At 44.6% G+C, this 127,648-nt stretch overlaps 1 protein-coding gene across 4 annotated transcripts; it reads left to right on the plus strand.

Annotated features, from left to right (window-relative positions):
* Nucleotides 1–51,273: 51,273 nt before the first annotated feature.
* PPP4R3B (protein phosphatase 4 regulatory subunit 3B) lies at nucleotides 51,274–108,509 on the plus strand. Of its 4 annotated transcripts, none has more exons than XM_073672441.1 (16): nucleotides 51,274–51,750; nucleotides 60,256–60,311; nucleotides 62,266–62,364; nucleotides 63,612–64,235; nucleotides 77,346–77,423; nucleotides 78,190–78,306; nucleotides 79,052–79,168; nucleotides 79,644–79,793; nucleotides 80,075–80,177; nucleotides 88,667–88,708; nucleotides 91,974–92,132; nucleotides 92,253–92,422; nucleotides 92,812–92,951; nucleotides 95,267–95,451; nucleotides 104,355–104,557; nucleotides 105,250–108,509. In XM_073672441.1, exons 1-16 carry the CDS (start codon nucleotides 51,609–51,611, stop codon nucleotides 105,343–105,345), a joined length of 2,481 nt encoding a protein of 826 aa, XP_073528542.1. In that variant the 5' UTR covers nucleotides 51,274–51,608; the 3' UTR covers nucleotides 105,346–108,509. The 4 variants fall into 4 exon arrangements, with proteins under 4 accessions (XP_073528542.1, XP_073528541.1, XP_073528544.1 ...); XM_073672440.1 differs by having other exon boundaries at nucleotides 51,277–51,750; nucleotides 105,247–108,509; XM_073672443.1 differs by having other exon boundaries at nucleotides 51,278–51,750; nucleotides 79,644–79,775.
* The last annotated feature ends 19,139 nt before the right edge of the window (nucleotides 108,510–127,648 follow it).

A 127,648-nucleotide genomic window follows, 5' to 3' on the forward strand; every position in this document is an offset into this window, starting at 1 on the left:
TCTCAGGGCCTCTTGTAGGTTTAGTGCATAGTCCCTTATATTCTCATGTGCTCGCTGCTTGCACCCGTAGAATCTAAGCTTGATCTCGGCTGAGGTACGGGTATCAAAGGTGTCCTTCAGCCGGGCTAATATCTCTGCGACAGTCCTCCTCCTCCCAAGTGGCCAGGACTTTACCTCCCTTTGGGCTGCCCCTGTTAATTGAGCCACCAGGATGCTCACTTTTTGCTCTTCTGTGAGGGGGTACACCTGGAAGAGGCTATCCAGCCTTTCTCTGAAGTCATTTAGGGTATGGGACTCCCCTGAGTACTGGGGTAGCCAGGCTGCCCCCGGGATGTAGGGCATGGTGAAAGGCATGACCGCAGCAGCGGTGGTGCTGGCGGTGGCTGTAGCAGTGAAGCTCTCCTCCGTATCCGACATCCTCCTCCCCCCTAGTGGACCGTGGCCTACCTTGCGATGATCCTCTTCCGTAGGCCGCGGCTCCGCAGTGGATCGTCAGGGTTGAGGACCTTCCGTCGCGCTCCTGTGACGTCGGCGTCTGCTGGGCTCCTTCCAGGACCTTACGCAACGTCCGGACGTGAGGCGGGGCTTCAGTTCTCGCGCGCTTTCGGAGTCCACGCCCCTCTTCTTCTCGCGCGGCGTCCTCGAGATGGCGTCCAATGGCGGGAAAACTCCACGGATGGCGGGAAGAAGGCAAAAGATGGCGTCGGATGGCGGGAAAACTCCACGGATGGCGGGAAGAAGGCAAAAGATGGCGTCGGATGGCGGGAATCTTCACCACAGGTAAGTTTAACAGTCTTTTTCAGGCACGCAGTACCCGGTGGTTGCGGGCACAAGATCCTGCCGACTACGCCAAAGTTGACGCGCCCCCTGGGCCTGTGTTGTGTAGTGTTGCGCACGCGGGGAATACCCGGAGCCGGATCTGTCGGGGTTAGTAGTCCTCGTGGCGGTGACCCGGTCCGTGCCCAGGGTGTCAAACTAAGTGGCGGAATTTAGCAGAAGATGTTATAGTGTTCGACTACGCCACCCGTTGAATGCGGTTATGAAGCCGCCGCTGCAGGGCAGACCGCTGAGGCCGGTGGTACAGTTGTGCAGCGTGGGTAGTATAACCCCCAACGGGAGGGGTATGGCCTCAGGGCAGCAGACGTGGATGATGGGGATAGCAGAATTGCACGCAGGCACCAGGAACCACTCAGAGACGGTGCGGTGTAGTTCAGGGTCTTTACTGGTGGCAAAGGTAGACCATCCCGGGAGTACTGGCTAGCGATCGGGGCCTGGTCAGTCCGTGAGCAGATAGGATCTCCCCCGGCCAGGCGGAGTTGTAGGCCTCCCCAACTAATTGTACTCTTCCTGGCTACCTTGCTAGAAGCAGGTGAAAGTAGCCCACATCCCTGAGTGTACCGTGTGGTGCTCACCCGTATGGCCGGTGACTCGGGGCCTTCTGGTAGCCTCCGCTCCACGACGGCGGTGCTGGTCCCTTGCGTGTGACCATGCCTTCGGGTTTCTTGGCCAGAGGACCTGAAATCCCCTGCCGGACGGTTTCTGCTGCTGGGTATGGAACAGTCCCCACAGCCTCGGACTCCGTGTCCGGTGAGATCTCTTCAGTCAGGACGAGCTCTACAGCTTCCAGTCCTGGACCCCTTTTATCACTGCTCCCACAGAGCTCCTGATCTTGCTCTCCCTGCATCTGCTCCACTCCAGACCAGACTGTGTCTCTGTCTGGGACTCCTCTTCTTCTCTTCTTTTTTTTAACCCCACCTCAGCCCCAGTTTATATAGGGGAAGTTCTTCCCCTCCCAGGACTGGGCAGGAGGTGTGGCATGCTTAGGGTTCCTGACCAGCAGACCTCCCACCTGCTCACAGACGTAATATTGCTATTACTGTGGTAACCAGAACCCTGGGGTGCCACAAGGGCCTGGTCAGTCTGGGAGCAATCCTAGAATTCCCCTGGCCAGGTGGAGTTGTAGGCCTGCCGTTCTGACTGTACTCTTTTGGCTATCCCGCTTATAGTCGTGTTGTAGCCCACGTCCCTGAGTGTAACGTGCTGCTCACCCGTATGGCTGGCGACTCGGATCCCGTGTATTCCTCGCTCCTCTGTGGCGGTACTGGTCCTTTCGTGTGGCTGAGCCTCCGGGCTTCTGTTGGCCAGGAGACCTACTATCTCCTGCCGTGCGGTTTCTGCTGCTGGGCTTGAAGGGTCCCACAGCCTCGGACTCCGGTGTCCGGTTCTCGGTGTGTGCTCTGGCTAGGACGAGCTCTGCCAGCTCCAGTCCTCAGCTCCTTGCTCCTTCGTGTCCTATCTGACTCCTGACACTGACTACACTCAGACTGACTAACCCCGCCTCCAGATCCAGTTATATAGGGCAGGATCCTCCCCTTTCTGGTCTGGAGCAGGAGGTGTTGCATGTAGTGTGTTCCCTGACCAGGAAACTCCTGTTTTGCTCCCAGACATGGTATTACTACCACTGTGGCAACCAGACCCCCTGGGGTGCCACATTGCACTCGGAGAGGATCTCCTTCCATGTGCTATCCGGACTCTCTCACTCCCTATTGCTAGGTCTACCCTGGCTACAGAGACATGAACCCGTTCTGAATTGGCGATCCACTGAGGGGCTCTGTTGGGGGCAGGATTGCCATGAGACCTGCCTGTTTCTGGTTCGCCCGGTTCGACCTCCGTCTACTCCGGCTAATTTACCTGGTCTACCGGCACCTTACTGGTCCTATGCAGATGTCTTCGACAAGAAGGAGGCAGAGACATTGCCACCCCATAGGCCATATGATTGCCCTATCGACCTGGTAACCAGTGCCACTCCACCCCGTGGGCGTATCTACCCCTTGTCGCTGGCCGAAACCCGGGCCATGTCGGAGTACATCGAAGAAAATCTGGCTAGGGGATTCATCCAGAAATCTACCTCCCCGGCTGGAGCTGGATTCTTCTTCGTAAAAAAGAAAGACGGCTCACTACGTCCCTGTATCGATTATAGGGGACTTAAGCAAATTATTATCAAAAATAAATACCCCTGCCACTCATCTCAGAGCTGTTCGACCGCCTTAAAGGTGCAAAGATCTTCTCCAAGCTCGATCTTCGTGGGGCGTATAACTTGGTCCGGATCCGCCAAGGAGACGAGTGGAAAACGGCATTCAATACCAGGGACGGCCACTATGAATACCGTGTGATGCCCTTCGGTCTCTGTAATGCTCCAGCCGTCTTCCAAGAACTAGTTAATGACATCTTCCGTGACCTCTTATATTCGTGCGTGGTGGTGTACCTGGATGACATCTTGGTCTTCTCTCCGGATCTACCCACACACCGGAGGGATGTTCGTCAGGTCCTGCATAGGCTCAGGCAGAATCACCTATACGCAAAATTTGAGAAATGCCTCTTCGAGCAGACCTCTCTTCCGTTCCTGGGCTATATTATCTCTAAAACCGGTCTACGGATGGACCCCGAGAAGGTCTCTGCCGTCTTAAAATGGCCCCGACCGGAGGGGTTGAAGGCGATTCAGCGATTCCTGGGCTTCGCTAACTATTACCGCCTATTCATCCCGCATTTCTCTTCCCGGACTGCACCCATCTTTGCGCTCACCCGTAAGGGTGCTAATCCTAAGGAATGGACGTCCGAAGCGGAGGAGGCCTTCCTCTCCTTAAAACAAGCCTTCTCTTCTGCCCCAGTGCTGCACCATCCGGATTGCAACAAACAGTTCTTTCTGGAGGTTGATGCTTCCTCTTCCGGAGCCGGAGCTGTGCTCACCCAGAAATCTCCGTCCAGGAGAATGGTAACCGGCGGCTTCTTCTCCAAGCTTTTCTCCTCGTCCGAGCGCAACTATTCCATAGGAGACCGAGAACTGCTAGCCATCAAATTGGCACTGGAGGAGTAGCGTTACCTGCTAGAGGGGGCTCTGCACCCGGTGGTCATCTATACTGACCACAAAAACCTGGCATATCTACAAAATGCCCAAAGACTCAATCCACTTTAGGCCCGGTGGTCTTTGTTCTTCACCCGTTTCAACTTTACCCTTCATTACCGCCCTGCGGATAAGAACGTTATAGCCGACGCTTTGTCCCGATGTTCCTGTCTTCTGATCAAGAGGAGGAGCCTATGCATGTCATCGATCCCTCCAAAGTAATGAATGTGGCTCCGTTGGACCTGTCTCGTCTCCCACCCGGTAAGACGTTTGTAGCGGTTCTTCACTGGGGTCATTCATCTAAATTAGCCGGCCATGCTGGCCAGAGGAGGACCTTCCTGCTCATTACCCGGCATTACTGGTGGCCTTCCCTGCGCAAGGATGTTGTAGACTTCGTCACGGCCTGTTCATCCTGTGCCCGCAACAAGGTTCCCAGACGTCTTCCAGCCGGCCGTCTCCTGCCTTTTCCCGTACCTGCTGCCCCGTGGCAACACATTGCTATGGACTTTATTACTGATCTCCCTGTTTCTGCCAGTTGTTCTGTCATTTGGTGGTCATTGACCGCTTTTCTAAAATGGCCCACTTTTTCCTCTGCCTGGTCTCCCGTCTACATCTGTGCTGGCTAAGGACTTCATCCATCATATCTTTCGTCTCCACGGCTTACCCCTCCACATTGTGTCTGATCGAGGGGTCCAGTTTACTTCGTGCTTCTGGAGAGCTACGTGTAAGCTGCTGGATGTCTCTCTGGATTTCTCCTTGGCTTATCATCCTCAGTCCAATGGACAAGTGGAACGTATCAACATGATCCTTACCAGCTTCCTCCGGCACTTCATCAACGCTCACCATACCGATTGGGTAGAGCTCCTACCATGGGCCGAGTTCTCCTATAATAACCATGAGAGCGAATCTTCTTCCAAGTCCCCGTTCTTTGTGGTCTACGGTCAACACCACCGGATTCTGTTTCCCGTCTCCACTTCAGTGGACAATCCTGCCGTGGAGTCTCTGGTCAGCGAATTTTCCACCATTTGGGAGGACACTAGATCCGCACTTCTTCAATCCTCCGAGCAGATGAAAAGATATGCTGATAAGAGACGTCTGGATCCGCCTCAATTCCGTCCGGGAGACAAGGTTTGGCTCTCCTCCAAACATGTTCATCTCAAAATACCCTCCTATAAGTTGGGTCCATGGTTCATCGGTCCATTTGAAGTCCTCAAGCAAATCAATCCAGTGGCCTACAAGTTAAAACTCCCGGCCACCTTACGGATTCCAAACTCCTTCCACGTATCTCTCCTCAAACCGGTTGTTCTTAATTCTATTTCCGACAATCCAGGTACCTCCCCAGCTCCGGTCTCCGCTGAGGACGTCTATGAGGTAGAGAACATTCTGGCCACCAAGAGGGTAAGAGGAAAAACCTTTTTTCTGGTGGATTGGAAGGGGTTTGGCCCAGAGGAGAGAACTTGGGAACCCAGGGAGAACATCGACGCCCCGCTTCTTCTTGAAAAAAATTTTTGGGACCTAAAGAAGAGGGGGCGTAAAGGGGGGGTACTGTATCATCGGCGTCTCTGCCCTCTGACAGGCAGAGATGCCGTCCCCCTTACCGCCGCGCTCCGGGCCCGGGGTCTTCCGGCCCTCCTGCTGCTGCTGGAGTGCGCAGCTTCCCTAGCACTGTGCTTAGGGCGCGCGCATGGTCCCTCCCTCTTAAAGGGGCCGCGCGCGCCGTCCTAAGGAGTCCCCGGCCAATGGCCGGAGGACCTCTCATAAAAAAGGCACCTCCTCCAAAATGGAGGTGCCCGTGCAGGGTTGTAGCTTTGTGTTCTAAACTCTTCTTCAGCCCTCCGGTCCCGCTGCTAGTCTGACTACCAGTCCACCAGCCTGACTACCAGTCCAGTCCACCAGCCTGACTACCAGTCCAGTCCGCCAGCCTGACTACCAGTCCAGTCCGCCAGCTTGACTACCTGTCTAAGCCAGCCAAGTACACTCTCCAGCCCTACGGTCTGCCTACGGTCCAAACCTGCTAGACTGTCTATGGGCCAGGCTTGCCTGCCTACCCGGAGAACGTACCAGTTACCTGCCAGTTACCTGCTGTGCCTACTAGCCAGCCTACCTGGAGGCTCTTGCCAGTTACCCGTGGTGTCTACCAGTCCGTCTACCCGGATCACCCGTCAGCCTGCCTGCCGTGCTCATCCGCTGTACAGGTCAGTCCCTGCCTTCTGACCCGTGGAAGTCACCTGCTCTCATACAAGGACTGGCCCAGAGTAACACCTGGTCCCTCTGCTCGGTCTTTCCCTGGTTCACGGAGTCGATTGAGCCGTCGTGCGACCTTGGTCAGTCCGTGTTGATACCTAGTCAGAACTTTGACTAGGCCACTCCAAAGTCTTAATTTTGTTTTTCTTAAGCCATTTAGAGGTGAACTTGCTGGTGTGTTTTGGATCATTGTCCTACTAATGCACCCCATAGTCTTATATAGTAGTATAATGCATGCCTATAGTCATTCATAGTAGGATAATGCACCCCCATAGTCATATATAGTCATATATAGTAGTATAATGCACCATCATAGTCATACATACTAGTATAATGCACCCCATAGTCATTCATAGTAGTATATTGCACCCCCATAGTCATATATAGTAGTATAATTCACTCCATAGTCAAATATAGTAGTATAATGAACCCCCATAGTCATATAAAGCAGTATAATTCACCCTGTAGTTATACTTTGGCAGTATAATGCACCCCCATAGTCATATACAGTAATATAATTCACCCCATAGTCATATATAATAATGCACCCCATATTCAAATATAGTAGTATGATGCATCATCATAGTCATAAATAGTAGTATAATGCTTCCACATATTCATACATAGTAGTATAATGCACCACCATAGTCATATATAGTAATATAATGCACCCACATAGTCATATATATTAGTATAATGCACCCTATAATCATATATACTGTATTAGTATAATGCATCCCATAATCATATATAGTAGTAAAATGCACCCCTATAGTCATATATATTAGTATAATGCACCACCATAGTCAAACATAGTAGTATTATGCACCCGCATGGTCATATATATTGGTATAATGCACCCGCATAGTCATATATATTAGTATAATGCACCCCTGTAGTCATACATAGTAGTATAGTGCACCTCCATAGTCATATTCATTAGAACAATGCACCTCCATAGTCATATATATAACTGGCTCTCCATTGCCCAGAGACTCCAGTTCAAAACTCTAACCATGGCATACAAAGCCATCCACAATCTGTCTCCTCCATACATCTGTGACCTAGTCTCCCGGTACTTACCTGCACGCAACCTCCGATCCTCATAAGATCTCCTTCTCTACTCCCCTCTTATCTCCTCTTCCCACAATCGCATACAAGATTTCTCCCGTGCATCCCCCCTACTCTGGAACTCTGTACCCCAACACATCAGACTCTCGCCTACCATGGAAGCCTTCAAAAGAAACCTGAAGACCTACCTCTTCCGACAAGCCTACAACCTGCAGTAACCATCACTCCACCACATTACTGCATGACCTCCTCTACCCCCGCCTACTGTATCCTCACCCATCCCTTGTAGAATGTGAGACCTCGCGGGCAGGGTCCTCGCTCCTCCTGTACCAGTCGCTGACTCGTTTTGTTAAGATTATGTAAATGTTTTTGCTATGTATATTCCTATCACATGTAAAGTTCCATGGAATAAATGGCACTATAATAATAAATAAATAAATATATATTAGTATAATGCCTCCCCATAGTCATATATATTAGTGTAATGCACCTCCATAGTCATATACTGTATATTAGTATAATGCATTCCCATAGTCATATAGGGACGCACATCCAGTTGAAGTTTCTACTGGCGTCGCCTGCCTCCTGCATGAAGGGATTAATAGAATAATAATAAAAAAAAAACACTAGAAGTCGAAATGAAGTTCTCTGCCGTTCCTCTGGACTCTAAACTGTCACCCATGATGCCCACATCAGTGTATAGAGCAGAGCAGGTCCATGACCTGCTGCCTGGCAGGTGCCACCTGAGGTTCCATCACCTCTGACCTCACCTGCACACGACCAACTGCCGTTTACTTTCATCTGTCGGCTGAAGCGATCGGATGGAGGTTTGCGGTTTGGAAGATTTTGGAAGATATTTTTGCAAATGGCGTCTACTAGACATGGAGAACAGAGCGAGGAGAAGAAGAGGAAGAGAGAAGAGGACAGCGTGATCGGATTCAAGAAGATCACGAAGAAGAGGAGAGAAGCCAACAATGGATTGGAGGAGTCAACACCTGGATGCAGCGGAGACCCTGGATCATCCAGCCCCTATGCCAGGCTTAACATCAGCCGCTTCGACATCCACCAGGTCTTGGGTAGGGGCACCTTTGGCAAAGTAAGTCCTACATATTTTATATTCATTTTAAACCTGAAGTTTTTATTATATCCTCATGTATTGTTCTCTGTTATCAGCCATGTCATGCTTTGTTGTTGCACATTGTAGTGTTCTGTGAGATGACATAAGTCATCTCCATAGTTAGGTCTAGTGCTGCTATAACGTGGTATTCTTCTACACTGGATGGTTGATCTCAGGGGTCACAGCTGTAGGGAGCAGGGGACATTGTTTTTTTCCATGTCATCATCAATATTGGCTCCTATCAGGTGGCCATATTGTACATACGTTGCTCTCTGTTTTTTTATTAAACCTTAATAGACAATGATATTCAGACCACACTAATGCCAACTCAAAGCCTCCACTAATGCTTGTTATGTTTATTCCCATATGGTAACAGTGGAAAACCCTTTAAAGAGTCGCTGTTGTTTTAATTTTTATTTCATTAACAGCACACATGAAAATAAGCAACATAATAAATATTATTTGAGAAATCTGCTTCTTTCTCCACCAAGATTGATTTTTCATTTTCAAAGTCTCTATTTTCATGTAAAATCTGTATTTAGTGAAGACAGATTGTTACGTTACTGAGATAGGAGATGACAGTTGGTGCTGATAATATTCTATGTAAAGGGGGAGAGGGAGGAGCTAAAGGCAGAATTCCTCCCTCCTCCTTCCACTTCTCTTCTACATAGAATATTATCAGTACCAACTGTCGCCTCCTTTCTCAGTAATGCAACAATCTTTTATCACTGAATACAGATTTTAACCGAAAATTGAGAATTTTAGAAAATGAAAAATCAGTCCTGGTAGAGAAAAAAAGCAGATTTCTGTGATTAGATTTATTACACATTGCTTATTTTCATGTGTATTATTGATTTATGAAATAAAAATGCTGACTATTTTTTATCACCTTTCCATATCCCATCCCTGGAATAGGCAGTGCATTATGCGCATAGATTTGCTCCTCTACATGGTCCTGGTTACCAGCAGATTGAGAAACCACTCAGTTTTATCATGTGCCTTAGTAGAAAATCCAGATCCCTTCCACTTCCTGCAGACACCTTCCAAATATTCTTCATTTGTCTTTTTCAGGTGGTCCTGGCATCAGTTCCCGGCCGTAACATCAATGATTACCAAAAATCAATGAGGGCACCATTATGCGAGAGCAGCGGATACTCCTGGTGGCCAGAGACTGCCCATTCTTATGCCACCTCTATGCTGCACACCAGTCTCTGCAGAGGGCATATTTCATCACGGAGTATCTGTTCGGTGGCAGCCTGGAAGACTTGATCAGGATGTGCGACTGCCTGAACATCGTCAATGTGAGGTGAGAAAACGGAAAATGTACCTAAAGGAGAACTAAGGAGATGGAAAAAAAACTGAGGTCTGGGTGTAGCTAAGGAAGCACTGGCAGGGCATATGTTTAGGGTGCTGGATGCAGGCAGTGGGGTGCCAGGATATTTGGGAATTGCTAGAGAAGGGTTTGATGACATTGATACTACACTCTGTTCTCTCCGTCATATTCTACACAGCAGAGACTGTATGTGGCCTTCAGTTCCTCCATGGACACAACATCGTCCACCGGTAAGCAGAACGTTCCTCCTTCTCTCTGTCTCCTTTACATTCTGGAGATATGGCCCTCAGCATTCCTGCTGTCCTGCCCCCTATTCTACCTGGTCTTGCAGTGATCCATTTTCCATCTCTTGTATCACTGGACAGATTTCTAATTTTATTTTCTTCTTTCATTGCAGAGACATAAAGCCGGAAAACATCATGTTGGATGCAGATGGCCACATCCATATAATCGATCTAGGACTTGCCCAAGATGGCGTCACCTCCTCCAAAAACATGTCTGGAGTGACGGGCACTATCCACTACATGGCCCCTGAGGTGTTTCGTAGAAAACCATACGGTGCAGCAGTGGACTGGTGGAGCCTGGGGATCGTGGTATCCAGGATGGCAGCAGGATGATTCCCATTTTACAACGGCCCCGTCAAGCAAATGGCTTTCAAAGCTATCATCAACGAAAAGCCAAAATTTCCATCTTGGCTTGATGCTGACGTGAAACATCTCATCAAGAAGCTGCTGCGCAAAGATCCTCAGACGCACCTGGGTGTGAGCGGGAACATCCGAGAACATCCGTTTTTTACCACCATTGGCTGGGAGGAACTGGAGAAAAGGAGTGCAGAGCCGTCATTTACACCATTCAGGCCAATTCTGGAGAGCCATCTTCTGCAGTGGCCGGAGCATACAGTCCTTCACCCCGTGGCCGGATTTACGTACGTGTCATCAAACTGGGCCCGGTAAGGATCTTTTCATCTGGGGATAACTCCCATTAGGTGTTCTCACATTGTGGTAATCATCATCCATCTTGTCTTTTTTTACATTTTCTGCTAATGGCTTTATGTCTCTGTTTTTCTTAGTTGGATGAAAAGATCTGGACTGTGAAAGATTCCATGACCATCTGGTGAGTGACCGCTGTACAGACAGGACACCTATTATATCAGTACATTGTATCAGATGTTACATAGCGGAATGGTTCATTATAAAGACCATTCCCCTAATAACAGAAGATGCGGTAGACAGAATATTTCATGTCTTCCTCTTATGTCTTGCAGGATGAGTCCGTGCCAACTGCCCAGAACTCCATGCCTCCTGACCCGTACCTCGTCTCTGCTGCTGTACGTCACCTCGGCTGCCCTTCAACATCAGCTCTCTCTATAACATCTTCATGCCGGACCACTGCCATTGTTTTTCTGCCCCAGACCCTTGACCTGGCCTCCTCCAATCCTGGGCTGGAATTTGACATCCCTCCAGCCCGAAGATCTTCTACCACAGGAGCGGCCTGTGTTAAGTTTCCATCTGGTGAGTTCAGGAAAAATCATCCTGGGGCAGCGGAGCAGCAGAATGTACACGGAGCGGCCATTATCCCTGAACTCACCTTAGCACAGGCCTGGTAAGTATCGCACCCATCACATCACCCACACTACATGATCAGTATAGGGGCACACACTGCATGATCAGTATAGGGGCACACACACTGCATGATCAATATAGGGGCACACACTGCATGATCAGTATAGGCACACACACTGCATGATCAGTATAGGGGCACACACTGCATGTTCAGTATAGGCACACACACTACATGATCAGTATAGCTACACACACTACATGATCAGTATAGGCAGACACTGCATGATAAGTATAGGCACACACACTACATGATCAGTATAGCTACACACACTACATGATTAGTATAGGCACACACACTACATGATCAGTATAGCTACACACACTACATGATTAGTATAGGCACACAACATGTTCGGGGTCAGGAAGGAATTTTTCCCCCTAATATGAGGATAATTGGCCCATTCTTCATAGGGGTTTTCGCCTTGCTCTGGATCTACACGGCCTTACATAGGTTTAGTATCATAAATTAATAAGCAGATTCACACAGAAGAAAAGAAATTATAAAAAATAAAATAACATTTTCTTAGTTAAAAAGAAAAATTAGTTTATTCAAATATAAATGATAATTAGTACTAGTAAATAATTTTTGTTACTTAGAAAATTACACAGCTTAGGTATATTACACAGGTCAGGTACATTACACAGGTCAGGCACATTACACAGGTCAGGTACATTACACAGGTCAGGTACATTACACAGGTCAGGTACATTACACAGCTTAGGTACATTACACAGCTTAGGTACATTACACAGCTTAGGTACATTACACAGGTTAGGTACATTACACAGGTCAGGTATTGGCCTTTGAACTTGGGATTCGTTCTGATCGCCATATTTGGGGTCAGGAAGGAATTTTCCCCCCTGATATGAGGACAATTGGCTTATTCCTCACAGGGGGTTTTCGCCTTCCTCTGGATCAACACGGCCCCTACATACATTTAGTGTGAGAGGTTAATAAGTGGGTACATACTTTGAGAGTATAAGAATAAGGTATGAAGTAAAATATTAGTTAAAAAAAATGTTAGCTAAGCCAAATATAGACATAAATTAGTGCACACATGCAAAAATCATTTGTTTCTGTTTGTTTATAATTTGCACTTACATTTCACAGGTTCGGTATCAGCCTTTGATCCTGGGATTTATTCTGACCGCCATTCTTTATTTGGGGTCAGGAAGGAATTTTCCCCCCTGATATGAGGACAATTGGCTTATTCCTCACAGGGGGTTTTCACCTTCCTCTGGATCAACACGACCCATAAATAGGATTAGTCTGATAGATGAATAATTTACACATACATGATATTATAATATAAAATAATCCCCATCTATAAATAAAATCTTCTTTTTACCCCTTATATCTTTGTGCTTGTTTTTATTCCATTGCTCTTCCACAAAGTCATTATTATACTCCAACCCTATGTTTTTTTGTGACATATTGTACTTTATGTTAGTGGTAAATTTAGGTCAATATTTTTTGCATCTATTTGTGAAGATATCAGAAATTTGGTGAAAAATTTTGAAACTTCAGCAATTTTCAAACTTTTTTGAAAAAAACAACTGAATTTTATGCCCTTAAACCAGAGAGTTGTATTACACAAAATAGTTTCCCTAATTTCCCTAACCTTTCCCACATGTCTACTTTACTTCTGCATAATGTTTTAAACAATTTCTTTTTGTTAGGAAGTTAGAAGGGTTAAAGGTTTATCAGCAATTTCTAATTTTTCCAATAAAACTTTTAATTTTTTTGAAAGGAACCACATCACCTTTGAAGTGACTGAAAGGCCTATGTGACAGAAAATACCCGAAAGTGACACCCTCCTAAAAACTGCACCCCTCAAGGTGCTCAAAACCACATTCCAGAAGTTTATTAACCCTTCAGGTGCTTTTTCCCACAAAAATATTGCTTTAGCCCCAATTTTTTTTATTTCCATAAGGGTAACAGGAGAAAATGGACCACCCAATTTATTGTCCAGTCTCTCCTGAGTACACCAATACCACATATGTGGGAGTAAACTAATGTTTGGGCATGGGCACACAGCCGGGCTCAGAAGGGAAGGAGCGCCATTTTACTTTTGAAGCACAAAATTGGCTAGAATAGGTAGCGGACACCATGTCACATTTGCAGAGCCCCTGATGTGCCTAAACAGTGGAAACTCCCAATAAGTGACCCCATTTTGGAAGCTATACCTCTCGAGGAATTCATCTAGAGGTGTAGTGAGCATTTTTAACCCTCAGGCAGTTCAAACAATTGTATAACACTGGGTTGAGTAAATGAAAATTATCATTTTTTTCCACTGAAATGTTGCTTTGGCCCTAAATTTTTAATTTTCAAAAGGACTAGTAGGTGAAAACGAAAGGTACAATTTGTTACGCAATTTCTCCTGAGTGCACCAATACTCCATTTATGAGGTTGAAAACTACTTTTGAGGCACAGTGGAAAGCTCAGAAGGGAAGGAGCGCCATATTGGAGTTCAGATTTTGTTATGGTTTCAGAGTGCCATGTCACATTGGTAGAGCCCCTGAGGTTCCAGAATAGCAGAACCCCCATAAGTGACCCCATTTTACAAACTACACCTCTCAATTAATTAATCTAGGGGTGCAAAGATCATATTAACACTACAGGTGTGTCACAGAACATTATACCATTGGGCAGTGAAGAAAAAAATAATTACATTTTTACCACAAAATGTTTGTTTTAGCCCCAGATTTTACATTTTCACAGTGGGAAATGGGCAAAAATGGCACCAAAGTTTGTCACACAATTTCTTCCGTACGTGGTAATACCCCATATGTGGCAGTACAGTGCTGTTTAGCCATACGGCCAGACTCAGGAGGGATGGAGCACTATTTGCCTCCTGGAGCGCAGATTTTCCTAGAATAGTTTGCAGATTCCATATACAGGGTCCCTAAGAGCCAGAAGAGCAGAATCCCCCTCAAGTGACCCCATTTTGGAAATGACACCCCCCTGGGAATTTACCTACAGGTGTAGTGACGATTTTGACTCCATGAGTGAAAATTGCATAACTGACATTGTGGTGCCCAGTACGTTGTAGCGCCCGCACATTGTAGTGCCCAGCTTTAACTTCCGGAGACATGTACTCGTAAATTAAAGGGAATCTGTCAGATCATTTTTGCATTCATACAGATAGTATCCTGAAATAGTGATGAGATCCCGCTTATAGGGAATCTCAGGTCATTTTTGCACACCATACTAACAGTAACCGGAAATAATGCTTGAGCAGCACCTTCTGGATATGTAACTTTTATTGCTGTATGTTGCCCCGCTGTGTTGCTGTAAGCCCCGGAAAATGCATAGTTGCGCGATCCTCTGGCGAGTAATACGGCAGTCTGACAATCAATGATGCCGGTGCAAGGGGGTGAATATTCATTTCACATTTACGTATGCTTGACAATCCGCTGCGCGACTATACATTTTCTGGGGCTTACAGCAACACAATGGGGCAGCGTACAGCAATAAAAGTTACATATCCAGAAAGGCATGCTCAAGTACTATTTCAGGTTACTGTTAGTATGGTATGCAAAAGTGACCTGAGATTCCCTATAAGCGGGGTCTCATCGCAACAGCGATGCAAAACATGTGGACACTAAATGAGGTTTAAGCACATTGTGGGGCTCAGCATGAATCACGTGAAAAGGTTCTCTATAAATTGTAGGTACACCTTAAGTTACTAAGGGAGATGATGGATGCAAAGTCATTCTTTTATTTTCCGTGAGAAAAAAAAGTACACTTTAAAGGCATTGGCCAGGTGTATCACAAAAGTCTACAGTCACTATGCATGAATTCTCCAGTGTCGGTGGCAAGACTGAGGATTCCCTGGTTCTGGCGCATACAGACTAGACGTGCGTGGCCTCGCTAAATTCACTTGTACTGAGCAAGGTGGTGCACGATTAGTCGGAATGTCGCTGGGAGTATGTATATCACATACTTAATAATGTCTGTAAAGTGTTGTGGAATTAATGGTGCTATATAATCCGAATAAAAAATACTTACAATCACACGACCGCTCGGTCTCGCTGCCGGCACCGGAGAATCCTCACAGCACACACGATGTGAGGACTCACAAGTCTGTAGTCACAAGGAGCAACTGCAGACTTGTCAAAAACTTGGACAACCCCTTCAATGCATGTGGACATAATACATTTACCCATCTTTACATGTAGGGTCACTAAGGTTTTCAGTGCTTTCTTCTACATTGAAGATTTGTGTGAACATGATGCCACCAAGCGTGTCAGACTGATGAAGAATGCTAGTGAGGAGAAAACAGACTTCATGCAATATATTTTAAGGTCATATTTGATCCAAAAGACTTTATGAAAACACACAGTGGTTGTAAGCATCCAGCAGTACACGGCAGAGGACAGAAGGCAGACGCCTTCTTTATAGATAAATGTCGAGCACCGGGCTAAATCCCAACTAACTGTAAGAATTATAAAAAGCCCACACCTATTTATGGATTGTCAGTAAATCCACAGAAGATAGATCGGTTGTACCCCGCCGTCGTGTCATTTACACCATTGCTTTACAGGTTCTCCATGGTCTCACACACTGATGGTACGAAACACATTGAAGCCAGACAAAGCTGTGCTGATGATGACCCCCGGGCACTGAGGGTGCCAGAGTAACTTCTTAATGTCCTTTTCACCTTGGTGAACAAACAGCAGCTGTGGTGGGATGGCTTGTAGAGTGGGATCTTCTGTGTCGCCCTCCTGATCCTGATCTCTCTCCACTGAGTTATCTGATCATCAGCACCGGCAGCGGCAAACACCCCGCTGTCTGTAGGATGCCACTCAACAGAGGGGATCGGGGCCGTGTGCTGACTCCTTTCTACGAGGAGGATGGGGTAAAGGAAAAGAAACAACAGCTTTAAGTCAAACAAATTCTGGTAATACTTTTGTTTTATAAAATGAAGCAAACCGATTAAAAAAGGGGTTGTTTCAATAGTAAAAGCAAGCAACTTTGCAATTAACTTATTAAAAATCATCTTTTCTTAATCATCTTTTTAATCTTATAGTGTACAGCTAGTTGGCAAAGTTACCAGCCACCCTGCAGTCTCAGAGTGGCCAGTTACCTAGGTATTGTACATAAGCCATTTGAACTGCTCTGAAATCAGCTGGATTAGGCCATGTTCTGTCCCCCATGCTCCAGAGGTAACGTTACCTCTGCTGGCAGCTGTGAGAGCACAGTTCGGATCTGCAGAGAGACCAAGCAGCTGCTCCAAATTTTCAAATCTTCAGGAGAGCATCAATCCTGGCTACAAGCAAGCCGTTGCAGGGGAAATGTGTGCTTAGACTAGACATCTGCTCAAAAATGATTGCTGAGGGTGAAAAAAAAGCTGTATCATCACACAGGCTTCGTTCTATGAAAATTATATTTTCATGCGACAACCCCTTTAAGAATCAATTGAGAAGAGAAATTAAAAAAATGAAAAATAAGATCTGCAATCTCTAGAGCACAATGTGGGAATGTAATAACCAAAAATGACCCATCTAATGAGTGATGCTAAGTGCTCTTAAAGAATTGTCTTAGCCCATCAGCTAAAGACAAGGGGTCACATAATCATAAGACCCAGTACACACTATGATGTGTGCCAGCTGAAAATATGTCGTATCTCAAAAAACTCCCAGCATATACTTTAAAAGTGTTTTCCACTTTCAGCAAAGTGGACACAAAACACTTGCATGTAAAATAAAGGCGGATGGTACTCGCCTCTCTGCCACTGTTCCGGTCTCTGTTTTGGCTGCAGTGGTGACATCACATCAACATCGTGCATCACCGCTCTGCTGATGTAGATTGCACGAGCCACTGAGTACTATGCTATCAACACAGTGTGAACGCACCCTTACTGAATGGCAGCCATGAGTATACATCATTCATATTCACTTACTATACATGTATATATGATGTAATAAGCCAAATGTCTACTGACAGAGACTGACCTGAAACTGGCACAAGCCCCAAATCTTGAGGACGCCATCATCTCCACCGCTGACAATAAAAGGCTGATGTTGGTTCCAGTTGATCACCTGTGATTGTCATTTTAGATTTCGTATATGTATCAATTAAGAAAAAGCTTAATTATTCTGGAAGGAAAACAAAATGAAACTTTCTCCTTATTTTAAGATAATACTTGACCTGATTATCCTGATTATCCAATTCTGTGGGCAGCAGGGGCCCCTTTATGGCTGTAAAAGACACCACTACACAAATGAGAACATTGCTATTTGGATATTTCAAGGAAGAATAGCTCAATGTTAGGCTATGTGCCCACGTTGCGGAAATGAAGCATATTTTTTACGCTTCTCCCTGGCGGGAAAATCGCATGCGGATTTTACATGCGGTTTTCCCGCCAGGTAGAAGCGTTTGTGAGGCGTCTTTGCAGCGTCTTTGCATGCATTTCCACATGCGGGTTATCAAGCACTTCTCCAAATGATTTAAGCATCACTTGGAAAAGTGCTTGACAACTTGTTCACACTATATAAATCCATGCAACCGGCATGGATTTATATAGTGTGACCAAGTAATAGTTAAAAAAAAAGAATCAGAATGGTAAAAAATAAAAAAATAAAGTTTATACTCACCTTCCGATGCATTCTCTGCCCCGTCCGGAGTCTTGAGCAGCTCACGCTGTTGTGTGCAGGACCTTCGGTGACGTCATTGAGTCATGTGATGGGTCACATGACTCAATGACGTGGCAGGTCCTTCACACAACAGCGCGACGGAGGGAAAACATCAGAAGATAAGTATAAACTTTATTTTTTCTTTTTTTTACAGGTTCTTTGGTACCCAGGTCTGGATGAGAGTCTCCTCTCCTCCAGACTTGGGTACCATCCGCACATTGATTCCGCAAGCGGAAACGCAAAATTAATGAACATGCTGCGGATTTTTGACCGCAGCATATACGCTGCGGAAAAATCCGCAGCATGGGCATTGACATTGCGGAATGCCATTGGGGACCATGGGGTGCGGATATACATGCATTTTACAAGCGTTTACACTGCGGAAATTCCGCAGCATATACGCTTGTAATACGCAACGTGGGCACGCAGCCTTAAAGGACTTGTCTGCTACTAATAAACACTTCAAAATGTGCTAATGACGATTCTACAGACACAAAACTTCACCTGCCGGACCCCCGCAGCTCATCCATAGCTTTACCAGTGTCCCCTGGCGGTCACGTGACTTCCTTTTCCATAGATGGGTTAGGTGATTGGCTATGAGACCGTATATTCTAGCCAAGACGCTGACTGACTGCAGCGGTCACCTGACTTCACTTCTTCCTCCTAGAAGAGCACGTCAAGAGACCGTTTAGCACCCTGGCAGCAGTATGGAGGAGAAGCAAGGATTGCTAGTTTTCTTGCAGTGGAGAACCTCTTTAAATCGTGATAAACCCCATGAGATATCTCAATGTGAGGTTAAATAGTTGATAAGCAGAGCTGAGTGTGACCAGATCTACAGGATGGAAAGTATTCTTTCTCTCATATCAGAAGTCTCACTTACCTGAGATGTTGAGGGATATATTGCACCATCACTGCCTGGGTTACAGGTCTGTGTGTTACCACAGTTGAACATTCATTTTTTGAGAAATATGAAGCAATAATTTGAATACAATTTTCATTCCAATATTAAATACATACCTATAGTTATAGATTGTACTAACAAGTCAGACACAGAGCAGTAATATCACGGGTTTACCGCGACAGGTTGGAGCCAGGAGACCTCAGCGCCAGAGGGCTCTTGCTCCAGCTCCGAGAAGAAGCACTTCTCCATCATTTTAAATGTGTTTATTTTCTTCCAGCAGAACAGGGGTTAAGCGGCCATGTTGGATTTCTCTGTGCTCACAGCTGAGCTCGGTTAGCCACTCCTTTTCCCTATATAATCTGGGCTCTGTTATTAATCCTTGTCAGAGATAGCTTTTGCTGCATGACTAGGAGGGAGTGGAGTATCTAATGAGAAGGAGGTTTGGAGAAATAACTTGGGACTGGTGTCTGGTTTGTATGCGTGGTTATTCCATATCCTTCTCCATTTTGGCTTATCCCTCTACCTTCACACTCCAGTGTTTCCCTCTGTTATATGTGTGATAATATTTTGTGTGCCTGGAGTTTTCTGTTAACCCTTGTCCGTGTTGCCCTGTTTGTCGGGTTGGTGTACTACGGTGCACAGTAGTGCCCCTCTTCCCTGAGTGGGGGAGGTGATCAAGCGGAGGGCTAACTCAGGAGTTTGGGAGAGGGCGGACGCCACGGCATCCTCACCTTCAGAGGTATCCCGTGGAATAGGGAGAGCTAGGGTGCCCCCTAGTGTTAGGGTCAGGGTAGGTGCCCCTGATCCCTGGTCACCCGACAGCTGTGTCGTGACAAGTAAGTGCAGGTGTCTATTTACCGTGGCTTTGGTTGGTGACCACTGCAGGTCCTTCACAGACTTTGTGTGACCAGTGAATGGCCTTTGGTCCACATTCCAGGACCCTCATTCTTTAGGGTTCCACTAATGAATGTTCTTGTTACAATAACCAGTAATCAATCGGCCTGGAGAAGAAAAGCACAAGAAGTGGTAAAACAGCAGTAAAAATTAGGATGCCCAGAGCCAATGTTTAGCTACTGTAATGGATACGTCTGGTAAAGGCTCAGTTATATGTATGTCCACCTCTTACCTGTTATCTTTGGAGACCACAACAAATCCCTCAGTCATATGACCAGAGAAAGAAAAGACGGGATTGATCTTTGCTTGTTCATCTTTTAGAAACGCCGCTAACATCTGTGAGTCAGACACTGCCGCCAGCTGTCACATGCCTCTCCCTCTCTAAACAGTGTTCATGCTGAATTGTGACTGTTATTATATGTGGAATGTATAGAGTTCTATGAGCACTAATGTGGTCAGTTAATGTATTGTAATGTAGTGAATGTATAATGTTCTTTATGTAAAACATATACGGTTAAGTGTAGGACAGTGGTATAGCATAGGGTTCATAGTTTAGGTTCCTAATGGGAAAGGGCACTGTAGTCCAGGAAGTTAGTTAAGTTCAGTACAGAAGTAGTTATGCATTACACCCACAGCACAAGGGAAATTCCGAATTGGGAGGAGTTACAGCATTAGAGCAGTTTTATAGAAAATCATTTCTGGGTTGCAGACAGTCTAGGAGGGGAGAGTGAGTAGTAATGAACATTAGGCAGTGTACGTCTGCCGTTAGGGGAGGCCTGTGTCAGGCCACTCCATTCCTGGGTTCAAGACCAGAGTGCACAGAACCGGGGTAGGTTCTGTTCCATATACAGAAAGAGACGGATGTGGAGGACGACTGAGCAGAAAGGAAAGCAGACTCCAACAGCAGTATCAACAGTGAAAAAGTATTTTACTAGTGCAAGTTATCAGAACAGAATGAGGACACATTTGAGACAGAATCTGGATGCTGGCATTGTCCTAGGCTCATGGCCTGTTAAAGGTGCTCAAGGTGAGGCCTCTGTTTCCCTAGAGAGGAGTCTCTCAGCCGGGTCCCAGAAGATGTGGAAGATGTTGAGTCTCAGGAAAGAACGAGAACAGACACTGGAAAGGCACATTACCAAGGGGGCTTCACTAATCAAAGCTCTTGTCTTGATCTGTATACTGCAGCTCTGTATGGAAGAATTGCACAGTAAAAGTGAGTCTGTTAACCCGTCTCTACGATCTCCTGGCTTGCTTGCGGTCGGTGCCGGTCCTTGTCCAAGGGACAGCGTAACAGTGACTACAGCAAATCCTCCATTGCAGCACACACTCCGGTCTCAGTCCTTGATAGTAGAGGGGGCATTGGGCAAAAAGATAGTACCAGCACACAGCGTGATTGTAGCGGCCTTGGTGGCTCCCCTCTACATACCAAACAGCGGCCACCGGAGTGTCCATAAGTGTAGAGACTTGAGAACATATGAAAAGTACTGGTGTCATCACCAGATCCAAGTTCTGTCCTGTAGTGTGACTTATCTGATGAGTGATTCCACAATGTGAACAATGCGCTCTACTATAGCAAGCACTGAAAATAACCTTTCATGTACCAAAAAGAAAAAAAAATCTCAAATACAAAGGATCTACCGTGATTTTACAATTTTGGAAACATCAAACAGAATATTCGAAAACCTAGGATAAAAACAAAATGAGCAAATACCCTGTGGTAAGCAAATAGTAACAGTTTATGTAGAATAACAAAGGAAACTTGGTTCACCCTACTTTGTTCAAAAAGAATAAAAACTATCCTACTGCGACAATGTGTACCCAATCAGGATGGTCCTATCTCTAGCATTAAACCTCTCTATGTGCCAGCAAGCCTTAATAGACACGGTAGAGCACACCTCTCAGGGAGATATTGAGGAATATTGAAAGTCTGACATAGATATTGGTCATTTCTCTCAGGCCTTTTCTTCATCCCCTCCCTTATCCATCTTTTGAGAGCTGTCTCCTTGAAAATCTACAGTATCTTCCTGAAAATGATCACCCACAGCAAAGAGACCTTATACAAACAAATGCCAGCCAACAGGTGTCACCAAACTTCGTTAAGATGCGAGCCTCTTGTCCCTGGCACACGCAGGGGGGTAATTACTGGCAGGATTGCACTAATTTGCTTATAACTGGGAAAGTTGGTTTCCCGAGCTTAACAAAGAAATCTCCAGACAATCCGACTATGAAACGAAATATGAAATTTTGTAAGTTCCATGCGTCTGACAATAATGGGACCCATATTTCTAGTGACAGAAACAGCTGAGGAATGCATACAAAGTTGTTCATTGTTGCAAGCCAAATCAGAGAGCTGTAGCGCAAAAAACCCAGAATAGAAGACTGCAGCTATGCGATATGTGGTCTCTAAATAAAGATAAAATCATAAGGGAAAAAATGGTGTTGTATGCACGCTCCAGCGATCAATGAGCGATGAGTTAATGCAGAAGTAAGCGTTTTTAATAAAAATGTACAGGCTGGAGATCGGCTCACATGAAGTCACCACAGGGGGCGTGTGGCCAGATCTCCCCTTAGGTATAGGAGAACCCATGGAGAATACAGGAGCACTCATTGCCAGGCGGGCATAAGGATTATAAGCAATGGGTCGCATTCGATAACGCTCAAATCAACTGGGGAGCCCCTCCTCCACCGATGCTGATTCCTCCCTGCGAACTGTATAGGGTAAGATTTTCTTCATTTATCCTGTTTATTTTATATAACTGCTTATGTATTTTAATGTCTCTTTTGTAACATCCTTGTATATATTTTTCCTAAACACGACCTCCCTTTTGGATTAAATATAAAATTGAATAGTTCTGTTTCTTTTGTTCTGTAATCGTTCCCTTCCCCGAAGTCATACATGCTACCAAATCGCAGGCGTCTGGCCAGGCCTGTACTATATTTCAAACTCGGCCAGTGGTGGCAGAGAATAATAATAATTGGGCTATCGTGAAGCTGACGGTGACAGTAAGGGGGCGTAAACACGGATTCCAGGCTTTGGAACCCAGAGGTGTGACAACCATACGCTCACTGGTCGCGTGCCGATATCCACGTAGCGAGTAGTCTGGATTGCGTGCTCGCGATTCTGGACAAAATACTGGCAGCGTGATGGCACGGTGAGATATTGTGTGATCTCCCTGATGTCGTCCCTGTGGGAATCCCTGACAACGACCCAGACCTGGCTGTTTTACACCTGCCTGGGGAAAGCAATATAGACTAAATGCACACCCCAAAATGGGGGAGCCACTACCCTCTATGTATGAAGTACAAAAAAACTAAAACGAAGCCAAAGAAATGAACTGGAACACATGTTAGTATCAGTGCAACGTGTAGGTACACGTTCACACTGTGGCCATTAACAAACGCAGCCTAGGATAAAAACAAAAAGTTTTCCCCGGTCATGTGCAAAACAGCCAGGCCTGGGTTCCGCTCTGCTCCGTCTATTGAGGCCGGCTGGCACATAGAAAGGTTTAATACTAGAGATCGGGACCATCCTCATGGGGTACATCTTGTCGTGGTGGGAGCTTTTAAACTTCTTTTTAGATCAAAATAGTGTCAACTAAGTCCCCAATATTATTTACATGTTCTATTACTATTTACTTACTGCAGGGTATTTGCTCATTAGTTTTCATCCTACATTCCGTTATCTAACGGCCACAGTGTGAACGTGCTCCTACACAATGCACTTATATTAACATGTGCTCCATCTCATTTCTTTGGATTGAGTTGAAGAACTTAAATAAATTAACTTTCTCCATCTTGTGGTGATATCATTAATCATATGCTATACAATATACAAGTGCATCTCACAAAATTAGAATATCATCAAAAAGTTAATTTATTTCAGTTCTTCAATACAAAAAGTGAAACTCATATATTATATAGAGTCATTAAAAACAGAGTGATCTATTTCAAGTGTTTCTGTTAATGTTGATGATTATGGCTTACAGACTGTAGCGCTGGCGTCCCTGCCCTCTGCTAGGCAGGGACGCTGCTCCCCTCACCGCTCTGCTCCGTGCCCGGCGTCCTCTCCCCGCTCTGCTCTCAGCGCGCGCTCCTTCCCGGCCCCTGTGCTTAGGGCGCGCGCGCGCTCCCCTCCTCTTAAAGGGGCCGCGCGCGCCGTCCTAAGGAGTCCCCGGCCAATGGCCGGAGGACTTCATCATATATAAGGCACCTCCTCCAAAATGGAGGTGCCCGAGCAATGTTGTTTGCACCTGTGTCTCACCTGTGCTTCAGCCCTCAGGTCCCGTTGCCAGTTTCCTGCCAGTTACCTGCCTGATTCCTGCCTGAATACTTGTTACCTGTCTGCCAGTCTGAGGTCCGACGGTCTGCCTTACTACTCCTGTCAGTCTGTCTAAAGGACCAGCCTGCCCGCTCACCTGGGAGCGCACATCAGCTACCTGCCTACTTTCCTGAGGTCCGACGGTCTGCCTTACAACTCCGGTCAGTCTGTCTATGGACCAGCTTGCCCGCTCACCTGGGAGCGCTTCTCCGTTACCTGCCTGCTTGCCAGCCCGGAGGCTCCGTTGTCACGTGCTGTGACCATCAGCTACTTCAGACTCTTGTCCGCTCACCTGGGAGCGCTTCTCCGTTACCTGCCTGCTTGCCAGCCCGGAGGCTCCGTTGTCACGTGCTGTGACCATCAGCTACTTCAGACTCTTGTCCGCTCACCTGGGAGCGCTTCTCCGTTACCTGCCTGCTTGCCAGCCCGGAGGCTCCGTTGTCACGTGCTGTGACCATCAGCTACTTCAGAGACTCTTGCCCGCTCACCTGGGAGCGCTTCTCCGTTACCTGCCTGCTTGCCAGCCCGGAGGTTCCGCCGCCACGTGCCGTGACCACCTGTTATTCCAGAGACTCTCGCTTGCTCACCTGGGAGCACACATCTACCATCTGCCTGCTAGCCTACCCGGAGGCTCTGCCATCACAGGTCGTACCTACCCTTTACCCAGAGACTGCCCTGATCACTTGCCGTATCTCCCTGTCCGTTCATCCAGAGACTGCCGCCCGCTCCCTTACAAGGGCCGCCCCCTTGTATAGTAGCTCAGAGGTTCCGCCTCCCAGACCCGTTACACAGACAATGAAAACACAAACGTCATTATCTCAGTAAATTAGAATACTTTATAACAACAGCTTGAAAAATGTTTTTAAAATTCAAAATGTTGGCCTACTGAAATGTATGTTCAGTAAATGCCCTCAATACTTGGTCGGGGCTCCTTTTGCATCAATTGCTGCATCAATGAGGCGTGACATGGAGGCGATCAGCCTGTGGCCCTGCTGAGGTGTTATGGAAGCCCAGGTTGCTTTGACAACAGCCTTCAGCTCGTCTGCATTGTTGGGTCTGGTGTCTCTCATCTTCCTCTTGACAATACCCCATTGATTCTCTATGGAGTTAAGATCAGGTGAGTTTGCTGGCCAATCAAGCACGGTGATACTGTTGTTTTTAAACCAGGTATTGGTACTTTTGGCAGTGTGGACAGGTGCCAAGTCCTGCTGGAGAATGACATTTCCATCTCCAAAAAGCTTGTCGGCAGAGGGAAGCATGAAGTGCTCTAAAATATTCTGGTAGACGCTGCTGACTTTGGTCTTGATAAAACACAGTGGACCTACACCAGAAGATGACAAGGCTGCCAAACCATCACTGATTGTGGAAACTTCACACTAGACCTCAAGCAGCTTGAATTGTGGCCTCTCCACTCTTCCTCCAGACTCTGGAACCTTGATTTCCAAACGAAATGCAAAATTTACTTTGCATTTACTTAGTGTCAATGACTGCCTTCTGGACATCTGTCAAGTCAGCAGTCTTCCCCATGATTGTGGAGCCTACTGAAACAGACTAAGGGACATTTTTAAACCCGTAGGAAGCCTTTGCAGGTGTTTTTTGTTAATTATTCTACTGTAGGTTACTGAGATAATGACTTTTGTTTGGCTGTAAGTAGTGATGAGCGAGCACTAAAATGCTCGGGTACTCGTTGTTCAAGTCGAGCAAATTGGAATGCTCGCGTGCTCGGACTGAGTAATGAGCCCAATGTAAGTCTATGGCAAACTCGAGCATTTTTCCGGCGGCTCCCCCCGGCGGTCTGCAGAGGGCCTAAAAATTGCCCAAATCGATGGGAACAGTGCTCAAATGACATGGGATCAGCATGGGGAAGACCCATGGAAGCATTTCGGATGCCCAGGTCACTGCTGTCAACAATGTTGTAAGAGGTATTACGCCACTTTTACGGACTCACAATAAAACATGCAAAAACTAAACCAAAATGGATTTTCCTGGGAAATATGTTAAGGAACATCCTTTCCAGGGTAATGACTTGTATATAAGGCAAAATAAATATACAAAAAACAAAAATGCTCCTCCACACCTTGGGGTATGTTCACACGTAGTGTTTTTGATGCGTTTTTGCACTTTTGCATTGCTTTCAGCCAAGACAAATGCATTCACTGGGAAATGTCATTTTAACATTTTACAACCTTATCTGGCCATGAGGTGTGTGACACATCATCAAACACATGCATACAGTGCTGAAAAGACATGGGAACAGCATGGGGAAGACCTCTGGAAGCATCTCTGACTCCCAGGTCACTGCCTAAAAGTGTGCCCATTACAAGTGATCCTTGGCGCATGGGAAGATGCCTCCAGCCATGCACCTGTCATTGCAGACTTGCAACAATCACCGTCCACGTCCTTGTCCCAGCGCAGTGTTCAGTTGACCCTACCCCATTCCTTGGAATGCAAGCGCAAGTATGCAGCCAGCCATCCACCCACCCACAGGCCGCAATAGTAAACTGACAGATATCTGGGCAGCTGCTTGCACTTGAAATGTGGCCTTCTAGGCTCGTGGAGGCGGAAGCTGTCCACAACCTCATGGCGGCGGCAACCGGGTGTCCATACTCGGTCCCCAGCCACCACTATTTCTCCCGGTGTCGTCTCCGCCTTCCAAAAGCACGGGTCCCACAACATTACCTGTGCCCTCCCCAGTGCACTTACTGGGAAGGACCGCCTAATCACAAACACATGGACAGGTGAATGCGGCCAGAGATGGTACAGAGGCAGTCCACATTAAAAATGCAGCCATAGAGTGTCCGGGAACCTTCCCACACACTTTTCTTACCCAGGACTGCTTCTCAGCAGGGTTGGACGGTCCCACCAGAGAATCCTTGGGTGGGCCCTGGCTTCTCCATGGAGAGTTCATGATAGCGCAAACTTTGCAGCTGCTATGGGGCTCTTGAGTGGGGGAGAAAGGTGAGCCCTCAGAATCAAATCCTCTGGTGGGCCCAATGTTTTTCAGTTTGAAACTGCTTCTCAGTGCGAGTTGTATTTCACCACAGCCATATTCTTTAGTTTGGTGAAAGGACTGGTATAGAGGGAAACCGTATCTACTCCAGCTGTCATTTCTCCACCACCAGGTTCCACCCATTGTCATACACGACCATGCCTGGCTGTATGCTCAGCGGTGAGAGCGACAGATCAGGCTGCTGTGTTACAGCTTTCAACAACTCTGCAGCGATGGGTGGTTTGTCACCTAAGCATTAATCATGTTATCTTCAGCACAGTGTGTTGTCGTTTGGCCAAGGCAGTGCTGCAGTGCTTTCAGCTTGTGACTGGTGTGGTCATTTCGGAGATGGAGGCCGAACTGGAAGAATAGGTGCAGGAGCTGAACAATGTGATTACATTGAGGTTACATTGGCAAGTCTGGTTTTTATACTAAACAAAGATCCTACTGTTTTTATTTTATTTTTACGTTATTTTTTAAGACAAATGCATTCACCGGGAAATGTCATTTTAACATTTTACAACCTTATCTGGCCATGTGGTGTGTGACACATCATCAGACACATCCTGTTTCAATTATAATGGAGGGACTCTGAAAGTCACAAAGCCTATTCTTTATAGGGCCATCAGGCGGCCCTTACTATTCTTAAGGGGCAAGCAGTCGGCCCTCGCTATTGTTAGAGAGCCATCAGCTGGCTATGCTTTGTTGTTCCCATTATTAACGAGTCGGTCTCCTATACTCTTATTGCATATGCAGTGACTGCAAGGGCTGCCAAAAATTTGCACGCAACCCAATACCCCTTTGAAGAGACATAGAGGAGGGTCTCAGTAAAAAAAAAATGTTTCCATAATAAAGTAGCGGGTCTCCTATAGTGGTAATGCCCATGCTGTGACTGCAAGGGCTGCCAAAATTTGGGAAAAACCCTACTAACAATTTAAAGACACATAGAGCTGGGCCACAGTAACGACATGTTCCCATTAGAAAGGAGAGGATCTGCTATACAGTTAAAGGGTCTGCAGTGAAGCAACGGCTGCCAAAAATTTAGAGGAATTCCAATGTCCCTTGCAAGAGACGTTGATATGGTTCATATGGTGGTGATATGGTGGTGGAGGATGAGGATGCGGAGAAGGAGGAGGACAAGAGCAAATAGACAAAATCAGGAAGCTTATACCCATGTCTGGGTGTGAAGACAGAGGTGCATGGGAATAGAGTTAGACCTGCCAAAAAAAAGACACTGTATTTGAGTTTATGTTACGCTGCTATCATTCGGAGGTGTTGAGAAGTCTGGCCCAATCCAGCTCTTGGTCATTTTTATAAGAGTCAGCCTGTCTGTAACATCCCTGGTGGCGTGCTTGCATGGCTTTCCACCTCCCACCATGCAAGACCGCAATCTTACCTATCAGGCCAGGCTGCACACTTTGCTCCAGTACCTGCTGTTTGTATGTCTCTTGTCTGCTGGCTTAGGGTGGTGGCGCTGTTGCTTCCTGATTCTTAAAGCTACAGTGTGCGCAGTCCTAATGCGTCCCCAGCCTATTGCTGTGAGTCACTAGATACTTAAACCCCCTCCACCCAGTAGGAGGTGCCTGAGCAACACTTTCCATCTGTGTGTTCCTTGCAACTGAGTTGCCAGGTCCTGTCCTGTATCTAGTCTGTTTCTGCCACCCTGGGGGCTGTATACCCAGGCCTGTTACCTGCACCTGTGACTTCTAGTCAGTTTCTGCCACCCTGGGGGCTGAGTTCCGAGGCTCGTTCCTGTATCTTGCTCCTGGTTCAGATCCTGTCTGAACAGTGTCCTAGTCCGTTACCTGTTTGTCTCTATGTCTGTACCTTCCCCTTTTCCTGCAGTATCTGAACCAGCACCTAACTCCAACTTGTTGTCTCTGTACTTCTGTTTGTGAGTTTTGTGTCCACTCGCTACTTCATTGCAAGTACTTTTTGTGTATCTGGTTCTGCTTGTTCTGTTTCCCTGCCTCCGTATCTAACTCCTGTGTTCCAGCTATCTTCTTGTGTTTTTCAGTCTGTTCCATGTGAACAGAGCCCTGTCCTGTCTACCGCATCTGCGGGTTTTGCTCTGCTCTGCTTGTCTATCGCATCTGCGGGTTTTGCTCTGCTCTACTTGTCTACCGCATCTGCGGGTTTTGCTCTGCTCTGCTTGTCTACCGCATCTGCGGGTTTTGCTCTGCTCTGCTTGTCTACCGCTTCTGCGGGTTTTGCTCTGCTCTGCTTGTCTACCGCTTCTGCGGGTTTTGCTCTGCTCTGCTTGTCTACCGCTTCTGCGGGTTTTGCTCTGCTCTGCTTATCTACCGCACCTGTGGGTTTTGCTCTGCTCTGCTTGTCTACCGCATCTGCGGGTTTTGCTCTGTTCTGCTTGTCTACGGCATCTGCGGGTTTTGTTCTGCTCTGCTTGTCTACTGCACCTGTGGGTTTTGCTCTGCTCTGCTTGTCTACCGCATCTGCGGGTTTTGCTCTGTTCTGCTTGTCTACCGCACCTGCGGGTTTTGCTCTGCTCTGCTTGTCTACCGCACCTGCGGGTTTTGCTCTGCTCTACTTGTCTACCGCACCTGCGGGTTTTGCTCTGCTTGTCTACCGCACCTGCGGCCCTGTTCCTGTATCCTAGTTTGTACTGGTTCCTGTCCTGCCTGTGTTCCTACCTGCCAGTACCCACCTGTCTGCATATCAGCTGTGCTTGCCAGTACCCACCTGTTTGCATACCAGCCGTGTCTGCCAGTTTCCACCTGTCTGTATGCCAGCCTAACCTGCCTGTTCCTGCATTCCCCAGTGTGGGTCAACAGCTGTGACCCGGGTCTGACCTGGAGTAGCACCTGGTCCCTCTGCTCAGTTCCTCCCTGGTTCACGGAGTCGATTGAGCCGCCGTGCGACCTTGGTCGGACCGGGTTGATACTTAGTCATGCCCCTCCAGGCACTCCTCGGTTCATGGTCCAGTGGGATCACTAATCACGCTCACGCCAGTCTGCCCGGGCGTGTGCGCAACACTGTCAGCATTTTCAGTTGACAGGCGGATGTGCCTATCGGTTATAATTCCACCGGCGGCTCTAAAAACCCACTCTGACAAAACGCTAGCGGCAGGGCAGGCCAGGATCTCCAAGGCATAGAGAGCCAGTTCATGCCACGTGTCCAACTTGGATAACCAATAATTAAAAGACAGAGGAATCATGGAGGACGTTGGTACGGTCGGCAAGGTACACCCTCAGCATCTTCCGCAACTTTTCCCTCCTTGGGAGAGTATCCCGTGCATCAGGGCTTGTGCAATGGGAGGGTCTGAGAAAACTGCCTCAGAACTTTGACAGTGTTCCTCTGCCTCTGCTGGATTGCATTTGTGTCTCTCTAGCCTGTACTCCTTGGTTGTCCAACGAATGGAAGGAGACACAGATTAGATATTCGAAAAAACTTTTTGACAGTTAGGGTGATCAATGAGTGGAACAGGCTGCCATGAGAGGTGGTGAGTTCCCCTTCAATGGACGTCTTCAAACAGAGGCTGGACAGACATCTGTCTGAGATGATTTAGTGAATCCTGCTTTGAGCAGGGGGTTGGACCAGATGACCCAGGAGGTCCCCTCCAACTCTACCATTTTAGGATTCTATGATTCTATGAACTGTGACCTCTGCCGCCAGCGTTTTCAGATGGGAATTTTTTTAATAATTCCGCAACAAGGGCCTTCTCGTACTGCCCCATTTTATTAGGCCTGTCCTGCGCGGGAATAAGAGACAGAAAGTTCTCCTTGTAGTGTGGGTCTAGAAGTGTCACCAACCAATAATGACTGTCACCCAAAATTTGGACAACGCGAGGGTCACTGGAAAGGCAGCGTAACATGAACTCAGCCATGTGTGCCAGACTGCAAACAGGCAAGACTTCCGTGTCCTCATCAAGAGGACGACTGACCATGCTCTCCTCCTCATCCTCCACCTCTTCCTCCTCCTCCCTGTCCTCAGGCCATCCACGCTGAACAAACGGTATGACAGTTGTGCAGGTAGTACTGTCTATAGTGCAGGAAACTAGCTCCTGTTCTTCCTCCTCCTCTTCCTCATTGTCATCCAATCCATGTTGGGATGAGATGAGGAATCACCCTGTATGGTTCCTTGCTCCATCTCATCGTGCTCCGTCTGTAATGCATACTCTTTAATTGTGAGCAGAGAGCGTTTCAGAAGACAGAGAAGCGGGATGGTGAAGCTAATTATGGCATCATCGCCGCTCACCATCTTGGTGGAGTCCTCAAAGTTTTGGAGGATGGTACATATGTCTGACATCCATGTCCACTCCTGAGGTCATGTGTGGAGTGTGGACTGAACACCGATGACCTTGTTGATGCTGGTAGTCAATAACAGCCCTCTTCTGCTCACAAATCCTTCTCAACATCTGTAATGCAGTTTTCCAACACGTGGGGACATCGCAGATCAGTCGGTGAGCTGGAAGCTGCTAACGCTGCTGAAGCACGGCAAGAGTGGCGGGAGCTGTAGCTGACTTTCTAAAATGGGCACACAGGCGTACTTTGACAGGCAGATCCGACAGATCCGGGTAGGTTTTGAGAAACTGCTGAACCACGAGGTTACGCACATGGGTCAGGCATGGTACGTGTGTGAGCTCTCCTCGCCTCAGAGCCACCACCAGGTTCTGGCCATTGTCACATATGACCATGCCTGACTGTAGGTTCAGCGGTGTCAGCCACAGATCTGCCTGCTCTTTCAGAGCTGTCCACAACTCTTCAACGTTGTGTGGTTTGTCACCTAAGCATATTAGCTTCAGCACAGCCTGTTGCCGCTTGGCCGAGGCAGTGCTGGAGTGCCTCCAGCTTGCGACTGATGTGGTAATTTCGGAGATGGAGGATGGAGACTGAAGGCTGAAGAGGAGGAGGAGGTGCAGGAGCTGTAGAATGTGGGGGCAACCCTGATTGACCCAGGGCCCACAATCCTCGGTGTCGGGAGGACGTGTTCCGTCTCAAGGTCCAACTGGGTCCCGGCTTCCACTATATTAACCCAGTGTGCCGTCAGCGAGATGTACCATCCCTGCCTATAAGCACTTGTCCACGTGTTTGTGATTAGGTGGACTTTCCCAGTAACACGTCTAATGTTGTGGGACACGTGCTCGTGTAATGCAGGGATGGCACACCGGGAGAAATAGTGGCGGCTGGGGACCGAGTACCGAGGGATGGCCACCGCCATCAGGTTGCGTAAAGCTTCGGTCTCCACGAGCCTAAATGGCAACATTTCGAGCGCAATCATTCACGAAATGTGTGACTTTAGTAGTGTGGCCTGTGGGGCATTGGCTGCGTATTTGCGCTTGCGTTCCAAGGACTGAGGTAGGGACAACTGAACGCTGCACTGGGACAACGACATGGACGTGCTTGCTGACTGTGCTACTTGAGAGTGTGCAATGACAGGTGCAGGGCGGGAGGCATCTTGGCATGCGCCATGCACAGGGGATTGGAGTCCAGTGGTGTCACCCGCAGACACTGTTGCTGGACCCTGGGGTTCGGCCCACTTAGTCGGGTGCTTTGCTTTCATGTGCCTGATCATGCTTGTGGTGGTCAGGCTGCTAGTTTTTCTACCCCTGCTGATGTTGGCCTGGCAGGTGGTGCAAATGGCCTTTTTTACTGGCAACTTCCATCGTGTTGGCATTATGAGGAACGCTTTCCCGCCTTGGGTTTGCGGTCACCACACTGCTTCTTCCTGCCTGTTGTGGTGCTACGCCTCCCTCCCCCTGTGTGCTGCTGTCCTCGCTCCGTATGTCCCCCTGCCAGGTTGGATCAGTTACTATATCATCCACCACCTCGTCGTCCACTTCCGCAGCCTGGTCCTCCTCCTGACTTTCTGGCAATTGTGTCTCATCATCATCATCCTCCTCTTGTGACAGTAATTGCACTTTACCATCATCGCCTTCGTGTGACCATGGCTGCTCAAATATTTGGACATCGCAACATGCGTTCTCCTCTTGACTCGCTTGAAGCTGGCTGGGCAAGAGGCCTGAATCTACAAATGGAAAAGTGAACAGCTCATCTGAGTGTCCAATTGTGGGATAAGTTGTCTCCGAGCACTCGGAATGGTGGGAAGAAGGAGGATCAGGGTGAGGAATGTGCGGTCCTGACTCACGGCTACTGAGACTTGACCGCGTGGAAGACAGTGTCGAGGTGGTGGTAGCAAAGTGCCTGGAAGCATTATCTGCTTTCTAACCAATAACCATTTGACACTGCTCTGTGTTCAATAGTGGTGTTCTGTGGTCCCCTAGTAATTGAGACAGGAAGGTTGAGCGACAAGATGTGGGTGTTTGTTGTGGCACAATTTCACCTTGCCCAAGGCCACGTCCTTGGCCTCTGCATGCACCATCACCATCACGTCCACTTCCCCGTCCCTTGCCACGCACCTTGCCCATTTTAAATGGAGGACAATGTTTTCCACGTTCACGAGAAATGGCTGATTTTGGAACGCAATTATATGTGATACGCCTGACCGAGAACCACGATTTTAAATAGCAGGCCTGTAATTTACTAATATTATTCTACACAGAGACCTAGTGTGAATAGCTTCACCGACACACTGCAATGGAATGAAAATGGAAGAAATGTATGATATTTGAACAGTCTTATAGGTGATATGTCTGATTAAGAACCACGGTTTTAAGTAGGAGGCCTGTAATTTACTAATATTCTACACAGAGACCTAGTGTGAATATCTTCACTGACACACTGCAATGGAATGAAAATGGAAGAAATGTATGATTTTTGAACAGTCTTTAAGGTGATATGTCTGACAGAGAACCACGGTTTTAAGTAGGAGGCCAGCAATTTACTAATATTCTACACAGAGACCTAGTGTGAATAGCTTCACTGACACACTGCGATGGAGTGAAAATGGAAGAAATGTATGATTTTTGAACAGTGTTTTAGGTGATATGTCTGACAGAGAACCACGGTTTTAAATAACAGGCCTGTAATTTAATAATATTATTCTTCAGATTATTATACTTGATACAAAATCTGAGTTTATCAGATTTATTATATGCATCGCTAATGCCCATACAAGTAAGTATGCATCGGACTAGATCAATTCGGAAAACATAAACTAACCAACAGAGAACTACCAAACAAAAGAGATCAAAGAGTAGACAATATTCCTTAAAAAACCTTTAATGAATCATGGTTAGGCCATTAGGTGGCACTGCATAGAGAGCCGCTCACACAACAATGATGTATATTGGGGGAAGTACATTACCCCTGTATGTTACGAACATGACATATATATCAATACAAAATGTAGGCAGCATGGTACATAATCATCTGGGCAAAAGTAATCACATCTTTCATAGTACAAATGTAACGGTACAACAATTAATTTAAATCAAGCTATAATAGCTGTAAGCTGTAAAAGTGCCTTAGTGCAATAAATACTGAAGCAATGAAGTACCATTTCCTAGTATGAATATAGAAGCACAAACAATTGATCAATCAGAGTCGTAATATCCATAAGCTGCAAAAGTGCCTTAGTGTAATACATACCGGATCAATACAGTGTCATGTAAATTCATAACTGTCAGGCTAAATGACACAAGATGGAGGTAAACCAGTATATCTATTTGTATATGATATAGTGACCTGTACTGTCTATATAGATCAACAGAAAGTACAAGTAACATGGCACATAATTGACCAAAAGGTATATATGGTGTATATTGATTGGTATTATGTCTCATAGCACATATGAAACAGTACAAATCATTCTCTGGTCCAACCCATAATTGGACTGAACAAAAGTGCAATTGACAAAGTGCCATATAGACTTATAAATACCAGACTACAGATCTTTAGCTTGAATAAAAACAACATACAAGTTTTCTTTTTTTTTATATATATATATATATATATATATATATATATATATATTTGTAACATGTGCTTCCTTCTGTAGCGTCGGCGTCCCTGCCTCCTGCTAGGCAGGGACGCTGTTCCCCTCACCTCTCCGCTCCGAGCCCGGCGCCCTCCTCCTGCTCTGCTGGCAGCGCGTGCTCCTTCCCGGCCACGGTGCTTAGGGCGCGCGCGCTCCCCCCCTCTTAAAGGGGCCGCGCGCGCCGTCCTAAGGAGTCCCCGGCCAATGGCCGGAGAACTTCACCATATATAAGGCACCTCCTCCAAAATGGAGGTGCCCGAGCAATGTTGTTGCACTGTTCACTAATCTGCTTCAGCCCTCAGGTCCCGTTTCCAGTTACCTGCCAGTTTCCTGCCAGTTTGCTGTCTGATTCCTGCCTGTTATCCGCTTACCTGCTTGCTAGCCTGAGGTCCGACGGTCTGCCTTCCGACACCTGTCAGTCTGTCTATGGACCAGCTTGCCCGCTCACCTGGGAGCGCTCACCTGCTACCTGTCTGCTAGCCTACCTGGAGGCTCCGCCGTCACGTGCTGTGACCACCTGCCAGTCCAGAGACTCTTGCCCGCTCACCTGGGAGCACTCATCTGCTACCTGTCTGCTAGCCTACCTGGAGGCTCCGCCGTCACGTACCGTGACCACCTGCCAGTCCAGAGACTCTTGCCCGCTCACCTGGGAGCGCTCATCTGCTATCTGCCTGTTAGCCTACCTGGAGGCTCCGCCGTCACGTGCTGTGACCACCTGCCAGTCCAGAGACTCTTGCCCGCTCACCTGGGAGCGCTCATCTGCTACCTGCCTGTTAGCCTACCTGGAGGCTCCGCCGTCACATGCTGTGACCACCTGCTTATCCAGAGACTCTCGCCTGCTCACCTGGGAGCACACATCTGCCATCTGCCTGCTAGCCTACCTAGAGGCTCAGCCGTCACAGGTCGTACCTACCCTTTACCCAGAGACTGTCCCGGTCACTTGCCGTGACCTCCCGCCCATTTACCCAGAGACTGTCCCGGTCACTTGCCGTGACCTCCTGCCCGTTCACCCAGAGACTGTCCCGGTCACTTGCTGTGACCTCCTGCCCGTTTACCCAGAGACTGTCCCGGTCACTTGCTGTGACCTCCTGCCCGTTTACCCAGAGACTGTCCCGGTCACCTGCTGTGACTGCCTGCCTGTCTTCCCTGGTCGCCACCCGCTTCCTTACAAGGACCGCCCCTTGTATAAGTTGCTCAGAGGTTCCGCCTCCCTGACCCGTTACATCTTCCACTGGCATGTACCTACCTATGTGATCCACCAGAGTTGTGTGGCGCCTACCCTGACGCGTGTTTCGGCGTAACACCTTCGTCAGGGGGTAGCGCTAAAAATGAACAGGGGGGGTTTAAAAATGCCTCCGCAGCCAATCAGTATGTCCAGGGGATCCATGTGACGCGCGCGCTGACTAGGAGACACAGGAATACATCGGGCAGCCGCGTCACGTGCGCGCCGCATCAGGTCATGTGACCCGATGATGCACGCTACGTACAGATACAGGTGTCGGAGCTTCCGGATCCAGGACAGCGCACGCGTGCTAGTCCCAGTAGAGTGAGGGCGGAAATAGCCGAGCGTCCATATTTGGAGCGGGCATTCAAATAGATAATAAATAATATTATATGTAGGCAATAGCATTCATGAATTGATTTTCAAAGGGGATGTTGCACAAGGGATCCATACCACAGCCAGCACCCACAGCATATAAAAACGCGCTCCATAATACTCAATAATTTTCCTTATGCACACATTGCAGTATCAGATTATATATAAATGAGGTATAGAATCAGCACAATATAATTCCTTTGTGGGGGACAGATTGCAGGGTGTTATCCCTCAAAGTAAATCAGGACATAGATTCCATATACTAAACTTAAATCAAACGTATACCCTCATGGAAACTCAAGAGAGTTACATAGACAATACTACACACATTAGTAGTCCATCTAAAATTTGGAAAAAAGTCATATTGTTGACATAACCATCTACGATTGTCCAAGAGTATAGCCACAATTTTTAATATATATTTTTGTGCTACAATCTCAATGTTTCCACTAAGGTTCACACCTGAAATAAGTGTACAATGCTTAACAATTTACATAGTAATTTAAAAGTGACATGTATCAATACACTATTCACATTGCATGCAATATAAATGTCTTTTGGCGGGAAGTTGTAAAGATGCCAATCCAATATGCGCAGATCAAACCAGCGAACGTACAGCACATGAATGCAATTCCAATATGTCTGGATAACAATCCTAGCCACCTGATGGTTAGGGGTGTCTGGATAATCCGCCCCACTCTAACATCTTTGGGTAAAACTCTAAGATTCATGATGATTAAAAGTGTCCATATCATCCGTCCACTCCAATTGTAAGAAGGGCAAGGTCATACAATACCCCCACATCTCAAATTGACGCTGCGGATAGAATATATTATTAAAATCACCGAAAAATTAAAATATAATAACTATCCCAAACTAAAACTGGAAAGAAAGATTTTCACAGGAATGGAACGAAGCTGAGGTTTTCGTTGAGACCCCGGGGACATACAGTGTCGAGTGTCCAAATCCACTTTGCCTCAAGTCTAGCTAAACGATTGCTGATATTGCCACCATGTTCATTCGGCAGTATCATGTCAATACCTCGTACTTGTAGCTGTGTGGCATCGCAATCGTGAAACTTCTTAAAATGTCTTGGTATTGTTTTGAGCAGTGAGGCATCCACAATTTCTTTAGCGGCAATAATGCCATTCACGTGCTCCCTTATCCGAACCTTAAGTTGGCGTGTAGTGAGTCCAATGTAGACCATAGGACAGGGGCACGTGGCATGGTACATCACCGCCTTAGAGGTACATGTAATGGATTGTCTGATTTCAAAATTTCTAGACCCATCAGCATTGGAAAAGGAATCAGTACGCACCACATTTGGGCAGGCCATGCATCTCCCACAGGGCTTACATCCCCACATGGGTCTCAAGTTGTCTAAGAAGGTTATTGGATTATTAGTATAATGGCTTTTTACAAGGCTGTCACCCAAATTACGTGATCTCCGAAATGTAATATTTGGTGACTCCCCTATATATTTGGAAATAATGGGATCAGCCAAGAGTAAAGGCCAAAACTTATTTAAACTTTCCCGTACTGCCGCCGTTTGCCCGTGATGTGATAAATCTTATTTGTTTTGGTGATGAGGATATTGTCTTCTCATATAAGAGTTTCTCTCGAGGTGTATGCCTGGCCCGATTATACGCTCTCTTGATTGCACGGTTGCTATATCCTCTCTCAACAAATCTTTGCTTCAACTCAAGGGCCTGTTGTTCAAAATCATCGATGGTGAAACATATCCTGCGAATACGGAGAAATTGGCCTGTTGGGATTGATCTAATCATGGCCTGTGGATGTGATGATGATGCTTGAAGGAGTGCATTGACAGCCGTAGTTTTGCAAAAAAGGTTTGTTTGTAAGTAGTTATTAGAGTCTCTTGTCACCAGTACATCCAAAAATTCTATAGCTGTCTTATCATAGTGATAAGTCAAGTGTATGTTTAATGAGTTCTGGTTCAACTGTGTCATAAACAATTCAAGGGATTCGATGGAATCCTGCCAGATCAAAAATACATCATCAATATACCGCACCCAAAGCGGGATGCGATCCATTGATGTGTACCAATCTGACAGGAAGAGGTCCCTCTCGCACAGCCCCAGAAATAGATTAGCATAGGTCGGTGCAAAGGAGGCCCCCATGGCCGTACCCTGGAGCTGTAGGTAGAAGGACCCCTTAAATAAAAAGAAATTATGTGACAACACAAATTGTAAAAGTTGAACCAGAAAATCATTAAAGACAGAGGGATTGGGTGATGTGTCAAGAAAGAATTTGACCGCCCCCACACCATCCGTATGACGAATGTTGGTGTACAGGGACTCAACATCACACGTTACTAGTATAGCATTTTCATCAATGTGGAGTCCATCTATTCTCTTAAGGAAGTCTCCAGTATCTTTGATATATGACGGCAACAATCCCACAAGGGGCTGCAACTGAGCATCAATATATCTATTCACCTTTTCCAGGTAGTTACCCCTACTTGAAATTATTGGCCTCCCTGGTGGTACACTGCTGTTCTTGTGTATCTTGGGTAACAGGTATAAAGTAGAAATTGTTGGTTCCTCCCCTGTTAATGCTGAATATACTGCCTGGGTTATAGTTTCATCATCTTTTGCTTGTAGTAATAATTTAGAAAGTTCACCCTGGAATTTAGAGAGGGGGTTATAAGTTAATCTCAAATAACATGTTTTGTTCTTCAATTGTTTGAAAGCCTCTGTCTCATACATGCTTTTGGGCCATACCACCAAATTCCCCCCCTTTATCTGCCGACTTGAACACCACATCTCTCAGATTCTGTAATCGCTTTAAACTCTGTCTCTCATTCCAAGTTAGATTGTTATTTCGAACATGTTTTGGTATTTTGCCAAATTCTTGGCTCACCATTTGAACGGACAGATCTATATTAGCGCAAATAGACAAGGGGGGGGAATTTCCTGGACCTTTGTCTAATAGATGGAGGTATCTTACCTCCCGGTCCCTAGTCATGCTCTGATGCCAGGCATTCCAGATCGGCTAATGCCTCCTGTTCCACCTCTGTGGGAAACAAATTAGAGACAGTTTCATTATGAAAGAATTTTTTAAAAGTTAGAGTCCGAGCAAATAAATGTAAATCCTTGATTATAGAGAATTCGTCAAATTGTGCCACTGGGCAAAACATCAAACCTTTTTATAATACTGCCAGTTCAGGTGGGGTAAATGAGTATGTACTCAGATTAATTACCTTCGAGTTAGTGATGCCGCCATCCACAGATCCATATGTTCGTTTGTTGGGTTGGAATCGTAGACTCCTTTTCCGTTTAGGTGTCATATTTTTCACACTAGAGTTAGTCAAAGATGAGTCGGAAAGATCACTGGCGGATGGGATCGAGACTAAGGATGTACTTAGACTTTTTGTCATATCCTGGGGGGATGTCTTCCTCCATTTATATATACTTTCAGAGCTAAAATCCTTTTGGTAGGCGCCACACAACTCTGGTGGATCACATAGGTATGTACATGCCAGTGGAAGGCAGCACATTTTACAATATATATATATATATATATATATATATATATATATATATATATATATATATATATATACAGTACAGACCAAAAGTTTGGACACACCTTCTTATTTAAAGATTTTTCTGTATTTTCTTGACTATGAAAATTGTACATTCACACTGAAGGCATCAAAACTATGAATTAACACATGTGGAATTATATACTTAACAAAAAAGTGTGAAACAACTGAAAATATGTCTTATATTCTAGGTTCTTCAAAGTAGCCACCTTTTGCTTTGATGACTGCTTTGCACATTCTTGGCATTCACTTGATGAGCTTCAAGAGGTAGTCACCGGAAATGGTTTTCACTTCACAGGTGTGCCCTGTCAGGTTTAATAAGTGGGATTTCTTGCCTTATAAATGGGGTTGGGACCATCAGTTGTGTTGTGCAGAAGTCAGGTGGATACACAGCTGATAGTCCTACTGAATAGACTGTTAGAATTTGTATTATGGCAAGAAAAAAGCAGCTAAGTAAAGAAAAACGAGTGGCCATCATTACTTTAAGAAATGAAGGTCAGTCAGTCCGAAAAATTGGGAAAAATTTGAAAGTGTCCCCAAGTGCAGTTGCAAAAACCATCGAGCCCTACAAAGAAACTGGCTCACATGAGGACTGCCCCAGGAAAAGAAGACCAAGAGTCACCTCTGTTTCTGAGGATAAGTTTATCTGAGTCACCAGCCTCAGAAATCGCAGGTTAACAGCAGCTCAGATTAGAGACCAGGTCAATGCCACACAGAGTTTTAGCAGCAGACACATCTCTTCAACAACTGTTAAGAGGAGACTTTGTGCAGCAGGCCTTCATGGTAAAATAGCTGCTAGGAAACCACTGCTAAGGACAGGCAACAAGCAGAAGAGACTTGTTTGGGTTAAAGAACACAAGGAATGGACATTAGACCAGTGGAAATCTGTGCTTTGGTCTGATGAGTCCAAATTTGAGATCTTTGGTTCCAACCACTGTGTCTTTGTGCAACACAGAAAAGGCGAACGGATGGACTCTACATGCCTGGTTCCCACCGTGAAGCATGGAGGAGGAGGTGTGATGGTGTGGGGGTGCTTTGCTGGTGACACTGTTTAGGATTTATTCAAAATTGAAGGCATACTGAACCTGCATGGCTACCACAGCATCTTGCAGCGGCATGCTATTCCATCCGGTTTGCATTTAGTTGGACCATCATTTATTTTTCAACAGGACAATGACCCCAAACACACCTCCAGGCTGTGTAAGGGCTATTTGACCAAGAAGGAGAGTGATGGGGTGCTACGCCAGATGACCTGGCCTCCACAATCACCAGACCTGAACCCAATTGAGACGGTTTGGGATGAGCTGGACCGCAGAGTGAAGGCAAAAGGGCCAACAAGTGCTAAGCATCTCTGGGAACTCATTCAATACCATTTCCAGTGACTGCCTCTTGAAGTTCATCAAGAGAATGCCAAGTGTGTGCAAAGCAGTCACCAAAGCAAAAGGTGGCTACTTTGAAGAACCTAGAATATAAGACATATTTTCAGTTGTTTCACACTTTTTTGTTAAGTATATAATTCCACACGTGTTAATTCATAGTTTTGATGCCTTCAGTGTGAATGTACAATTTTCATAGTCAAGAAAATACAGAAAAATCTTTAAATAAGAAGGTGTGTCCAAACTTTTGGTCTGTACTGTATATATAAAAAACTTGTATGTTGTTTTTATTCCAGCTAAAGATCTGTAGTCTGGTATCTATAAGTCTATATGGCACTTTGTCAACTGCACTATGGCACTTTTGCTCAATCCAATTATGGGTTGGACCAGAGAATGATTTGTACTGTTTCATATGCGCTATGAAACATAATACCAATATACACTATATATACCTTTTGGTCAATTATGTGCCATGTTACTTGTACTTTCTGTTGATATATATAGACAGTACAGGTCACTATATCATATACAAATAGATACAGTATCTCCCTGCAAATTATCACCCACAGCTGAAACAACTTACACAAACAAATGCCAGCCAAGAAGTGTTACAACCTAATTAAAATGTGAGCATCTTTCCCCCTGGCAGATGCAGGAGATGATTAGATGCAGGCTTGCAATAATTTACATGTAACTGTTGAAGCGTGCTCCCCGAGCTTCAAAAGGAATTCTGTGGTCAGGTCGGCACCGGTGCGAAACATGGAATATTGTAAGTTCCAAAATTCCGATAATAATGGGTCCTATATTTTTGGTGGCAGGGACAGCCAAGGAGCGATATGCTCATTTTTTCCGTAGCCGTAAACCCCTCTGTGCAGCTGTAGCGCAAAAGCACCAGAATAACAGATTGAAACTGCGCCATACGTGGTCTCTAAATGAAGATAAAATCATAACAGAAAGATGGCGTCATTTGCGGGCTTCTGTGATCAACGAGCGATACGTTATCCCAAAAAACAGTTTTTTAATACAAACATGAAGGGTGGGGACCAACCCACATGATGTCATCACAAAGGTGTGTGGGCCGATCTCCCCCTTCAGCATAAGAGAGCCAACGGAAGGTTGATCAATGTTCTTTGCCTGGGAGTATATGTTTATCATAGCGAAGGATCGCGTTGGATAACGCTCAAATCAAGCGGAGAGTCTCCCCTCCACCTATATTGAATCATCCAAGCGATGGTATAGTAAGTCTTCCTTAATCCTGTTTTATTTTATGTAACTGTCTATTCTGTACTGTAAATGTCTCCTTTGTAACATCCTTGTATATATTTTTCCTAAACACTGCCACCCTTTTGGATTAAATATAAAATTTAATAGTTCTCTTTCTTTTGTCCTGTAATTGTTCCCTCCCCCGAAGCCATATACGCTACCAAAACGCAGGCGTCCGTCCAGGCTTGTATTATATTTCAAAGCTGGACGGTGGTGGCAGCGAATAATATTAATAATCGGGCTATCATGAAACTGACAGTGACCGTACAGAGGGCGTAAACACATATTCCATGCATTGGAATCCAGAGGTGTGACGCCATACGCTCACTGGTTGCTTGCCGATACCTAAGTAGTGAGTAGTCTGGATCGTGTGCTTGCGATCCCAGATGAAATCCCTGACATAGTGACAGCATGGTGAGATATTGCGTGATCTCCCCGGTGTCGTCGCTGTGGCCGTCCTGACAAATTGGTGGCAAGCGGTGGGATATTACAGAACATGAGTGACTGGATTGAGCAATCATTCCTGTCGCTGAAAGTTTGCACGGTTCTTGCGAGAATTCTATGCAGAGTTTTAAGAAATCAGATTCAGTGTTTTAATATTTTTTTATCTGGGACATTACTGTACGTACAGCAGTTGAATCCGCTCCCTTCTCTTGTTTTTCTGTCCTTTTATTTGGCAATGATGGCTACATGTGAAGAGCCCAGGTATCACCAGCAGTCAAAGGACGCGCTCACTGCCCTCTGTGAGCTGAGATGGATTGACCCCACGGGCAAGACCAGGCACCAAATGATTACTGAACTGTTGCAAGTGTCACGAGTGTGCCAAAGGTGACAGAAAGTCGCCCTGCAGTGGGTTGCAGGAGATCTCTATGTTTGGCATTGCAGACAGCCTCTTAGATAAGAGGCTGCCTTTAGGATCAAGCGGCTACCTCTCTCTTGCTAATTAGCTCTCTGCCTGGGTGTATATATACCTGGTGTGTCTGAGAGGGAGTCGCCGGCTATAGCCATTTCTATTTGTGAAGCTTAGCAGGAGCAGTACTTCGTCCTCTCTGGAGCTTGAGACCGTGTGCTTATTTGGAGTACATCAAAAGCTAAGCCATTTCCCCTGTTTTGTCCACCCTTGTTGTCTATAGAGTTTAGTGGAGGTTGACTAGTGCTCATCTCCTTCCATCCCTAGCTGTAGAGATATGCCAGAGAGAGTAGGGCGAGGCATGCATGCGGCGATTGCTGAGGAGGCAATATAGGGATGTTAGGGGAGACAGGGTGACGCTAGACCAGACTAGGAGGTCTCCACTTCCCCCTTTCCCTAGTGTTTGGTCTCCCTTTCCCTTTGTGTTGCACTAAGTCTTTCCCACAGCTGGCGTGACAACAAGGTGCTGTAGAGCCTGTCCGACAGTAGAGCCCTGATGATGCGGCGGCCAGCCAAGGCCTGGATGGCGCTGCTGCAGGCGTCCCACCTGTGATTGCCAGCCATACCCGCAGCCAGTGTAGTGTGAACCCCCACCTGCAGATGGCCTTGGAGCTGCGCACCGCAGACGATCGTGATGGACGACTGCAGCTGATACTGAAATTCCAGGAGTGAGAGGCTGCTGAGCGTAAGGCCAAAGCTGACCGAGAGGCGGCTGAGCACCAGGCCCAGGCTGAGAGAGCTGAACACCAGGCCCAAGCTGACCTAGAGGAGCGCCAGGCCCAAGCTGACTGACAGGCTGCTGAGCAGCAGCGACAGTACCAGTTGGAGCTAGCCTGGATTCAGAAGGAGCCATCCACTATGCAGATCCGTGATTCCAGCAGCACCAACAGCTTTAAACCCTGTCCTGAGCATTTTCCTGTAATGGAAAATCAGTGATACTGTTCAGTTGTCCTTTAGCACCACCACAGAATGGATTTATTATACAGCACTTATTCATATGCATGGATTGTGCAGGAGATAACAACCGTCTGGAGGCAACAGCAAGACCTGTTCTCTGTAACCACACTGACCACGAGGATCAGGGACAAAGGACACCCCTATATTCCCTAGTATTCTTCAAGAGGCTATATCAGAATATTTTGTTTTTTTAGCTGGAGAACCCCCATAATTCAGACCACAAATTCTCTCCCATTGGCAACAGACTTGTCTCTAATCGCCCATCTCAAAATCAGCAGAATTATGCTAAAGGCTACAATATGTTTCCACAGTGATTATTTGGTGAGTTTTTGACGCTGCAGATTTTCTGCAGCATTTCATGCTTCAGTTAGCTACATTAGGTTACTTGTGGGGGTTTTTTGTTGCATTTTTGAGTGCTGATTTTATGTGCTTTTATTACTTTTTTTTATTATTCATTTTTGGTTTTGTTTCTTTTTATACATCGTGTTTTAAATAAAACTACTTTGTTTTGTAAACTTCCTGTCTGCTGAGCTCTGATAAAGCTTTATTGATAATGTTGTGTGGATTAAATCCATTTTTGCCGCAGAAACTTAATAGAAACATATTGCATTAAAAAATATATATATTTCTGTATCTCATTAAAGTCTATGGGGAAAACTCGTAAGTAAAACACATATTAACCACAAGAGAAAGTGACGCTGCAGATTTCAAAAACTCAATGCATTTCAAATTCTTTAGTCTTAAAAAAAGGCACAGGGGCGTGAGATTTACATACATGTCAGAGGCAAAAACATGCAATGATTAAGACAGTCATTTGAAATGTGTTTTAGAGATGAAGTTGTGACTTCCTTTCTCTATTTTTGCACAATAAAGTATGGCTTTTAATAGACAATTCTGATGCTGGATCAGTGTTGTTTGCTTCTGTCTTCCTCTTGCCGCATTACAAGTCTCCGTGCATGGATCTTCTGATGGGTGAGCTGACTTTTTTTGCCTTTTTGATTATATAGATGTCATCCACTTTCCTAGAACTGTAATGTGTTGTAATAGGTTTTGTTAAGAAATTCTGCAGCCGCTTAGCCTAAATGAGTGCGTCTCATACTCAGATGCAGTAGCTGGTTGTAAGTGAGGTGAGGATACGGAGGCCGTTATAGAAGTGATCATATGCTGCACAGTCGTTCCTGGGGAGGGTGAGGAAAGTACTGTTTGTTTCTGTTTAAAATGACAAGAGGGGGACAGGGATTTTTGAAACTGGAAAACTCCTTTAACGCTGCAATCTATACTGCTTGACTGCAACTCAACCTGTCACATTAGTCAGTAAGGATTTAGGGCACTTTTACATGGCAATATTTTGCATCAGTATTTGTTAACAGACGCCAGGAGTAGATCCAAAACACAAAAGAGGTGAAAGTGACTCAGTTATTATTTTTCTCTGTGTTTGTTCCCCTCTGGATTTTAGCTTAAAAATACTGATGTAAATTACTGCCCAAAAATACTCCTTGTGTGAATGAGGCGAGGAAGCTCCTTGTAACACTGGAATAGAAGTAAGTCCTTATACTGAGGATGAGTGCACACTTGCAGGTGCTGTGCTGTAATGCTTGTCTTCTCTGCTCCAACATACTCCCCAGAGCAGGGGCGACCCCTGGGGCAAAACTGTGGCTGGCAGATATCCAGCCATATGACTCAGTGATATGTGATGGACCCCGACTCCCAAACAAAATGAATCAGATAGAAGCACAGAAAATACACAAAGCATTGCAATTAGGTGTCAAACGTTCTCAATTTTATTTAAATTCACATGACACCAAAAATAGAACAACCCCCGACTCACGAAGAGTCACCCCCCAGCACTCAGGAGAGGAAAACCCCCTGTGGAGGAAACCTCTAGGGAACCATGGCTTGAGGGCTGCCCTTCCCTTGGACTTAGAGAGTTAGTGCTGATATGTACAGTGCTGGCCAAAAGTATTGGCACCCCTGCAATTCTGTCAGATAATACTCGGTTTCTTCCTGAAAATGATTGCAATCACAAATTCTTTGGTATTATTATCTTCATTTAATTTGTCTTCAATGAAAAAAGCACAAAAAGAATTGTCCTAAAGCCAAATTGGATATAATTCCACACCAAACCTAAAAAAGGGGGTGGACAAAACTATTGGCACCGTTTGAAAAATCATGTGATGCTTCTCTAATTTGTGCAATTAACAGCACCTGTAACTTACCTGTGGCACCTAACAGGTGTTGGCAATATCTAAATCACACTTGCAGCCAGTTAACATGGATTAAAGTTGACTCAACCTCTGTCCTGTGTCCTTGTGTGTACCACATTGAGCATGGAGCAAAGGAAGAAGACCAAAGAACTGTCTGAGGACTTGAGAAACCAAATTGTGAGGAAGCATGAGCAATCTCAAGGCTATAAGTCCATCTCCAAAGACCTGAATGTTCCTGTGTCTTCCGTGCGCAGTGTCATCAAGAAGTTTAAAGCCCATGACACTGTGGCTAACCTCCCTAGATGTGGACGGAAAAGAAAAATTGACGAGAGATTTCAATGCAAGATTGTGCGGATGGTGGATAAAGAACCTTGACTAACATCCAAACAAGTTAAAGCTGCCCTGCAGTCCAAGGGTAAAACAGTGTCAACCCGTACTATCTGTCGGTGTCATTATGAAAAGGGACTGTATGGTAGGAAACCCAGGAAGACCCCACTTCTTACCCCCAGACATAAAAAAGCCAGGCTGGAGTTTGCCAAAACTTACCTGAGAAAGCCTAAAATGTTTTAGAAGAATGTTCTCTGGTCAGATGAGACAAAAGTAGAGCTTTTTGGCAAAAAGCATCAACATAGAGTGTACAGGGAAAAAAAAGAGGCATTCAAAGAAAAGAACACAGTCCCTAAAGTCAAACATGGCAGTGGTTCCCTGATGTTTTGGGGTTGCTTTGCTGCCTCTGGCACTGGACTGCTTGACCGTGTGCATGGCATTATGAAGTCTGAAGACTACCAACAAATTTTGCAGCATAATGTAGGGCCCAGTGTGAGAAAGCTGGGTCTCCCTCAGAGGTCATGGGTCTTCCAGCAGGACAATGACCCAAAACACACTTCCAAAAGCACTATAAAATGGTATGAGAGAAAGCACTGGAGACTTCTAAGGTAGCCAGTAATTAGTCCAGACCTGAATCCCATAGAACACCTGTGGAGAGATCTCAAAATGGCAGTTTGGAAAAGGCACCCTTCAAATATCAGGGACCTGGAGCAGTTTGCCAAAGAAGAATGGTCTACAATTCCAGCAGAGCAGTGTAAGAAACTCATTGATGGTTACCGGAAGCGGTTGTTCGTAGTTATTTTGGCTAAAGGTTGTGCAACCAAGTATTAGGCTGAGGGTGCCAATACTTTTGTCCGGCCCTTTGTCCGGAGTTTTGTGTGAAATGATCAATGATTTGATTTTTGCTTCATTCTCTTTTGTGTTTTTTCCTTGAAAGCAGATTAAATGAAGAGAATAATACCAAAGAATTTGTGATTGCAATCATTTTCAGGAAGAAACTGAGTATTATCTGACAGAATTGCAGGGGTGCCAATACTTTTGGCCAGTACTGTAACTGCAGAGTTTTACAATTTGTACATTTTACCAAATTTTCAGAGAACGGCATAAAAAATATAAACTATAAATGTAATAAACTGGATGTGGGAGAGATCTGGCTGTGATATCTGTCACCACATTGACTGCTAGAATGAATTTGATCTGATTGCACAGGTAGATGTATCGTTTCTCCCTTACAGATCCAGGTCCAAGTCTCAAGAAGTTGGACACTTGGTTAAAAGGTTTGTTAATAGGATAAATATCCCCTCCCCCTCCCAATTTATCACCCATTAAAGTCATAGATCCGTCCATGAACTATTAAAGGAGAGCTGCTCTTTGCAGAGGGTAACCGGTGGAATCCTGTGCTAGGGACCCTCCTCTATTACCTCTAAAGCAGACAGCCCCTTTCCCTGCTAGAACCTCCAAATTACACCAAGGTCGGCACAGTACGTGAGGTGGTCAAGCTCAAGGTCCTCAGGAGCATCAGTAATGGCGCTGATTGTGGCAGAGCGCCCTTCTTTCATGGAATCTTCATTATAACACTTTTTTATGACCTCATAACAGTTGTAATGGTCATTACATGGGCAATTACTGATGCAGGGCCCAAGTATTAACCCTTTCATCATTGGTAATTCGCTTTCATTATAGAGGCAAATAACTGCATTTGTTACCAAACAGGCACCTTTCATTATGGATTCATAAGGCACCATAAGAAATACAGATTAAGGCCGGTTTCACATGTCCTGATTTTTACAGTACCGGAAAAAATGGTACCAGAGATATCCGTGTCCGTGTGTGGCACACGTGTGGCAACTGTGTGCTGCATCAGGAGCACATGTACCGGCGCCTGGGAATCAGTGTATAGTTAGGGCTGTTCCCAAGTGCCAGGTGCTGAACGCTACCCTCATCATTGTCAATTGCTAGCGCTGTGATCAGCACGAGCATAGGACAATGTTGGGAGTAGTAGTGTTTGCTCCCGCAGTGTTCTGGTGTAAAAATAAGAATAACATAATAAAATCCTTATACTCATCTGTCCGGAGATTTCCTCCGCTGTAATTATCTGACCGCTGACACCAAGGAGCCGGGGAGAATAAGCCGCTCCAGCGAGTGGGCCCTGGAACTGCGCTGAGCTCAGGAGTGGTATCCTGTCACTCAGTGAGCTCCGCTCAGTGCAGGGCCCGCTCGCTGCAGCGAGTCATTCTCCCCTGCTCCTCAGCGTCACGGTCCATGCAAACACACTGACATAGATTTGAATGAGCCTGTGTGTGTCAGTGTTTCCAGTACATGTGGAAACTGTCAACACACGTACCGGACACAATGACATGTGAAAGAGCCCTAAAAGTGCAAGTGTTTCAGGAGTGACTTGCACTTTTTAGATGCAGAAATAGGAGTTATAACTAGCACTTTACAAAGAAAAAATTAAGAGGAAATTACTTGTAAATAATATTATAGAGAATTGCATTTCAAGCAATTTCCTAGTATACATAGTCCTCCATACAGTATTATGTGCACCACATAGTCCTCCATACAGAATAATGAACCCCATATAATGCTCCATACAGGATGGACCCATATAATATAATGCTCCACACAGAATGGACCCCATATAATGCTCCATACAGAATAATGGACCCCATATAATGCTCCATACAGAATAATGGACCCCATATAATGCTCCATACAGAATAATGGACCCCATATAATGCTCCATACAGAATAATGGACCCCATATAATGCCCCCGACTTACAGGCCCCATAGCATGCTGGTGTCACCGATGGCAAGTGGGCCCCCCTCTTGCTCAGGCCCCCAGCACTTACCCGAGTACGCCGTGTGGTGACGCTGCTCCTGGTACCCAAAATCTGGTAACAAAAAAGTTGTGCAGACAGAACTGTTTGGTCCAGCTAAAAAAATGGTTTCAACTGGATCCGTTTTTTTAACAATGAAGTCTGCGTTTTTATGAGATTTTTTCCTGTTCTTTAGAATGGATGAAAAACGCTGCAAAAATGCTGAAAGAATAGAAGCTGCAGACATGAAACTGCTGCACATCTGAAAGGAAAAGGTAAGCTGCTTTTCCATGAGATGTCAGGCGTCTCATTCACCTTTCTGCTGCTATCACACATAGCGCTTTTGGCATCATGGACCTCTATATTACAAATACGTCCGTCCGTCCAGATGAAAGAAATTAACATTTTCCTGGAGGGAAATTTCTATTCTACATTACGTCAGTCACTTTTGTCTGTGTATGATAACGTGCAGTTTACAGGAACTTGTATTTTATATATGTGACATAATAATACCTCAAATCAGCCATAACCCACAAGTGCAGGAAAACCTGACACATTCACCACACACCAGGTGAGCCTGTGTGCTCGCACATGCCGGGGCTGAGGGTCAGGACCAGGACAGCCCGATATTAGGGACCTGAGTGTCCTGATACCAGAAAGCTAAAAGCCGCTGTTCTATGTGACTGCAGAAGAAAGCGTGTAGCGCGGTGTGCACACCTTCCGGTATTGCCCTGGTACAAGCACAGCACAGAGCCGTCACACGGAGGGAGCGCCGCGCTCTGTCACGTATCTGCGCTGTGTACCGTGTGTTATGGAAACAGCTGCGTCCTGACAGTGGGCGGGGCCGGGCACTGGGCACCTCTGATTGGCTGCTCAGTGTTTGTTTTCCTGCTGTTTCCCTTGGGGTCATAAAGATAACCCTTGTCCAGTTATTTACTCACAGCCAAAGTCATATCAAAGAAACCCGTAGGTGACGCTAGAGAGCACGCTGAGAGGCGCCCGCCGCCATCTTTCTTCCTGGACTGGTGTAGCCATGGCTGCTCTCCTGAGTGCCGAGGCGCGGTATGGCTGTGGCCGTATAATCACTGTGTCACGGTGATCCTTGTATCTGGTTTGCATTTTACCAGCTGACGCCTCAATTTACTCGACTTCTAGCACACAGATGGTTTGCCCACATAAAGTATGGCCGCCATTGGCCTCCCAGTCCTGTATGATGACTCCGCCCTCCACCATTTCGCGGAAGTGTTTCCACAGCTTCTTGACCCTAGAAAGACACTGTAGCCTGTACATTAGCAGCGCCCTCTGCTGGCGAGTTCTGTTTCGCGGAAGTATTTGGAGGTTTCTTGTCCCTGAAAAGGCACCGTAGCCCCTGCCGAACACTCCGGGACAACCTGTTTCGTTTATCGTTGGAGGAAGAGAAAGGAGAGAATCGGGTTACAAGATGGCGGCTGTGTGATCTCCCAGTAAAACCGGAGGAGGCGGAGGTGGGGGATCGCCGCTGGCGGGAGAAGGACGGGGACAACGCATCGAGCGGGGAGAAGAGAAAGCCGCGGCCCAAGTCTCAGCCCGCGGAGAGCGAGCGACCTCCGGCCCCGAGCAGAGCGGCGAAGGATGAGCCACGGCCGGGGCTGCTCGTGAAGAAAGCGACGACGAGCGGCATCATGTCTGACACCAGGCGGCGGGTCAAGGTCTACACCCTGAATGAGGAGCGCCAGTGGGACGACAGGGGCACCGGCCATGTGTCCTCCACCTACGTGGACCGGCTGAAGGGGATGTCGCTGCTGGTGCGAGCCGAGGCTGACGGTGAGCGGGGCGGGCGGAGGGCAGGGGGCTCGGTGCTGTACACGTGTGCCCGGCCGTACACGGAGAACTACAAGCCCCAGAAGGGCCTCCAATCCTGGCCAAGGGAGACGTGTGCAGTGACAGTGTGACACCCCCCTGACCACTAGTGGAACGTCCTGCTGTCTGGGAGACCTCACCCCTATTACTGAGCGCGTAGTGGGCAGTGCCTGGACTGCGCTATTCTGTGTTATTGGGGGTCTTATTTCTGATAAAGGCGTAAAAGTGCCGCAGTTCCGGCTCCGTAACACGAGGGGCGCCGGTGACACCGGATAGGCTCCGTACTTTACACAGGAAGAATAGAGGCAGGAGACGGCGTGCGTGTGTGAACGCTGCTCCACCACAATGGCGGGAAGGATTAGAGCGGTGCGCCGCCGTATTCCTGTCACCAAAACAAGGTGGAAATATCACACGCTTCTTGTCTGCCCTGATGCATAACGTTATTCCGTGGACACGGCCGTCCGAGGACTCGGGTTATGTGAGACGAGGTTGTGGTTCTTAATGACGGCTTTTATTCCACCGTATAATGGACGGGAAAACCAAAGATCGTGAGGTGAAATTGTGAAAATCAAAGGTCTTGCGTCCCCCCTCCCACCGCTGTTCTTGGGGTCTCCTTCCTGCTGTTTCCTGTGGCAGTAAGTAAACCCTAAGCTGCAGTGGGGGAGGGGGGGATGCAGGATATTTGGTTTTCACAATTTCACCTCCCGATCTTTGGTCTTCCCGTCCATTATACAGTGGAAGCACGGAGCTGACCTGACTACAGGCCGGGCGATCACATCGGTGCCAAACTTATTGTCTGAATGTCTTAGGGGGCTAAAGAAATTACTAAAAACATTTGGTTTGTCGTCATTTACCAAGATTAATAACATTTCCAATCAATTGAGCAGTGTGAGGTCTTGGGCTCATTGATGTTACTTTGGGGCACACAGGAGGCGGTTGCCTATTACAAAAAGGGGGTCAAAAACTGCATTAAAAAAAAAAAAGTTGCGCGGTTTAGTGTGTGGGTTAACCTTTTAATGACTGTACATTTTCCGTCACGTGGGGTGTACGGAGCGGGCTGCACAGATACCGGCTGTTATATGACCGGCATCTATCTATAAGGCCACGGCCCCACTATCAGTATTCGATCAGTATTTTTTCCCAGGAGTGGGTGATAAATGCATAATTGGTGATGTATTTCTATTCTACCTTTTCTCTGATTGTTCCTCATCTGGTTTTGTCTCCCACTCCTGAGAAAAAATACTGACCTAATACTGATAGTGGGGCTGTGGCCTAACACTATATACTGCAGTAGTGTGGTGTATAGAACAAGACGCAGAGAGACTGAAAAAAAAGTCAAAATGAAAGTTTAAAAAATGATTTTTTTTTTTCCCCCATTCTGAAATAAACTAAAAAAATGCACTTATTTAGATTTGCAGTGTTTGATAAAGCGCAAGCTATCAAAATATAAAATTATTAAAATCAAACATAAATGCCAAATAGGAAAAATTAAATTCCAGAATTGCCTTGTTTTTGTTCACGGAATTTCTCTTCAAAACTGCCATAACAAGGATCCTTACATGTACAGTACAAACCAAAAGTTTGGACACACCTTCTCATTTAAAGATTTTTCTGTATTTTCATGACTATGAAAATTGTACATTCACACTGAAGTCATCAAAACTATGAATTAACACATGTGGAATTATATACTTAACAAAAAAGTGTGAAACAACTTAAAATATGTCTTATATTCTAGGTTCTTCAAAGTAGCCACCTTTTGCTTTGATGACTGTTTTGCACACTCTTGGCATTCTCTTGATGAACTTCAAGAGGTAGTCACCGGAAATGGTCTTCCAACAATCTTGAAGGAGTTCCCAGAGATGCTTAGCACTTGTTGGCCCTTTTGCCTTCACTCTGCGGTCCAGCTCACCCCAAACCATCTCGATTGGGTTCAGGTCTGGTGACTGTGGAGGCCAGGTCATCTGGCGTAGCACCCCATCACTCTCCTTCTTGGTCAAATAGCCCTTACACAGCCTGGAGGTGTGTTTGGGGTCATTGTCCTGTTGAAAAATAAATGATGGTCCAACTAAACTCAAACCGGATGGAATAGCATGACGCTGCAAGATGCTGTGGTAGCCATGCTGGTTCAGTATGACCAGCAAAGCACCCCCACTCCATCACACCTCCTTCTCCATGCTTCACGATGGGAACCAGGCATGTAGAGTCCATCCCTTCACCTTTTCTGCGTCGCACAAAGACACAGTGGTTGGAACCAAAGATCTCATATTTGGACTCATCAGACCAAAGCACAGATTTCCACTAGTCTAATGTCCATTCCTTGTGTTCTTTAGCCCAAACAAGTCTCTTCTGCTTGTTGCCTGTCCTTAGCAGTGGTTTCCTAGCAGCTCTTTTACCATGAAGGCCTGCTGCACTCCTCTCCTCTTAACAGTTGCTGTAGAGATATGTCTGCTGCTTGAACTCTGTGTGGCATTGACCTGGTCTCTAATCTGAGCTGCTGTTAACCTGCGATTTCTGAGGCTGGTGACTCGCATAAACTTATCCTCAGAAGCAGAGGTGACTCTTGGTCTTCCTTTCCTGGGGCGGTCCTCATGTGAGCCAGTGTCTTTGTAGCGCTTGATGGTTTTTGCAACTGCACTTGGGGACACTTTCAAAGTTTTCCCAATTTTTCGTAATGATGGCCACTCGTTTTTCTTTACTTAGCTGCTTTTTTCTTGCCATAATACAAATTCTAACAGTCTATCCAGTAGGACTATCAGCTGTGTATCCACCTGACTTCTGCACAACACAACTGATGGTCCCAACCTCATTTATAAGGCAAGAAATCCCACTTATTAAACCTGACAGGGCACACCTGTGAAGTGAAAACCATTTCCGGTGACTACCTCTTGAAGCTCATCAACAGAATGCCAAGAGTGTGCAAAGCAGTCATCAAAGCAAAAGGTGGCTACTTTGAAGAACCTAGAATAAAAGACATATTTTCAGTTGTTTCACACTTTTTTGTTAAGTATATAATTCCACATGTGTTAATTCATAGTTTTGATGCCTTCAGTGTGAATGTGCAATTTTCATAGTCATGAAAATACAGAAAAATCTTTAAATGAGCAGGTGTGTCCAAACTTTTGGTCTGTACTGTATGTCAAAAGGTTTTCAATAAAAAGTACAGCTCAGTGCACAAAAATACAAGTCCTCACACCACTCCGACAATGGGAAAATAGGCGTTATGGGTCTAAGAACACGGCAACTGTGTGTGTGTATAATGTCTTTAAGTTTGGCATTGTCGTAGTCATACTGACCTGGAGAACTATGTTGCTGGGTCATTTTTGCTGCTCAATGAACACTTTAAAAACACCCGCCTCACCCCAAAAAAAAAAAAGTTAAGGAATTGTTTTTTTAATTTCACATAATTGAAGTTTTGCCCATTTCTCGGTACATTGAATGGTAAAATGTCATTCAAAGTTGCGAATCGTCACGTGTAAAGCAAGCCCTCGTGCCCATGATAACGAAAAAAATCAAACCTTTTTATAGCTCCTGAAAGAAAGGGTATAAGATAGTAAAAAATTGCCAGCTCTTGGAAGGGGTTAATTGACTTTTATATTTACATTAAAAAAAAAAAAAAAAAAAAAATCATCAGATGCAGAAATATAATTTTTTTTTTTTTTGTTCGGTACAAGGAGGTTTTATATATTTTTTTTAAAACTTTAATGCTACTAGCCATGGCAGCTATTAAACACTGCGGTCATGGGGAAGGCTGGGGGAGCGTTGTTGGGTCAGACACCCACACCACTTATAAGTTCACACTGAGGGTTTTTTGGGGGGGTTTCCAGCAGGGCTGTGGAGTCAGTAAGCCAAACCTCTGACTCCACGACTCCGTGTCCCTCATTCATGGCTCATGTTTAAGTGATGAATTTACTGTAGCACAGATTCATCTCAGCTAAAAGTCTAGACCAGTGTTTCCCAAACCCCATCCTCACGGACCCCAACGCATCGTGTTTTCAGGATCTCCTTAGTATTGCACATGTGGCCGTTTGTGATGCTTTAATAATAATTCGATCACCTGTGCAATACTAAGGAAATCCTGAAAACATGACGTGTGGGGGGCCGTGAGGACTGGAGTTTGGGAAACACTGGTCTAGACCCTTAGATCAGGAATAGGACATTTCATAACTTTCCCAAATTCTTACGAAAAAATATTCCCCACAAACTGCGTTCAACTACTGCACCCAATTTATTATATATTTTAGGAGTTGGAGTTGGTCCATTTTATACCGACTCCACCAAAATGGGCTCCGACTCCACAGCCCTGGTGTCCAGAGTAGAAACTCTTAAAACGTTTAGAAATAAAAAGCAAAAAAAACCTTTGAGATTTTATTGGAGAGTTTCAGCTCTGGAAATTCTGGGGAAAAAACTGTGTGAACCTACCCTAAATGCTGGTGTTCTAGATTGACAGTGGCATTTTAGTGGTTAAACAGCAGTGATCAGGGCCCTTCTGGTCACTCTGGTTAGCCGCAGCCCTGGCTGTATATTACCGCCTGCACCTGCTTTGTATGGGGACGGCTCCGCTTCTGTACTGCTGTGTCCTGTATTAGGAAGGGGTTAGAGGTGAGCCCATCTTAATAACTGCCACAAGAAAAGCTGAATCTTATTCAGTGTGGGCTGTCACTCTTGAGTTGGGTGAGCCGCCAATGTCTTTTTGAGCCCTTAATTTTAACATGGTTTCTAGGCCTGTACAGCAGCTGTAGCTCCCAATTTTGGTTATACGTTAAAAAAAATTCCAATTAATGTGTACTTTTTTTTTTTTTTCTTTGCACAAGGTCAGCAAAAGACATTTAGTATATAATCTGTTTTTTTTTTTTTTGTGTTTTCTCCTGGAGATGGGGGTAATATGGCCACCACAGATCTTAGTCCTATCTTCTATAACCTTATGGGGACACAATGTGTAAAGTAAGAGCCCTCCAGCCCTCTGACGCAACTCCTGCTGTTTCCTGACACCCAGCAATCATGTGATCGCTGGGACAGGAGAAGAAGGCGCGACTCCTGCTTTCCTGTACTGTGTACACCGCGCTCATGCTGAGGGGCTAATAAGCCAGCTGGGACCACTTCTGTTAGTGTCCCTTCCCACAAAATATTGCAATAGAGTAAAGCAGTGTATATACCCTAAACTGGTAGTAATAAAACCTACAGCTCCCAACACACCAAACAAGCCCTCCCGCAGCTTTCAGTGATGGAAAACAAAGTTATAGGTTAAAAAAAAAAAAAAAAAAAAAAGAGGCAACTCAAATTTTTTTGTTTATCCTTCTAGTTCACTGCACTTGTAATTTTCTCCCATTTTTTTCCAGTACAAATATATGTGTAAAAGATGGGAACGCCTCATCATGCAAAATACTTTTATTAAAGCTCATGCCCGAAAAATAAAGCTTTGGGGGTGTGGGGGGGATAAAGCCCAAAAATTGGCCCTGTCAGGAAGGGGTTAACGCTTATTATTTTTGTTAGAGGGCAGTTCCTCCATTATTTGTTGGTTTTGTGTTTTTATGGGTTCCATATGACAGTCATAAATAGTTGTACAGGTTACCCCAACAATGAAGAGAAAAAGGCAAAAAAGTCCAGCGACCGCAAAAAGTTTTTTTTTTTTTTTTTGTTTTGTTTTTTTTTAGAAAAACAAGTGAAAAATATTAAAAACATAATTTATTTCAATGCTCTAAAAACAAGAGAAAATATAGCCTTAACCTTCTACGCTTTTCGAGCACTGCTATGCTTTTAATCATGGCTATGATTAAGTGTGGTAATGCTCGAAATGCGTAGTAGGCCTAATGCTATTGAAATAAATGATGTTTTTAATATTTTTTCACTTGCTCGTCGTTTTTTTCTTTTACTTGCCACAACAATACCAAAGCTGTGTATATATGTATATATATATATATATATATATATATATTTATTTAATTTTGCCAGAGATTTTCTGCAAAGTAATAAATATTCTAGTTTGATCCACTTTGTCGCTCAAACCTCTTAATAGCCTCGTATATTAAAGAAAGCTAAACCAAGGATAGCACGCAGATGTCGTCTGTCTCTCTTCTGTCCCCAAAAAGGTAGAAGATAAGATGGTTGTAGATTGAATAACAGATGCAAGAAGTATTATAAAAAGTGACAGCAAACAAAAATGGATCCAGCACTCCGAAAAAAAAAAACAGACTATGAGAACCAACTGGATGTGTGAATTTGTTTTTCTCCCACCCACTAACTTAGCGCTTTTCCATAGTCTCATGACTTTAGGTAGGTCTTCCCATGCTGTAGTAATGTTTGCTGGGTTGTGTGACCCAGTGGCAGATTGCATATCCCAGGCTCGCATGCTAGTATAGATTTTCCTACAATGTCTGCATTGTCTCTATTCATATCCATGTATTTCTGCATCTGTTGTTTGACCCCATAGTTATGAAGTTTTTGGATTACATAAATGGATCCTTTGTATGATAAACTGTTCCGTGAACACTTTCTGGTCTTGCTCGGCAAGTATTACCAGTCGTCACTACTCCTGTATCTGACATAGAGTTCAGGATGGCTTCACATGGGAACCAATGTCCCCAATTTGAATGGGGGTTACTCAGAATCCTATATCAATCATAGGCCAGTCAGAGCAGCCTGGGACCAAGTACAAGTCAAATATTTCTGCTCTTGGGACAGATTGCTGTTCCACCAACACACAAATCAATGTAACGCTGAGCTGTTAGTGTACCTGAAATGAAGACTAGCCGGCTCTGGCTACTGAACTTCATTCGATCCCACACCATAATCTCGGGAGGGAGTAGGGCTGGTATGATGCACCCTCGTGAAGACCTCTTCATGGCATTGCAAACATGGTCTCCAGGACAATGTCTGGTTATAGCGTCCAAGACAAAAGCAGGATGACTCCTTGAAGAGGATAGACCTCCATTGAAGTCTTCCTCTGCACTATATCATTTGAGAGCCGTGACATGTCCTTGGAGCACCTGTAGCTGGACAGGGCAAATGCCTTCTGATGGCTTGTGCAGTCATTGTTTGACACCTTAGGCTTGGTATATAATATCCTAATTGACTTTCAGCGCAGAATGGATCAATCGTGGAACCAGGGATACAGCCATTTTTTATAGTGTATCCCAGGAGCCGTTTTTCAACATGACAATGCCATGCCACATGTTGCTGGTGCTAGTGTGAGCAGCCTATGTTGCCTAAATGTCCTATCATGGCCTGCAGGGTCTCCTGGCTTGTCTATCATTAAGCACATCTGGGACATCCTTGTTTGGCCATTGCAAAGAGAGCTGCCAGCAGTGGATCTTGATTTGCCCAAGTGCATTCAGTGCGTCAGAACAGTCCTGTGATTGGTGGCAGCTCTAAGTGTGGGGATTTCGGTGTAACTGGGTAATGACTCGCGTTCACTGTCGTCCAGGTACTCGGACTCCGGCAATCAGCCATTGTGACTCCAGGATTTACTGTGGACTGGTCGTTTTCTGTTACCGCTTCTAGTAGCCTCTCGCCTCTGGCTAATATAGCCCATAATAAGCCGCATGGGGAAAATGTGAGGATATAATTACACCACTCGCTTCTGCTGTAATTACTTAGGATTCTGCAATTTTATCAATGCTTTACACATCTGCTGTAAAGTCTTTAGCTCATGACCTTTCTTATGGTGATCGCTCTGTATTAAGGTCTGTAGTAGAAAAATTGGAAAGCCAGCAATGAGCTCCTATGCAGATCTGTGCCCATGGCTACAGATTAGTAAACCCTGTATAGGAAGATCAGTCAATCACCATTTCTTTCATTCCCTTTTTGTTAACCCTTCCAAATATAGGGTTAGTAAGATATAAGGGGCAGATCATGTCAAATTTGACTCCATGTGTGTTTTTGTGTTTTTTTTTTTTTTTTTTTTTTTTGTTGTTGTTTTTTTCATAAACGTTAATGAAGCGCCTGAAGCAATTTTTGAGTCAAATTTATAAAGGCACCCAATTTTTTCATTTGTCAGTGGGAAGGGGATAGGGCATCAATAAAATGTTATGGGGGCTGTGGAGGTGAAGGCATAGCACATACCTTATCTATGAGGTGCAGATTTTACACCTATATAATTGGCATAGGGTGACGTGCACTGACATCTGCCCTGACATGCTCTACATCTGAAATCTGCAACATAAGGCAATTTTTGCTGCAGAATTTTTTTTTTCCCCGCAGCTCGAGAATGGGATTTGGCGAAGTTTGATTCACAACACTAATATGCAAGAGAGTTTTATTTCTGCAAACAAAACTTCTTCAGACATTGTCTGATCTTGCGCTACGTTGGAACATGCCCTAAGAACCGCACTGCACAAATCTTTTTTTTTTTTTTTCCATTGTTATGCTTGGATGCTATTAAAAAATAGAGAATGATATAGAAAATGGTGGTCTGAAGTTTGATTTTTGCTTTATTCTAATTTATTTATTTTTTTGTCTCTTCCTACTCAGGTTCGTTGCTTTTAGAGTCGAAAATAAATCCGAATACTGCGTATCAGAAGCAGCAGGTGTGTACCGGTGTGCCTGCGGTAGGAGCACATGCACTGGGACGGGAGTTCGCACCTTACCATAAGACCGTTTAGATATCAAAGTAGGAAAAAGATGTTTCCTTCTAATTAAAACTTCCCTGGCGGTGTAAAGTGGAGTGGACAATACCACTAATTTTAATGCACTAGGGAAGAATAGCGAAGTAATAGATGTATATTTATTGGTTATCTGCAGCATATGTATTATACATACAGCACACATATGTACACAACACTCCTATATAGTCGTGGCCGAAAGTGTTGGCACCCTTGTAATTGTTCAGAAAATGGAGTACTTCTCCCAGAAAATTATTGCAATTACACGTGTGTATTGAAACAACACAAAAGAAAGCAGGAAAAAAATGCAAATTGGCCATAATTTCACTCAAAACTCCAAAAATGGTCCAGACGAAATTGTTGGCACCGTCAACATATTTGTTGCACGCCCTTTGGTATAACTGCAATCAATTACTTCCTATAATCATCAACAAGCTTCTTACAGCTCTCAACTGGAATTTTGGACCACTCTACTGCTCTTCTGCACTCAAACTGCTCCAGGTCTTTCATATCTGAAGGGTGCCTTTTCCCAACAGCAATTTTTAAGATCTCTACACAGATGTTCAATGGGATTTAGATCTGGACTCCTTTCTGGATACTTCATAACTCTTCAGCGCTTTGTTTCTATCTATTTCTGGGTGCTTCTTGAAGTGTGTTTGAGGTCATTGTCCTGCTGGAAGACCATGACCTAGGACGCAAACCCAGATTTCTGACACTGGGCACTACATTGCAATCCAAAATCCTTTGATGATCTTCAGATTTCATGATGCCTTACACACTGTCATGGCTCCCAGTGGCAGAGGCAGCAAAACAACCCCAAAACATCTTTGAACCTCCACCATATTTTACTGTAGGTGCAGTGTTTTTTCTTTGTAGGCCTCATTCCATTTTCAGTTAACAGAATGATTTGCTGTACCAAAAAAGCTCTATCTTGTTCTCAGCTGTCCACAAGACGCTTTCCTAGAAGGATGTTGGCTTGCGTACATTTTCACAAACTGCAGTCTAGCTTTTTATGTCTGTCAGCTGTGGGGTCCTCCTTGGTTTCCTGCCATAGTATTTCATTCATATATCGACAGATAGCTTTTACTGACACTGATGCACCCTGAGCCTGCAGGATAGCTTGAATTTCTTTGGAATTTGATTGGCGCTGCTTATCCACCATCCGGACTATCCTGCGTTCAACCTTTTGTCAACTTTTCTTTGCCGTCCACGTCCAGGGAGATTAGCTACAGTGGCATGGGTTGTAAACTTTTTGATTTATGTTGCCTACCATGGACAAAGGAACATCAAGATCTCTGGAGATGGACTTGTAATTGTGAGATTTTGATATTGTTCATCAACTTTGGTTCTCAAGTCCTCACAGTTCTCTTCTCCTCTTTCTGTTCTCCATTCTTAGTGTGGCACACACAATGCAAAGATTGAGCCAGCTTCTGTCCTGTTTATCTGCAGGTGTGATTTTCATATTGCCCACACCTGTTACTTGCCACAGGTGAGTTTGAACAAGCATCACATGCTTGAAGCAAAGTTGTTTACCCACATTTTTAGAAAGGCGGCACAACCAGTTTGTCCAGCCCATTTTTGGGGTTTTGTCTTGATTTTTTTTTTTTTTTTTTCCAATACACATGACTGAATTAAACCTGTGTAACAAATGTGTAATTGCAATTATTTTCTGGGAGAAATGCTTCATTTTCTGGAACAATTTAAAGGGTGCCAACAATTTTATCCTATAAAGTAAAATGTAGATAACCTGGCGCTCCAGAATAGTATGTGAAAAACACTTTATTTAGTGCAGGCAAATGACAGATTTTGATTTGTGTCTATAATATATGTACTCGTATCAGTTTTGTTGTAGCCAAGTCATGTGCTCGTCTTTTCCTAGGACACATTGATAGTTTGGTCTGAAGCAGAAAACTATGATTTGGCTCTCAGCTTTCAAGAAAAAGCCGGCTGTGATGAAATATGGGAAAAGATTTGTCAGGTAATGTCGTGTCGGAAGTGTGTATTTTATTTATTTATTTTTTTCCGTTCTTCTTTGGTTTGACCTCTGTATTCCAGCTGAAGTCATTGGAGACCAACACAGACTTAGGACTTTTCCAGGTCACTTGCAGTTAAGATGAGCCAAGGATGTTTAAAAAATAATAATGCTCAGCTTGATTTGTGTGAAGTATTATGGATACAGCAGATATATTTGTGGGACTTGGAAACAGCGGTGTGGCCAAAAGCTGCACAGACCTGTGTTATTGCCATAAATCAGATGGTTTTTATTGATTTCTGGGCAATACGGTTCTGAAGTTTACCTAAAACCATGTAACTAAACCACTTTTATTTGTAAAAAACCAAGCAATGTGAACTGAGGTCTAAGATGGTACACATGCAAGAAATAGGAGCATGTTCACACTAGCAAAAAGAAGCAAAACCTACAAAAGACAAAAATATATCTCATACCCTACCATCATTATATATAAATGTAAAGCAAAGTTGCATATTAAATATAGGGTACTTAGTGAACTATTTTTGATCAAAAAAAGTATACAAGCCGTCCCACCAGCGACAAGGTGACCCTAAATTGGGACGGTACCTATACTGTCTATATTAAAAACCTTACTGTATATCAAAGTTGAAGTAATGCATATAAAAGGGTAGACAAATAGGACCGGGTCCCAACTCCAGACCACCTAGGCCCGTGGTAAGCTACATATATACTAACCAGCTCAACAAAGGGGATGCCACACCCTTAATTTGCACAGAATGCAAACAAGACAAAAAACTAAGCAATGTGAACTGAGGTCTAAGATGGCACACATGCAAGAAATAGGAGCATGTTCATACTAGCACTTTTATTTGTGCAGTTTTTTTGCTGTCATCCTTTTTAGACTACCCATTTTTCTAGATCTTGTTGGGTAATTCTGAATCAATATAGGAGTCCTAGTATCGGGATTGTCAGCTCTTGTTCCCCGTTATAAACTAGTCTCTCCTGGAGACTCTGTCCTGCGTTACACAGGCAGCACATATCAGTAGGCACTGTGTAGTCTGATAAATTAATGAACCAGATCCACATAGGATCTCTTAATTGAACAGTTAGACACCTAGAAAATTCTTCAATGAAAGCTCTTGTCTCACTGGAGTGTAAGTAATCAGGACATGGCTCTAGCACGCACTATTCAGTCTCTTCTGCTTGGTCTTATTGCCCCATATTGAGGCTGGTATGGTTTTATATATTTCTAGGTCCAAGGAAAAGACCCCTCTGTGGAAGTCACACAAGACCCCATTGATGAATCTGAGGAGGAACGCTTTGAGGAGATGCCTGACACAAGCAGCTTGATTGATCTTCCCAATTGTGAACTCGGTAAACTTGAAGAGATTGCTGACCTTGTTACCTCAGTCCTATCATCACCCATCCGTAGAGAGAAGCTCGCACTCGCCCTGGAGAACGAGGGCTATATAAAGAAACTGCTGCAGCTCTTCCAAACCTGTGAGAACCTGGATAATGCCGAAGGTTTGCATCACTTGTACGAGATTATCCGCGGGATCTTGTTTCTCAATAAAGCGACTCTGTTTGAGGTGATGTTTTCGGACGAGTGTATTATGGATGTTGTGGGCTGCTTAGAGTATGACCCAGCCTTGGCCCAGCCAAAGAGACACCGGGAGTTCCTGACCAAAACTGCAAAGTTCAAGGAAGTAATCCCCATAACAGACTCCGAACTTAGACAAAAGATTCACCAAACTTACAGGGTACAGTACATTCAAGATGTCATCTTGCCCACGCCATCAGTCTTTGAAGACAATTTTCTCTCTACACTTACGTCTTTCATTTTCTTCAACAAAGTGGAGATAGTCAGCATGCTGCAAGTAAGTAATATCCCTGTGCTTGGAGACCGCACACTGCTCACTCTTGTTTTATACTTTTAAGTGAGAGTAATTTTTATAGTCATTTTACTCCTTTTTATTTATTTTTTTATTTTGTATGTGTATGTTCCTTGCTGGATCAATGCTAGTTCCAGGCCTCTGATGTTTCATCCATAGTGACGCCCCGAGGCCTATTGAACTTGCAGTGCGATTGGGAACAGACATTCAGCAGGCGTGGTCAGAAATTGTTTTTGTTTTGGATGATTCTAGTGGTTGGTATAGGTCAGAGAATATAGTATGTTGTTTGCACAATACCTCTAGCCAGTGAATTGCACTTATGACAGTTTAAAAGCTACAATTTTTTTTATTTTATTAAGTCAAAACAGGTCACTATGCAAACCCATAAACTGTTTAGGTGTGATATAGCAATGTTATGACGCTTACAGCCCCAGCTGAAATATGAGGAACCTGTGTGAATCGGTAGAACGGGCACTTTTATCCCTGTTAGACTGGGGCGCACGTGCACATGGCTTGTCCACTGCTCCATTCTTTCTAGGGGTCTGCCGAGTGCTGCACTTGGCTTTTCTGGCCACCTCATTGAGAATGGATGAATGGAGCGGTGAATGGGTATCTGACCTGCTACTTTGTTTTGTAATGGGGATAAAAATTCTCCTATGTGCCGATCAGTCCAGGTCACCCACTGATCAGCAAGGCATCTATCCTGTGAGTAGGTGATCACTAGTGTTGAGCGAGTATGCTCGGGCCGAGCTCCGAGTATTTACAGCTGCTCGGTAATAAGGTTAAATCGCTCCCGTGTGCATGATTTGCAACTGTTTGGCAGCTTTATTACATGTGAGGAATGTGTTAGGCTATGTGTCCACGATGCAGAAATGCTCAGGATTTTTTTCCTGAGCGTTTCTGCATCTCCCTGGCAGAAAAAAACGATTAGCATCACTTGGAAAGTGCTTGTTACAACTAGGTCACACTATATAAATCCATGCAAACTGCATGGATTTATATAGTGTGACCCGAGAGAGTGGTTAAAAATAAATGTATACTTACCCTCCGATGGCCCCGGTGTCCTGCTTTACACTCCGTTCTCCCTTGCCGGCATCGGTGGATTGAAAGACCTGCCGACGTCAGCATCGCGTGACCCGTCACATGACTCTGACGTCGGCGCAGGTCCTTCAACCCACTGTGAAGTGGCGGGAAGCAAGGAGGAGCGCAGCGCGGGCCGCCGGAAGGTAAATATACATTTATTTTTTATTTTATTCTTTTTTTTTTTTTTTTTCTACAGATTTTTTTTTTATGGTACCTGGGTGTGGAGGAGACTCTCCTCTCCTCCACACCCGGATACCATCCGCACATTAGAACGCACCAATTATGCAAGCACAGATGCAGTCTTGCGGAATTGGCGCGTTCTAATGCAAGTCAATGGCAGCGAAAACGCAGCACTTCCGCAAAATAATTGGTAGTGCTGCATTTTTTTCCGCAATGATAATCCGCAGCGGAAATTTCCGCAGCATGTGCACAGCACGTGCGGATTATCATTGGGGAACATTGCTGCCCTTCTACCATGCGTTTTTAATGCGTTTCCGCAGCTGCAGAAACGCATTAAAAACGCATCGTGGGCACACAGCCTAAGAAATAGACATTCCTCACATGTAATAAAACTGTCAAACAGTCACAAATCATGCACACGGAGCGATTCAACCATATCACCGAGCAGCTATAAATACTCGGTGCTCGGCTGAGCGTTCTCTGCGAAAGTGTTAACCGAACATACTCGCTCAACACTAGTGATCACTTGTTTTCACCAGACAACATCTTTTTAAATGTTGTAGCTTATTTCGTTGTTCCTTGCACACAATACCACAGTGTTCAGTAAGATCTCCCTGTCCCACAAAGCATAACTCTCAGGGAGAAGCTGCTGCCATCCGGGCGTGAATGGCCTTCCATATAGGACAAAGCCAGCTGACAGTCTGCCAGACCGGTAGCAGCTTGAGAGCATCTCTCCACTCTGGTTTGTAGATGGACACATGGTCAAGGTGGAGATCTCCAAATCCACTGCAAATTCTACACGTTCAGTATGGACTATTAGAGCAGAACCATTAATTTAAAGGGAATCTGTCACCCCCTGGGACCTATCAGACCGCTAATATGGGCATACAGGTGATAGACATGTGAATTTATACTTGCCTGTATGGCCCATATTAGAGGTCCAGTTTCTGTGTAATAGATTTGTATTAAATTATTTCTGCTAAGCTCGGCGTCCGCCTACTAGCCCCATTTCATGCTCACCCCACCTCCCCTACACGTCACAGGGCCCTGTGACATGCAGTTTCCCCTGTACGGACGGCACTCTTCTTCCTGCCGTCTGTATAGCTTTGTGCAGCAGGGATCTTGTGCGCAGGCGCTGGTGTGTCACTCTGCCTTCCCAGCGCCTACGTAGAAGATCCCTGCTGCACAACACTACACAGATGGCAGGAAGAAGAGTGCCGACCATACAGGGGAAACTGCGCAGGTGCGGGATCCGGCCGGGAACTGCATGTCACAGAGCCCTGTGACGTGCAAGGGAGGTGCGGTGAGTATGGAAGTAGGGCTAGTAGGCGGGGATTTCTTGGCGTCCCCAGGACGCCAAACTTACACAGAAACTGGACTGCTAATATGGGCCATACAGGTAAGTATAGATTCAGATTTCTATCACCTGTATACCCATGTTAGCGGTCTGATAGGTCCCAGGGGGTGACAGATTCCCTTTAAGATCGCTCCTCAAAAAAAAAAAGTGTGTTTTTCTTAGAAAAAAAAATTCTCAATGGAGAAATGTACAGTACTGAAAACTGAACAAGAAGCGGCAGCACAGATGCCACAAAACCATCATGAATAATGATATTTTGTGTTTTTTCTGGTTTATCTGTCATATTATTTAGCCAGAGCCTGTACATCTCTCCCAAATAAGCTAATCGGCAGGAGGCAGAACTGTGATCTGCTACATGGTAACTGGCAGTAGCTGTGCAGTCGTCATCAGTAATGTGCACCCAACCCCGAGGAGGAAGGAGTTCAGTGCATACAGTCCAGGCAGTCCTGGTAACTGCGGAAACATGAAGGTGTATAATTCCCATGATAGCATGACACAAATGAGAAGGGTACCATGACCTAACAGATATAAAGGAGCAATTACATAGGGCGATGCTCGCTGACTTTATAAAATCGAACTCCTTATGACGTTACATCTTGTCAGTCTGGCCATTAAGTGAATTGCCTAAGTTACTGTTCTGTACGCAGCCTGCTGGGCTTAATTTTGGTTTGTCTTTCCAATCCTGGGTCCCCTTTCTCTATAAGCCTCCACTATTCTGAACTTGAAATAAAATGTCACTTTATCCCTATTTTGTGAATTTGGTCCTTTCCCTTATTCTCCATAGTGAATGTGGTGATGTTTTAGGCATTGTTCTGTAGGGGAGCATAGCCGAGGAGCTGTCTCGTCCAGTGTCTCGTACATTGCTATTTGCAGCCGTCCTTGGTAGTGTGGGTTTTTTTCTTTTGAGAGTGGGCATGAAAAGTTAGTTATAGTCACAATCAGTGTGCTGTGTACGAGTATGAGGTTTTCTAAGGTGAGAGAAGAATGTGACAAACAAAGCCTGCGGACATCCAGGGATTATGTAACCTGATTGCTGCAATTACTGGGTAGGCGACGCGTCCAGTAACGAATACAATGTACACACTCCTTCTGCCTCACCCAAACACGAGCCTCAAAGTATAAAAAAAAAAAATCAGTAAGTAGAGGTCCTTCAGTGGTCTGATCCTAGCAGCACTGATAGGGTGCTGTGTCCTCATCTAAAGCTTTAACCCCTTTCTGATTTATGACCTAATAGTACGTCATGGTGACCTGGGCAGATTGGAGCAATGACGTATTAGGTCATACGGCGATCGCGCCCGCACATGTCACAGCTGACACCCGGTACTATGTGCAGGGAACTGTCCTGCACCGCTCCCGGCACATTAACCCCCCTCAATGCTTTGATCGCAGCATTGCGGTGGCAAGGGGAGGTGATCGGGATACTCGCCTCCTCTTCCAGCCTCCAGCGCTGTCTGCCACGGCTTCGTCATGGCAACATCCGGGTCACCAGACTGCAGGAAGATTCTTTGGTCATCGCAGTGCATCTCCAAACTATCTTCTCACTGTGCGGCATTGACAGCCTGTATAGCACAGGGATGGTGCTGCATTCCTGTGCTATACAGGCGATCAGAATAAAAAAAAGTGAAAGTCCCTGAGTGGGACACAGAATAAAAGTCCACAAAGTGTTAAAAATTAAAAAAAAAAAATCCACCAAAAATAAAAATATATACCAATCAATAAATATTATTATGAAAAAAAAAACAATAAAAGTACACATATTTGGTATCGCCGCGTCCGGAACGACCTGACCTATAAAACTGTCCCACTAGTTACCCCTTTAGTGAACACTGTAAAAAAAATAAAAAACGAAGCAAAGCACGATGCTTTATCATCATACCGCCAAACAAAAAATGGAATAACACGCAATCAAATAGGCGAATATAAATAAAAATGGTACCGCTGAAAACGTCATCTTGTCTTGCAAAAAAACAAGCCGCCAAACAGCTCCATCAGCCGAAAAATAAAAAAGTTATAGCTCTCAATAAAGCGATACAAAAAAAATATTTTTTTCTATAAAATAGCTTTTATTGTATAAAAGCGCCAAAACATAGAAAAACGATATAAATGTGGTACTGCTGGAAACGTACTGACCCGAAGAATAACGCTGCTTTATCAATTTTACCACACGCGGAACAGCATAAAAAAAAAAAAAAAAACATAAAAAAAATTCTGAAAATGCTGATTCTTGTTTATTCTGCCTCCCAAAAATTGGAATAGAAAGTGATCAAAAAATGTCAAGTGCCTGAAAATGGCACCAATAAAAACGTCAACTCATCCCGCAAAAAAAACAAGCAGTCATATGACGGTCGGCCAAAATATGGAAAAATTGTAGCTCTCAAAATATGGCGATGCAAAAACTAGATTTTGCAAAAAAATGCTTCTTTTAGGGTGTGACAGCTGTCAATCATAAAAACCCGAAATGATTCTGGTATCTCTGTAATCGCACCGTCCCGAAGAATAAAGTAATCTCATCACTTATACCGCACGAGGAACGGCATAAAAAATAAACTCTAGGGCTATGGTTGGGATTTTTTTCAAAGTAAAAAAAAGATGACGATATGGCGACTAGTGTTGAGCACAAGTGCTCGCTACTTGAGTTTGCATCGGGTGCTTGGGTATGAATTGAGTATCGCGGGTGCTCAAGTGACATGCTCGAGTCTCTGCCCCATATGCTTCGTGGCCAAAAAAACCTTGCGGGGATTGCCTGCCATGCACGAGCGATTCCTGCATGGTTTTTTTTGGGTGTCTGATAACCATGAAACATGCGAGCGGGGACTCGAGCACCCGCGATACATGGTGCATACCTGAGTACCTGATGCAAAGTCAAGTAGCGAGCACTTGCGCTGAAGACTAATGACAACTTATTCAGTATGATGACCTGATGTTATCAAATTCTGTCGTACCTCTGGGTTCAAAATGTTCACTATACCCCTTGATAAAATCCTTGAGGGGTGTAGTTTCCAAAAATGGGGTCACTTGTGGGGGGTTTCCACTGTTTAGGCACATCAGGGGCTCTCCAAACACGACATGGGGTCCGCTCTCGATTCCAGCCAATTTTGCGTTCAAAAAGTCACACAATGCTCCTTCCGTTCTGAACTCTGCCGTGTGCCCAAACACTGTATTTTCCCCACATATGGGTGTATTGGCGTACTCAGGAGAAATTGCACAACAGTTTTTGGGGTCCATTTTCTCCTCTTACCCTTGTGAAAATAAAAAAATTGGGGCTAAAACATTATTTTTGTGGAAAAATTATTATTTTTTTTATTTACACAGCTCCATGTTATAAACTTCTGCAAAGCACTTGGGGGTTCAGGGTGCTCACCACACATCTAGATAAGTTCCCTGAGGGGTCTAGTTTCCAAAATGGTGTCACTTGTGGGGGGTTTCCACTGTTTGGGCACATCAGGGGCTCTCCAAACGCAACATGGTTTCCGCTAATTATTCAAGCAAATTTTACATTCAAAAAGTCAAATAGTGCTCCTTCTATTCCGAGCCCTGCCGTGCGCCCAAACAGTGTTTTTTCCCCACATATGGGGTATCTGCGTGCTCAGGAGAAATTGCACAACAAATTTTGGGGTTTATTTTTTCCTGTTACCCCTGCGAAAATAAAAAAAATTGGGTCTAAAGTAACATTTTTGTGAAAAAAGTTAAATGTTAATTTTTTTCTTCCACATTCCAAAAATTCCTGTGAAGCACCTGAAGGGTTAATAAAGTTCTCAAATGTACTTTTGAGCACTTTGAGGGGTGCAGTTTTTAGAATGGTGTCACTTTTAGGTATTTTCTGTCATAAAGACCCCTCAAAGTTACTTCAAATGTGATGTGGTCCCTAAAAAATGGTTTTGTAAATTTTGTTGGAAAAATGAGAAATCGCTGATCAACTTTTACCCTTTTATAGCTCCCTAATAAAAAAAAAAAAAAAGATTGGCTCCAAAATTGTGCTGATGTAAAGTAGACATGTGGGAAATGTTATTTATTAACTATTTTGTGTGACAGCTCTCTCTGATTTAAGGGCATAAAAATTCAAATTTTGAAAATTGCAAAATTTTCACCAAATTTCCATTTTTTTTCACAAATAAACACAAGTGATATCGAAGAAATTTTACCACAATCATGAAGTACAATCTCAGAATCAGTGGGATCCGTTGAAGCGTTCCAGAGCTATTACTTCATCAAGTGACAGTGTTCAGAATTGTAAAAATTGGCCCGGTCATTAACGTGCAAACTACCCTCGGGGGTAAAGGGGTTAAGAACTGCAGGCAACCTCATTCACATAATGTGAAGGGAAAACTGCTACACCAACGCTGCTTCCTAACCAGTCTTGGATTTTTTTGAGATTTCAGAGGTTGGTTTTCCCCCACAACTGTAGATGACACAACCTAGATGTGTCTCCAAGACTAATCCACCCCCGTGATGACCTCCACCGGTCACTATAATGTCACCACGTGACTGTACAAGACTGAGCTTGTCGTTTATTGGCGAATAGGAAGGAACTTTACTGTCTCAGTGATATTTCAGGAGTTGTCAGATGTTGCCTTTTATCTTTCAGTGACCTACACTTAAAGGTGCAGGAAAATGAGAGATGAGTGGCTTTATGGATTCCTCACTAGGAATGGAGCTGTTGCTTCCATATACTGTCCTTATCATTTCTAGCTACAGCTCCATGATAGTCATGGACGAAGAAATTATCATGGGAGGCCCACTACTAATGGTACATGGACTCTGCTAAATGTCTCTTTATTCCTCCTGAAAGAAGAAAAGTTGACTGATTTTAAAAAAGACAAATACTCAGGGGCGCAGTGGGAATCCAGTAAGAGCAAAAACTCTCTTTTAACCACTTCACACCAGAGCCTGTTTTTGCCTTCGTGACCGGGCCAATTTTTTCAATTCTGACCACTGTCACTTTATGAAGTCATTACTCTGGAACGCTTCAATGGATTCCCTTGATTCTGAGATTGTTTTTTCGTGACATATTGTACTTCATGATAGTGGTAAAATTTCTTTGATATCACTTGCTTTTATTTGTGAAAAAATTGGAAATTTGGTGAAGATTTTGCAATTTTCAAACTTTGAATTTTCATGCCCTTAAATCAGAGAGAGATGTCACACAAAATAGTTAATAAATAACATTTCCCACATGTCTACTTTACATCAGCACAATTTTGGAACCAAATGTTTTTTTTGTTAGGGAGCTATAAGGGTTAAAAGTTGACCAGTGATTTCTCATTTTTCCAACAAAATTTACAAAAACATTTTTTTAGGGACCACATCACATTTGAAGTCACTTTGAGGGGTCTTTGACAGAAAATGCCCAAAAGTGACACCATTCTAAAAACTGCACCCCTCAAGGTGCTCAAAACCACATTCAAGAACTTTATTAACCCTTCAGGTGCTTCACAGGAATTTTTGGAATGTGGAAGAAAAAAATTAACATTTAATTTTTTTCACAAAAATGTTACTTTAGACCCAATTTTTTTTATTTTCACATGGGTAACAGGAAAAAATGGACCCCAAAATTTTTTGTGCAATTTCTCTTGAGCGCGCTGATGCCCCATATGTGAGGGAAAACCACTGTTTGGGCGCACAGCAGGGCTCGGAAGGGAAGGAGCTCCATTAGACTTTTTGAATGTAAAATTTGTCTGAATAATTAGCAGACGCCATGTTGCGTTTGGAGAGCTCCTGATGTGCCTAAACAGTGGAAACCCCCCACAAGTGACACCATTTTGGAAACTAGACCCCTTAGGGAACATATCTAGATGTGTGGTGAGCACCTTGTACTCCAAGGTGCTTCACAGAAGTTTATAATATTGAGCCATAAAAATAAAATTTTCACATTTTTCCCACAAAAAAATGTTTTTCATTCCCTAATTTTGCATTATCATAAGGGTAACAGGATAAATTGCACCATGAAATTTGTTGTACAATTTCTCCGGAGTATGCCGATACCCCATATGTGGGGGAAAACCACTGTTTTGGTGTACGGCAGGGTTCAGAAGGGAAGGAGCGCTATGTTGGCTGGGATAGGCAGCAGACACCATGTCACATTTGAAGAGTCGCTGACATGCCGAAACAGCAGAAACCCCCACAAGTGACCCCATTTTGTAAACTACACCTCACAAGGAATTCATCTAGGGAAGTAGTGAGTATTTTTTAATTTTTTAATTTATACAATTAGGCAGTAAAAAAAGCATAATTATATTTTTACCACAAAAAAATGTCTTACCCTCAGATTTTACATTTTCACACAGGGCAATGGGTAAAAATGGTGCCGAAATGTGTCACACAATTTCTTCTAAAAGTGGCAATACCCCATATGTGGCTGTATCGTACCGCTTAGCCATACGGCGAGATCTGGGGGGGACGGAGCGCTATTTGACAATTGGAGAACAAATTATTGTAGAATAGGCATTTGGATTTGGGAGCACAAAATTTTCTGAATTTCTTTTGGGGGGCAAGGGCCATTTTGCTTTTCCAGAGCCTTTCTGCTACCAGTAACATGGAAGTCCCTTATATTTTTAACAGATGACGGACCTGAGTGGGGACTAGCTTTTTTTGAGGACTGAGTTGAAGCTTTTATTGGGAACATTTTACGTAACATTTATCCGGCGCTCTAGGCTGAGCACTTACATCGGGGTTTCCATCTAAATTTCCAAGTGATGTAATTCATATGAAACCCCTGCGGGATCCATTCACTGTAATGAGGCAGCAGAGTTACTCTGGACTCCGTCTGGCCTCTGTTTAGCGGTGTCCTTTTTTTCAGAAGTGCACAAAACTGTAGCCAACCGCACTTTTATGCACGCCTAAAACAAATGACACCGTGGGATCACAGGCCAGACGGCATCCACAGTGGCCTATATCTGCCTCATTACAGGGAATCTTCCGTCATGGGTTCCATCTGAATCACGTATTTCAGAGATTTACACGGAAACTCTGGCGTAAGTACTCAGCGCAGAGCGCAGGATAAATGTGTGCCGAGCCATACTGTGATCTTTGGGAGACATAATAAACAAATCAGTAGCAGGTGAAGAATTGGTTTTATTTATTTTTTACGCCGTTCCTAGTGTGATATAACTGATTAGATTACTTTATTCTTCGGGTCGGTGCGATTACAGAGATACCAGATTTATATTGGGTTTTTATGACTGACAGCTGTCACACACTAAGACGCTTTTTTTTTGCAAAATCTAGTTTTTGCATCGCCATATTTTGAGAGCTATAATTTTTCCATATTTCGGCCGACAGAGTCATGTGATGGCTTGTTTTTTGCGGGACGAGTTGACATTTTTATTGGTACCATTTTTGGGTACGGGACATATTTTGATCGCTTTCTATTCCGTTTTTTGGGAGGTAAAATTAACAAAAACCAACAATTCAGGAATTGTTTTTTGAGGGTTTTTTTTTTATGCCGTTCTGCGTGTGGTAAAAGTGATAAGGCAGCATTAGGGTATGTGCACACGATGCAGAAATGCTCAGGATTTTTTCCTGAGCATTTCTGCATCTCCCTGTGGTTTCCTGCCAGGGACATGCGGAAATGAAGCGGTCTTCACTTTCATTTCCGCATGCGGGTTGACAAGCGCTTCCCAAGCGATTTTAGCATCACTTGGAAAGTGCTTGTCAACTTCACACTATATAAATCCATGCAGCCGGCATGGATTTATATAGTGTGTGTGAATGTCAAAAAATAAAAAATAAATATATACTTTACCCTCTGATGGCCCCCGGTGTCTTGCTTCGCTCGGTCCCGGCTACCGGCAGTGAAGACTGAAGGACCTGCCGACGTCAGCGTCACGTGACCCGTCACATGACTGACGTCAGCGAAGGTCCTTCTTCATTCAACCGCGAAGTGCGGGGAACCAAGCAGGAGCGCTGCGCCTGCCGTCAGAAGGTGAGTATGTATATATTTTTTATTTTATTCTTTTTTTTTAATGGTACCTGGGTCTGGATGAGAGTCCTCTCATCCACACCCGGGTGCCATCCGCACATTAGACCGCATGAAAAGCGCATCAACATATACAGTGATGCGGATTCCATGCGGTCTAATGCAAGTCAATGGCGGCAAAAAAGCAGCGTTTCCGCAAAATTAATTGACATGCTGCGGATTTTTGAGCGCAGCGTTTACGCTGCGGAAAAATCCGCATCATGGGCACAGCACATGCGGATTTCAATTGGGGAACATTGCTGCCCTTCTACCATGTGTTTTTCATGCGTTTCCGCAACTGCGGAAACGCATGAAAAACGCATCGTGTGAATTCAGCCTTATTCTTCGGGTCAGTACGTTTACAGCGATACTACACTTACTGTATTTTTTTAATGTTTTGGCTCTTTTGCACTAAAACAATTTTATAGAAAAAATATTTTTTTTGCATTGCTTTATTCTGAGCGCTATAACTTTTTTATTTTTCGGCTGATGGAGCTGTATGGCGGCTTATTTTTTGCGGAACAAGATGATGTTTTCAGCGGTACCATTTTTATTTCCATTTTGCTTTTTGATCGCATTTTTTTCCACTTTTTGTTTAGCGATATGAGGAAAAAGCATAGTTTTTTGCTCCGTTTTTTATTTATTTTACGGTGTACACAGAAGGAGTTAATTAGTGTGACAGTTTTATAGCTCGGGTTGTTTCGGACGCGGCAATACCAAATATGTGTACTTTTTTTATTTTTGCATAAATATACGGATTTATCGGTTTAATATTTTATTTATTTTAATTTATTGTAATTTTTTTATTTAACAGTTTCAAAACATTTTTTTTTTTACTTTTTTTTGCATTTTTACTTAGTCCCTGTATGGGACATTAATTTTTATTTTTCTGATCCCTGATCTCATGTAATGTAATAGACATATATTACATTACATGAGATCTTCCCTGACTGTTTCACAGTCAGTCTCCTGCCTGGCTTCAGCTGCAGGCTGAGCCAGACAGGACACCATATATGGCAGAGCTGGAGGCGGTCATGTGACCTCCAGCTGCCATAGCAACCCAAGGTCCTGGAAGGTATCAGGGGTCGTCGGAGAGGTAAGTGGACGACCCCCTCTCCTCCTGCTGTCTTCTATATGCCGCGATCATTATAGATCGCGGCATATAGAAGACAGCAAAGCTTTGGATCAGGTCCCAGTGATGTTAATCAGGTCCCGATGATCCCTGTCAGAGCTATCGCTCTGCACCGCTCCTGCAGTGCTTGCAGGACCCTGGGGGTCCTGAGCGCTGCGGGATCACCCACCGTTTTTAAACGTCCGCGCTGCACAGAGCCCAGGCAGCGCGGACGTTTATCTACAGTGGGCGGTCGGGAAGCGGTTAAAGGGATATTCTGGGGAATAAAAACAAAAACTTATGCTCTTTGTCTCTACCATTTGAAAATATCTGCCTGTAGAGGAAATGAATCTGCTCCATCTCGAGAGTGCGTGAGACATAGAAAAGAGCCAAACCTCTTCAATCGCTTGATGCGCTGATGTCTGGACGTTGGGACAGTCTCCTTCCATGATGACAGAACAGAGTTTTGGGTGTAAAAATAAAGGGCATAACGTGGTCAAACCCAGCTGAATCTTAAGCATGGGATGGTTTGGTTTAAAAAATTGCTACTATTACTCCTTATATATATTTTTTTTTTTTCTGTTTACATACAAAAGTAAAATACCAGAACATCCTTATAACCCAAGTCCCTAATTATAAACCCACCCCCTTACCAAGAGCACCAGAACTAATATGGTAATTGGCAGCCTATAGGTGACCCCTGGCCTGGTAAGTATTGTCCTATACTTCTAGCCGCTACAGAATGTAATCTTGGTTAGAACCGGGTTCTGTTTTGATATAAAGGTGCTAGTGGAGGTAGAAGGGCTTCCTTGGATAGCCCTTTTAATGATTCTAATTCTTACCGTGTAACTTGGGATGTCATACGCATAGGAAAAATCCAGAGCATTTCTGCATCGTGGGCACATAGCCTAAAGCATCTTGTCATCCAAGTTGTTGGTGACCAGTGTGACCTCTTCTTGTAGCGGTTTCATGCAGGGATTATTTGTATTTAGAAATATTAACTTTAGCAAGATTGTGATAACTTGATGAGTGGGGGTCTGACTGCTGCGACCTGCACTGATCGACAGAGCAGGGAATATTTATTGCCGGTAGACTTTCTGCTTCATTTTCTGATACCTGGAAAAGCCAGCCCCATGGAGAATGAATGGCCCAGCAGTGGAGCATGTGCACTGCTGCTCCATTGTAACGGGGGTTAGGTTATTGCAGGACGGAACCCCCTCCGATCAGTAAGCTACCTATCCTGAAGAGTGGAGAGGTGTATGCAGAAGATATCTTCCTGGAAAAAGAACAGTGTTTTGCTGACCAGATCAATTCTTTTCTGCATCAAGCCCTTCTAATCGTATTGCTTTGTGTTTTGGAGAAGTAAGAATCGGTAACTGTACAGTTTTGACGTTTATTTCTTCACTGCAGGAAGATGAAAAGTTTTTGTCAGAAGTTTTTGCACAGTTGACGGATGAAGCCACAGATGAGGATAAAAGACGGGAACTGGTAAGAGATGTCCCAAGTCTAAGGTCCTTCATGCCGAAACTACCATGATATGCTCACATATCCTAACCCTACCGACAGTAATTGTATTAAACACTAGTGTCTATTTAGTCTCTGCCTCTTCTCAAATGGTTACAGAGCAGCTGGTTTGTATCCATCTGTAGAGCGTAAGGACGGCCACGTGCCCACAGTCAGTATTTGAGTTTTTTACATCAGTATTTTTAAGCCAAAATTGTAAATGGGCGAAAAACACAGATCTGGTGACGTGTTTCTGTTATACTTTTCTTCTGATTTTGGCTTACAAATACTGATGAAAAATACTGAACTTGTGAATGTGGCCTAAAAGAAAAACTACACACCCATCTCCTACCCCTTATTCCTTTTTTTTTTTTTTTTTTTTTTTTATATAAATACGCCCCCCACCTCTTCTCCTCCACAGTTGTACTCTGCTTGTCTTTTATTGGTAGTCTGCATATGATCACTGCTGCCAATCAATGGCTTTCTTGCCTTACTACTGGCATCGCCACTCATTAATGGAATCAACGGCTTCCATTGCCAAGGCATGTGAACTCGTAGGCCGCTGAATGCAAGCAATCAGTATATGACCGTGGCCACTGAGGACCAGAGAGACTCTCCGTGCTGGATCTGCGGGGGCTAAATGCAACTGTTTTTTTATTTTTTTTTATTTTCCCCCTTCTTTCTCTTTACAGATATAATCCACCTTAACACCGAACCCTCCATATAAACTTTTATTTTTTTTTTTTTGCAGGTAAATTTTTTTAAGGAATTCTGTGCGTTTTCACAGACATTACAGCCTCAAAATAGAGATGCTTTTTTTAAAACTTTGGCAAATCTAGGAATTCTTCCTGCCCTGGAAATTGTCATGGTATGTAAACATTCAGATTTACTGTAATGCATGTTGTTCTATGTACAGTGCCATGTGCATACACACACTCTCATTACTTATTAAAGGGGATCTCTCACCAGAACAATCATTGATGCCACTGTTTTGTGAATTAGTCCATGGTGTCGGTCCATGACAACACTCAGTTTCAGTACCTGAGAATGGCCATGGCTCCATACACTGCGTTCTTTCGGAAGCTGTGGGAACTATGTGTTTTACCCCCACCAATCTATAAGGTTATAAGAGGATGAATATATTTCTTACATCTAATCACTCTTCTAAAGTCTCATGTTTTCCAAATAATTTACTGACCCAAAAGGATTTTAGGCGATTTACACACAAGACTTATTTGCAGTGGAGATTATGAAATCTCATCCATGTGAAATGGAAGTGGGGGGTGACGCACTGTAAGGCCCACGATGAGTTTTTGCCGCTGCATATTTTCACCATCAAAATCTCATCGTGGGACTGTAGCCTAAATTCACCACCGCTGCACACTTGACATCCCCAATAAATTCACTTATGCTGCAGATATTCACCGTGGCGGTATATGCACACTAGCTGCACTCATATCTGCACAATAATTATTTTAATGGCTGTGGATATTGCGGCGGTGAATCCGTTTCTTTTATTGTAGGTGATTTGTGATTCCAGTGTGAAGTCCCTGCAGGTGCCGCCATGTCTCCTATTGTATTCTAGCTAAGTAATATTGTCCTGCTCTTTTTAGGGTATGGACGACTTGCAAGTTAGAGCAGCTGCAACCGATATATTTTCATATCTGGTAGAATTTAGTCCATCTATGGTCCGGGAGTTTGTCATGCAGGAGGCTCAGCAGAGCGATGATGTAAGTAGCCCACCTCTAGGATGCCTTTCTTGATCTATATGAAGCGGAATATGTTGCTGCCTTAATTGGATTCTGTCCCTTTTATTTCTTCTCTTTAGAAATCTAGGAATTGCATAAATAAGTTGTATAACACATGCATCCTATTGATAACCTGCACCACGCCGGTGCTTAGAGCTGCTCTTCCTCCATACATCGGGCCAGCACACCTAGAGTACTGGCTGATCTCTGCCATGGATTGCCTAACTGATCCTCGTGTGAATTGGCCCCAATATAGGTCCCTGTTTTTTGTGTTGATCCATGGCCAGAATGAACATGCTGCAGATTTTGTGGGGTTAATTATACCACACTATACACAGACATGGTATTTAATGCCCTCTTTATTTAGATGCAAAACCTGCCATTTCTTATCCTTTAAACTTGCTAAAGACATCCAAGTGTGCATCTCTGTAACGTGATTTTTCTTTTCCGGCCACAGGACATTCTGCTGATAAATGTTGTGATTGAGCAGATGATTTGTGATACCGACCCTGAGCTCGGAGGAGCAGTACAGCTGATGGGACTCCTGCGGACTCTGATCGATCCTGAGAACATGTTAGCAACAGCTAATGTAAGAACATGCAAATGGGTAAAAGCATCACTTTTTTTTTTTTAATTTTTGCAAAAGAGGCATAGTGCACACATGTAACACATACTTACACATGCACCTTATGGCAGGCTTAATTGTTTTCTAAGAAACCTGTGTATTAGGCTCTGTTATGTAAAACCCTTGCACACAAACAGCTATAAAGTCAGCGCTTAATGCTTGTCATAATACTAGGCAGAATTTTTTTTTTTTTTTAAACTGTCATCTTGTATATATTATTGCTATATGTAATATATATATTGTTTCTCCTTTTTGGCTGATAGAAAACTGAAAAAAGCGAGTTCTTGAATTTCTTCTATAACCATTGTATGCAAGTCCTCACTGCACCACTTCTGGCCAACACATCGGAAGATAAACCAGATAAAGGTATGGTAGGAGCACCTACCACATATATCCACTTATACTTAAGTTCCTGTTGGAGTTTTGCTTCCCCCCCCCCCCCCCCCCATTCCGTTTAGGGCAATTTTTCAATTTTGCGCTTTCGTTGTTTCATCTTCCTCACTACTCATTTTGCTATACAATGTACTGAATAAGAAAAGAAAACTTCCAAACGAGGGTAAAATGGTGAAATATATGCAATTCCACCATTGCGTTCCAAGACTGGTTAAAATATCTTTTTCTCTAATCCCCTCCACTCCCTATCCTAATTGGGGACAGGAAACACAAGAGGTTAAATAGCCCTCCCCTTCCCTCCATCCTCAGTGTTTTCCTGTCCCTAATGGGATGAAGAGGTTTCCTTCTTGGGGCTGTGGCCTGCCAGCTGTTCCCCCGGCACACATACCTTAGCCGGGCAGCCGTGGAACGATCACCCCGGTCTTCCTCCACGCTGCTGCTCCCGCTTCCCTGTGGGACCGCACCATCCTCCGGCGCTTTGGCAACGCTGGATGGTGAGCGGAGGAGACGGCTGGGGCCTCCCATAGCTCCCCAGCCAGTTACAAAAATCTTACTCATCCATCCCCCCCCCCCCCTTCCCATCCGCCCACAAAAGGGCTGTCAGTCGTGAACTGAAAAAATCATACGTGAAGAACAACCCTCCTTAATGGATGAAGTCAGAGGAATAGTGCGCCAGGAGATCCAATCGTCCTTGGCCACCTTTTCACAATCCTTTTCTGGGGGTCCCTCAGTATCCAGGAAGAGGAAGTACGAGGCAGAAAATTCAGCCCCTGAGGAATGGTCGCACGGTTCAGGACGAGATGTTTGGGGGATTGAGATCAAGGAAGAAGATGGTGTTCCCTATTCATAATAACGTCCAGAATTTAATTCTAGATGAATGGGAATTTCCGGAAAGGAAGCTGAAAATTCCATCTGACCTAAAGGATCGCTTTCCCTTAGATGAGGACGTCTCTAAATGCTGGAAAGTCGACATCCAGGTGGCCAGAGTGGGGAAGAAAACTACCTTACCCTTTGTAGACTCTTCTCAGCTTAAGGATCCAGTTGACCGCAAGATGGATAGTCTACTTAGAAAGTCATGGGAAACGTCAGCTTCCGCCCTGATGAAGACTAACGTCGCTTCCACCTGTGTCACAAGAACACTGTTCCGCTGGTTACATCAGTTAGGATCATATTCAGGGTGGCTGGTACCTCGAGAGAAGATCTTCTGGCCTCCCTGCCCCTCTTACAAAAGGCAGCAAGTTTCCTGGCAGAAGCCTCCACTGCATCTGTCCGGATTGCAGCAAGAACTTCGGTTCTCTCCAATACCGCAAGAAGGGCACTGTGGTTAAAGATGTGGAGCGGTGACATCCTATCTAAAACCAAATTATGTTCCATACCCTTCAAAGGAGAATGTCTTTTGTCTGGCACTGGATGAATTATTGGAGAAAGGATCTGATAAAAAGAAGTCTCTCCCAGAACCAAAGAGAGGCTATTTCGTCGTCCTCGGACACAAAATCCATCATACAGAGGAAAGGGTAATCTAGTAGCTGGAGCTACCCCAAAGGAGGAAGAGGTAGAAGCATTTTTCAATCCCAACGTTCTGATAGGCAATGATGCCAGACAGGTGGGAGGCAGAATCTCAGGATTCTTCAGGGCAATGGCGGAGAATAACATCAAACCACAAGATCCTAGACTGGGTGAGGTCAGGAATAAAAATAGAATGTTCCTCCTTTCCCTCTCAGAGACTGGAAGTAATATCTCTCCCATCAGCAAAACTCAAGAAGGTCCTAACATCAGAACTCCAGCCGATGCTATCTTCAGCAGTAATTGTTGCCATGCCAGAAGGAGAACAAGGCAAGGGCCATTATTCAAGATTATTCCTAGTTAAAAAAAAAAAAAAAAAAGAACAAACGGAACCCATCGGGTTATCATCAGCCTGAATCGGCTAAATCAATACATTCTTTACCAAAGATTCAAAATGGAGTCAGTAAAAACCACAGTCCCACTGATCGGAAAAAACGTTGTCATGGCTACCGTAGACCTAAAAAACCCATATTACCATGTGCCCATTCACCCAGATTACCAGTAATATCTGAGGTTTGCGGTCTCACTAAATCAGACGGTATGCCATTTCCAGTTCAGGGTCCTTCCCTTTGGCATCTCCTCAGTGCCCCATACCTTTACGAAAATTATGGCGGAAGTAGTCGCATACATCAGGGGAAAAAATATCTGCATCGTACCTTACCTAGACGACTTCCTCATCACTGCTCCTTCTAGTCCCGTCAAAGAGCTACTTCAAATAGTCTTACAGACGCTGGGGTCCTTGGGCTGGGTCATAATTTGGGAAAAATGAGACCTTACCCCATCAACACACAGTCTCCTTAGGAAACCCCTTAGATTCTCAAGATAAGAGGTCCTTTCTACTAACATCCAAACAATTAAATGTGAGATCAGGTGTCCAGATACTAAAGAACCAAAAGACTGTATCCATAAGGTTCGCGATGTCTGTTCTGGGATCAATGACAGCATGTATCCAGGCGTTCCCCTGGGCCCAGGCTCACACAAGAATCCTTCAGAACTTTGTCCTCTCTCGCTGGGACAAATCTCCAGAGATACTCAACTCAAAAATATCTCTTCCCCAACATGTGAAAGGATCTCTCAACTGGTGGCTCAACCCGGAAAATTTGACCAAGGGTATTTTTTGGATTCAGCACCCAATCTCTTCTCTAACAGACGCCAGCAAAAGAGGTTGGGGAGCAGTCCTATCCTGGAAGATCTTCCAGGGCATCTGGCCCAAAGAGATGGACCACCAATCCTCGAATTTCAGAGAATTGAAGGCAGCAGGTCCCATTCTCCAGGGAACTCGAGTCATGATTTATTCCGACAACATGACAACGGTGGCCAATCTTTGTCATCGGGCAGTACAAGGTTCAGAAGCCTACAAAAAGTCTCGGCAAGAATTTTTTCTTCTGGGCAGAACATCATCTCCTGTTTCTATCAGCCCTTCATCTGAGAGGAGCTGACAATATTCAGGCAGACTTCCTAAGCAGGATGCAAATAAATCTGGGAGAATGGAGCCTCAGTTCAAAGATGTTTCAGCTAATCACCAGGAAATGAGGTCACCCAGATGTAAACCTGTTTGCAAGTCGACAGAATACAAAGGTGAATCAATATTTCTCCATAAACCCCAGAGAGACCCATTCAAGGATATATGCGTTCTCTCACCGATGGAACTTCGGATTGGCCGACGCATTCCCTCCAATTCCATTGCTACCGAGGACCTTACAAAAAATCAGAGTGGACAGGGTCAGGACCATTCTGATCGCCCCTCTTTAGCCAAAGAGAAGTTGGTTTGGGGCTCTGAACCGCCTAAACCCAAAGGGCCCTCTTATTCTGCCTCCCGAATGCGATCTACTCAGTCATGGTCCAATATTTCATCCAGCTCCCCACAGCTTATGCTTGGCAGCCTGGCTTCTGAGGCCTTAATCCTGAAGGCCAAAGGTCTCTCAGATGTTGTAATAGACACTCTACAAAAAAGCAGGAAGCCGGTCACTAATGCCATTTATTTAAAAATATGGAAGACCTTCTCCACATGGTATGGATCTATTCCCATCAATCCCTTTCATCCTGATATTGCCAGGATATTAGACTTTTTGCAGGATGATCTAAAGGATTAAAACCCAGCACCCTAAAAGTCCAGGTCTCTGCTCATTCTTTGACCAAAACCTGGCTGACCACTGGTGGATAAAGAGGTTCATAACAGCAGCCTCTAGAATATGTCCAAGAAGGCCCATCACGGTTCCAACCTGGGACCTGAATATAGTCCTAAAGGGTCCAACTATCCCGCCCTTCGAACCTATGTCTCAAACTTAGATCGACAAATTATCTTGGAAGGCAGCTCTATTAGTAGCCATCACAACAGCAAGAAGAGTCTGCGAGATCCAGGCACTTTCCATCAGGGATCCTTATCTGAGAATCCTGGATGACAGAATAATCCTCCGCCTAGACCCTTCTTTTCTTCCAAAGGTATCTTCTCATTTCCACATGTCCCAGGAGATAATGCTCTCATTGTGTTGTCAGAATCCAAAAGACGATAGAGAATCTGAATTCCATTCTCTTGATGTCCGGAAAATCATCCTTTACTACCTACAACAGATGGAGCCTTGGAGAAAAGATCAGAACCTTTTTGTCCAGTACTGGGGACCAAGCAAAGGGAAGAAAGCCTCCAAGAGTTCTCTAGCTAACTGGATCAAAAAAGCAATCACAGAGGCATATAAAAGCCAAGATCTGCCTCCTCCTGTGTCGCTAAAAGCTCATTCCACCAGAGCCATGTCAGCCTCATGCGCTGGCACTTTCGGCCCTTCCATCGAGCAGATCTGCAAAGCTGCCACCTGGTCCTCAGTTCATACCTTTACCAAGCATTACAGATTAGATTTGATATCTGTGAAAGATTTAACCTTTGGCAGAAAAGTTCTGCATAATATAGTCCCTCTCTAACGATATTCTGGCATTTCTCCTGTTGGTGCTGTCGTGGAGGGGATTAGAGAAAATAAGTCTAATTCTAACGGTAATTCGGTTTCTAAGACCCTCCACGACAACATGGGTAATTTCCCCCCAATAAGTCTTTGTTCCTTGGTGTTTAATAAATAATTTATACTGTGTGTTCCTTGGAAAACACTGCGGATGGAGGTAAGGGGAGGGCTATTTAACCTCTTGTGTTTCCTGTCCCTAATTATGATGGGGAGGCAACCTCCTGTTGGTGCTGTCGTGGATGGTCTTAGGCTGCGTGCCCATTATGCGTTTATTAAGCATTGCCGCAACGGAAACGCTTGGTAGGAGGTCTACAATGGTCCCCAATGATAATCCGCATGTGCTGTACACATGCTGCGGAAATTTTCGCTGTGGATTATCATTGCGTAAAAATCCGCAGCACGTCCATTGATTTTGCGGAAACGCCGCGTAATTGCTGCTATTGAATCGCATAATATCCGCATGACTACATGTGCACATGCGGATATTAAGAGATTCAATGCGCGGATGGTACCCGGGTCTGGAGAAGAAGACTCTCCTCCAGACCCGGGTACCATAGTACCTGTAGTTAAAAAAGAATAAAAAAATAAATAAATAATAATAATTATACTCCCCTTCTGATGGCCCCCGGTCTCCTGTACGGTGCGTCCGGTGTCTTCAGCGGCTTGTGGTAGTGTAAAAGGACCTTCCATGACTTCATTTAGTCATGTGACAGGTCACGCGACCCCCGACGTCAGCGGTCGCATGACCTGTCACATGACTAAATTACGTCATGGAAGGTCCTTTTACACCACCGTGAGCCGTTGAAGACACCGGGGGCCATCTGAAGGGGAGTATAATGGTGGTGTGTGTGTGTGTGTGTGTTTTTTTTTTTTTTTTAACTATTGATGCTGCATTTGCAGCATCGTAACTTGGTCACACTATATAAATCCATGCCGTTTGCATGGATTTATATAGTGTGACCAAGTTGTCAAGCACTTTCCAAGTGATGCTAAAATCGCTTGGAGAAGCGCTTGATAACCCGCATGCGGAAATGCATGTGAAAAACGCTTGACAAACGCTTCTACCAGGCAGGAAAAACGCATGTAAAATCCGCATGTGTTTTTTCTGCCAGGGAGATGCAGAAAAAATCCGGAGCATTTCTGCATCGTGGTCACTTAGCCTTAGAAACCGAATTATCGGTAAGTCTAATTCTATTTTTTTTCTCAATACAGCTTTGTACGTGTCAAGCTGATGGTTTCATTGATGTCTATTTCCTTACTTTGTCAGTCCAGTGTTTACAGATCGGGTTTATTCATTTTTTTTTCTAGCAGACTTTTATGAATGTGTCAGTTCCAAATATGGTGTGTGGATTTGTTTTTTATGGGGGCAAAAAGAGGGGTGCTTCGAATTGTCAAACTTTTATCTTTTAGTGCCTTTTTAACCCCTTCATGTCCTGGCCATTTTCAGTTTTTGCATTTTCGTTTTTTGCGCCCCTTCTTCCCAGAGCCATAACTTTATTTTTCGGTTAATATGGCCGTGTGAGGGCTTATATTTCGTGGAATGAGTTGTACTTTTGAACGACATCACTGGTTTTACCATATTGTGTACTGGAAACGGGGAAAAAATTCTAAGTGCAGTGAAATTGCGAAAAAAGTGCAATTCCTCAATTATTTTTTTTCACCATGTAAACTAAATGCTAAAACTGACCTTCCATTCTGATTTACCTGTAGCGTCTCCATTTTTCGGTATCAGGGGCTGGGTAAGAACTTATTTTTTGCACGCCGAGCTGATGTTTTTATTTATACCATTTTGAGGTATATCCAATGTTTTAATTGCAATAGCAGGCAATGTACCGGGACCAAAAAATGGGAAAAAAAATGTAATTCTGGCGTTGAATTTTTTTTTCTCATTACAGCGTTTACCGATCGGATTAATTCTTTTTATATATTGGTAGATTGAGCGTAGATTTGATTTTGGTAGATGTGTAGATTTTGATTTTTTTTTTATTTATTTATTTTTTATTTTATTTTGAATGGGGTGAAAGGAGGGTGTCTTAAACTTTTTTTTATATTTTTTTTAAATTGTTTTAAACCTTTTTTTTTTTTTTTTTTTTTTTTTTTTTTTTTTTAAATCGCCTTTGTGTAGCAGATTTGCTCACTTGCTATGAGCGCCAACCGCTGGGCGGCACTCATAGCTATCTGGCAGTGACAACTGCAAGGGTCTCCTGCAGACCCCGGGTTGTCATGCCAACCCATCGACGACCTGCGGTCATGTGACTGGGTTGCCGATGGGCGGAGCCAGTGACACGTCTCCAGTAAGTGCGAATTAAATGCCGCTGTCAGTCACTAGTGGATCGTGATTCCACCCGCAGCTGTCAGATCAGCTGTCATGTGACCGGAAAGGTGCGGGCTCAGCGCCGGAGCCCGCACCCAAGGGAAGCGACCTTACGTGTTTGTAATAGTACCGCACATGTCAGAAAGGGGTTAAAGACTCTACAGTGCAAGTGAACAATTCCATGTGTAGTATGGTACAATACACCAGTATTGCAATGTATAGTGAATGCGCTGTCTTGTTTGAAGCTCCGCATGTAGCTGAGCTTTAGAGGAGGACCAAGATGGCAGTGATGGGGGGCTTTTAGGAGTCACAGTAACCCATCAGTGCGCTGCCCTCGCGTCATAGACTATGATGTAATTTATGTGCTGCGGTCAGTGATTGACGGCACCCTCCAAGTGGACAGATACCGGCTTCAGTCATGTGTAGGGTCGGATGTACACGTATGTCCATATGAACTTCTTTCTGGCCATTTTGCAAAAAAACAAAACTGAGTAAGAATCTATTCAGAAATGAAAGACACACTACTCTTGTTACTTTAAGAAGGGCAAAAAATAAAAATGTATCAATGAGTTACAAGTGGAACCCATCTGACCTTCCTACCCCCATAAGATATTCAGTAACAATGTCTCTCATGTGAAGCACGATATCTGCAGCAAAGCAATTCCTAAAAACTAAATATTTTTGCCATTTTATGAGGTAATGCCTGAAGGCTGCAAACGTGCAGCATTGTAGAGGCAATCCACTTCCATAGGTTACACTCCCATCCCCCGCCTGTAGGTGGTGCTGTGGAGTCGGGCAGGTAATGTGGTCACTCATGTAGTACATGTGTCAGTGCTTGCTGCTTAGCTTCACATGTAATGTATGTGTTCCCCCTTCCACTCCAGTAGCTGTGCTGGAAATTGTTAAAAGTAAATGTAGTTCTACTCGACTGAACTGCTATACAAACTGGGGAAAGAGATATGTCAGCAGGTTTAGGCTTTTCCATCCATGAGCGGCATAAAGCATCCCTGAGACCTGATCGCATTGCTTCTGTGTTTTTGCATTGCTTTGTATGACCTTCCTAATTAGCTGCAGCGTGAGTCCAGCGCTTAGCCCTCTTATTCCTGACCGCTGGGCCGGCCTTGCAACCATCGCTGGTTGACCGCTCTGATCCTATACTTTTTTCATAGGATGGATAGCTGTCAGTCAGCTGGTAGGGGGCACTGGTTCAGGAATATAGGACCCCATGTGCTTATCATTAAGAGGACTTGAGTGCTGCCATATAAGAAATAGTTTAGCAAGGCGACCCTGAGATCAGAGCCTGTGCTTCTGACACTTTTTACTGATCTTAAAGAAGTTGTCCACTACTTTTTACATTGATGACCTATCCTTAGGATAGGTCATCAATGTCTGATCGCCTGGGGTCTGACACCTGGCACCACCGCTGATCAGCTGTCATCGGTCATGGCCACCAGCCAGAAGTACTCACTTGCAGAGCTGACCATCTACTTGTAGTGGCCGCCACAGGGTACTGCTCATCCGCTTCCTATTGATGACCTATCCCTATTCAAATCAATGTAAAAGTAGTGAACAGCCTCTTTTAAGTTGAAAAAAATAAATCTAATGACTAAGGTTCTTTTTTTTTTTTTTCTCCTTAGATTCTAGTATTGGACCTACGAAGAGCAGCACGATTTGTCCAGGTAAGTGTATTTTATGTCCGTACACACCTTAACACAGGTTCTTGTGAATGTACATGATTGTGAAGGATGTTGGCAGGGGGATGAGGGTCCTCAACACTTGTCTGATGCCTGCTATGTTAGTGGATGGAGTTCAGCAGTTAAACATTCAAATGCTAATATCAGTCTCTGGCAGCCCTGTTTAAAAGCACAGATGTGTAGATGGGTTACTATACTATGGCAGCAATTGTGGTCCTGTGAAGCTCCGCCACAGACCGAACTTCATAGGAGATGGAGATTTTCACTGTATACTGCAATACTGTGATAGAGCAGTATGTAATACAAGGCAAGAGTGGGCAATTAATGTCCCCAAATGGCAACGGGAGACTGACTGACTGTTGTGGAAGGTAAACATTTAGTTGTTGTTCCCTTGTACCTTGATCAACAGCCCCAACCCCGACCCCTCCCCATGCAGTACTGACAATTAGAACAAATAAGGAAATCCTTTCTTGCATAACCCCATTCCCTGTGCTCCGGGCTGTGCAGTGTACTGGGGCACAGCGGGCATGATTTGTAGTCACTTCTCCCGGTTCCATTATTGTATTTATTGGTAAGATGCCTGCCAAGGACGTCGGCAGGGGTAGCTGCATGGTTTAGGACGCCGCTGTTTCCAGCTCTTTGGCTCTCCCAGTCCATGGGGGCCACACTTTTTCCAATCCCTTATACCAGAGATGCGGGCAAACACAGATTCACATTACCTAAAAGGACCTATTAAAAAAAAGCAAATAATTTTAAGGCTGTGTGCCCACGATGCTGCAGCAGAAACGCTTAAACGCATGGTAGAAGGCCTGCTATGTTCCCCAATGATAACCCGCATGTGCTGTGCACATGCTGCGGAAATTTCCACTGCGGGTTATCATTGCGGAAAAAAAACAACTCAGCACTACCAATTATTTTGCGGAAGCGCTGCGTTTTCGCCGCCATTGACTTGCATTGGAACACATGGAATCCACATCACTGCATCTGTACATGCGGAATCCAAGCTTTTCAATCTGCGGATGGTACCCGGGTCTGGAGAAGAGGAGACTTTCCTCCGGACCCGGGTACCATAGAACCTGTAAAAAAAAAAAAGAATAAAATAAAAAATATTTTACCTTCTGATGGCCCCCGGTCTCCTTGTCTTTGCTTGCCGGCAGATCGTGGTGGACTGAAGGACCTGCTCTGACGTCAGTCATGTGACGGCAGGTCCTTCAGTGTAGTGTACCGCGAGCTGCCGGCAAGCCAGGACGGAGCGAAGCAAGACTCCGGAGGCCATCGGAAGGTAAGTATAGATTTATTTTTTAACGCTTCATATCCGCATGTCCCTGGCAGGAAAAACGCATGTACAATCCGCATGTACAATCCGCATGTACAATCCGCATGTACAATCCGCATGTACAATCCGCATGTACAATCCGCATGTACAATCCGCATGTATTTTTTCTGCCAGGGAGATGCAGAAACGCTCAGGAAAAAATCCCGAGCATTTCTGCATCGTGGGCACATAGCCTAAATTGATGTCAATAAAACTAATTGTCATGCAGAAAACAAGCCCTCACCCAGTTTTGACTACAGCGAATCAAAGTGAAAGGATCTGGCCAGTTTAAAACTACAAGTCTGCAGTTACTGCAGACTTGTGAATCCACACTACGTGCACAGCTGTGAGGATGCTCCGGTGATGTGCATATTTCCAGCCAAACCCAGACTAGACTGTTTCCCGCTTCGCTCGAAACGCTTGCATTGAGCAAGGCCGGACACAGTCGTAATGTGGTCAGGAGAATGCAAATCGCATACTTGCGCCACGGGATAATCATTGAAGCACCCACTGATTACAATGTCAGCATTCACATAGTGACTGCAGACTTGTAACTTTAGACCAGACAACTCCTTTAAGTCTCTGTGAAGAAGGAAATTACAAAAGTGAAAAAAAAGGAAAAATCATTGTCCTTAAGGGATTGAACACTAGGATATTTAGTCAACCATGTATGAAATGAAAGTTATTGGTGCCTTTTTGGGGTACTTTTTGGAGTAATGTAATTTAGCCCCTGAAGGCTGCATAGACCAAGCCGTGGGGCCTGCGTTCTCCTCAGTTTGATGAATGTGCTGGTGTTTCCTGCGGCCACCATTGTGCCGACTTCAAACTGATTTCTGGAGTTTCCAGTAATCTATAAACTAAGAATTTTAACATCTGACAGTAAGGGTATGTGCACACGATGCAGAAATGAAGCAGAAAATTTCTGCATCTCCCTGGCAGAAAAAACGCATGCAGACTGTGCATGCGTTTTTCCTGCAGAATACATGCGGATCCACATGCAGATTCACATGCGTTTCCGCATGCAGATTCACAAGCGCTTTCCAGGCGATTTTAGCATCACCTGGAAAGTGCTTGACAACTAGGTCACACTATATAAATCCATGCAAACAGCATGGATTTATATAGTGTGACCCGAGAGAATGTATATACTTACCTCCGATGGCCCGCGCTGTCCTGCTTTACAAAGTTCCCGGCTGCCGGCAACTTTGAATTGAAAGACCTGCCGACGTCAGCGTCACGTGACCCGTCACATGACTCTGACGTCAGCGCAGGTCCTACAACTCACTGCAAGTGCCGGGAACCAAGCGGGAGCGCTGTGCGGGCCGACAGAAGGTAAGAATACATTTATTTTTTATTTTATTCTTTTTTTACAGCTTTTTTAATGGTACCTGGGTGTGGATGAGACTCTCCTCTCCTCCACACTCGGGTACCATCCGCATATTAGAACGCGCCAATAGCGCAAGTACAGATGCAGTCTTGCGGAATTGGCGCGTTCTAATGCAAGTCAATGGCGGCGAAATCGCCGCGTTTCCGCAAAATTAATTGACATGCTGCGGATTTTTGACCGCAGCGTTAACGCTGCGGAAAAATCCGCATCATGGGCACAGCACATGCGGATTTCCATTGGGGAACATTGCTTCCCTTCTACCATGCGTTTTTCATGCGTTTCCGCGGCATTTACGCAACTGCAAAAACGCCGCGGAAACGCATGAAATACGCATCGTGTGAACTCCGCCTAAAGGAAAACTGGAGGTACCTTCTGGAATTGGCACAAAGTTTTGGCTCGAACAGTTCAGTTGGAGGAAGCTTGAAGCAGTTTCCATGTGATGTATCTGATTACAGATGTTTGTTCTGTATTATAAAGATGTCTTCCCTTGCTTTATGAAGGGGTCCATGGTGAAGGCTGAAACTGAGGGTCTCTTTCCTGTATTTCAGATAACTATCAGACCGCCCAGCTGCTTGCTTTGATCCTGGAGTTGCTGACGTTTTGTGTGGAGCATCACACCTACCACATCAAGAACTACATCATGAACAAGGATTTGCTCCGAAGAGTCTTAATATTGATGAACTCAAAGCATACTTTTTTGGCACTTTGTAAGTCCCCTTCTCTTTAGCTGCACAATAAAGTGAATAATTTTTCACATAGGAGAAAGTGTGAATCCCGCCTAATATCTTTGTAATATCCATCCTGCTCATACAATGTTTGTATTTTAGGTGCTTTACGTTTCATGAGGCGAATAATTGGCTTGAAAGATGAGTTTTACAACCGTTACATTATAAAGGGAAACCTTTTTGAGCCGGTTATTAATGCTCTTGTGGATAATGGAACCAGATACAACCTGCTGAACTCTGCAATAATAGAGCTGTTCGAGTTCATCCGAGTGGTAAGTATCTGCTCACCGCGGCGCAGACTGCGCGCTGCCAGTCACCTGCATAGTAAGGTATCACGGGGAATGTGAGTGGTTGGGGTAGAGTTTCTATACTGTTATTTATTAGATCTGCTGAGACTTGTAGTCCCACAGTCAATGTTGAGTAGCTTCTGTTAAAGAGGAAGTGTCCAGAAGTAGTTTTCAGTACGAAAATGACTGATGTTGGAGCCCTTTTAACAGTGGTGCTCTGATCAGGTCTTTGCAATGTTTAATTGTATAGTGTGAACAGGCAGTAGCTGGGCTGGGAAAATCTAGAAGCCAAATCCCTGTATTGTAGAAGCAAAATTCCCCTGGTTTAATGTTGGGAGCCTGATCTAAGATCCATCTTTTCTCTCACGTTGCAGGAGGACATAAAGTCTCTGACTGCGCATATAGTGGATAACTTCTATAAGGATCTCGAATCCATTGAATATGTTCAGACGTTCAAAGGGCTGAAGACCAAGTACGAGCAAGAAAAGGACCGCCAGAGTCAGAAATTAAACAGGTGAGACCTCCGCATGAGATCTAGTGTCATGTATGCGATTTTCCTTTAGTCGCTCTTGTAAGGCATGGAGCCTGTGTGGCAGTCTGCTACCGACTTACCGCTCCCTGCACAGGATCCAGGCCTGACCCTTACACAGCCTCTTTGTACTCTGCCTACAGAGGTTTTTTTTCTCCTGAACATATTGCTCGTTTTCAGACTTGGACATAGCTCGGTGTTGGTTTTATTCATGAATACGATTAACTCCCACTATTGTAATATTTGTGGCTTACTGGATTAGATAATGCATACTAAAGATAATGTCAATGGTTTTTAACCCCTTTACAGCCTGTGCTATATTAGTACGCACAGGCTGTAATCTCCCGGTTCAGTGAGGGCTCCGGCGCTGAGCCCGCACTGAACTGGGCACATGTCAGCTGATTATTACAGCTGACATGTGCCCGCAACAGCCGCGGGTGGAATCGCGATCCACCCGTGGCTGTTAACATGTTAAATGCCGCTGTCAAACTCTGACAGCGGCATTTAACAGCGCCGCGCCGGAAGTGACCCCCGTCACGTGATCGTGGGTCACCGATGGGTGGGCATGACAACCCAGGGTCTGCAGCAGACACCAGTGGTTGTCATGAGCGGGTCGCTATGAGCGCCACCTAGTGGTCGGCGCTCATAGCACAGGACCATTTCTGCTACATACAGGTGATCTGCTGATCATCTGTATGTAGCAGAGGCGATCAGACAAGTGCTGCTTCTAGTCTCCTATGGAGACTATAGAAGCAACCAAAAAGTGGAAAAAAAAAAAAAAAAAAGTTTTAAAAAAGTATAAAAGTTTAAATCCACCCCCCTTTCGCTCCATTCAAAATAAAATAATGAAAAAAAAAAACCCTACATACATATATTTGGTATCGCTGCGTTCAGAATCGCCCGATCTATCAATATAAAAAAGAATTAATCCGATCGGTGAATTGCTTAACGAGGAATTTAAGTTTTTGGGTCGCAGTAAAATTGCAATAACGGGCAATCAAAACATTGGATCTACCCCAAAATGTTATCAATAAAAACTTTAGCTCGGTGCGCAAAAAATAAGCCCTCACACGGCCATATTGACCAAAAAATTAAAAATGCTATGGCTCTGAGAACAAGGAGATCAAAAAACGAAAATGCAAAAAACGCAAAATCCCAGGGTTGCGAAGGGGTTAAAGTGAATATTAAACTTATGTAATAAGTTTCTCTCTTTTGTCATTTACTAGTAGTTTGATGTTTTTTTTCTCTTGGTGCTCCAAATCCACTGGATAGACTTAGTGTAACTGTCAGTTAACAAAAAAGCACCGCACTGCTCACATAATCTGTATAGAGCCCAATAAACTGCTTATTTCTGTTATGTGATCTTTGATGTATTTACACTGCGCCTTTTTCCAGCAATCAAAAACCTATATTCCTTCAATCAGAAGACACTTTATAAGTTGCTCTTTTTTTCCTCTCTGGAGTTTAGTAAACCTGAAGTGTATTTTTTGTTGTATCCTGAGCAATTTAACTTTTTTTTTTTTGAAAGCCGGCAACGAAGAAAATGCTAGCGTGTGAGTTTTTTTCTTAGCAAAAATGACAAATTAGTCTGACTCCCGGACATCTTTTTAGCCTTTCCATTGACTTCTGTTGTAAAGTATGGGGTCTTGACTTAGCGGTAAACGTCTGAAGACTGGTCCGCACGCTGCTCTTAAATGCTTGCCACCTGAAGTATTTAAAAGATATTCAAAAGCCTGAATATATGAACAGCAAGGCATTTAGTGATGCATATCTGCTGGAGGGAAAGAAAGGGACAGGAGCCATAATTGGGAAGCAGTGTAAGGCATGCCCGGGGTAGAATTGGGTAATATTTTAATCACAAAGCTTTAAAATATTTAGATCCTGTTTTATTTAATAAAAATCTAAATAAAGGTTACTCTTTTTAAATTTAGAAGAACCTGCTCACTACCTGCATCAGCCACTAGATGGAGCCCTCTGTTACATATTCTATTCAGTAATGACGCAGGGAACTCCCTCTAGTGGCAGATGGATGTATCCAGAACATATTGTTTCATATCTATCGCCCATGTAATGGGACTTGGCACTCCGATTGCTATCAAGAAACTCATTTTGAGCAGAGTTATAGAATTTTTTTTTTTTGTAAAATAATTTGTGGTTTTATACAGCAGACACAATCCATTATTGGGAAATTTGTGATTTAATGCTCCGGCCTGTTGTGTAACAGCTGATAGCAGGAATAGGCCTAGTACATTCTTCTACCTGTTTTTGCCAATGCAATGATACAATTTTGCCACTTCCAGCGTACCGTCTATTCTGCGCAGCAACAGATTCCGAAGAGATGCCAGAGCTTTGGAAGAAGATGAAGAGCTATGGTTTAATGAAGACGAGGAGGAAGAGGGTGAAGCCGTTGTACCTCCGATTGAGAAGTCGAAGACTGAAGATGACTTTCCTGACAGCTATGAAAAATTTATGGAAACAAAAAAAGGTAGAAATGGAAGGTTTACTGATCTATATGTCATGAGTTGTAGCGTATTCATTGTATAATGAAAAGTTTGTTTTCTTGGCTTTTATCACTTCTCCATTTAAGATCTCTCCCTTTAGTCACTGAATGTAAAACCTGCAGGTGCATCTCACTAAATTAGAATATCATGAAAAAGTTAATTTATTTCAGTTCTTCAATACAAAAAGTGAAACTCATATATTATATAGAGCCATTACTAACAGTGATCTATTTCAAGTGTTTATTTCTGTTAATGTTGATGATTATGGCTTACAGCCAATGAAAACACAAAAGTCATTATCTCAGTAAATTAAAATAATTAACAAAAAACACCTGCAAAGGCTTCCTAAGCATTTAAAAAGGTCCCATAGTTTGTTTCAGTAGGCTCCACAATCATGGGGAAGACTGCTGACTTGACAGATGTCCAGAAGGCAGTCATTGACACTAAGTAAATTTTGCATTTTATTTGGAAATCAAGGTCCCAGAATCTGGAGGAAGAGTGGAGAGGCCACAATCCAAGCTGCTTGAGGTCTAGTGTGAAGTTTCCACCATCAGTGATGGTTTGGGGAGCCATGTCATCTGCTGGTGTAGGTCCACTGTGTTTTATCAAGACCAAAGTCAGTGCAGCCGTCTACCAGGAAATTTTAGAGCACTTCATGCTTCCCTCTGCCGACAAGCTTTTTGGAGATGGAAATTTCATTCTCCAGCAGGACTTGGCTCCTGTTCACACTGCCAAAAGTACCAATACCTGGTTTATAAACAACAGTATCACTGTGCTTGATTGGCCAGAAAACTCGCCTGACCTTAACCCCATAGAGAATCTATAGGGTATTGTGAAGAGGAAGATGAGACACCAGACCCAACAATGCTGACGAGCTGAAGGCTGCTATCAAAGCAACCTGAGCTTCCATAACACCTCAGCAGTGCCACAGGCTGATCGCCTCCATGCCACACCACATTGATGCAGTAAATGATGCAAAAGGAGCCCCGACCAAGTATTGAGGGCATTTACTGAACATACATTTCAGTAGGACAACATTTCGGATTTTAAAAACCTTTTTCAAGCTGTTATAAAGTATTCTAATTTACTGAGATAATGACGTTTGTGTTTTCATTGGCTGTAAGCCATAATCATCAACATTAACAGAAATAAACACTTGAAATAGATCACTCTGTTTGTAATGACTCTGTATAATGAGTTTTACTTTTTGTATCGAAGAACTGAAATAAATTAACTTTTTGATGATATTCTAATTTAGTGAGAGGACCTGTAATTATTTGCTTATTAAACATGACCTGATCATGTGATGAAGACATGGGTGCATGCAGGGGTGGATTAAGAGTAGCAAGGGCCCGGGCAGTTTAGAAGACGACACACACAAACACACACACAAACACACACACACACAAACACACACACAAACACACACACAAACACACACACAAACACACACACAAACACACACACAAACACACACACAAACACACACACAAACACACACACAAACACACACACAAACACACACACACACGCCTCTCATATGTGTCACATGATCCCCTGTGATAGATCATGTGATAGTTCACGTGAAATTAATTTGCCACAATATTAATTATAATAATTTTTTTTAGGCTGTGTGCCCACTATGCGTTTAAGCAATTCCGCTGCAGAAACGCTTAAACGCTTGGTAGCAGGTCTGCCATGTTTCCCAATGATAATCCGCATTGTGCTGTACACATGCTGTGGAAATTTCCGCTGCGGATTATCATTGCAGAAAAATCCACAGCATTACCAATTTTGCGGAAGTGCTGCGTTTTCGCCGCTATTTACTTGCATTGGAACGCATGTAATCCGCATCACTGCATCTGTACATGCGGATTCCATGCGTTTAAATGTGCGGATGGTACCCGGGTCTGGAGAAGAGGAGACTCTCCTCCAGACCCAGGTACCATAGTACCTGTAAAAAAAAAATAGAATGGGGCGTGGCCTAGCTCTTGATGTGAGAGGTCGGGTGGCAGTGCCTCTCCACCACCATTAGCTTCAATTATCCTGCACAGAGCCCGAACCAGCCAAATCCCTTATCAGGAACTGCTGTCTGAGGGTCCCGGGAGTCAGAGGCGAGCTTCTGCCAGACTCAGAGAGTCCAACATGGGCCGCAAAAGGCAGAAGGATGCCGGGGCCTGCAGCAGTGCCTCAGCCCAAGATGGCACCGAGACAGAGGAAGAGGAACACAGCCTATGCACGGAGGCTGGAGGCTTCAGCACGGCTGCACAGGTATGCGAGGGGCATGAAGGCAGATGAAGAAGGAAGTGAAGGCAGTGAGAAGCATGGAGATGAGGAGGAAGATGGTGAGGAGATGCCTGTGCCTGTGCTACATAATGAACAGCAGGAGGAGGGGGATGGTGACACTGTGCTGGCAGCTGAAAGTTCAGATGAGGTAGAGCCGACTCTGCGAGATGTATTCCAGGCTGTCTTATACTGCAAGACTGCTTTAACTGCTCTGACAAAGCAGGTGAATGGTCTGAAAGCCGACTTGGGAGGCATTGAGGCTTCTATGCAGAAAGTTACAGCCAGATTGACTGAGGTGGAGGGCAGAGTTGGTGTAACAGAAGATCATTTAACCTCAGTGCAAAAGACGCAGCAACAGCACACTCAGAGGATCACGGTAGTGGCTAACAAAAACGATGACCTGGAAAACCGGTCACGCAGGAACAATTTTGCGTATTGTGGGCATCCCTGAAAGAGCTGAGGGTGCTGACCCCACGACCTTTGTTGAAACCTGGCTGCTGGGAAAGTTTGGGTCTAATATCCTGTCGAGGGTGTTTGCTGTGGAGCGTGCCCATCGAGTGCCCATGAGACCCCCAGTGCCTGGAGAGGGCCCTCGTACGATGTTAGCCAGAATCCTGAACTGCAGAGACCGGGACACTATCTTACGTAAGGCCAGAAAATTGACAGATCTTACCCTGGAGGGCAAACGCATTGAAATATACCCGGATTACTCGGCTGAGGTGCAAAAGCTGCGGCTACGGTATGGTGAAGTGAAGAAACAGCTCCGCTCTTTGAATGTGAAATACTCTACAATTTATCCTGCCAAATTAAGAGTGGAAGCCTTTGGAAAGGTCAATTTTTTCCCGTCACCGGTAGAGGCCACCTCGTGGTTGGAGCGGAACCGGAGCAAATTGAGAGAAGCTGAGGACTCGGCACGGTGAATGCACGACCCTGCTATCCTGACCACTGGATAGGGTTGTGGCTCTGCATTGCTCTGCGAAACCGCAGAGGAGGGGGAGAAACCCCCGCTGGGATCTACGTTTTATAGTTTTATAGTTAATTTGTTTGATTAATGGTTCGGGACTATGCATACTATTGATTAGGTGGTGGAGAGACTGCCAATGCTGGAGGAGGACACGGCGCATGTTGATATGCGGTATACTACGATGTTGCTCAGGTTCTTTGAGCTCCCACTCTCACGTTGGGAAGAGAGTGACAAGAGAAGGGTGGGGGGAGGGGGTGGGGTAGGGGTAGGGGGAGGGGGTGGGGTAGGGGGAGGGAGGGGGGGAGGGGGTGGGGTAGGGGGAGGGAGGGGGGGAGTTGGATGGGTTGGATTTGCGGGAAAATGGGGTTGCTTATGCTGTTTGACCTGGTATGCTTGGGAACAAAATGGAAAGATGTTACTTGATGGTGGATTGTTTTTTCTAATGCACAATGAGTAACCGTACGGTTCGGATTTTAAGTTGGAATGTACGTGGTATATCTGACAGGATTAAGAGGGCAGCAGTTCTGAATCACATCAGATCTTGTGATCCTATGATTTCGTGCTTACAGGAGACCCATCTCACTAGAGATACTAGGCACTGGCTATCGAGAGGGTGGATGTTAAAGACATATCATTCCACTTATTCCTCGTACTCCAGGGGTGTGTCAGTCTTAATACACAAAAACGCACATTATGAAGAGCTGGCAGTGCAAGTAGACAGTGAAGGGCAGTATGTATGGATTGCGTGCAGATTGTATGGACACAAAATTATTTTAGTGGCTTTATATATCCCTCCACCTTATTCTAAAAAGGAACTTCAAGCAGTAATGGACTTGACGGCCAGATGGGGGGGGGCTCCGATGTTGATTATGGGAGATGTTAACAACACCATGAATGATTACTGGGATAAAGTACGTCCGGCAGGTATGGAAGCTGGATGGGACGGAATGACTGCATTTGGCACCTACGTGGGGGAGCTGGGGCTGGTGGATTTGTGGAGAGTACGAAATGAGGGTAAGAGGACCTTCTCGTGTCATTCGGCTACACACGGAACACTGTCAAGGATAGACCTGGCTTTTGGGGATACTGCTATGGATGGGATGGTTGGGGAGGTGGAATACCTACAGAGGACTCTATCGGATCATAGTCCTATGGTTGTCACGCTTCTAGTGGGATCTGCTCAGGGTCAGAGGGGAGGTTGGCGTCTTCACCCGACGTGGCTTAAAGTGGTGGATATGGGTGGCATAACCAAAGAACTAGAGCACTTCTTCCAAGTGAATGAAGGGAGTGCTGAGGCCACAGTGGTGTGGGAGGCTATGAAGGCCTTTATGAGGGGACTCTTTATAAGTGAGATCTCACGGTGTAAGACCAAAACTAAATTGGCAGATCAACAAATAAAGGATGACTTGACAAGGGCAGAGGCAGACATGATTTTGGCGCCAACGAGTGTAGCTCACAATAGACTAAAATTGGCACAGGAGGCAGTTAATAAACTGCACATGATGCAAGCTGAGAGGAAAAGGGCATTTCAGCAAGCCCAATTCTTTGAGGAAGGAGAGAGAGTGGGTCACTTGTTGGCGGTGATATCTGCGGCACAGAGGGAGTCTTCCAGGGTGTACAGGTTGAGAGACCAAACGGGGACGACTCTGACAGACACAAAGGACATATTGGAGGTCTTCAAGGAATATTACATGGCACTGTACAATTCAAGAGTACGGGACACGGAGGGGGCCGTAGAGGAATTTTTGGAAGGCATCTCACTGTCTAAATTGTCTGAGGAAGATAGGATGAGGTTGGATGAACCTGTGAGTGTGGAGGAGGTGGAATGTGCAATTCTGTCTATGCCCAATAACAAATCACCGGGTGCTGATGGTCTACCTGGGGAGGTGTACAGGGAGCTGGTGGAACTGCTAGCTCCAAAATTGAAATCTGTGTTTGATGAGGCTTTGGTGAAGGGGGCGTTACCGAGATCAATGGAGGAAGCGGTGATAGTGGTTCTGCCAAAGGAGGGGAAAGACCCCATGGATGCGGAGTCGTATAGGCCCATATCGTTGTTGACAACGGATGTCAAAATACTCGCTAAGATCCTGGCCACCCGGCTCACCGGGGTTGCGCATACTGTTATTCACGAGGACCAGTCGGGCTTTATGCCCAACCGCTCCACGGCTGTTAACTTGAGAAGATTATTTCTTAATATGCAGCTGCCTGCTGATAATGGTGGCGGGAGAATAGTGATGTCATTGGACGCTAGAAAAGCATTTGATAGCGTGGAATGGAAATATTTATGGAAAATCATGGAAATAATGGGATTTGACCCCGCATTCATGGCCTGGGTGAAGTTATTGTACTCATCCCCAAGGGCGGTAGTTAAGGTGAATGGTGAACGGTCCGGGATGTTTGACTTACATAGGGGCACAAGGCAGGGGTGCCCGCTGTCCCCGCTATTGTTTGCGGTGGCAGTGGAGCCCCTGGCGGCCAAAATAAGAGCTGAGAGAGGAGTGGTCGGATTTAAATTTGGGAGGCTTGAAGAAAAAATATCACTGGATGCCGATGACATCCTGTTATTTCTGGAAAATGCAGGAGAGACATTGGGGTGCACGATGGATGTAATTAAACACTTTGGGAGCATTTCGGGACTGGAGATAAACTGGCACAAGTCTTATGTCATGGCTGTAGATAGACCAATAAAAGCGGAGGAGATAGATGAGAGGGGGAAGCAGCTCCAGCTGGTTTCACAATTTAAATACCTTGGGATATGGGTGGCGCTTCCATTGACACGATTCACGGATCTGAATTTAGTTCCTCTGCTAGAGAAATTTAAAAAGAAAATAGGCGCATGGTGCCAATTGGCTTTGACGGTGACGGGTAGAACTAACCTGATTAAGATGGTCCTTATGCCACAACTAATGTATGTTTTGCACAACTCACCGATATGGCTACCAAAAAAACGGTTTCAGGGTATTGATTCTATCTTCAGATCCTTGATATGGGGCAAGAGGCAGGCAAGGATTAAATTGGGAACGCTGCAAAATGGGAAGGAGGAGGGCGGATTGGCCGCACCCAATCCCTGGGTCTATTTCTTGGCAGTACAGGGCCAGCATGTCAGGGGATGGAGAGAACCCGATTGTGGAGGGGCAGCTTGCCGGGTGCTGGTACATGTGTCGGGGAGACGCCCACTGGTCCAGGCGTTAGAGGATGGTACCTTTAAGAAATTGGGAGCAATATATCCTACCTTAGTCTTGACTCAGAAGGTATGGGACACTATTAAAAAGATCAGGGGGGTGGACGGGCTGACTAAGTACTCACCGGTGTTGGGCAATGAACATCTGCCGGAACTTAATAAGCTGTGTCAAATGGGCAATTGGAAGGCGCAAGGAGTGAGATATGTGTGCCAGCTGCAGAGTGGAACGGACCTGAAGACCTTTGAGAAATTGAGAGAAGAATTTGATTTGCCTTTGGTATGGGGATTTCAATACTATAGGCTTCGACATGCTTGGAGGGCACAGTGTGGATTGGGAGCCATGACGGTTCAGGGTGACATTGTACTAGACTCTGTATGTATGAAGGGAGGGACGAGGGGAGTCATATCGAGCTTATATCATGACCTACTGCACTCCTATCTGGGGGGAAATCACTTCATTGCAAAGAGTAAATGGGAAAGGGAGGTGGGTACCCTCACAACAGAACAATGGGAGGCAATTCTAGAATATGTCCCGAAGATCTCTCTAAGCGAGCAGGCACGGATCTCCCAATTATACATAATACATAGGACATACAAAACACCGCTGCGCCTGTACAAGGCGGGCTTGAGGGGAGATTCCAGTTGCCCTAAATGTGGCACGGACCAGGCCGGACTGCTACACATGCTATGGTCATGCCCACGGCTAGTGGCTTATTGGTTGGTCGTTGTTAACAAAATTGAGAGGGCTTATACATGTACAATTGACAGAAACCCGGTGCTGTGTGTTTTGGGGGAGGTGGATGGAATACCTGTCTCAGAACATTACAAAGTGGCGATAGCGCGATTGCTATATGTGGCACGCAAACTAATAGCACGAAAATGGACAGATTCGGAACCCCCCACTAGGAGGGAATTTATTGCTCAGACACGTACGGTAATGCATTTAGAGGAAAGCATTTACAGGCGGAGGCATGGAGAGAGAACTTTTGGGAAAATATGGTCCGCATGGATGGCGGTAATATGATTGTCAATGTTCCCAGGTATGCCCGGCATAAGGAGTATTAGCGGGAGGGGGGAGAGGGTTTTAACTGTATTACTACACGTTATGTGAATTGTTATATGTATATTGATAACTGTTTGCTGTAAATTTTTGAAACCTAAATAAAAATAATTGGTTTAAAAAAAAAAAATAGAATAAAATAAAAAATATCATACTTACCTTCTGATGGCCCCCGGTGTCTTTATCCGATGCGTCCTGGCTTGCCGGCAGCTCGCGATGATCTGAAAAGGACCTGCCGTGACGTCATTTAGTCATGTGACGGGTCACGCGACCGCTGACTTCGGCAGGCCATCAGAAGATAATTATATATTTATTTTTTACCATTCTTTTACGGTCACACTATATAAATCCATGCTGGTTGCATGGATTTATATAGTGTGACCAAGTTGTCAAGCACTTTCCAAGTGATGCTAAAATCGCTTGGAAAGCGCTTGTCAACCCGCATGCGGAAATGCATGTGAAGAACACTTCACTTCCGCTTGTCCCTGGCAGGAAAAACGCATGTACAATCCGCATGCGTTTTTTCTGCCAGGGACATGCAGAAACGCTCAAAAAAAATCAATATTGAGCACACGGCGCCATCTATACACAGCGGTTGGCCGCACGGCGCCATCTATACACATCGGCAGGCCGCACGGCGCCATCTATACACTCTCTCTCACACAGACTCGCCTTCCCCCGGCTCTGCTCCAGTCCTCCTGCTCCTCTTCGGTGCAGCACTGCAGGCCGGGCGCGCACTGCGTGACATCACAGCTAGGAGACAAGGCTGCGCACAGGGCCGTGTCTCTTAACAGTGACGCAGCCGAGCCAGCACAGGGAAGTTAACAGCTGCATTGCTGGCCCGGCCGGAGAAGAAGCAGCGTCCGTGCGCTGCTGCTGGGGGAGCGGTCCGGGGGCCCCCCTTCCACTGTCTGCCAGTATGTGCCGCCGCGCCGCACATATAATGAGGGCAATCTGGCCATAGACACCCCGGGCCCCCTGGAGGCCCCAGGCCCCGGGTGGTAGCCCAGATTGCCCTCATTATAATCCGCCTATGGGTGCATGGCTCGTCGCTGAACATGTCTATTTGTCTATGTAATCAGCACATGAGCAGGGCAGGCTTTTGTCTGGGCAGAATACCTCCTTAATATGGGATTTAATCTCAATTCCCCTCCTCTGCTCTTTCCCCCCTAACCTACTGCTTGATTACTGCGGACAATGGAGGTACTGGCGCTATACAGAGCTGTGATAGTTTTGTTGAACAGTATTCAGTACATGCAAACTATCCATTCATGTGTTGCTTCTCCCCTATGCCCTGCAGATACAGTAACCTGTTCAGTAGGACATATTGTCTGTACCATACATGACAGCTTCGGCTCCGTCTGTAAACTTTGTCTCTTCCTTTTTTACTTCAAAGCTAAAGAAAGTGAAGACAAGGAGAATCTCCCGAAGAGGACCTCGGTGGGAGGATTCAAGTTCACTTTTTCTCATTCTGCCAGTTCAGCTAATGGCGCAAATAGTGCGAACAGCAAATCTGTGGCAGCTCAGACCCCACCAGCAGGCTCCAATGGATCATCCTCCAAAAACTCAAGTTTATCAACTACAGTTACATCTACAAAGGTAAGCCAAGAAATGAAAGCAGACCTGTGGTTCAAGTGATTGGGACATAAGTGGCCGTGATCGGCAGTGGCTGCATGTAAGCAACGCATGGGGCTGAACATTGTTTAGTGGCCGCTGCCAGTTACTTCAGATTTTAGCTGATCTCGTATCGATGACCTATCCTATAGGTGGCCATCATTTGTTTAGTCCCGGACAGCCCTTTTAGGAATGTGCTGTGATCAAGAAACCCTAGTCTTGCACTTTACTAGCGGTGATGGCAGAATCTAGTGTATTCCACTGCAGTATATCACCGGGGCCAATAATTATAACCCCACAGTAACCAAATCCTGAGGAAGGGGACCCAGGCTGGAGGGGGACATATTTTACATTGATTTTCCATGGCTACACAGCGGCATCACACCAGCATTGTTGGATGGATGTCAGGGAGTTGAGGCTGATTACCTGCAGCGTTACACTAGACTTGTGATTTTTCTGCTTAAGCCACAATTTGAGGATATCCCTTTAGAGAACACTTATGGCTTAATACACTGACAGTATTTCTATTGCCTGAGCCTTGCCAACAACATCCTGGCCCACTGGAGGCATTTGTGAAGTAGAGATTGATCCAGATCTCACTGCAGCAGGAAGTAGCAGAGAATGACTTAAGTTCATCTTGTGCATCTGATAAGCTAACAATCTCCTTTCTGCAGCAGGGAAGTCTGATCGGACTGGTGGATTATCCTGATGATGAGGAAGAGGAGGAGGAAGAAGACACCTCTCCACGAAAAAGACCTAGGCTGGGATCTTAAATTGACAAATATTAGTTTTGGGTTAATGCAGCAACTGATGTCTGAGCTTAGTGCAAGTCCAGAAGCTTTCTCAATTGAATAATACGGAAGTAGCCAAACTCCACTAGATGGGTGTAAATGCCAAGATTTCATGGGTTTCAGAATGATGGATTAGCTGAGATGATTGCTTCAGTGTATCTTGAGTTTGGGGAAGGGATCAGAATGGATCACTTTAGAAAGAGACACATTTTTAATGTTGTAGGGTCGCCCCCAAGAAGCTAAAAGCGTTCAGTTGCACACCGGTAATCTTAATTTTTAATGGTGCTGGCCATAGTGTTTTATGAATTTGCCTATTTTATAAAGAAATTGAAGGGAATAAATTCTGATCTAACTTTGGGACCATTCTTTGTAAATTGAATTCCCGTCTTCGCTAGTAGGAATGGGAGGTGGGGGGGATGGGTGACACATTGTAGTGCATGTAAACTTTTAAGAAAAAAAAAATGAATGAGAATCTTTCAGTGTGTATTTTATTAAAATCTGAAGTCAAAATGGACAGATGTAATAAGTAGCCCGTCCTGCATACTGCACTTCCAGAAATACTGATGCCAAGGATCAGTAGCTTCCAAAACTAGTCTGGAAACTGCCCATTGACCTCCTAACCAGTGCCTCAATCTCTTGCAGTGTTAATATTTTCGTGATTCAATGAACAGTGTGTTTTACCCATCTTTCTTTTTCTTTAACATTCAGCTTCCTTGGTTGAACGCCATTAGCTGTTTTTAGTTCCATATAAGTTAATCCATTGTTTTAATTTTCTTTTTTGTGCTGAACCCATCATGGCTATACAAGAAACAAATATACCAAAGGGGTTAACACAGCAAGCAATGAATTACCATCAGCCATTTTGTTTCATTGTGTCGGAAGTCTGATCTATATATATGCACCTTTTATTCTCTTCAGCAAGGGTGTAGAGCGAGAGCCGCCGCTTTCCGTGCACTCATTTTCTACATAGCAATTCAGAGCACATTCCATGGATGTAGATGAATTGCAGCTGATACTCCGTTACAGTGTAGTTGTGGAATACAATTTGGTTTGATTTAATTTTTTTTTTTCTTGAAGTAGCACCGGAACTGTAAATATTTTATTAAACTCCCGTATATGATCTGAGATCATGCTGAAGAAAAGTGTTCCCTCCTTCACTTGCATCTACTGTTCGGGGACACACGGACCAGCTGCAATCTTCTCTGAAAGTCTCCCTCCTCCTCACAGGTTCTAGATCTGTTTCTCCTGATAATAGTTGCAGCAGTTTCCCAGTTTTGGAGATTTTGTAGTTTAATTCTAATTTTAGCTATTGTTTGGAAAGATGGGCTGTCTGTGTAGATATGAAGTATAGTTTTTTTTTTTTTTTTTTTTTTTTTTTGTTTTTCCATAAAATACAGAAGTTTATTTTGTATTAAATACCACTGTATTTGTTTTACACCATTTGTATACATGTGGTGATATTAATGCTGAACTGTAAAATTCAGGAATTAAAATGTGACCCTGTAATTCCATGTTTGCTTTTGCTTGTATTTTTGTTTCCTTTGTCTATATGGTACTTTTTTTTTTGCCAACTTTAGCATGGCCTCTGAAGCATTTATGCTGGGGCAATATTCAGAGACGTTCTCTTCCAGCAGTCATTGAGATACCTTACAGGGAATCTGTCAGCAGGATTTCACACCCCAAACTATTTATATGTGCATGTAGCTCTTTCAGAGACCAGCCCAGCAATACCTTTTAGGCCATGTTCACACGTTCAGTATTTGTAAGCCAAAACTACGAGTGGAACATTCAGAGGAAAAGTATAATAGAAACCAGTCACCACTTCTGTATTCAGTCCATCACTCCATTACTGAGAAATACGTGTTTGAGTTGATATGCAAATGAGGCTGAAGAGCTGTTTGTTGATCTGAAGCCTCTGTCACTCCAGCTCTATTCCCTGCCCATTACTCTCTTGCTTGACTGACAGCCTCTGTGCTGTATGACATATCATCCTGCACAAACCTAAAGGGTTTGAACATTAAGTTACATAGTATGTCTGTCTGTGTCTATCCTAATGGGAATGTGTCATCAGAAGATATCCAATTGTATGTATTTTTTCATATTGCCGTAAAAAAAAGCTGCGAAGTCTTGCAATATTCAGCGGCTTCTAGGCCTGATGCTGGACTCCTATTCTTTGCAGATGACTTTTCAGCAGTCTCATTATCACCGACAGGATTATGACACTGAAAACACTACCTTGTGGTAGATAACACCGGATGCTCCATTTCTCAGTAGGTGATGTTCCGTCTCCTTTCACAAGAGCAAGTCAGTTGCTGCTTATGACCATGTGACTCTTGGGTATAGTGGTCAGTGTGAATATTGCAAAGTTTTAGATGATATATATATATATATATATATATATATATATATTTTTTTTTATTTTATTTTTTTTAGAATAGATTGATATGAAGAAAATGGCATTTTTTTTAAACCATGACAAAGCTGATAAGGGGAATGCAAGATCTTAATTTTGAGGGAAATTAAAGGAGTTGACCACTAGCTTGTTCTCTCGTGGCTCTATGAAACAGGAGCCCCGGAAGAGTAGGTGCCGACATCTATGGAAGGGTGCCCCCACCAGAGGGCTGTTATTTTACATTGGGGATCTATGGTGATAAATAAGGGGTTGACTGGGTAGTGGACAACCCCTTTTAAAAGAATTACATTTATTTATCCTCGATAAGTGATGAAAGGGGACTATAACTGGCATATGCAAGTAAATTAATAACCCTTACAAAACGTATGGTCAAAGCTGCTTAATGTAGCCCCCCTCAAAAAATGAATGGACACTCCCTCTGTGGAGAAAAAAAGGGTTCACTCTACAGTGGAGTCTGCGTCTATACCGTGAGTAATGTTAATCTGAAATAGCCAAACTCAGTTTCTGGTCACATTGGGAATCATTTGGGTTTTATTCCTTAGTTTTTATTAATTAAAAAAATATATATATTTTTGTTTTGAATATTGATTTCAGTCGAGCAACTCAGGAGGTAAAAATTTGTTCTGTGGGGACAGATTGGTTCCTGTATTATGGTTGTACCTATACCCACATTGACTTTATCTGATGTAAAAGGGTTTTATTTTGGTTCTACACATCCAACTCAAAATACAAATCAATAGGAGGTGGATGTGCAGTACCCTGCGGCGGCCACAATCAGACTGGCAGCTCCGCAAGTGAGTACTTCTGGCCAGTGGCCGCCGACACCAATGACAGCTGGTCAGGGTGTCTGACCGATCAGACATTGACGACTTGGCCTAAGGAAAGGCCATCAATGCTAAAGTAGTGGACAACCCCTTTACGTTCCATTAGTAAATTAGTTTGCACTGACTGACAATAGATGAAATGTGTTCAGAAGAAATTACCGTAATTTAACTTCGGCACAAGTAATGTTCTAAAGGAATATGTTGAGATGAGCGTTTTATTAATAAACAGACTGGATACAGATACATGATCCAGCATTTTGATCAAACTGTCTTTTTCGAGGTTATCTGTGTGGTGTCGGCTTATGAAGGCAGATGAGGACAGAGATGGTTTTCTAACACTTCCACCCTGATGAGCATCAACAATTTGTCTTCTGTGGTCCTAAGACGTCTTTTATTCCTGCCATGATACACTTCCATAAATTGTGCGGATCAGACTGATAGATCCCTGTTTTTTAAATAAAACAGGTCATTTACTTGCACTATATTTTCATCCTATTGATTTGAAAACAGATTCTAATTTCACCTTCAAATTATCTTAATCCTGAAGGTTCACATGTCCTGCGAAGTATCATTTTTGTCAATAAAAAAAAAAAAAGTCTGACTCATTTGTTTGATTTGCTTCCCTATATTTACTTTTAGGACTCGTGGGAAAATTTTGATGTAGTTTTAGGTCAATGCAAAAATTTAAGAGTATTCTGAAGTGTTCACAAATTTTAAAGCACCACTGTATATACGACCATATAAAGGTAGTGTAGTATCTACAACAAGTCCTCAGACAACTGCCGGTCTAAGTTCAAATTGCCTTTTTGAGTCTATGTTAAAATATAACAACTTGTACAGAAAGTGAAAAACAATGCTAAAATTGCAATTTTTCAGTCACTGCAACACCACCAAAAATTGCTATTATACCAAGCAATAAAAAAAGTACCACAAATTGTTCATAAAAATCTGTTCGGCATGCAAAAAAAAACATGCCCTCATACAGCTCCATTGTCTATAAAATGGCAACACAAACCATTATTATTTTTAAGCAGTGTAAAAGAAAAAAAAAATCATGAAAACCCTTTTTCTGCCTTTTCAGTTTCATTCCATTACCTCTCGTTCTCTTTACACTGACATCCCTTAAGATATTTGTAGACAGCTATTAAGTCTCCTCTTGGCCTTCTTTTTTGCAAGCTAAACCTTCCCAGATCCTTTAACCTTTCCTTGTAGGACATAGTTTGCAATCTGCTCACCATCCTGGTAGCTCTTCCTCTGCTCACCATCCTGGTGATCTTAGTATACCCAAGTCTTTTTCACATGTGCTGTTGCTTAGATCTATTCTGTAGATGTCATTTTTGTTTTTCTTGCCTAGATGTAGAATCTTGCATTTCTCCCTGTTAAATACCATTCTATTAGTAACTGCTCATTGTTCAAGCTTATATAGATCCTTCTGAATCCTTTCTGTGTCTTCTCTAGTGTTGGCTATCCCTCCCAACTTTGCATACAGGTGCGAAGAATCATTTTTCTACACAATGAAAACTAAAACCCCAGGTGTTTTTCTCTAATAACCCACCACAACAGCATACCGGAGGATGTAACCCCACTCTAAGGGTATGTGCACACGATGCAGAAATGCTCAGGATTTTTTCCTGAGTGTTTCTCCATCTCTCTGGCAAGAAAAAACGCATGCGGATTGTACGTGCGGTTTCCTGCCAGTGACATGCGGAAATGAAGCGGTCTTCACTTTCATTTCCGCATGCGGGTTGACAAGCGCTTCCCAAGCGATTTTAGCATCACTTGGAAAGTGCTTGTCAACTTTACACTATATAAATCCATGCAACCGGCATGGATTTATATAGTGTGTGAATGTCAAAAAATAAATATATACTTTACCCTCTGATGGCCCCCGGTGTCTTGCTTCGCTCGGTCCCGGCTGCCGGCAGTGAAGACTTTAGGACCTTCCGACGTCAGCGTCACGTGACCCGTCACATGACTCTGACGTCAGCGAAGGTCCTTCTTCATTCAACCCCGAAGGGCCGCGAACCAAGCAGGAGCGCTGCGCGGGCCGTCAGAAGGTGAGAATATATATATTTTTTATTTTATTCTTTTTTTTTTTTAATGGTACCTGGGTCTGGATGAGAGTCCTCTCATCCACACCCGGGTACCATCCGCACATTAGACCGCATGAAAAGCGCATCAACATATACAGTGATGCGGATTCCATGCGGTCTAATGCAAGTCAATGGCGGCAAAAGAGCAGCGTTTCCGCAAAATTAATTGACATGCTGCGGATTTTTGACCGCAGAGTTTACGCTGCGGAAAAATCCGCATCATGGGCACAGCACATGCGGATTTCAATTGGGGAACATTGCTGCCCTTCTACCATGCGTTTTTCATGCGTTTCCGCAACTGCAAAAACGCCGCGGAAACGCATTAAATACGCATCGTGTGAACTCAGCCTAATAGGAAATACGAAGAGGTTAAATAGACCCTCCCACATCTTCCAGTGTTCTTTCCTGTCCCTATCAGGGATGAAGAGGTCATCCTTGGTGTGCTGTGCTGGCAGCAGGCACTGGGGAAAAAGGCTACAAGCAAGGCAGCGGGGGATCGACTGGTTTTACCTCTCCTCCTCGGTGGCACTGCTCCCGTCTCCTCTGGATTCGGGACCTTCTCCAGTCCACACCTTTGGGCAAGGTCTTCAGGATTTTTGGACTGGAGGCCTCTCTAAGCTCTCTCCGGTCCATCTTCTCTCCCACCCCGCTGAAAGCGCGGGAGACTATCTCCTGGATATGGAGCCCACGCGACTGCTGCTCCGGAAGTGACGCCGGGCGGTGGATGATGTCACTTCCGGCGGTTGTGCATTCCACGGTGGAACGCAGCAGCACAATGGGGGAAATGGCGGCGGTAAACCGCCGGTGATCACAACTGCCTTCACCTGGACACCGGAGGAGGAGCCCTCTAATGAGAGGGAGGTGCTATATCCAGTCTCCCATAAAGGAGCCCTGGACTTGAAGACATCTGCAGGTAGGGCTAAACCATGTCTGTCTTCTCGCTCTGCAGCCGTAGAGCCCGGCGCCTATCCAGTCCCAGTAAGTATGGCACTGGTAGTCAATCTCCCAGGTGCAGGTAATAATGATTATAGCTCCTTTCCCTTCTCCCCTCTCTTTTAGGGGAACAAGGAACCTGCACCTGGAGACAAATCTAAACGGTCACGCAGATTCCCTGTCTGTACAAAAAAGCTATCGCCCTCCCATAGAAAACCCCTATGCAAGAGCTGTTCGGAGAAGATTATCAGGCAGGAACAGCCTTTTTTAATGAAGGAAATAAAAGGGATTGTCCGTCAGGAAATCAAATGCTTCCTGGTCTCATTCTCTCACCCTATGCCCTCTCCTAGTAAGGATACTACATCTGCTTCTCTAGCAGCCAAAAAGAGGACGATCAGCATGCCAGAAGAAGGGGGTGAGGATTCCCAGGATGAGATATACAGTGCATCTCACTAAATTAGAATATCATGAAAAAGTTAATTTATTTCAATTCTTCAATACAAAAAGTGAAACTCATATATTATATAGTCATTTTAAACAGCATGATTTATATCAAGTGTTTATTTCTGTTAATGTTGATGATTATGGCTTACAGCCAATGAAAGCACAAAAGTCATTATCTCAGTAAATTAGAACTTTATAACAGCTTGAAAAATGTCTTTAAAATCCAAAATGGTTGTCCTACTGAAATGTATGTTCAGTAAATGCACTCAATACTTGGTCGGGCTCCTTTAACATCAATTACTGCATCAATGCGGCGTGGCATGGAGGAAATCAGCCTGTGGCACTGCTGAAGTCTTATGCCACAGAGAATGTTCCCCAGACAGTACAGGATCAAATTATTATTATTATTTATTATTATAGCGCCATTTATTCCATGGCGCTTTACATGTGAAAAAGGGGGTATAATACAAGAACAATTACAATAATCTTGAACACAATGTGACAGCGACTGGTACAGGAGGAGCAAGGACCCTGCCCGCGAGGGCTCACAATCTTTGAAGGCTTGCGTTCCAGGAAGAAGTTGACATTTCATATACACCAGAATATTCAGGATTTAGTCCTAGAAGAATGGGAATCTCTGGAAGAAGAGGTTGAATACCCCGGCAGAGTTGAAGGATAGATTTCCAATAGACCATGAGACAGCAATGAGACTGCTGGTCTGAGGTCCCAAAGGTGGATGTATAGAGATTGCACGGGTGGCAAAGAAGACCACATTGCCCTTTGAAGTTTCCCTTGGAACGCAATATTGAGGGACTATTGAGGAAGTCCTGGGAGACCTCAGCAGCGCTATTAAGCACCAACGCAACGGGTGTTGCTTGTTCAATGACTCGTTGTTTCTTTCACCCCCAGAGAAGATATCCTGGCATCCTTACCTTTTCTCCAGAAGGCCACAGGATTTCTAGCAGATGCTTCCGCAGAATTGGTGAGAGTGGCAGCAAGAGCAGTTAGTTTATCTAATTCCGTGAGACGGGCCCTGTGGTTAAAATCCTGGAGTCATGGCGTCAAAGATGAAATTATGTTCTATTCCCTTTAAAGGAAGATACATGTTCGGGCCAGCCCTAGATTATATTCTCGAGAAGGCCTCAGACAAAAAAAGAGAGGTGCTGGAAAAGGAAGTTGTTTCTGCGCTCTCTGGAGTGACGACAAACCATTAGTATGGATAAAAATGTAGGTTTATTGTCTACGTGTTTCAGAGTCCACCGACTCCTTCCTCAAGACAACCATACATAACAACGGGGTAATCAACATACATGGTATAAATACAAGGTGGGAAAAAAATATAACATTTATAAAATATATAAATATATAGATTTATAATATACCATCGTCCATCAACTATCCACAAAAAAAAAAAAAAAACAACAACCTGCTGTCCAGGCTGCTTCCATGCTAATGAACTCAATTGACTTCACTTTCTGAGCTCAGAGTGAGGGCACTCCCAGCCCTGATGCAATGTCGTTCTGTTTGATTCGCTGCCTCCTGTTCCACAGGCAGTGAAGTCTGAACCTAGAATTCCCTTCACTCTTACAAGTGTGTTTTTTTAATTAAAGGACAATATAAATAAAATGAACACTATTTATACATTAAACAGTCACAAAAAATACACACCAGTACTTGAGAAATGATTCATTCTATTTCACTGTAAAGGCCCCGTCACACATAACGAGATCGCTAGCGAGATCGTTAGTGCGTCACGGTTTTGGGATCGCTGGAGAGTCGTTTCGTGATCGCTGGGGAGCTGTCAAACATGCAGAACTTCCCAACGATTTCGGCCGCCCCAGCGATCTAACTAACGATCTCGGCGGTCATTGGGACGCTTTCACACAGCAGCTATTTCAACGATCCACACCTTGATAGGGACTGTACTGTGTCACAAAGGCGTGCATAAAATCACTTTTCCGCGCCCCCTCATCTCCGATTGGTGGACGCTACTGTGTTCTGATTGGGCGGCCTTGGTTTAACATCGCTACTACGTCACCGGTCAGATGGGATCGCTACTGCGTCACCGGTCAGATGGGAACACTGGTGTGTGCATTGTTCCTGTACAGATGTATGGATGTCCATATATTTATATGAATATATATATATAGAGATGTAAATGGCCATTTATGTGTATGCATATCTGTATGTTTGAGAGTATGTATGTGTATATATAGTTATCTGTATACGTATGTGTATATGAGTGTATATATTTATGTACTTAAAAATATGTATGAGTACATGGATGAATCTGTTTACATACGAGTACACGAATGTATATGCGTGTATGTATGTGTGTATGCATGTGTGTATGTATGTATTTATCTGTATATGCATGTGTATACATATGTGTATATATATATATATATATATATATATATATATATGGACTGCTTACTGCGGTGACTACTGCTACTACTGAATGAATGAGAAACAAAGCTTTTGCATAGTAGAACACACAGTTTATTAGACACATCAGTACAGAAATGTCCGTAGTGTAGAAACATGAGTAGTTGCCCACTATAGGTTCTGATGCTGCCAAGGAACAGCACCAGGACCGTTAAAGTACTGGCAGTAGTTGTCGCGGCAAGTCTTCGCATCATGGGTGTTTCTGCCATGTCCCACTGGTTGAAGGCCTGTAATTGCAGGATCGTTTGCACGCCATTCACCGAGCTCCACTTCCCCATTGGCTCGGTCCACAGAGTCCACGAAGCCAGGCGGACAGTAAATAATTGCATCACGTCGATGAAGAAAGTTGTGAAGCGTTCAACAGGCCAAAACAACAGAGTCTATTGATTTAAGCTTTATGTTAATTGGTGTGTGAAAAACTCTGAAGCGGTTGGCCAGGACAGCGTGTCAGAAAACGTGCTGTGTAGGTGTGTGTGCACGAGACCCCTAAAATATCTGCCCATGCAAAAGCATATATATACAGATAGAAGCCAAGCCCTCCCTCCCTGAAGAGCAATGATAGCAGATAATTGGTAGATGTCCTATAAATGAATTAAAAATGGAAACTCATTTGAGACCCCAAACAATACCTACCTCGCTAAAGATGTCTGGTTTCTTCAAAGTGGAGTCACAGCCGGAGAACGCTGGTGGGATCCGAAAAACAAGGACGCAGTAGCGACCACCAATCGGGGACGAGGAGCGCGGAAAAGTCCAATTTATGCACGTCTACGTGTCTCAGTACTGAATCGCTAACGAGGTCGTTGATAAGGTGTCAAATACAGCGATGCACACTGCCCAGCGGGAGCGCAATGACCCAGGAATGGTCCAGGAAGCTTTGTAACCATCAGTGATCTCACAGCAGGGGCCTGATCGTTGCTACCTGTCAAACATAATGAGATCGCTAGCGAGATCGCTGTTGCGTCACGAAAACCGTGACGTATCAACGATCTCGCTAGCGATCTCGTTATGTGTGACAGGGCCTTAACTCATGATTCTGTCCATGATCCTGGTTTATTGCCTTTTCATTTCTGTTCAGGCTGCTATGTGTGAACACGGCAGATTCCCACACTATTGAACTCATTTGACCTCACTCTTTGAACTTAGCAGTGAAGGAGACTCCATCTCAGAGGGTTCTCCTGTTGCAGCCATCGGCTTATTCTCTTGATTCTCCATTTTCTGTCCCTGCTGCTCAGACAGTGAAGGGTGAGCTCACTATGATTTAACTCTTATAAAAATCATAACTTTTATAAAACCATTAAAGCATATATTAGAACATGAAGGGCGACCCATTCAATAATTTACAGATATAATTCTAGTGACCAGGTCATTTGAACCTATATAAACCCACTAGCGCAATTGTTACCAATCTATTGCTCTACAGGTACAGCAATGTTCATTTTCCCTACCTAGTAGAAAATACTTGCAGTTTTCATATCTTCAGATGGTCTGTTCTAAGCATGTGACAGTAATAGGCCTGTGATTGCACACACCCCTCCCTCTGTTCTTTGATGCTTTTTTGAATTATTATTTTTTCCCCCTTGTATTTATACCATGCATGTTGATTACCTCGTTGTTATGTATGGTTGTCCTGAGGAAGGAGTCGGTGGACTCTGAAACGCGTAGACAATAAACCTACATTTTTATCCATACTAATGGTTTGTCGTGACTCCAGAGAGTGCAGAAATAACTTCCTTTCCCAGCATCTATCTCTGACATAGCCATAGGAAGCTGCAGCATTTGGAGTCCAGGCTTTATAGGTGTTGTGTCCCACACAACCCTACTAGGTGAGCAGTTTTTAATACTTTTAGGTAACATTTATTTATTGGATAAGACCCTATTGCGCTCTTGCATTTTTCCATATCAGACAAAAAGAGATCCCTCCCGGAACCTAGAAGCGCAAGGAAGAGACCCCTTTGACCTTCCCAAGATCAGACCCCCTCAATATAGGAGAAAAGGAAAAACAGGTCGGTGGAGCTACCCAAAAGGAAGAGGAGGCAAGAATCTTTTTCTCTCCCAAAATCAGCGTCATAATAAACCTTGACGCCTGTATAATTGGGGGCCGCATCTCGAACTTTCTTCCTCAGTGGAGAGAGATCTGCTCAGACCCATGGATCCTAATGGCAGTCTAGTTTGGAGTAAAAATAGAATTCTTCTATCCCCCGCAGAGAATAAAGATAACGCGACTCTCCTCTCAAGTACTGCAAGCCGCCTTGATATCCGGTCTAAAGCCCCCGTCTCATATAGCGAGATCGCTAGCGAGATCGCTGCTGTGTCACGGTTTTGGTGACGCAACAGCGACCTCACCAGCGATGTCGCTATGTGTGACACTTTGCAACGATCAGGCCCCTGCTGTGAGGTCGCTGATCGCTGCAAAGTGTCCTGGACCATTTTTTGGTTGTTGCTCTCCCGCTGGTCAGCACACATCGCTGTGTGTGACCAGCGGGAGCAGCGATCAGGCTGGTAACTATGGTAAACATCGGGTTACTAGGGGCACATGCACACCTAGTAACCCGCTGTTTATCATGGTTACGAGCCTGCTAAAGTGAGCGGTAACCTCCCGCTCACCATAGCAGAGTGGTAACCATGATAAACAACGGGTTACTAGGAGCACGTGGGCCCCTAGTAACCCGATGTTTACCATAGTTACCAGCCTGCTCCTGCTTCAGCAGGCTCGTAACCAGGAGCAGGACATCGTGGAACGATCCTTTCCACGATGTCGCTGCTCCCCTGATCGTTGGTGAGCCTGCCTGTTTGACAGCTCACCAGCGACCACATAGCGACGCAGCAACGATCCCTGACAGGTCTTATCGTTGTCGGGATCGTTGCAGCGTCGCTAAGTGTGACGGGGCCTTAACAAACCTACTATCCTTGGGGGTGATCTCCCTAGTACTAACAGGGGAAATAGGCAGAAGACATTATTCCAATCTCTTCCTGATAAGAAAAACAAACGGCTCTCACTGGACTATAATCAATCTAAAGCCACTGAATCAATATATCTTCTACTGGAGATTCAAGATAGAATCGACCAGATCAACGGTCCCTCTAATAGAACAGGATCCACAGGATCATGGCCACAATCGATCTCCAGGATGTATACTACCACATCCCCATACATCACACTATCCAAGCTGCTTGAGGTCTAGTGTGAGGTTTCCACAATCAGTGATAGTTTGGGGAGCCATGTCATCTGCTGGTGTAGGTCAAAAGTCAGTGCAGCCGTCTACCAGGAAATTTTAGAGCACTTCATGCTTCCTTCTGTCGACAAACTTTTTGTAGATGGAAATGTCATTCTCCAGCAGGACTTGGCACCTGTCTACACTGCCAAAAGTACCAATACCTGGTTTACAAACAACAGTATCACTGTGCTTGAGTGGCCAGAAAACTCGCCTGACCTTAACCCCATAGAGAATCTATGGGGTATTGTCAATAGGAAGATGAGAGACACCAGACCCAACAATGCAGATGAGCTGAAGGCTCAGACAACTCCTGTTAATTTTTCTTGACTTTGGTAAAGTTATATAATTTGTCATGATACCCATTCAATACAATCTTGTGCCATCCAATAAACACAAACATAAAAGAGCACAAACCATACATTAATGCATACATTATGTATGCATTAATGTATGGTTTGTGTTTTTTTTTCTTTCTTTTTTTTAACATGGCCATTCCTCACCCACGGGATACCAACAGATGACATCTGTCTGCCGTAAATATTTTTCTTTTTATTTAAAGTGTAAAAAGACTTTTGGGGTCTGAGGAACAAATTGCAGGGAATATTGTGAAGTATATCTTGCATCCAATACAGGTAGAGATCGGTATCTGCAGATATTTTTAGGATATTTGCATTACACAAACTAGACAAATTTGAAACCCACAGTGGTGATCCACGCATATACTGACCTTAGTGCAATTTGATTTCTTGTTTTCATTCTTTGTGTATCGTGATGTCCAGAATGATCTTATGTTATGTAATACCATTATCCTAAACATATCTGTAGATGCTGATCTGTATTGTTATTGGAGGTGAGATATACTTCACAATACTATAATATACTGAGCAATCTGTCTCTTATACTCCAGTTGTCTTTTTACACATTTTTATGCAGTGGAATTGTGATTCACGCGGTCTATTGTGCTGCACTTGTGAAAAATTAGATAGGAGCGCCAAGTGCAGTTTTTATAAATTACATTTTTTTTCCCATGTTTGTTAAAGGGACTCTGTCAGCACAGAATGCCTTTTCAAACCAAATACAGGTGCATTTAAATATACCTTCCCACCTGTTTGTTTTCTCTCTATCTATGCCCTTCTCTGGCTCTATGAAGCCAAAGCTGTCAATCAAAGAAAAGGGTGGGGTGTAGATTGTGGGAAAGCAAGCTCTGTACTGACAGTCCCTTTAACATCTTGTCTTATACATTGTAACGCCGTTCCGGCGTCCCCACATGGCTCCACTTCCACCTCTATGCAGGGTTGCCAACAGGGCCAGCTTCAGGTTTTGTGGGCCCTGGGCAAAAGAATCTCAGTGGGTCCTTTAACACATACCAGGATACATGATGCACAGATACAGCGGAGAAATCTAGGCGTACAACACAGGGCCCCAACTGTCCCCTCATCCTTCACATATGCAGACATGCACACGTATACAGTACGCAGACATGCGCACAGACACCGTACGCAGACATGCACACCCACAGTACGCAGTCATGCACACCCACAGTACGCAGTCATGCACACACACACACAGTATGCAGACATGCACACATGCATATGGTACACAGATACTTACACATAAGATACGCAGACACGCACATACACAAGCATATACACAGATACTTACACATACAGGCATAATCTAGATTGTGAGCCCCAATGGGGACAGTGTCCATAATGTCTGTAAATTATCTGAATTGTAAAGCGCTGCGGAATATGTTGCCGCTATATAAATAAAAAGATTATTATTATCCACTTTCCTGAAAATTTTTAAGATTTGCGGTGGCCCAAGGAGAACTACCAGTTCAACGTTCTCCCGTTTAGAATATCGTCAGCCTCACGGATATTTACAAAAGTCATGGCGTATATCAGTACCGTTGCTACAAGATCATAAACTGTTCACTCAGATCCTGTCATCACTGGGTTGGTTAGTGAACCACAAAAAATCCGATATGGTTCCATCCATGACGAAGACGTTTTTAGGTGTTCTATTGTACCCCACAACCAGATGTCTTTTCTACCCAAACAAAAACAAGTCATGTTCAAAGCAAAGATCAATATCCTGCGAAGCAGGAGATTGGTGTTGTTAAGAAGTGCCATGTCGGTCCTCGGTTCTCTAACATCCTGTATTCAGATGGTGGCCTGGGCTCAGGCTCATACCCGAACATTACAGACTCACATCCTTACGAATTGGGACGGATCTCCTCGGTCTCTGAACAAGAGGATTTCTATACCACCACGGGTAAAAACCTCTCTATCCTGGTGGCTGAGCACAAAAAATTTAAACAGAGGAGTTACGTGCATCCAGAACCCACTGATAACCATAAAAGTGGATGCCAGCGGAAGAGGATGGGAGCTATAGTCTCCCAAAAGTTATTCCAAGGTATATGGTCCAAAGAAGTGTGTCAACGTTCATAAAACTTCAGAGAATTAAAAGCCGTAGAGGAAGCCCTCAGAGCAGCAGAGTCTCTGGTCCAGGATTCCAGCATACAGATCTTCTCCGACAATATCACCACAGTTGTCCACCTTCAGTATCAGGGAAGCACAAGGCACGAGAGCTTAAAATCGATCTCTGCAAGAATATTTTCCTGGGCCGAGGAACATCTTCTCTCCCTGTCGGCTCTTCATATCAAAGGCTCAGTCAACATGCAGGCCGATTTTCTAAGCAGAACAAAAATTCATCCAAGAGAGTGGAGTCTAAGCCCAGATGTCTTCCAGATGTTAACCGAAAGATGGGGTTATCCGGAGGTAGACCTCTTCGCCGGACACCAGAACGCGAAGGTACCTCAATATTTCTCCCTGGATTCAAACGATCCTTGCTTGGGCGTAGACGCATACGCTCATCAGTGGAGATTCAAACTGGCGTATGTCTTCCCTCAACTATCTATCTTTCCAAAAACCTTGCAGAAAATAAGGACCGAAGGTACCAGAGTAATCCTAGTAGCTCCTCTTTGGCCAAAGAGGAGTCGGTTCGGTACGTTAACCAGTTTGAGTGTGGAGGGCCCTCTAGCCCTTCCTCCCATCAGAGATCTGCTTCTCCAGGGACCAATTCAGCATCTGGACCCCGAGAGACTACACCTGGCTACTGAGTTCCTGATATTAAAGAAAAGAGGCCTCTCAGACAGAGCCATTGAGACTCTCCAGAAAAGCAGGAAACCAGTAACGAACACCATATACCATGAAATCTGAAAGACCTTTTTAATGTAGTGTGCACCTAGTAATCCAGACCCTCATAGAGCCAATATAGCGCAGATACTGGATTTCTTACAGGAAGGTCTGGACAAGGGTCTTAGTCCTAGTATCCTTAAGGTCCAGATAGCGGCTCTAAGCTCGTACTTCGATCAAAACCTAGCTGAACATCAGTGGGTGAGGAGATTTATGACAGCAGCCACCCACATCCACCCGAAGGTAGCAGACTTGGTACCGCCCTGGCACCTTAACATTGTTCTGAAGGGGTTAACCCTTGCATCCTTCGAACCCTTATCAGCCATAAGATCAGACAGACTGGTCTGGAAAACAGCCTTCCTGGTAGCAATAACTACAGCCAGGAGAGTATGTGAACAGCAGGCCCTTTCGATTAACGAACCCTACCTAGGGATCCTGGAAGATTGTCTAATTTTCTGACTTGATCCATCATTTCTACCTAAGGTGGTCTCAAATTTCCACAGGTCTCAGGAGATAATTCTTCCATCCTTTTGTGACAACCCAAAAAATGAGAAAGAAAAGGAGTTCCACACACTGGATGTTCGAAGAATAGTACTGCACTACCTTCAGGGAACGGAAGAAGGAAGGAAGGACAAGAATCTATTTGTCCAAACTCAGGGCCCAAAACAAGGGAAGAAAGCAGCAAAATCCACGATAGCCAACTGGATTAAAAGAGCAATTACGTAAGCTTACCAAATCCAAAATCTACCTCCTCCGGGAAAGGTCAAGGCCCATTCTACAAGGGCGATATCTGTCTCGTGGGCTGAGAGAGCCAACGCATCCATCGAACAGATTTACAGAGCTGCTACTTGGTCCTCAATCCATACCTTCTCCAGACAATACAGACTGGATCTAATGTCCGTTAGAGATTTAGCCTTTGGGGGGAAGGTCCTTCAGGATGTTTTCCCCCCCTAGTATCTCTTTGGTATTCCTCCAGTGTGCTGTCGTGGTGGGTTATTAGAGAAAATAGAATTAAACTTACCGGTAACTCAGTTTCTAATAACCCACCACGACAGCACGGGTAATTCCCACCCCCTTTGCTTATTGTTTCTACATCATTTGGATCAGTAGAAATAAAAATTAACTTGAAGCATCTATACTCTTGTGGTCCTTTGTAACAACACTGGAGGGAGGATGTGGGAGGGGCTATTTAACCTCTTCGTATTTCCTGTCCCTATTAGGGTGGGGTTACATCCTCCGGTGTGCGGTCGTGGTGGGTTATTAGAAACCGAATTACCGGTAAGTCTAATTCTATTTTTTTTACACCATACCTGCAATGCATTTTCCTGTTTTTTTTTTAGTATATTGTATGGCAAAATGAATGGTGTCACTCAAAAGTACAACTCATTGACAAATCTGGAATATGGCTGTGTATGGAAAAATTAAGTTGTGCTTCTTGGAAGATAAAAGAAAAAAATGATTGTAAAACTAATACGTTGATCAATGGAGGAGACACTGACTTTTTTTTTTTGCGGACGAGAAATGTTTTACGGATGTCTGAATGAGGTCTTGCACATAGGGCCGAGTGGTTGGTATCACTTGAGCTTTTTGGATCCCTGTGTCATGCACTGTCCCCTCAGGACCAACACTAGGCTTTATACAATGGAGATAATGTATCAGTACTGTTGTACACAGGGCCGGCGTCAGCACCCGGGCAAATGCCAGGGTCCTGAGCAGGCGGGGGGGCCCCTCACCGTCGGTGCGCTATGGGACCCGTGAGCGGAGGAGAGAGGTGTCAGCGCCCGCTCCCCCCCGATTGCTCAGGGCCCAGGCACAATACTTACCCCTCCCCGTGCGTCCGCAGCAGCTCCTGCATCCTCCGCGGCTGCTGCACGGTGATGTCTCAGGTCAGAGGGCGCGGTGACGTCTTTACACCGCGCTCTCTCCTGAGCAGTCACAGTGCAGAGCGGGATGAGGCCGGCGACGCTGGAGTCCAGAGCAGCGGCAGCAGGTGAGACGTAAGGTGAGTATTTGATTTTTTTTTTTTTATTGTATGGAGACCTGTGGCAGTATAAGGGAGGGGGTGTGTGACATCCTGCATGGGGCATTATAAGGGGGGGAGGGGGGGTGACATCCTGCATGGGGCATTATAAGGGAGGGGGGTGTGACATCCTGCATGGGGCATTATAAGGGAGGGGGGTGTGACATCCTGCATGGGGCATTATAAGGGAGGGGGTGTGTGACATCCTGCATGGGGCATTATAAGGAAGGGGGGGTCATCCTGCATGGGGCATTATCAGGGGGGGTGACATCCTACATGGGGTATTATGTGGGGGGAACAGCCTGCGTGGGGCATTATGTGGGGGGAACAGCCTGCGTGGGGCATTATGTGTGGGGAACAGCCTGCGTGGGGCATTATGTGGGGGGAACAGCCTGCATGAGGCATTATGTGTGGGGAACAGCCTGCATGGAGCGTTATATGGGGGCCAGTATCCTGCATGGAGCGCTATATGGGGGCCAGTATCCTGTATGGAGCATTATATGGGGGCCAGTATTCCGTATGGAGCGTTATATGGGGACCAGTATCCTGTATGGAGCATTTTATGGGGGCCAGTATACTGTGTGGAGCAATTCGCTGGTTTCTGAGCTATTGTGGAATTTACAATAGATATCACTCATGTAATGTAAGAAGTGAAATCTTTGCATTGTACTATATATATATTTCTCTGCGGTATCTGTGCATCATGAATCGTGGTATGTGTTAAAGGGGCCCACTGAGACTCTTTCGCCCGGGGCCCACAAAAACCTGGAGCCGGCCCTGGTTGTACATGGCACTGGCCTTTGTGCCCGCTGGTACGGGTTTATCTAATGAACCAAATGCTGATAACAAATTGCTCCGTCACTTTCTCCACTGCCCCTTTCTGACTGAAATAGTATGCAAAGATTTGGCTTACTTGTACACCATAGCTGGATGACTTGTCAGTATGTATTGTCAATTTCAATCAGAATTAACCAAACCAAGCCAATGCACAACTTTTTCTGGGGCCATTGATTATTTGATTGGTGTGTATCAGTATTTGTAAAGTCCCACATAATTATTTCACGATTCTCAGTTTATATAACCTATGGTTAAACCCTGATGTAACTAGACTAGCGACTCCGCAGGAGAAATTGACATGCTGTAGTCCTGAAAAACATGCCGCATGTCAGTGTCCGCGGGTGATCCACAGCCTCAGATGCACGCATAGTGGACATGGGATTTCAAGAAATCCCATCCACTATGCTGTAACATGGCCGCTGAGGGTTTGACGCTGCATAAACATGCAGCGTCAAACCCACAGCATTTCCTGATCATGGGCACATATCCTTAAGCTTGTGCGCAGTTTTTTAGGAGTTTTTGGAGCAGAAACTACAACTCTCAAAAACTGACTTTTGGCTCCATTTCTGCTCTGAAAACTCAGCAAAAAGACTGGGTGCACATACCATTACACCACGAAAAAGTGTTTTCTCTGCTCATTTTGCTGTACCCTCCTAAAATACACGAGGTAGCTCAATTTTCTCCTAGTGTTTGTAGCAAGCAAACACGTTCTGTATCTAGTCTTCTGCTATTTTTTTTTTCAGTAGAATCTCAGCCTTCTAGACAATCCCAAAGGTTTTACTTCTTCCTGTGAAGGCGACACGAAGTCCTTCCAACCCTCCAACTCCATGCAGCCCCCTCATTCAAGCTAAATCGTTCCTGGCACACTCAGCACAAAGCCTTCCATTTCCAGGTCCTCCACCACATAAAGGTATGACCAAAACTATGTGACACAGATGTCTTACCATTAAACTATAGGTTCATTATTTGATTATTTAGGTAGTGATATATAATAATAATTACACAGCAAAAGTAAGACTGTGTGCCCACGATGCGTTTTTCAAGCGTTTATGCTGCGGAATTTCCGCAGCGGAAACGCTTGGTAAACCTTCCCCCGTGGTCTCCAATGCAATTCCGCACTTTCAATGCCCATGCTGCGGATTTTTCCGCAGCATTTATGCTGCGCTCAAAAATCCGTAGCATGTCCATTAATTTTGCGGAAGTGCTGCGTTTTTGCCGCCATTGACTTGCATTAGAACGCGCCAATTCCGCAAGACTGCATCTGTACTTGCGTAATTGGCGCGTTCTAATGTGCGGATGGTATCCGGGTGTGGAGGAGAGGAGAGTCTCCTCAACACCCAGATACCATTAAAAGCTGTAAAAAAAAGAATAAAATAAAAAAAAAAAGATTATATTCACCTTCCGACGGCCCCCGGACTCCTCCTCTGTGCTTGCCGGCAGATCACGGGCAGATCTGTAGGGCCTGCGCTGACGTCACAGTCATGTGACGGCAGGTCCTTCAGTACAGCGTACCACAATCTGCCGGCAGCCAGCACAGGAGCGCAGCAAGTCTCGGGGGCCATCAGAAGGTAAGTATAAGTTTATTTTTATTTTTGTAACCATTCTCTCGGGTCACACTATATAAATCCATGCTGTTTGCATGGATTTATATAGTGTGACCTAGTTGTCAAGCACTTTCCAAGTGATGCTAAAATCGCTTGGAAAGCGCTTGACACCCACATGCGGAAATGCCAGTGAAGAACGCTTCATTTCCGCATGTCCCTGGCATGAAAAACGCATGTACAATCCGCATGTGTTTTTTTCTGCCAGGGAGATGCAGAAACGCTCAGGAAAAATCCTGAGCATTTCTGCATCGTGGGCACATATCCTTAATTGGGAGTTTGCAGCCAGTTCTTGGGTGGATGGAAAGAAAAACTGACAATAAAGAAATGTTATCATTAGACCCCTTTGTACATTTGCATAATTTCTTAGTCACTTGGAAATAGATATGTAGTAAATTAGTGCCTCCCAATTTACTATGGCTATGTAGTTTACCATGCAAATAGACAGCGTGTCTGAAACTCAACACGACAGGATGACAATCAAAATGTGAGATATTAAAAGTAAAACACCCCTGTAGTTTGTGTGCTATACAGGCATAATTTAAAAAGAAATAATAATATTTCTATTGGGATTTGAACCATGACACTGTAGTTTCAGAGGCTGATGCCTTACCATTGAGCTATCCAGTCAAGTGACAGTGACTAGCAGCTTTTTTGTCTTATGAGATCAACCATGAAAATACTCAGGGTGACTAAAAGTCATTGTGATTCTGATTCTGATGTTTGAAGAAAGTCACATCAGACTCACACATCAAAATCAAACATTTGAATTTGGCTTGCTTGCAGTCTGTGCATAAGTCCCAATGAGTTTCAATCAGGTTTGCACTAAAAATCATATAACCAAATATAACTCTTAGGATTCTCCAACTGAGTTAATAGCTCAGTGGTTAGTGCACTGGTTTCTGGACACAGAATTTTGGGTTTAAGTCCCATCAGCGAACAGTGACATTTTTTTTATTATTATTATTACAGTTGTAAAAGTCATTTGTCAGAATCACTTGTCAAGATCACTTGTCAGACAGGGTATTTAGCCTCAAACTGACATCATTCTGATGTTTGATTTTGATATCTGCTCATGTCCTAAAATGGACACTGTACTGTAGCACAGATTCATCTCAGCTAAAAGTCTAGACCCTTAGATCAGTAATAGGACAGACATTTATAGGATATTTCATAACTTTCCCAAATTCTTCTGAAAGAATATTCCCCACAACTGCATTGAACTACTGTATCCAATTTATTATATATTTTAGGAGTTGGAGTCGGTCCATTTTATACCGACTCCGCCAAAATGGACACAGACTCCGACTTCACGACTCCGACTCCACAGCCCTGTTTTTTTGGACTTGTGATAGCTCCAGGGGTCTCTCTTCACCCCTCGCTTCCATCTCCCGTTAAGGGGCTCCTCTGTGCCAGAGGGGTGGCAGTAATCCGTTGTTTGGATGGTCCTCTGGTGAAGGCCTCCTCTAGGTAGGAGAATCTATTCAGTCTCTGAATAACCTTAGATTCTTTGGAATTCTTTGGTTGGATTATCAACTAGCATAAGTAAGGTCTGACACCATCTAAGTGCTTACAGTTTTTGGGCATGATCCTAGACTGTGGGTCTGGTTTTCCTTCCCCCAGACAAGCTCTCCCTTCTTCAAGCAGAGCTCCTTCGTTCGCAGATGAAGATCTTGTGCTCCATTCGTATTTGCATGCGCAGGATGGTCTCAATCTTCCAATTTCTCACTGCCCACTACAATATTCCATTCTGTTCCTTTGGAACAAGTGAGTGGACTCTTTGGATCATCATATCCATCCCAAGTTGAAGTCAGCAGAGATTCTTTGGCGGTTGACAGTTCCTGGTCTGCTTATTAGCAGATCCTTCTTTCTGAGGTGGCAGGTGGTAAAAACTATGCCCATCTCTCAGGCCTGGGAGCAGAGTTCAACCATCATACCACACAGGGTGTTTAGAGTAAACAAACCTTATAGATCAACCTTCTGCCATTTTTCTGTCTCTCTCCCACTCCGGGACTGCCCTTTTGAGTGCAGACAGCTTGACTACAGTGGCCTACCTGAACCATCAAGTGGGCATTAGCAGCCCCACGGACATGAAGGAAACAGCCTGGTTCTCATTCTTGGCGTAGAAAACTGGGCCATGTACTTACTCAGCCAAGAAACCCTGGATCCGGAAGTGTGAGCTCTCCTCCTAGAGCTCTTAAGCCTAAAAGATCAGGACTAGCCTATCGGGGCATGATACTGTGAACTGATCCAGTTG

The sequence above is a fragment of the Phyllobates terribilis genome, unplaced genomic scaffold (assembly GCF_046119375.1).
Source record: "Phyllobates terribilis strain yellow unplaced genomic scaffold, ASM4611937v1 Scaffold_3__8_contigs__length_932513732, whole genome shotgun sequence".
Taxonomy (NCBI): Eukaryota; Metazoa; Chordata; class Amphibia; order Anura; family Dendrobatidae; genus Phyllobates; species Phyllobates terribilis.

Excerpts from the sequence above, each read along its gene's own strand:
- PPP4R3B (XM_073672440.1), top strand. The coding sequence starts at position 51,609 with ATGTCTGACACCAGGCGGCGGGTCAAGGTCTACACCCTGAATGAGGAG. Across the intron at positions 88,709-91,973 it reads GAGCAGCACGATTTGTCCAG|ATAACTATCAGACCGCCCAG; the intron begins GTAAGTGTATTT and ends CCTGTATTTCAG. Across the intron at positions 92,952-95,266 it reads CAGAGTCAGAAATTAAACAG|CGTACCGTCTATTCTGCGCA; the intron begins GTGAGACCTCCG and ends TGCCACTTCCAG.